Source organism: Choloepus didactylus, chromosome 8 (genome assembly GCF_015220235.1).
Source record: "Choloepus didactylus isolate mChoDid1 chromosome 8, mChoDid1.pri, whole genome shotgun sequence".
Classification (NCBI taxonomy): Eukaryota; Metazoa; Chordata; class Mammalia; order Pilosa; family Megalonychidae; genus Choloepus; species Choloepus didactylus.
In genome coordinates this window covers 100208717-100352895 of record NC_051314.1, presented here as the reverse complement: position 1 = coordinate 100352895, position 144179 = coordinate 100208717, and the positions used below count along the sequence as shown (strand labels likewise).

At 36.9% G+C, this 144179-nt stretch overlaps 2 protein-coding genes and 2 pseudogenes across 12 annotated transcripts; 2 read left to right on the top strand and 2 right to left on the bottom strand.

The window, feature by feature from the left end:
* Window positions 1–40006: 40006 nt before the first annotated feature.
* On the top strand, window positions 40007–102728 carry DNM1L (dynamin 1 like). 10 transcript variants are annotated; one of them, XM_037845060.1, is made up of 21 exons: window positions 40007–40236; window positions 64109–64256; window positions 67689–67727; window positions 69212–69258; window positions 69674–69745; window positions 72337–72423; window positions 74869–75031; window positions 76976–77096; window positions 78513–78644; window positions 79595–79801; window positions 82182–82302; window positions 82538–82693; window positions 82924–83013; window positions 84450–84542; window positions 86922–86978; window positions 87689–87766; window positions 88085–88117; window positions 98522–98698; window positions 98862–98971; window positions 100352–100511; window positions 100794–102728. In XM_037845060.1, exons 1-21 carry the CDS (start codon window positions 40135–40137, stop codon window positions 100848–100850), a joined length of 2250 nt encoding a protein of 749 aa, XP_037700988.1. In that variant the 5' UTR covers window positions 40007–40134; the 3' UTR covers window positions 100851–102728. The 10 variants fall into 10 exon arrangements, with proteins under 10 accessions (XP_037700988.1, XP_037700990.1, XP_037700992.1 ...); XM_037845062.1 differs by lacking the exon at window positions 67689–67727; XM_037845064.1 differs by lacking the exon at window positions 87689–87766.
* Window positions 102729–103860: 1132 nt separating this feature from the next.
* On the bottom strand, window positions 103861–115846 carry YARS2 (tyrosyl-tRNA synthetase 2). 2 transcript variants are annotated; one of them, XM_037845071.1, is made up of 5 exons: window positions 114999–115828; window positions 111107–111274; window positions 106888–107043; window positions 106488–106658; window positions 103927–104207 (listed from the first exon to the last, which is right to left on the bottom strand). In XM_037845071.1, exons 1-5 carry the CDS (start codon window positions 115781–115783, stop codon window positions 104048–104050), a joined length of 1440 nt encoding a protein of 479 aa, XP_037700999.1. In that variant the 5' UTR covers window positions 115784–115828; the 3' UTR covers window positions 103927–104047. The 2 variants fall into 2 exon arrangements, with proteins under 2 accessions (XP_037701000.1, XP_037700999.1); XM_037845072.1 differs by lacking the exon at window positions 106488–106658 and having other exon boundaries at window positions 103861–104207; window positions 114999–115846.
* On the bottom strand, window positions 108638–109258 carry LOC119541285 (annotated as a pseudogene).
* Window positions 115847–132224: 16378 nt separating the features above from the next.
* LOC119542857 lies at window positions 132225–132609 on the top strand (annotated as a pseudogene).
* Window positions 132610–144179: the final 11570 nt, after the last annotated feature.

Sequence of the window (144179 nt, the reverse complement as noted above, 5' to 3'; positions counted from 1 at the left end):
AGCCTATCCGAGAACACTAATTCATCTTTTGAGATTTTAATTTGTACAGCCAATCCCAGAGAGCCAACTAGCTCATTATTAAGATTTTGAACTGATTAGCCAATCCCCCCCCCAAATTTTTATTTTTTTGCTGTGAGTTCCCGCCTCTGATACTACCTCATGTCTCTTTACATCAGGCAGATTCTCTCTTCTCTTTGTCTGGGGCTTGTTTAAACTGGTTTTGCCTCCATTTCCCTTATTCCATGCTGTCTCTATGTGAAAACGAAACTTATTCCTTTCTTACAGATTCCCTCCTCTTTCTTTTTAAACACTTTTAGTTTTCACATTTTAGATTCTCAAATTTGCTAAGGGCTTTTTCACATTTTTTATCATAGGGATCTTTTTTTATTTTTGATTCTAGTGGTTTTGATGGGTTTTTGAACTAGCCTTTGAGCACACGGGATTATGTAGCACCCATCTGTTATAAACATTTTGGCTGGAATGATAAGGAAAATTAAAATAGATGTTGCAATTCCTTTCCATTTCTCGAACCAATTTTCCAACCATTCTATGAGTGGGTTGTTAATGCTAGAACTCTTTTCTAGTTTTTGAAATAAGGCTGTTAAGCCTTGTAGGGCTTTGGTGATAGTTCCATTAGGTGCAGTATTATTGGGGATGAATGTGCGACAATTTCCCCCAACTATAGCACAGATGCCTCCTTTTTCAGCTAGCATCATGTCTAGGGCCATTCTGTTTTCCCATGCCATTCAGCTAGTGGCATCTAACTGTTCTGCTATTTTTTAATGACATTCCTGGTATAGTTGATAAATTTTAGCTGATGATTGACATTTTTATTGATGGTGACCCACCAGAATAAGGATGATTTAAATTCTGCAGCTAATTGATTTTTAGCTTTAAACTCTTTAGGAACTTTCTGGGGAACCCCTATACTATTTACAAACATTTTTTATTGAAGGAACTAGGTACACTTTGTACATTTTTCTTTTCTCCTTTGCCTTGGGTTGGTACTTTTTTATTACTTTCAAATGCCAGGGTAAATGAGATAGCCAATTGAACCAGAGCACAGGTTCCTCCCCACCTTTCAGGTAGTGTTGGCCAGAGGATGCCCTTCCCACAGTACCACCAGAGGTCTGCTCGGGGTATAGTTAGGCTGGAGAAGTTGCCAGTACTATCCTTGCTCACATTCCACACCTGTGTACACAAAGCCATGGTACCAAGATTCTGGAGCCCTTCTTCCCATCTGGAGAGACAGGCAGAGTGGTTTCCGGGACCAAGGTGACATGCTGGTATGGCTTTGACACTTCCCTCCTGGACTGGAGGGAAAAGGGAGGACAACGTACTACAACTTTCACCAGGAGTAGCATTTTGAAAGAGGAGTGTTATACATTTAAACTCCCTTTCATGCTTTTTCATCCCCAAGGGGAAGGGCATAATCTGAACAGTGGGTTGTTTGGTTGTACAAGCAAACAGTTACTTCTGTTTAGACTCTGGATGGTATGTTTGCCCCATTCTACCCAGGCATTTGTATTTCCATAACCTGTCTCTATTTCTGTGGTTTGCTTTAAGTCTTTGGCCTTAAGTATTCTAATGACCTTGGGGTCAATTTGTACTGGAGAGTTAAATTCCAGCCAAGTTTTCCTTAATGGTTTTTCCTTCAACCTGGGTTAAGACCCATCCCTCATACTGTGTGGTCCACCAAGCAGTGTTCCAAGAATAACAGGGGTTAGGTGTCTCATAAGTTATACTCTCAAATGTTTGCTCCCCAACAATCTTGCTTTCTACTTGAACAGTCTGCTTACATAAATGCTTATATTCCTTCCTCAGTTGTTGCTGATGTTTTAGATTTTTACAGCTCATTACTTGACAGACATCAAATTGTACAGTTTGAGACTTTAAGCCTTTGACTACACTTATAACCAGCTTAGCAGAACCTGTTACTCCTTGAATATAGAACATTATGATCAGTATAAGCAATTTCATCATTAAGCTATACACAGAGCACAATGCAAACATAGGGTTTAATCCAGCCCTTCCTCCCTCCTAGTATGTTCTTTCAACTGTTGCCTATTTAAGGTGATCCTTAGGGGATCTGAGGTAGGAGTCACTTTCCAGGATTCAGGTTGAGTTGCTGGATACTTATCGTCTGGTTCAAGCACCGGTCCCTTCACTCGTGTGTAATGAGTCCAGCCTCTTTCTGCCGTTCGGACTGCCGTCTTAGTTGTCAGCAAGACTTGATAGGGTCCTTCCCAGATCGGTTGAAGTTTGGATTCTTTCCACGACTGGATCAGAACCCAGCTGCCAGGCTGATGTTGATGGGCAGCAAATTCAAGAGGCGGGGTCTGAGCCAACAGTCCACAGTGCCTGAGAGATGATAAAGTAGAAGACAAGGCCAGTATATAATTCTTAAGAAAAAGATCCTTTGTGTCTAGGGAGGGGAGCTCTCCAGTCCTCCTGGGGAAAGGCAAACCAAAAAACCAAAGGCCTACACCTTATAATTGCCTAAGTACTAAATTACACATGGCTTGCACCCCTCTAATGACTCCCCTAGTGTAAAACTGCTAATACCTGCTTTAGGTACAGACACTCCTGAAGTCATGTGCATGAAGAGCAGCAAGAACTTACCAACATTTCGGGCTGGAACAATTAGACTAAAGGACAACTATAATTTACAATAACCTAAGATTAATGAACATAAAAAGGCTTACCACTCTTAAATGCTAACTTAAAATTCAGTTTTTAGTACACCTAGTTTAGTGATGCTTGAATATACGTGATTCACATATATGCATACCCTGAACATACACACAAGTTTTGCTGTTAGATGAGTAAAAACCCACTCTCCAGGGAGAGGAGGACAAGCCTTGGTGTGTAGTATTTGACAATATATGTGGTGTCTTTATTCCTATTAGACTCAATGTTAAGATAGCAACCTGGCATTACCAAATGGAGACCTGGGAAGAGATATGAACCATTCACTGTTCTAAGTTTGTTTAATTCAGCTTTAGTGAACCTTAAACCCTTTTCTAGGAACATTTACTTGCACTTTGAGTATGGACCTTTTGCTTTTGCCCAAAATATATCAGAAAAATTATTCTGCTTTTTACAAGAATACACAGTCTCATATATCTGGAACACAGACACATATAACTCATATACACACTCATAACCATATGAAACAGACATACATTCCCATTTACAAGCATGTATAGCCAATACACTACTGTTACACATACATAGAAAACTTTTACACAGTTTTTCTCACTTTTTTTTTTTCATTTTTCACACTATTGTGAAACTGCACACAATTGCCCAGCTTTAGAGTACACACAAACTAGTATATGTTATAAAGACACAAAGAAATAGCTTCAGTTTACTATAGATGAGTACACAGGAAATTTTTGCCAAGTTTTAAATTACACACTGACAAACTTTCAGTTTGAAAGACTCCTACGTAATTATATTACATGCTTTTATTACATACAAATACAACTATCCCACATTCCTGTGTAAACATACAACTTAAACTCCCATTAGATTCATGAAGTTTTAACTCTCAGAATGCATCCAAATACAGTCCTAAAAAATGTGCATATAACTTCCTGTATACCCTGATACACACATTAAGGGACTTTAAATGTAGCTTCCACATGCCTTAGACTTAATTACACAGCACACTAAAATATGTAAATCTATTTATTAATACCTGTTTAGCCCCACATAAGTATATGAATAGAGAATCACACAAACCCCATGTTACAAATTCCCTTCCTCCTTTTTTTTTTTTTTAAACTGCTCCAATTACTTTTCTATCTCACTTTTGTCTGCTTCCTCCCTGGCTTGTTGACTCTCTGAATATTTCCTCTAATGGCTTATTCAGCCATTCATCGATTTTTGGATCTTCTCTGAATATTTGGCTAAAATTCCTTTATATAACTGACCTTTTAAAGTCTGAGTTATTAACAGAATGACATTGTATTCTTGGGGCTTGAGGGAGTGGGAGTCCAACCCTTTTTAGAGGCTTTTGTGGCAGCCCTTTTCTTTTCAAAGTCTGGGGTGATGTTGGGGAGATTACCTTTTTGGCCCCACCCTTCTTAAACATCGGGGTGCCACCCAGACTCTGCCTCTTCGGGGTAAAGGCTCTACCTTCTCTGAACAGTGGGGTGGCAGCCAGGCTTTTCGCATTCCCCTGGGAATGTGCTCCACCCTCTGGGTCCTGAGGCGGCAAAACTTTTCTAGAACATTGAGGCGGAAGGCCCACCCTCAACCCCCAGGGCAAACTCACCCTTTTCATGCATGTGGGCCACTCCACTCTCCCAGCCTGAGACCACTTGACTTCAGACCTCAACTTTCATCGTTCTTTGGGGATATGGGTACAGCCAATTTTATTTTAGGTGGATGCAGTCTCTCTCTCTCATAGCCGCCCTCTTTCCCATTTCCCTTTCTTCTCCCAAGAAAGGGATATTTACATAAACCAGAGTTTAAGAATTAAGTTAATTGTTATTCAGCTAGCCTTGCTAGGCTTTTTATTAATGATTCTTACCTTTCTTTCTTTAAGAGCCTTTAGAAACAGAAACTTTTGGAAATCTCTCCATTTTTTTTTTTTTTCTTAACTTTTGGTGGGTTGTAATTACTGGAGCAGTCAGCATTAACTGGCTCTCCAATTGCCTGGGGGCATAGACTGCTTCCACTAAAACCCCAGGCTTTAATGGTTCCCGCCCCAGTGGGGGAGGGGAAACCATAAGGTGGGGGAATGCTTATCCCAGGTTTTAGTTTCTTTTTTTTTTTTCCTGCAGCCACCACATGGCACAGTTCAATTCTGCCTTGGAAAAAGGTTTATTTTTATTAACATGACACACGAGGTCAGCACAAAGCCAACTCTTATCTGCCTTATATTTTGGCCAGAATATATTTGGCAGCAAAATGCCTTTTTTTTTTTTTTTTTTTTTTTTTTTTGTCTAAACGTAACAATAATATTTGATCGTTTTCTTTTACCCTTTCCCTTGGTCCAATTACTTTTAGCCCAATGTTTTAACATGTTTCCCAATGGATTATTTAGAGGAATGTTCCCCAGGGACCCTAAAGGTACCCCCTTCCCTTTATTCCCAGCCGGCTGACTGCCTCTATTCCCCATTCTGAGTCTTGCCTGAGCATCTTTCCCTTAGGATCAGCTCTAGGCTCATCAGAATGTCCCCATTCTGAGTCTTGTTTGGGCATCTTTCCCTCAGGATCAGCCCTAGACTCTCAGAATGCTTTAACCACCAAGGTAATATAATTTCTTTCCTTACCTTGGTCCGTGCACGGAGTTGCCTGGTTAACCAGAGGCAGGCCTTTTCATTTCCCCCTTTTCTCATCCACAACCGGCAGATTCAAGCATCTGGTCTCGGGCCCTTTAGCTGCCGGAGATGGGCCCCCAATGGCGGAGTCCGAGACCGCTCAATCAGCGGGGCGCGCCTTCCCTTTGTCCACCTCGGGGGTCCCCCTCCGAAGCTTTGGATCCCGGACGAGCCCCCAAGTTGTCGGAAATAAAGTGGTACCTGTAAGGGAATAAACGCTCTCTCGGTTCTGGAGGAGAAAAGAATTTATTTACTATCTTGCAAGATAGGGCGTCCAGCCAAAACACATGGAAGGAAGGCTGGCGCGCCCGAGGAAGAGAATGGCGATGTTTAAATCTCCTACTCCTAATTCGCAAGTCCCTCCCCTGTTTCCCCATTGACTGGGTACTACAGAGGTTACAGCCTATCCGAGAACACTAATTCATCTTTTGAGATTTTAATTTGTACAGCCAATCCCAGAGAGCCAACTAGCTCATTATTAAGATTTTGAACTGATTAGCCAATCCCCCCCCCAAATTTTTATTTTTTTGCTGTGAGTTCCCGCCTCTGATACTACCTCATGTCTCTTTACATCAGGCAGATTCTCTCTTCTCTTTGTCTGGGGCTTGTTTAAACTGGTTTTGCCTCCATTTCCCTTATTCCATGCTGTCTCTATGTGAAAACGAAACTTATTCCTTTCTTACAGGGGCAACCATCCAGAAACAACTTAAGCTTGGCTTCTGACACCTCTGGCCCCTGGCTAGGACAGGGTCCACTGTGAATTAAAGGAACAGCACGTCTTTACACTGGTGGGGAGCTGCAGTCTGACAGGTGCCAACTGCTGGGCAGGATAGGAAAAGCACAGAGTCTAGATGCCTCATGGGAAAATCACACAACCTGTTCCTCAGGGAAACTTGATATTGATTACACTTTCCTCCTGAGACCTGGGCCCCTCTAGTCTGGGAAAATCTGATTGTGGTAATCCAGGAAACTAGATGCAAAGACAATAAAAGATTTTGAGTCACCATAGGAAAAGCAAAGATACAGCCCAGTCAAAGGAACAAACTTATGCTTAAACTAAGATATGAGAATTGAAATAACTAATTAAAGATCTTCAAACAAATATGCTGAGTCAATTCAAAATTCAAATCAATGAGTTGAGGGAAGATATGACAAAAGAGACAAAGGATATAAAGAAGATATTGGGAAAATATAAGGAAGAAATCAAAAGTGTAAAAAACAATTTCCTTTCCACTGTCCCAGAAGTAGAAAGGAAAAGGGGCAGAAGCAATAATAAAGGAAATAATCAATGAAAATTTCCAGTCTCTTAAGAAAGACATGAAATTACAGATCCAAGAAGCACAATGTACCCAAACCAGAACAGATCTGAACAGACCTACAACAAGATCTTAGTAATCAGATTATCAAATGTCAAGGACAAAGAGAGAACTCTGAAAGCGGCAAAAGAAAAGCAATCCATCATGTACAAGGGAAGCTTGATAAGACTACGTGAGGATTTCTCAGTATAAACCATGAAGATGAGAAGGCAGTGGTATGATATATTTAAGATACTGAAAGAGGAAAACTGCCAACCAAGAATTCTATATCTGGCAAAACTGCCCTTCAAAAATGAGTGAGACAATTTAAAGATTTAGATTGGCAGAATGGATTTAAAAATATGAACCAGCAATATATTGCTTACAAGAGACTCAACTTAGACCCAGAGACACAAGGAAATTGAAAGTAAAAGGATGGAAAAAAATAATCCATGCAAACTACAACCAAAAGAAAGCAAGAGTAACAATATTAATCTCAGATAAAATAGACTTTAAATGCAAGGATGTTATAAGAGACAAAGAACGACACTATATACTCATAAAAGGGACAACTCAACAAGAAGAAATAACAATCATAAATGTCTATGCACCCAATCAGTGTGTCCCAAAGTGCATGAGACGAACATTGGCAAAACAAAGGAAGCAATAGATGTTTCCACAATAATTATGGAAGACTTCAATACATCACTCTCTCCTATAGATAGATCAACCAAAGGACCAATAGGGAAACTGAAAATCTAAACAATGTGATAAATGAATTTGATTTATCTGACATATATAGAGCATGACATCCAAATCATGAGGATACACATTCTTCTCTAGTGTCCATGAAACTTTCTCCATAATAGATCAAATGCTAGGCCATAAAACAAGCCTCAATAAATTTAAAAAGATTGAAATTATTCAAAGCACATACTATGATCACAGTGGAATACAACTAGAAGTCAATAACCATTGTGCCAGTTTGTATATTTATGTCCTCCAGAAAAAGCCATATTCTTTAATGCATTCTTGTGGGGGCAGACGTATTAGTGTGGATTGGGTTGGAACCTACTGGTTCAGTGTCCATGGAGATGTGACCCACCCAACTATAGGTGATAACTCTGATTGGATAAATTCCATGGAGGCATGGCCCTGCCCATTCAGTGTGGGCCTTGTTTAGTTTACTGGAGCAGTATATAAGATCAGACAGAAGGAGCTCAGAGCCAGCTGGAGCTGAGACAGACATTTTGAAGACAGCCATTGGAAGCCAATGCAGACATTTTGGAGAATGCCATTTTGAAACTCAACCTGGAAGCAAGCAGATACCAGCCACGTGCCTTCCCAGCTAACAGAGGTTTTCTGGATGCCAATGGCCTTTCTTCAGTGAAGGTACCCTTTGCTGATGGACACTTTATGGTCTTAAGACTGTAACTGTGTGTGTGTGTGTGTGTGTGTGTGTGTGTGTGTGTGTGTGTGTGTATAAAAGCCAATCCATTTCTGGTGTTTCGCATTCTGGCAGCATTAGAAAACTAGAACAACTGTCAAAGATATAGAACATTCACAAATATCTGGAGTTTAAACAACACACTTCTAAACAATCAGTGGGTTAAAGAAGAAATAGCAAGAGAAATAGCTAAATATCTAGAGACGAATGAAAACAAGAACACAACATATCAAAACTTATGAGATGCAGTGAAGGCGGTATTGAGGGGGAAATTTATAGCTCTAAATGCATACATTAAAAAGGAAGAAAGAGCTAAAACCAAAGAACTAATGGAACAACCGAGGAACCTAGAATATGAACAACAAACTAATCCAAAACCAAGTAGAAGAAAATAAATAAGGATTAAAGCAGAAATAAATGACATAGAGAAAAAAAGAACAATAGAGAATAAATAAAACCAAAAGTTGGTTCTTTGAGAAGATCAATAAGATTGTCAAGCCATTAGCTAGACTGACAAAATAAGAAAGAGAGAAGACCCAAATAAACAAAATAATAAATGAGAGAAGGGATATTACTACAGATCCCAAAGAACTTTAAAAAAACTCATGAGTATACTATGAACAACTGTATGCCAGCAAACTAGATAATGTAGACGAAATGGACAATTTCCTAGAAACACATGAACAATCTAGGCTGTCCAGAGAAGAAATGCAAGTCCTCAACAAACCAATCACAAGCAAAGAGATCTAACCAGTCATCAAAAAGCTTCCCACAAATAAATGCCCAGGGCCAGATGGCTTCACAGGGGAATTCTACCAAATTTCTAAAAAGAACTGATACCAATATTACTGAAATTCTTTCAAAACATTGAAGAAAATGGAAAACTATCTAACTCATTTTATGAAGCTAACATCACTCTTATACCAAAACCAGGTAAAGATGCTACAAAAAGGAAAACTACTGGCCAATCTCCCTCATGAATATAGATGCAGAAATTCTCAACACCATGACCAAGTGGGGTTCATTCCAGGCATGCAAGGATGGTTCAACATAAGAAAAGCAGTCAATGTAATACAACACATTAACAAATCAAAAGGGAACAAATGATCATCTCAATAGATGGCTGAAAAAGCATTCAATAAAATCCAGCATCCTTTTTTGATAAAAACACTCCAAAAGTTAGAAATTGAAGGAAACTTCCTCAATTTGATAAAGGGCATATATGGAAAAACCCACAGCCAGCATAGTACTCAATGGTGAGAGACTGAAAGCCTTTCCTCTAAGATCAGGAATGGGACAAGGATGCCCGCTGTCACCACTGTTATTCAACAGTGTGCTGGAAGTGCTAGCCAGGGCAATCCGGCAAGACAAAGAAATAAAAGGCATCCAGATTGGAAAGGAAGAAGTAAAACTGTCATTATTTGCAGATGATATGATCTTATATTTGGCAAATCCTGAGAAACTGATGACAGCTACTTGAGCTAATAAATTTAGCAAAGTAGCAGGATACAAGTTTAATGCACATAAGTCAGTAATGTTCCTATGCTCTAGAAATGACCTAACTGAAGAGACACTCAAGAAAAAGATACCATTCTCAATAGCAACTTAAAAAATGAAGTACCTAGGTATAAACTTAATCAAGGATGTAAAAGATCTATACATAGAAAATTACATAACTTTACTAAAAGAAATAGAAGGGGATCTAAAAGATGGAAAAATATTTCGTGTTCATGGATAGGAAGGATAAATGTCATTAAGATGTCAATTCTACCCAAACTCTTCTACAGATTCAATGTAATTCCAATCAAAATTCCAACAGCCTACTTTGCAGACATGGAAAAGCTAGCTATCAAATTTATTTAGAAAGGAAAGATGCCTCAAATTACTAAAAACATTCTAAAAAAGGAAAACAAAGCAGGAGGACTTACATGTCCTGACTTTGAAGCTTACTATAAAGCCACAGTAGTCAAAACAGCATGGTACTGGCACAAAGACAGACATATTGATCAACGAAATTGAATTGAGAATTCGGAGATAGACCCCCAGATCTATGATGTTTGATAAGGCCCCCAAACCCACTGAACTGGGATATAAAACTCTCTTCAACAAAAGGGACTGGGAGAACTGGATATCCATCTCCAAAAGAATGAAAGAGAACCCCTACCTCACACCCTACACAAAAATTAACTCAAAGTGGTTCAAAGACTCAATGCAAGAGACAGTACCATAAAACTCCTAGAAGATAATGTAGGGAAACATCTTCAAGACCTTGTTATTAGGAGGTTGCTTCTTAGACCTTACACCGAAAACACAAGCAATGAAAGAAAAAATATATAAATGGGAACTCCTCAAAATTAAAAGCTTCTGTACCTCAAAGGAATTTGTCAAAAAGGTGAAGAGGCAGCCAACTCAATGGGAAAAAAATATTTGGAAACCATGTATCTGACAAAAGACTGACATCTTGCATATATAAAGAAATCCTACAACTCAACAACAATAGTATAAACAGCCCAATTATAAAATGGGCAAAAGCTATGAAAAGACAGTTCTCTGAAGAGGAAATACAAATGGCTAAAAAAAAAAACACATAAAAAAATGTTTATCTTCACTAGCTATTCGGGAGATGCAAATTAAGACCACAATGAGATGTCGTCTCACACCAGTTAGAATGGCTGCCATTAAACAAACAGGAAGCTACAAATGCTGGGGATGATGCGGAAAAATTGGAATTCTTACTCATTGCTGGTGAAACTGTATAATGGTACAGCCACTCTGGAAGACAGTCTGGAGGTTCCTGAGAAAACTACACATTGAGTTACCCTTCAGCCCACCAATTTCACTTCTCGGTCTATACCCAAAAGATCTGAGGGCAATGACATGAACAGATATTTGCACACCAATGTTCAGAGTGGCATTATTCACAATTGTCAAGAAATTGAAACAATCCAAATTTCCTTCAACATATGAGCGGATAAACAAAGATAAATAAGGAACAAGGTCATGAAACATATGACAACATGGATGAAACTTGAAGACATAATTCTGAGTGAAATAAGCCAGAAACAAAAAGAGAGATACTGTATGTTACCAGTAATGTGAACTCTGTGAAAAATGTAAACTAAATGTTTTATATTGTAGAATGTAGGGAACCTAGTGACAGACAGCAACTAGTGAAAGGGGAATGATAACCTCATAAGAACAGATAAGCTATTGAGGGTAATCTTAATGTTACGGGAATGCTCAGGAATGATTAAAGTTTGTAAATTTTCTCAAGTATGGTAGGAACATGTTGGATGTAATAAGTAATGTAGTTATTTTACGTTATTTGTTTTTCTTATTCCTTTGTTTGGTTATGGTTTGTTAATTTTCTTGGGGTAGGGTAGGAACATGTTGGAAGCAATGCAGTTATTTTAGGTTGTTTTTCTTATTCCTTTGCTTTGATTTTTTTTAATTTTTTGATAAAAAATAAAAAGTAAAACAAAAACAAAAATGAGGGAGAGTTTAAAATATTCTCAAACAGACACTGAGTTTGTGAACAAGATACCTGGTCTACAGTTAATGCTAAAGGGAGCAGTACAGACAGATAGGAAGACAGGAGAGAGGTTTGGAGCACAGTAGTGGGTGATGGTAGCAATAATGTAAGTACACTGAACAAAGATGACTGAAGGTTAGGTGTATGTAGGACACCAGAAGGAAAGACAGAAGATAAAGATTGGGACTGTATAACTTAGTGAAACCTAGAGTGGTCAATGATTGCGATTAAATGTACAAATATATTTTTATATGAAGGAGAACCACTAAGTGTCAACTTTGCAAGGTGTTAAAAATGGGGTGGTACAATAAGGAAATAACTGCAACAGGTGCTATAACTCATAACATTTTTGGAAATTTCCTATGTAATTACTTGTTAAATCATACTTTGAAAGATATTACCTTTAATGTTATATTTCACAATAAGGATATAACTGAAACTGTGGAACTATAACCCATAACATTTTTGAAATTTGCTCTCTAAGTACTTGTTAAATTGCACTTGGAAAGTGATCACTTCTATGTGTACATGTTCTACAATAAAAAAAAATTTTTTTTAATGGGATGGTATTGGAGAAAAAATACAATTAATGTAAACTAGAGTCCACAGTTAACAGTAACATTGTAATATGGTTCCACTAATTGTAACAAAGGCAATATAACACAGCTAAATATCTATAAGTGGGGGATATAAGGAGGGGTATGGGATTCTTGGCGTTGGTGTAGTTGTCTGACTTTTTTATTGTATTTTACTTTAATTTCATTTCTTTCTTGCTTTTTAGTTGTCACTTTTTTCTTCTTTTCCTTTTTTCACCTCTTCCTCTTTCTTTGTGGAAGAAATGGAAATGTCCTTATATAGATAATGGTGGTGAATGCATAACTATGTGATTACACAGGGAACCATTGATGGTTTACTTAGGATGGAATGTATGGTATATGAATAAAACCATCTAAAAAATAAACAGATGAACACAAGTGCTGAAGAAAATGTGGAGAAAAGTATATACCTAATCACTGTTGGTGGGGAAGTAGAATGGTGCAGCCCATCTGAAGGGCGGTGTGGTGGTTCCACAGGAAGCTAAGCATGGGGTTGTCATATGGTCCTAAAACCCTGTTATTAGGTTTATACTTGAAAGAACTGAAAAGAGGGACACAAATGGACATTTGTACAGTGGGGTTTATGGTGGCAGTATTCAAGATTTGCAGTGGATGGAGGTGGCCTAAGGGTACATCGACTGATGAACAGAATGGCAAACTGTGGTATATATATACAATGGAATATTGAGCTGCTACAAGAAGGAGTGAAGCTGTGAGAAGAATGGACATTGAGGACAGTATGTTGAATGAAATGAACCAGAAATGAAAAGAAAAATATTATAATGCCTCACTAATATGGACTAAATATAATGTGCAAACTCTGAGAGCACAGGTTATCAGGGGGAGGGTTATTGTAAAGTTTCGTAGATTGTAGGCTCTTGTAGCAGTTACATCTATTTCTAAGTTGTGATGATTATTTCTAAAATCCGAGATGCTGAGTTCTTTGTATATAACCTGGTTGGTCCCTAGAACTTTGGGTATCTGTGTGACACCTGAGAATCAGAGCCAGAGTCTGGCAGCTAAGAATGTCAACATTACCCCATACAGCAAATAATAAAGAGTCTGAAAAAAAGAGATCAGACTTCAATTAGACAAATGAACAAAATGGACTTGGTTAGGACTAAGGTAAATCAAACTGAAGGGTAAAAGATGATATTGATGGCATTTTAGAAGCTTCAGCTTCTGGTGGGACCAAAGGAAGAGATGTTTATTAGGTGCAAAATCTATATGTTTTGTAACACTTTATATAATTTGACTTGTATGGTCAGTTTATTCAAACAACCTAATTACATGGAACGTTGATTGTGGAGTGAGATCTGGTTGGTTTGTGCAGGTTAGTGTGAAGCCCCAGTACATCCCAGAATAATTCTGTCAGAGAATAAAAATGTATTTGCAAAGCCTCCTTGAGGGTCTGGAGGAAAATGTGGAAATATTAAACTCCCCACCTGGGGAATTAATGGTATTTTCACAAGCATGGGGGGCTACCAAATTAGAAGGTCGAGCCCTCGATCCTGGGGCTTGCCTTTATGAAGTTTTTTGCTGCAAGGGAAAGGCTAAGACTACTTAAAATTGTGCCTAAGGGTCACCCGCAGAGAACCTCTTTTTGTTGCTCAGATGTGGCTTCTCTCTCTAAGCCAACTCTGAAGGTGAACTCACTGCTCTCCCCCACTGTGTGGAAAATGATTCTCAGTGGTGTACATTTCCCTGGGAACATGGGACATTACTCACAGGGATGAGCTTGACCCTGGCATTGTGGGATTGAGAAGGCCTTCTTGGACCTAAAGGGGGAAGAGAAATGAAGCAAGGTAAAGTTTCAGTGGCTGAGATGTCGAATAGAGTCGAGAGGTCATTCTGGAAGTTATTGTTATGCATTGTATAGATACTCCTTTTTACTTTTTGATGTGTTAGAATGGCTGGAAGGAAATATCTGAAACTGTTGAACTGTAACCTAGTAGCCTTGATTCTTGAAGATGACTGTATAACTATATAGCTTACACTGTGTGACTGTGTGTGATTGTAAAAACTTTGTGGCTACCACTCCCTTTATACAGTGTATGGACACATGAATAGAAAACTGAGGACAAAATATAAATGAATACTAGAGGGGGATGGGGGGGATGTGGTGGTTTGGGTGCTCTTTTTCACTTTAACTTTTATTCTTATTTTTTGTGTATGGTAATAAAAATGTTCAAAAATTGAATGTGGTGACAAATGCACAACTATATAATGGTACCATGAACAACTGATTATACATCAGAGATGACTTTTTGGTATAGGAATATATTTCAATAAAATTGAATTTTTTAAAAAAAGGAAGAGAGAGCAAAAAATCAAGGAATTAACTGTTTACCTGTAGGAACTAGAGAACGAACAGCAATCTAACCCCAGGCAAACAGAAGGAAAGAAATAACAAAGATTAGAGCAGAAATAAATGAAACTGAGAACAGGAAAACAACAGAATCAGCAAAACCAGAAGCTGGTTCTTTGAGAAAAATCAATAAAATTGATGGACCCTTATTAGGTTAACAAAACAGAGAGAGAGAGAGAGAGAGAGAGAGAATGAATCAAATAAATACAATCAGAAATGGGAAAGGAACATATCTACTGACCCTGCAGAATTAAAGGAGATAATGAGAACCGGCTATGAGCAACTATATGCTAATAAACTAGACAACTTAGACAAAATGGACAACTTCCTAGAAAAGCATGTACAACCAACATTGACTGGAGAAGAAATAGATGACCTCAACAAATAAATCACAAGTAAAGAGATTGAATCAGTCATCAAAAAGCTCCCCAAAAAGAAAAGCCCAGGACCAGATGGCTTCACGTGTGAATTCTACCAAGCATTCAAGAAAGAATTACTACCAATCCTGCTCAAACTGTTCAAGAAAATTGAAGAGGAGGGAAAGCTACCTAACTCATTCTATGACACCAACATCACCCTAATACGCAAGTCAGACAAAGATACTACAAAAAAAGAAAAGTATAGACCCATCTCTTTAACGAATATAGATGCAAAAATCCTCAACAAAATACACCCAAATTGAATCCAGGAGCACATTAAAAGAATTACACACCACGACCAGGTGGGATTTATTCCAGGTATGCAAGGCTGGTTTAACACAAGACAATGAATTAATGTACTACACCACATCAATAAATCAAAGTGGAAGAACCACATGATCATCTCAATTGATGCAGAAAAAGCTTCTGACAAAATTCAACATCCTTGATGAAAACACTTCAAAGGATAGGAGTAGAAGGGAAGTTTCTCAAAATGATAAAGGCAATATATGAAAAACCCACAGCTAACATCATACTCAATGGAGAAAGACTGAAAGCTTTCCCTCTAAGATCAGGAACAAGACAAGGATGCGCATTGTCACCATTGTTATTCAACTTTGTGCAAGAGATTCTGGCTAGAGCAATTAGGCAAGAAAAAGAAATGAAAGGCATCCAAATTGGAGAGAAAGAAGTAAAACTTTCACTGTTTGCAGATGACATGTTTCTATAGAAAATCCAGAAAAATCTACAGCAAAGCTACTAAAACTAATCAATGAATATGGCAAAGTGGCAGGCTACAAGATCAACATGCAAAAATCAGCAGTGTTTCTATACACAAGTAATGAGCAACAGGAGGAGGAAATGAAGAAAAGAAATTGATTTACAATAGCAATCAAAAGAATCATGTATTTAGGAATAAACTTAACCAAGGCCACAAAAAAACTAAACAGAGAAAACTACAAGAAACTGATAAAAGAAATCTAACAGGATCTTTAAAACTGGAAGAACATATGCTATTCATGGATTAGAAGAGTAAATATAGTTAACATGTCAATTCTACCTAAACTGATTTATAGATTCAATGCAATATCAATTAAAATCCCAACAACTTACTTTGCAGAAATAGAAAAACAAATAACCATATTTATTTGGAAGGGCAAGGTGCCCCGAATAGCCAAAGATATCTTGAGAAAGAGGAACAAAGTGGGAGGTCTCACATGACCTGACTTTGAAATATGACAACAACATGGTACTGGCATAAAGATGGAGATACTGACCAATGGAATCGAATTGAGTGTTCAGAAATAGACTCTCACATCTACAGACAACTGAACTTTGATAAGGCAGTCAAGCCAAGCAACTGGGACAGAGCAGCCTCTTCAATAAACGGTGTTTGGAGAATTGGATATCCATACCCAAAAGAATGAAAGAGGACTCCTACCTCACACCTTATAAAAAAATTAACTCAAAATGAATCAAAGACATAAAAATTAGCGCTAAGACCATAAGACTGTTAGAAGAAAACGTAGGGCAATATCTTAAAGATCTTGTGATAGGAAGTGGTTTCCTAGACTTTCACCCAAAGCATGAGCAACAAAAGAAGAAATAAATAAATGGCATCTCCTCAAAATTAAACACTTTTGTACATCAAAGGACTTTGTGAAAAAGTAAAAAGGCAGCCTACGCAATGGGAGACAATATTTGGAAACCACATATCAGATAAGGGTTTAATATCCCAAATATATAAAGCAATCCTACAACTCAACAACAGAAAGACAACCCAATTAAAAAATGGGCAAAAGACATGGACAGACACTGTTCTGAAGAGGAAATACAAATGGCTCAAAAACATATGAAAAACTGCTCAACTTCACTGGCTAATTACGTAAATGCAAATTAAAACCACAATGAGATATTATTTCACACCTACCAGAATGGCCACTATCCAGAAAAACATAAAATTACAAGTGCTGGAGAGGATGTGGAGAAAGAGGCACACATTCATTATTGGTGGGAATGTAGAATGGTGCAACCACTCTGGATGACGGTTTGGAGTTTCCTCAGGAAGCTAAGTTTATATCTGCCATATGACCCAGCTATTCCACTGCTGGTATATACTCAGAGGAACAGAAAGTTAAGACTCAAACAGACATTTGTAAACCGATGTTTACTGTGGCGTTATTCACGACTGCCAAAAGATGGAAGCAGCCCAAATGTCCATTAACAGATGAGTGGATAAACAAACTGTGGTATATACATTATGGAATATTATGCAGCTGTGAGACAGAACAAAGACATGGAACATTTAGTAACATGGATGAAACTTGAGGACATTATGTTGCGTGAAGTTAGCCAGAAACAAAAGGACAAATATTGTATGGTCTCTCTAATATGAACTAACATTAGTGAGCAAACTTTGAGAGTTAAAAGCTGATAACATGGGAGTTGGGCAAGATGGCGGCATAGAGAGGAGTGGAAGCTAAGTAGTCCCCCTGGAACAACTACAAAAAACCAGAAACAACTAGTAAATAATCCAGAATAACTTCAGGGGGACCAACGAGACCGTCCACTCATCATACACCAACCTGAATTGGGAGGAATGCCCGAGAACACAGCATAAAATCTGTAAGTAAAACCTGTGGATCCAAGTCACAAGACCCCCTCCCCATAGTCCGACCTGCAAAGGCTCATGGTGCCAGAGAGAAGCTCTCTCCCAGCAAGCGAATATAGCTCAGCTGAGCTCCAACTGGGGTTTTAAGTAGCGAGTGTGAACTGCTCACTACAGGTACGAATTCCCAAAAAACAGACAGAGGCTTTGGGTGATGACTGACCTTGGAGAGCCGGAGGGTCACCTTGGACTAGGTCTGAAGGGGACTATCTGTTTCTTTTTCGGCTCAGTGGTGAAAGCCCCAGTCATTTTCAGTTTCCAGGACTGACTCAGAGAAGGGTGGAGACAGCACAAGCAGAGAGAGAGACCATTGAAATGCTAATGACCTCCCCCTAGGGGGTCTATCTTCTCTAAGAGGAAAGGGGTGCAGCCCTTTCCATTCAGAACCAGACCCCAGAGCCTGGAGGAACACGGCCATACCTCCTCAGATCAGTCAAGAATTATAGGCTAACAGGCATCATCTGCTGGGCAGAAAAGCACAGTGACCCGAGGCATCACAGGGTGGAGCAATTTTCTAAGACACACCCTCAGGGAAACCAGATACTGAATATTTCTTCTCTCTGGGACCTGAGCCTGTTCTGGTCTGGGAAAACCTGATTGGGGTAACCAAGGAAACCATGCCTAGACAACAGAAAATTACAACCTACACTAAGAGAAACAAAGTTATGGCCCAGCCAAAGGAACAAACGTACACTTCAACTGAGATACAGGAATTTAAACAATTAATGCTAAATCAATCCAAAAAGTTTAGAGAAGATATTGCAAAAGAGATAGAGGCTGTAAAGGAAACACTGGGCATTTCAATTTTTGAAATTGAAAGTTCAAAAAAACAACCAGTAGAATCTATGGAAATGAAAGGCACAATACAAGAGATGAAAGACACAATGGAAACATACAACAGCAGATCTCAAGAGGCAGAAGAAAACACTCAGGAACTGGAGAACAAAACACCTGAAAGCCTACACACAAAGGAGCAGATGGAGAAAAGAATGAAAAAATATGAGCAACGTCTCCGGGAACTCAAGGATGAAACAAAGTACAATAATGTACTTATCATTGGTGTCCCAGAAGGAGAAGAGAAGGGAAAAGGGGAAGAAGCAATAATAGAGGGAATAATTCATGAAAATTTCCCATCTCTTATGAAAGACATAAAATTACAGATCCAAGAAGCGCAGCGTACTCCAAACAGAAGAGATCTGAATAGGCCTACGCCAAGACACTTAATAATCAGATTATCAAATGTCAAAGACAAAGAGAGAATCCTGAAAGCAGCAAGAGAAGAGCGATCCATTACATACAAAGGAAGCTTACTAAGACTATGTGCGGATCTCTCAGCAGAAACCATGGAGGCAAGAAGGAAGTGGTGTGATATATTTAAGTTACTGAAAGAGAAAAACCGCCAACCAAGAATCCTATATCCAGCAAAGCTGTCCTTCAAATATGAGGGAGAGCTCAAAATATTTTCTGACAAACAGAAAATGAGAGAATTTGTGAACAAGACACCTGCCCTACAGGAAATACTAAAGGGAGCACTACAGAGTGATAGAAGACAGGAGTGCATGGTTTGGAACACAATTTTGGGAGATGGTAGCACAACAATGTAAGTACACTGAACAAAGGTAACTATGAATACGGTTGAGAGAGGAAGGTGGGGAGCATGTGAGACACCAGAAGAAAGGAGGAAAGATAAAGACTGGGACTGTGTAACTTGGTGAAATCTAGAGTATTCAACAATTGTGATAAAATGTACAAATATGTTCTTTTATGAGGGAGAACAAGCAAATGTTAAAAATGGGGAGGCATTGGGGGAGGGATGCAATCAAAGTAAACTAGAGACTGTAACAAATAGAATCATTGTATTATGCTTCCTTTAATGTAACAAAGGTGATATACCAAGGTAAATGCAGATAAGAGGGGGGGATAGGGGAGGCATGTTAGACACTTGACATTGGTGGTATTGTCTGATTCTTTACTCTACTTTGATTAAAGGTTATTTTTCCTTTTGCTGCTGCCTAGATGTCATTTTTTTTTCCTCTTTCTTTTGCCTCTCTACCTTCTTTGACTCTCCCTCCTGCCTTGTGGAAGAAATGTAGATGCCCTTATATAGATAGTGGTGAAGGTAGTGAACACATAAATATATGACCATACAGAGAACCATCGATTATTTACTTAGGATGGAATGTATGGGGTGTGAACAAAACCATATTAAAAAAAAAAATGGGTTGGATGACAAAACCTCATGGGCAATATACTGAGTGAAATAAACCAGACACATAAGGACAATTATTGCAGGGTCTCACTGATAGGAACTATAATATGTAGTATTTATAATTTGTAATTATAATATATATATGTTATATATTATATGTATTTTATAATACATTATTATGTATTATAATATGTAAACTCATAGACATGAAATATAAAGTACCAAGATATAGGACGAGGCTTAAGAACGGGGAGTGGTTGCTTAGTATGAGCAGAATGTTCAGTTAGGATGAACTTGAATGTTTGGAAATGAACAGGGGTGTTGGTAGCAAGATGTGAGAATAACTAACAGTGACAAATGGTGTGTGAATGAGGTGGAAAGGGGAAGCTCAGAGTCATATATGTCACCAGAAGGAAAGTTGGAGGTCAAAAGATGGGAATGTATAAAACTGAATCCTATGGTGGGCAATGTCCATGATCAACTGTACCAATACTAGAAATTGCTTCCATGAACCAGAACAAATGTATGACAATACAATTAGAAGTTAATAATAGAGGGGCATATAGGGAAGAAATATATACCTATTTCAAACTATATACTACAGTTAGTAGTATTTCAACATTTTTTCATAAACAGTAACAAATGTACTATACCAATACTACGAGTCAACAATTGAGGGGGGTTGGTTAGGAATAGGGGAGGATTCGAGTTTCCTTTTCTTTTTTTCTTTTTTCATCTTTTACTTTATTTCTTGTCTGGAGTAATGAAAAGTTTCTAAAAATTGAACAAAAATTAAGTGTGGTGATGGATGCACAGCTGTATGAGGGTACCCAGGGGCAAGTGATTGTACACTTTGGATCTTTGGATAATTCTATGCTATCTGAACAATCTCAATAAAAAAAAAAAAAAAAAAAGCTGATAACACAGGCTACCAGGAGATAGCAAGAGAGTAGAGATCAGGCATTTGATGCTGAAGGACTACAGAATGTTCAGCAGGACTGATTGTATAGATCCAGAAATAGATGGCATAATACTGTGTGATGGTAGCACAATATTGTAAGTACACTGAACAAAGATGTCTATGAGTAAAGCTGAAAGAGGAGGGCTAGGGGCATGTATGACACCAGAGGTAAAGAAAGGTGATAAAGACTGGGACTTATAACTTAGTGAAAAGTAGAGTGGTCAATGATTGTGACTAAATGTACATATATAAAAATGTTTTTACATGTGGGAGAACAAATTAATGTCTACCATGCAAAGTGGTGAAAAGGGGATGGTATTGGGGAAAAATATAATCAAAGCAAACTGGAGTCTATGGTCAACAGTAACATTGTAATATGCTTCCTTTCATTAAATGTAACAAAGGCAATATACCCAAGTTAAATGTGTATGAGAGGGAGATGTAAGGGAGGGATATGGGATTCTTGGTAGTGGTGGTGTTGTCTGACCTTGCTATTATATCGTATTGTATGGTATTTTATTTTTCTTTTTATTATTTTTTTATTATTAAAATTTTTTTCATAATAATGAATATGTTCAAGTGCTGATTGTGATGATAAATGCACAAATATATGATGATACTATGAACAATTGATTGTACACTGTGGAAGATTTTATGTTATATGAATATACCTCTATAAAATTGTAGGAAAAAACATAAATAGAAATAAAAGTGCTGGAGAAAACATGGAGAGAGGGATGTACCTATTTACTGTTGGTGGGGAGGTAGAATGGTGTATCCTATCTGAAGGACAGTGTGGTAGTTCCACAAGAAACTAAGATGCGAGGGCCATAAGGTCCCACAACCTCATTATGGGGTATGTACTTGGAAGATCTGAGAGCAGAGACATGAATGGACATTTGCACACTGGTGTTTATGGAGGCAGTATTCATGATGTGCAATGGGTGGAGGTGGCCTAAAGGTACATTGACTGATGAACAGAATGGTGAACTGTGGTGTATGCATACAATGGAATATCGAGAAACTGAGAGAAGGAGTGAAGCTATGAGACATTCAACGAGATGAATGGATCCTGTGGACAGCATTTTGAGTGAAGTATGCCAGAAACGAAAAGACAAACATTATAATGCCTCACCAGTATGGACCAACTACAATGTGTAAACACAGAATTGAATCTTAGAGCACAGCTTATCAGGGGAATGCTTATTGTAATGGTCCCTAGATTGTAAGCTCTTACAGCAGTCACATCTATTCCTAAATTGTAATGGCTATCTCCAAATTCTGAGGTGCTAATCCCTTTGTGTATAACCTGGTCGGTCTCTGGAACTGCAGGTATGTGTGTGACACCTGAAACTCGAGCTAGAGCTCTGCAGATTTGAATGTCTGTATTAGCGCATACAGCAACTGTTAAAAAAGCTGAAAAAGAGCCCAGACTTCAATTAGAGATATGAATGAAGCAGATCTGATTAGGACTAAGGCAAATCAGGCCACAGGGTAAAGGACGATACTGTGTTTTAAAACAACTTCTGTGTGAGACCAAAGGAAGAGATGTTTATTTGGTGCAGGATATATATCTTCTACAGCACACTAAATAATTTAACTTGTATGGTCAGTTTACTCAACACCATAATTACATGGAACTTTGAATAGGAAGTGAGATCTGGTAGGTTTGTACAGGTTAGTGTGAAATCCCAATACATCCCAAAGTAATTTGAACAGAGAATAAAAATATATATGCACGGACCCCCTGAGGAGTGGGGGGAAAATGCAGAAATGTTGGATGCCCCCACCTGGGTTATTACTGATATTCTCACAAACACTGAGGACAATTTGATGTGCCAAGCCCTCAATCCTGGGGCTTGTGCTTAGGAAGCTTATTGCTGCAAGGGAGAGGCTAAGCCTACTTGTGGTTGTGCCTAAGCATCTCCCCAAGTGCCTCTTTGTTGTTCAGATGTGGCCCTCTCTCTCTAATCAAGCCAACTCGGCAGGTGAAGTCATTGCCCTCCCCCTTAAGTGGGACCTGACTCCCAGGGGTGTAAGTCTCTCTGGCAACGCAGGATATGACTCCCAGGGATGAGCCTGGACCTGGCATGGGATTGAGAAAATCTTCCTGACCAAAAGGGGAAAGCAAAATGAAACAAAATAAAGTTTCAGTGGCTGAGAGATTTCAAATGGAGTTGAGAGGTCACTCTGGAGGGCATTCTTACATACTATATAGATATTCTTTTTTAGGTTTTCGTGTATTGGGATAGCTAGAAGTAAATACCTGAAACTAGCAAACCGTGATTCTTGAAGACAATTGTATAACTATGTAGCTTACATGGGATGACGGTGTGATTGTGAAAACCTTGTGGCTCATACTCCCTTTATTCAGTATATGGATGGATGAGCAGAAAAATGGGGACAAAAACTAAATGAAAAATAGGGTGGGATGGGGGGGATGATTTGGGTGCTCTTTTTTACTTTTACTTTTTATTCTTATTTTTATTCTTTCTAGTGTAAGGAAAATGTTCAAAAACTGATTGGGGTGATGAATTCAGAACTATATGATGGTACTGTGAACAGTTGATTTTACACCATGGATGATTGTATGGTATGTGACTATACCTCAATAAAATGGAATTTTTAAAAAAGTATATAAAAATACAAGCCCAACTTTTTATCAGGAAAAACAAAACAAAACAATACAAAGCCAACAAACAAAATAGTGCTCAACAAAGAAAAGCTCATGACCAAATGGCTTCACTGGTGAATTTTATCAAACAAAGAATTAATACCAATCCTGCTCAAACTCTTCCAAAATGTTGAGGAGGATGAAATACTTCCTAATTCAGTCTACGAGGCCAGCATTACCCTAATACCAAAGCCAAATAAAGATATCACCAGAAAAATAATTATAGACCAATATCCCCTATGAATATAGATGCAAAATCCCAACAAAATAGTAAAACAGAATCTAGCAGCACTTTAAAAGGATTATACACCATGACCAAGTGGGATTTATCCCAGGGATGCAAGGGTGGTTCAATGAAAATGCAGTATAAAATACCATACTAACAAAACTAAAGGGAAAAGAAACAACACATGATCATCTCAATGGATGCAGAAAAGGCATTTGAAAGACACTCAGCACCCTTTCTTGATAAACACACTCAGAAAACTAGGACTAGAAGGGAACTTCCTCAACATGATGACGGACATACATGAAAACCCCAGAGATAACATCCTACTCAATACAAGACTGAAAGCTTTCCCCCTGAGTTCAGGAACAAGACAAGGATGTCTGCTTTCACTACTGTTATTCAACCTTGGACTGGAAGTGCTAGTACAAGCAGGAAAAAGAAATAAAAAACTTTTAAATTGAAAAGGAAGTAAAACTATCCCAAGTCACAGATGATATAATCATATATATAGAAATCTCAAAGAATCTGTAAGAAAACTCCTAGAACTAATATATGAATTTAGCGAAATGGTAGAGTACAAGATCAACATGCAAAAATCATTGGTGTTTTTATACATCATTGTTGAACAATCCAAAAAGGAAATCAAAATAATTCCATTTATAAGAGCAACTAAAAAAATAAAATATTTAAAATAAATTTAACCAAGGATATAAAGGACTTGTACATGGAAAGCTACAAATCATTGCTGAAAGAATTTAAAGAATACCTAAATGAATGGCAAGATATTCCATGATCATGGATTGAAATGTTTAATATTAAGATGTCAATACCACCCAAAGCAATGTACAGAGTAAATGCAGTCCCAATCATATTCCCAACAGCTTTGTTCACAGAAATGGAAAAGCTAGTTATATGGAAGGGCAAAAGAACTGAATACTCAAAAAGCCTTGAAAATGAGCACAGTTGAGAGACTTACACTTTCTGATTTCAAACTTATTACAAAGATATAGTAATCAAAACAGTGCGGTAATGATACAAAATGATACAAAGACAGACGTATGGACCAATAGAATAGAATCAACAGTCCAAAAGTAAAGCCACACAATTATGGCCATGTGATTTTTGATAAGGGCACCTAGTTGCCAAGTACACTCGATGGGGAAAGAATAGTCTCTTCGACAAATGGTGCTGGGAAACTGGATATCCAAAAGTGAATGCAAATGAACACCTATCTCACACCACATGCAAGCATCAATGCAAAATGGATCAGTGACCTAACTATAAGATCTAAAACTCTCAAGTTCTTAGAAGAGACATAGTGAAATATCTTCAGGATTTTGTATTAGGCAATGGATTCTTAGACTTTATACCAAAAGCATGATCAACAAAACAAAAAAAAATACATTGGACTTCATCAAAATTAAAAATTTGTGCAAAGGATTTTATCAAGAAAGTGAAAAAGAAAACCTACAGAATGGAAGAATATCACTGGAAACTATATATCTGATAAGGGCTTAATATCCAGAATATATAAAGAACTTCTACAACTCAACACCAAAAAAACAAACAACCCTATGAAATAAATGGGCAAAGGGTTTGAATAGACATTTTTCCAAAGAAGATATACAAATGGCCAATAAACACATAAAGATGTTCAACATCATTAGCCATTAAGGAAATGCAAATCAAAACCACAGTGAGATACCACCTCACACCTGCTAGAATAACTATTATTTTTAAAAAATTGGAAAATAAGGGCTGGTGATGTGGACAAAAAAGAACTCTTGGATATTGTTGGTGGGAAATGTAAAATGGTACAGCCACTGTGGAACACAATTTGGTGGTTCCCAAAAAATTAAACATAGAACTACCAAGTGACCCAGTGATCTCACTCCTAGGTAAACCGCAGAAAGAATTGAAACCAGGCAATCAAACAGATATTTGTTCACCAATGTTCACAGAAGCATTCTTCACAACAGACAAAACATGGAATCAACTCAAGTGTCTATCATAGATTAATGGACAAAGAAAATGTGGTATATACATACAATGAAATATTATTCAGCATTAAAAAGGAATGCAGTTCTGATATATGTGACAACATGGATGATCTTTGAAGACATCGTTGAATGAAATAAACCAGACACAAAAGGACAAATATTATATGATCCCACTGATATGAAATAACAAGAATAAGCAAACTCACAGAGTCAGAACCTAGAATATAGGTTACCAGGGGATGAGGTGAAGGGACATGGGTAGTTAATACTTGATAACGAGTTTTTGTTTGGAGTGACGGAAAGTTTAGATAATGGATAGTGGTGATGGTAGCACAACTTTGTGAATGTAACTGACACTGAATTGTATGCTGGAATGCAGTTAAAATGGAAAATTTTAGGTTGTATATCTGTTACCACAATTAAGAAACAGTAGACTAAAGAGATAATGACAATTAAATGCAATACAGGATCCAGGGCTGGCTCTAACAAGGGAGAAGCAAAGGCTCACAAGGACATTATTGGGACACATGAAAAATCTGGAATGTACACTATAAGCTTTATATTAATACTAAACTTTTTGAACTTGATAATTGTACTCTTTGTGGTTATATACGTGAATGCTACCCTCATTCTTAGGAAATATACATGGAAGTATTGAGTGATAAAGGGGTTTGATGTATGCAATCTACTCTTAAATGTTTAAAAAAATAGAATGATACAACAAATGTGACAAAAAGTTAAAAGTTGGTAACTGAATTTCTGGCTACAAAGTATAATAGAGTTCTCTGTATTCTTTTTGCATTATTTTAGAAAATTTCCTTTAAATTTGAATTTTTTTAATATTATATAAGCAGATCCCACAGAGGATCTAAGTCTGTTTTTTTCTAACAACAATAGACAAAGTGCAATAGGACAAGTTAAAATATGCATTTCAGGATCCAGAAACCAAAGCAAGAAACCATGAAACAGTATGAAATTAGAGCACAAAATCTAGGTAGGAGGCAGCTTCTGACTCTGAGCTTTAAGCAGCCAAAGTAAAGATCAGTGCCCATAGTTTTGAAAATAAAATGGTGGGATCCTAGATGAATTTTTTTCTAAATTTTTCTTGTGTTTTCCTTTTTTACCCAATCCCAAAAATGGTATTTAGATTTTAAGACGATAAACATCATTAATAAATTGCTGGCATCCATTTAAGAAAATGATGCCACCAGCCTACCATTAGCAGCAAGCACCTGCCAATAGTGGTGGCAGAGGGGTAGATCCAAACTTCCTCTAGGCTTGGGTGCATTATGTTAATTAAGCTGGGCTCCACACAAAAAGAAATCCCAGCTTCTACACTTTGCATCACACTTCATCATCTAAGTCCCAATTACACCATGTGCACTGCATAGATTTAGTATTCAACAGATCCCTCGGCCAACATAACCAAAATGCAACAAATAAAACCGCCTTCATTCAGCCAATAACCCCACTCTTTATGAGGCTTTGGTGTGGGTAGTGGGGATAGCCTGGGATCAGAGCTGGATGAGACATACAGGCTCCCAGGCAAAGTAATAATTTGGTGCCTTCAAAAATTTATACTATTTGAATATTTGCACAATATTTATTTAGAGGACAGGAGGAAGAACAAATAAGACTTCTGGGGGCAGCTGGCAATCTCTCCCATTGTACTCCAAGTTTTTCACTTTTGATGTAAGAGTTGTATATACTTACTATTCTCTCTCTCTCTCTCACACACACAAACACACACACTATGCAAATTAGCTGGACTCAGTTTCACCATAAGGCTGAAATATACATTTATTGTTGCTCAAGAGTGTCCCCTAAGAGTTGCAATCTATGACAAGTGATTCTGTATCTGAAAGTTGTGTTAAATATAATTTTCTCAATATTACCATGTTCTCCTCAATGACTAGTGCTCTTACCATATAGTTCTCCCAGCTACCTTAGGCTCTGACTTTATTCCCTTATTTTCCTGCCCTTAAAAACAACAACGCAGATTTGTCCAAGCATGGCAAGCAGTCATTACTGAATCCAAGGGGTAGATTATCACACCTTATTCTTGAGCCAGGATCCTCCAAATATAGCCATTTCCTTACAAATTATGGACCCACTATTTGTAGTCTGGGATTCTACTGGTTTCATTTAACATTATACCACAAGCACTTTCCCATCTTCAAAAACAGTTTTTCATAGTAATAGCTTGAGGGCTTACCATATGTTAGAAACTATTTTAGAAACTTCATACAAATTATTTTATATTCCATAATTTAACAGTCTCCTTATTTCCCATTTTTCACCATTTTAAACAATGCTTCAAGGAACATCTTAAAGCTTGTTATCGAGCATTCCATCTGTGGTTGAGGTTAGCTGTCACAGAAAACCCCTTAGGCCAGTGGTTCAATTGGGAGGAGTGGGTGGGAGGAAGCAACATCTGAGAATCATATGAGAAGTGTTTTGAAAATATACATACTTATCCCATGCCCAGCTGTGGTTGATGTGTCTAGGGCTACATGCTGCATGTAGACAGATGCATATTTGCCCCCAAGTGATTCTACTCTGCCTGCCACCCCCTTTTTAAGAACCACTCTGATAGTCAAAATTGAGGGAATTCAGAGTTGCACTCCTGCCACAAGCTCTGTCTAGCTGGGACTTCAATGCTTTGCCCACTCTGTGACTTTATGTGTTCCTGCTGTCCACCCAGCTGCCCAGAGAGGGTCTCTCTGTTAAGCCTCAGCCCGTTGTAGGCTGATGAGTATGAAAACAGTGATGGTTACCTGGCTGAAAAAGAAAAAAGAATTTAGGATCTATTAAGAAACCTTTCTAAAACTGCAAAGCGTTTAATAAAGGAGAAAGGACAAAGGAGAGTGTACATTCCTTTTCTTCCCTCTCCTCACACTTCCATTCCATGGCAGTTCTCCCTTCCACCTTCCACTCCCGGGGACATCTGACAAGGTGTGAAGAGGTCTTTGGTTGTCCCAACTGGGAGAAGTGATATTCCTGCTGGCATCTAATGCATAGAGGTCAGGGATGCTGCTAAGCTTCCTACAGTGCACAGAGCAGCCCCTCACAACAAAGAATTCTACCAGAAAAATATCAAGACTACCAGGCCTCTACTTCTCTGGCTACCCACCCCTCTCCTCTCTCCAAGTGTGGATAAAGCAGAGCCAAGATTGTCTGCTTTGATTTTCATACCACCCTACTCTCCTTCCTTCCTTCTGTCCGTCCGTCTGTCCATCCCCCTTAATTAATGCTCTACTCCCTTTGGGCCCAAATGGGAAAGAAGATGGTATTCTAACCAGGAAGCATTTTTTATGGGCATAAAGTAATTCCCTTAGTTTCTTGGCCTGTATTTGATGAATCTTTAGCAATAAGGTCTCTCAAGTAGACTGACTTCTTATCTTTTAAGAAATCTGGAACTCATGGAGAGACAAAAATAGCCTGAATACCAGGGGACTGGAAACATGATCTGTGACCAACAGAGTTTGAGAAACACTGTCCTTAAATGGCCTTCAACCAAGATTCTAAACTTCTCCCTTTAAGAGCCATTTCTATTTCTCTGTCTTAACATCTTTTTAGGGTATTTCCTTAGCTTTGCAATTCCTTTAGGCTTTGATTCAGAGTCTCCAATAACACAACACGTACACTCCCCGGTCCCCCCTCCATTCCCACAACATATCAGTATGATTAGTTCTCCTACTGAACTTGTAAATACAGGAGAGAAATTGGTGTTAGTTATCATTTGATAACGGAAGAAATTCATTTGCTGAGAAAATGTATGCCTTTAAGAAAGAAGTCCTCTGTGGGTTTTTTTGCTTAAATCATTAAATCATTAAAATGTGGATACAAATGCGTTTTCTCACTATTCATTGCATCTCATTAAATTCCTTGGGAGCTGTTAGGTAAGATAGAGCTGCTAGAAAGAACTTAAAAAGGTTTAACAAAAGGGCACAGGCTTCTGACTTTAAAACCTATCTTCAATATTCCTATACTAGTGTTTAAATACACATCAGCTGTGCAGTGAAGAGTTGGGAAGCTGATTTGTGCTCCCATTCACAGACCCAAATGCAGTGCCAAGTGCTTTCAGATGATAAAAATGACTATTAATTTGTAAGCATCCACCATGTTTTATCCAATGGGGTAGGATAAGGGAATTAAGGTTCAGAAACTTTAATTGAATTCCTCAGGAACATATAACTAAGGAGTGCCAGCAGCAGATTTTAAACAGACTTATCCAGCTTAAGGCCACACATAATAATAATAGCTGCTATTATTGAGCACATTTCTGAAATGGACCCTTTCACCTTTTCAAGTAAGCATTAGCAGTTTCATTTTATAGATGAGGAAACTGAGGCTCAGAGAGCCTAAATTATCATCCCAGGTTAGAACTAGCAAGTGGCAGAATTGAATTCAAGTATAGTTCTGTCTGCCTATAAAATCCACGCTTTGAGGAATATAGTATACTGCCTCCTGGAAACACCATTTCCACCACACCAGACTGCCTTACATATATTGCCTCATTCTATACTACCACCACCCTCACAAACAAGTAATGTTGGTTCCTTTTTGCAGATGGAGAACTGAGGCTCAGATCACATAGGTAACCTATCCAAGGCCACACACCTTCCACCATACATGGTTATGTTAGGTAAGGAGCAGATTTGTACTCTCTCCAACATTAACTTTTAAGCTCTATCAGTGTGGGTACGTTTTAAATTAAGAACACGTACTTTTAAGGCAACGGGGTAGTTTCAAAAGTCAAACCAAATCATCAACAAAATACGTTCTACCCTTTACAGGTGTGAAAAAGAATGAGGTAAGCTACATACTTTGAGTTGAAAAGATGCCTGTAACATATTAAGTGAAAAATGTTTACAGTAAGTTGTAGAACAAGACTCTATTCCCACTTATTTATGTGTGGTGATTTTCTGAAAGCACACACAACAAACACTTGGTGGTAGCTACCTCTGGAGCAAAGATTTTATGTGGTGTCGAGTTCAGGTGATATTTATCTTCCTCTTTACATCCTTCATTACTATTTTAATTTATTTCCACTTTTCCTTTGAGGTGAAAAAAAACATCTAAAACCAGCCTTCTGAGCAACAGCTAGCTTGAGGACATATTCTAGTTTGGAGGTAATATAAAGACAATCTAAAAGTAATTGGGTGGTCAACATGCTAATGTTTTATAATAGGACCTGAAGAGTGAGATGAGAACTCTGTAATCTACCTGCAGTTTGCAAGGAGATTGTGGGGGGAGGGCAGGAAAGTAACTTTTAGAGAAGCTGTAGATTAGGTAATCATGCCAGAGTAACAACCCTGGGGCAGCTCTGAGTTGCTGATTCTGGGAGCTGATTATCTAGGTGAGGGGAAGGCTAGTGAAGTCCAAGTCTGTGGGCTTTAACTTAGAATGTTATTTCTTGGGACTATATGTTGGCTTCAGGACTTGGGTTCACTTTCTATCAAAGACTACAGCTGTGCCTCACACAGGGACATGAAAGACTCATAAAAGCCTGATTAGTAATCTAACAAACTAAAAAAAAAAAAAAAAAAAAACGCTTTAAGTCACATTTCAAAATGCATGAATTATTATTATTATTTTATCTAGAGATTTAGGGATTTCCTAAATCAAAGATGTTTGTCAAATTGAGAGTTGAGAAAACTGAGTTCTAATCCTTCCTCTGCTAACTGGCCCTGTGAACCTGGGCATATCCTTTAACCTCTGTGAGCCTTGTTTTCCATATTGTAAAATTCTGAATTTTGACGCATGTTTAAAATGATGGAAGTGATTGCTAATGTGTCTTTAGGCTCTAATATTGTAAGATTCCTATTGTTCATATTTTGTTACTCATTGTTTTCCCCTGATTCTCCTGCCTTTTTAAAAGCCTGTATTTTGGCATAACACATGAGTAAAATTAATCATATGTATAAATATGCATAGTGGTTTATATATTCTGAATTTTTTCAAGGGTTTCCTTAAAATGGCACTGCACACCAAGCCTTCTCTCCCCTGCTGTTCATCCGGAAGGTTCTGATCTCTCAGCCAAAGCACAAATAAGGTACCTAGATCAGCATTAGTACTGATAAGCATATAAAAGGCTCCTCTTCAAGAGCCAAAGTTTTTATTTAGGCAAATAGGCTGGGCCAACTGTCAGATCAAGCATTCTGCATGCTTTATTTAGGCACCAAGGAAGGGCCATTCTGCCTTAGCCCAGTTACCATGCCTGGAGTTCAACTCCTAACCCTTCAAAACACACACAAACTCACACAAACTCTCTCTCTCTCTCTCTCTCTCTCACACACACACACACACACACACACTCTGTAACACCTACCAGTTAAAAAATCAGATTCAGTGCTGTAATTCACTTCCATAGAGTTTGGGAGATCATTAACAAAATTAAAAAAACAAAGGCATATTGAGAGAAAGTATTTCCAACATATATAATAAAGCTTATTTGCTGTAAGAAATATGAAGAACTCCTACAGATGTATATATTTTTAAAAATGCAATGGAAAAGGGGGGAAATATGAGCAGGTTGTTCACAGAAAAAGAAATATAATTGATCAGTATACATAAAAATTCACTAATAATGAAATACAAATAAAAACAATTGTTTTTATTAAATTCAGTTTTATTGAAATACATTCACACACCATACAATCATCCATGTATACAATCCACTGTCCACAGTATGATAACATAGTTATGCGTTCATCACCACAGTCTATCGCTGAACATTTTCCTTACATCAGAAAGAACCAGAACAAGAATAAAAAATAAAAGTGAAAAAAGAACACCCAAATCATCCCCCCATCCTACCCCATTTGTCCTTTAGTTTTTATCCCCATTCCTCCACTCATCCATACACTAAAGGGGGTGTGATCCACAAGGTCTTCACACTGTCACAATCACACTGTCACCCCTTGTAATCTAATTATATAATTGTCTTCAGGAGTCCAGACTGCTGGTTTGGAGTTTGGTAGTTTCAGGTATTTACTTCTAGCTATTCCAATACATTAAAGCCTAAGAGGTGTTATCTATATAGTGCATAAGAATGTCCACCAGAGTGACCTCTCGACTCCATTTGGAATCTCTCAGCCACTGAAACTATTTTGTCTCATTTTGCAACCCCCTTTTGATCAAGAAGATACTCTCTGTCCCACGATGCCGGGTCCACATTCATCCCCGGGAGTCATACTCTGCGTTGCCAGGGAGATTTACACCCCTGGGAGTCGGGTCCCACGTAGGGGGGAGGGTAGCGAGTTCACCTGTCGAGATGGCTCAGTTAGAGAGAGAGAGGGCCACATCTGAGCAACAAAGAGGTACTTTAGGGGGAGACTCTTAGGCACCATTACATACAACTTTAGACTCTCCTTTGTGGTAATGAGCTTCATAAGGGCAAGTCTCTTGCTCGAGGGCTCAGCACATCAAACCGCCAGTCCCAATAAAACAATTGCTTTTTAAACTTAAATTAGCAAAATTAAAAATATCGATACTACTTTAGGGTGGAGGTGGGGAAATGGGTACTCTCATATGCAATTAATAGAAGTATAAACTGGCACACTTCTTTTGGAGGGCAATTTGGCAATATTATTCAAATTTTAAAGTTGCATACCCTTGGCCTCAGCAATTCCACTTAAAGGAATCTATCCTACTGAAAAACTTACATAAATGTGAACTATACACGTACAAGGATATTTTCTGCAACATTGTCCATAAGAAATTCAAAGTGATCTATCATGTACTGAGAATAAAATTGTTAAGTAAATCATAATTCTTACAAGAAAATACTATGCAGCTGTTGGAAAGAATATTTTGGGATTTTATGTACTCATAAGAAAGACTTATGGTGATGAGTGAGAAAAAAAGCAGAACTACATGGGTAGTATGATCTAACTTATACTCTGTTCAAGTATGAACAGCAAAACATGGAAGAAAACAAAGAAGCTGTTAGTGGTTGCACATGGAGAGAATGATAAGAGGTAGGGAGACTTCCACATTTTACACAACTAATTTAACGATACTACTTTATGATATACCAATTGTGTCAAGGGTATGTATGTAAGTCTCATCATCCACCACTCACTGTACAGAAAATTGGTTTTTAAAACTCAAGTTGACTGATACTGACCACTACTAGTTAGGTGGACTGGTTGGAGAATTAGGAAGGAGAGATGTTCAAAGCCTTTATCAAACTTCCTGGTTGCTAAAGCAAGTGATCTAACTAGATGGTCTTTTTGTTTACCATAGTGTATTAGTGAGCCTTTGGATATGACGGTAGATAATATGAGGACAAAGAGTATATTAGCCAAAGTTTTCCAGAGAAAGAGAACCAACAGGATATGGTGTATATATATGCACCATATACCATGCATATCTGTCTATATACATATCTATCTCTTACTCTCTCTACATATATGTTAACAGATTATAAGGAATTGACTCACTTGACCATGGGGCTGGCAAATCTGGCACACAACTCCATAGGGCAGGCATAAGCTGGAGACTCCAATAAAGATGTTGAAGTCCTTGGTCTGAATTCCCCAGGGGAAGCTGGCTGGCTGGCTGGCTAGCAACTCCAGCAAGAACCAATGCTGAAAATGAGGCAGAGAGTCTTCTGGCTGACCTCTGAAATTTATCAGTTCTGGCCTTTAAGCCCTCCATCTGACTGCATGAGAAGACTCCCCACACTGTTGTTGATTGTAGGTGTAAACACCTGGAGATGCAAATCCCATCTATGAAATACCCTCATGTAACAAGCAGGGCAGCGCTTGACCAAACAATTGGAGCTCTTAACCTAGCCAAGTTGATACATGAAATTAATCACCACAAAGCTAAATTCTCTCCCCTGTAAAAAAATAAAAGAAGAAAGAGTTGGTGTAGGGGAAACAAAAAGGAAGCCTGAAAAACAGGAGGAAGGAGATTTGAAGAGCTTCTAGAAATGCATGTTGGCAGCCTGGAGCAGCTGTAAATAAGAGGCTAATGAGCAATTCCCAGAGATAAGGTAGGTGAAGCAGCCTAGGAACAGGGATGTCTTAAGATGCAGTTTTCAGACATTGGTTTTGTTGTGGTATAAAATCACTCTATTGTCTCAAACAGTAAAATATGCCACATTTGCCAATACATTTTGGGAGTGGAGGGATTGAAAAAAGGGCTAAATTCCATTGGTGTGTGGTATTGAGCAAAGGGAAGAAAATAAGGACAGAAGATAAGACTGGGTTTTAAGTACTGAATTACTTTGGCCCTCACTGCTTTTATTTGTGTTGTCACACTGCCCTCTAATGGGCTGACAGTTTCTTGCCAGAGTCAATAGCTGGCTCCAGAACCCTCTGGTCTGTTCTACCATCTGCAGATAATTTCTTTCACCTGCTGACAGAGTGTGTGTTATGCTTGAGGCTTGAGGAGCAGCACAAATTGATTAAAGCTGTTTTTTTTACCATCTTTGCAAAATATGGGCAGTTTCCAAAACTTGAAAAGAGGTTTTCCCATTAGAGTTGTGTATATTATATCAACATTAGAGCTTCACTCACCACTATGATTTGAGGGCATGGGTAATGGAGGTCTGGCTGTGACTGATGACCAAAACACTGCCATAAAATGATATTGGACACATTTGTTCTAAAAAAATAGTGTGAATGAACTTTTACAAGAACTATTAAAATACTTTCCAATTATCAATTTAATTTAAAATAAATTTCTTCTCATTAGGGATTTAAAGTTAGAACAAACACCAGCAAAGTAACTTGGCAGCTATTCTGATGAGGAATCCTATGCCAACCCAGTCTTATGCGTTTTGTCTAGGCTTGATTACAAATCCTGGTTGCAAATTTTACCAACTCGGAGCTAATTATTCCCTGTTATTCCAGACTTCCCAAGTCTACCAGACTAGTACTATAAACCAGGTGCTGAAGATAACGGTTAAATGAAACACCACTTCTGCCTTCAGTGAGCTCACAGTCAGCCTGTGGGGAAAGGCATGTTTCTGTCACGTCCACAGTTCTCCCCGACCTCCCAGCATAATTTAGTGCTTGGCTAAGATGAATTTATTAAATATGTGTTTAATAAATGAGGGAATAAATTAAGAAATAAGGAGATATGTGTAGTGGTTAAGAGTTTGCTGAATAGCCAGTTTTAATCCCAGCTTTGCCATATGCTAGTTATATAAATTTACCCAACTAAATCCTGGAACCTCAGTTTCTACACCTGTAAACCTATCCCACAAGGCTGGTGGCAAATGATTTTCACAGTGCCTCACATGTACTAAGCACTCAACAAACAATAGTTTCATGGCTAGTGTGAAAAGGGCAACGAAGAAAAAAGGGAGTAATTAATAAAGGGACTTAAACTTTCTATAATGTGCTGTATATGTGTATTTAGAAATATGGGACAATTAATGAATTTGGGGAAGTTTTTAAAGGACCCGACTTTACTCTCTCAAAACAATTTATTCCATGTGGTAGGAAACAATCTCTGGGGACAGTGACTTACATCCTTATAGTTCCATAACCAGAGCGAGAAAATATTTTCATTTAAACACAAATTCAAAAATTCTCAGGGAAGTTCTCTAAATGTCCCTGTTTAGATCAGGTCTATACCCAGACATTACTCAGGTGTAGTAAGCAGCATAATGCCCCCAAAAATATCCTTGCCTGAATTCCTGGAACTTGTGAATATGTTACCTAACTTGGAAAAATGTTTGCAGATGTCATTAAGGGCCTACAGATGGGGAAATTTTCCTGTATTACACAGGTGAGCCCAATCTTATCCTGGTTATTCAAAAGCAGAGAACTTTTCCTGGTTATAACCAGGGAGAAATCAAGTTGAAAGGAAAGCAACATTGTTGACTTTGCAAATGTTGGAAGGGGACCACAAACCAAGGAATATGAGTGGCCTCAAGAAGATAGAAAAGGCAAGGAAATAGACTCTCCCTTAGGGCTTTCAGAAGGGAATGCAGCCTTGCTGATATTTTGATTTTAGCTCACTGAGACTCTTTCTGGATTTCTAACCTACAGAACTGTGAGATAACAAATTTGTGTTGTTTTAAGCCACAAAAAGTTTGTGGTGACTTAACTCAGCAATAGGAAGGCAATATGCCAGGGAAATGGGGTAGAAACTTAGTTTCTGTTCCTTCCCGGATTCGCTTAGCCCCACCTGCCCTGAGGCATCCCCTGCTGCCTCCACCACTGCCCACTCACCTCATCCCAGTAAATAAGTTGGTTTAAAAGAATGAAATAAATGATGCAGAGATAGAGGTGGGGAGAGTTTTGATGCTGCCTGAGACCCGAGTTCCAGTTGATCTTGAGGACAAGGTCAGTTGATCGCCTTGACCCTTTAGTTATGTGAATTAATTCCTCTTTTTGTGTCATTTATTTTGAGTTAAATTTCTGTCATTTGCAACCAAACTGTCCTGTTTAAATCATAAACCTATAGTGAGAGAGGGATGGCTGAAAAAGAATAATTTTTAAAGAAGCCTTTGTAGATGGTATTTGATAATGGCTTAATTTGATTTCATAGCAACCCACATATAGGAACACATTATCCTATATTAGATAAGGAAAGAGATACTTCTTGGTAAATGGCTTTCCTACAAGCAGAGTTTTCTGCACTTACAGAGTGGAGAAACCCAAATTGGTTTGCTTTGTTTCCCTCCAGTGAAACAGATTGCACATACAGTATACTGCCTTAGGGTTAAAAAAAAAGAGAGAGAGAGAGGTATCGAATTGGAGCTGCTCTTTTTTTCAAGTCCTCATTACTTCCTATTACTGCGGCCTTAAACACTTTTCCTCTATGCCTGATTAACTCAACACTCTAGGGCCTGGGCAACTGCAGAACAGTCCTGCTTAAGTCTGATTAGTGGTGGGGATAGAAGACTTTTGAGCACTATGTGACTTTTCTTCTCTTGGAAAAAGATAAAATTTAAAAAGCTGTCACTGTTATTTCTGAAGCAAGCTCATAAAAGGCAGGCTTTGGCTATTCCATTCCAGGAGATAAATTATGCTTTAAATTGAAATTAAAAATCAGTGCAGGACAAAAATATCCTTAACATTCCTTTTCAGAATACATGAATACTCACACTGTATATGAAATGTAGACAGCAACTGTGATTTCACAGAACATTAATGGCTTATACAAATGTAAACTCTTATTAGCCTCCCCTGCCCACAAATCTACCCACCCTGTCTACCCATTATTGACATTATTAAAGTTTGTATCTTTGGTGCTACTTGTACAAAAAGTAGAAAATCATTTTTAGTTTCAAATGGTTGAGATTAAAAAAACCAAAGTATTACTATTACAGCAAAGTTTAGTAAAACCAGAGAATACCACTAATAACATTTTTAATTATTCAAAAAGATTTCTTTAATGAGATAGACTACATAGATTTCGCAGTACAATGGCATACTTATATTTAGCCAATGTCACAAATACATTTTAACATTCACAATGATGAGTGTCGTCATCACCATTCTAATCTACAAAGCTTATGAAGAAAAACATAAAACCCTCAAGTTTCACAAAAGAAAACTTTTAAAGTCTATGTACATTAACAATAAAACTATTTCTTCCAAATTTCTTGCAAAATTCATGACATTCCTTTCTGGAATATATGAATGCTGGCTCTTTTAATTTTCCCATTAGCAAATTGGAAAAAAGTATCTACTGGTGCCTCATACAAGGGATAAAACATTGTAAAATGTAGTTGTGTTATTTCTGCCCCCATGCATATTAACCCTTTGAAGCTGTAAACTGATTATGCCCACGTTGCTTTGCCATGTGACTACCTCCTCTTTTTCTTTGCTTTTCCTTTTTGGAAGGAGACAGACTGGTCAGAGAAAAAGAAGAGAAGGAAAGTTGCATCAGCAGAGGTCTGAGAGTAACTGATTCTTACTAATATTTTTGGTAGAAAATAAAGAGACTTGATAACTCTTTTGTCTGCTCTCTAGGAATTCAGAAGTTTGATGCATTCTTAAAAAGAATCAAAGAGAAGAGGATGCTTTCTAAACTTGGCAAGATGCTTAGATGACATTTCATTATTTTCCTCAAACTATTTACACTATTACCATGTGTCCTGCTGAACAAATCGGGCATGCTCCCCAGGGTCTTTGTATAGGACTGTGCAAGTAAATGGCACCCACTGAAGTTGTGTAGTGAAAAACATCCACTACTCTTAAGTAGTGCCTGATAGCTCCTCTTGGAAATTAAATCTAGTGATTTCTTACAGGAAATCTTGTGTGACTTCCATTCTTCCCCCTGTTAAGTGCTCTATAGTTCACCCAGCCATAGCCCTTTACTAATTTAATTATAATGGTGTCATCACCTGTCTCCTCTGGCTTGTAAACTCATTGAAAACTGTGATTGTGGATATCCTGTTTGTCATTGTCTAGGGGCTAGGTATGCTAGACAAACATCCCTGTCCTTAAGAAGCTGAGGATCTAGTGGGAGAGAGTTTAGCAAATAACTTAAATAAGGAGAAAAATTAAGGATGGGGTTCTGTACCTGCTTTAGGTCTTTGAGAAAATGGCACCATTTTTACTATCATTTAGATGGGAAAGTTTGGAAGTGTGGAGTGAATATGTCTAAATAAAAAAACAACACATAGGAATAGAACTGTAGGTACACTCAGCAAAAAGCAAGCAAGGCAGTTATCAGTTCTCCATTTTGCCAGGAATCAGGCCACAAAAAGTAATGACTTATACAGATATAGGAAAGAAGGACCACTCTAAAATTTTTCCTGTACTCGCTTTCACAAAAACCCCGAAAAACCTGCGTGTTCTAACCGGGGCTGGTTTTATGTTTTTGCAAAACAGCACCCACGCCTGGTACTGGAGTACAAGCATACCTTTGCCCTCAACTACACTTGAGTGTTATGAGCCATTCTTTAAGCTCTTCCGACCTGCTCTTCTAGAGGAATAGCCCTAATAATGAAACGACATTTTGGATAATCAAGAGAGACTCCGCTCTACTTAAAATGAGTTCATAACCGGCGTTTTCACACCCGATATGCTTCAGAGACAGTCAGAGACAGGCATAAATGTATGCCTTCTCTGCTACTCTCCCGACCTCGCTCCCCGGCCTTTTGACCCAAGCCAGTGAACGGAAGTTACCAGCTACACTTCCCGCTCTGCCTGGGGCCCGCCCACATCGCGCAGCCCTCCGGAAGTCGTAGGCTACGGGGCTCTTGCCCTGCAGAACTACCAGTCCCGGCAGGCTTTATTCCTCCTTCCCATCTCCCTCTTGGCGCATAGCTTGCCGGGAAGGGGCAGGTAGCGGGCGGGCCGGGTCCAATGGGTGCCCGCTCCCGAGTAGAAGGCGGAGGAGAGGAGGAAGGCGGCGGACTCCAGGCCCTGGCCCCATTCATTGCCGCGGCCAGCCGGGCTGGGGTCCCGTGTTCTCGGAGTCATGGAGGCGCTAATTCCTGTCATCAACAAGCTCCAGGACGTTTTCAACACTGTGGGCGCAGACATTATCCAGCTGCCTCAGATCGTCGTGGTAGGAACGCAGGTGAGAGACCAGGGCGGCGTTGCGGGCCTGGTTGGGGCTGTGGCAGTGCCTGCTCCGGGGCCGGCCTTTGCGGCCCGCGGGAGGAGGGTGCTGCCGGGAGCCCCCGAGCTCGCCAGGCCCCGCCACGCCCGTCCTGGACTGGGTTGCATCGGTGCGGAGAACCAGGGGCTGGGACGGGAGGCCAGGGGCGGAGCTGGTGCGGCGGACTCGCCGGGTCCTGGGGGCGGGATAGAGGGGGGACCGGTCGGCGGGCGGAACTGGAGTCCACCGGGACCGGGCGCGGCTGGATGTGCGGGCCGCTGCTTCCAAGGGCACCTGGGGGACGCGCGGGCACGCGGGACCGCACAGAGCTGTCGGTGGGCTGTCTGACCCCGAATCGTTCGGTTTCCGGGCCGCGGGGTATTTTAATTACATCCATCCTTGCCTTGCCGATGGGCCGTGGAATGAGTTTTGTAGCGGCGCGGTAGGAGCTATGAGACCGCCACTTGGTGTAGCGTCTGAGTGTTTTCCTACAGTGTTAACACGTTCTCTGAGAACCGAAGCAGTTTAAACAGAACAAAACACGTACGTACCTGGAGTTCTGTGGGTGTTAGGAAGGAATATCTAATTTTCTTTCAGAGGATGTGTCTTGTTTAACTTCTACAGATTTGTGATTGTGACCTAAATCGGGCATCAACGGTCTCTGGTCTCTTCAAGTTGGGTTTCTTTATAGATAGCACATATATTTTTCTATTGAGAAGTGTTGAAAAAACAAATGCTATTTCTAGCGTGACAGAGAAGTACACTGCTTTTCTAGATAGAATAGGAATCGTAGGACTTTTATTAGAGTTCAGGGAAAGGCATTTGAGAGATTACTTAGTATGTCGATTTTAAGTGCTTTCATTTCTCAATAGTATCTTTCCTATTGAGATGACGATTTCCTGCATCATTTTCCTTGAGTTGCATGGCTACATCTTGCTACAAAATTAAAATATATGGTGTAAATTTTATGAGAGAGAACTACAGAGTATATCCAAACACTGAAAACCTTGGAAACCACTGACATCCTGCACTTTTTAAAACACTTTTTATTCAAAATACTTTCAAATTTACAGAACAGTTATAAAAATAATACAAACCCCATACAGAGAACTCTAAACATACCCCTGTTCCCCCAGATACCCAGATCCACCAATTTTAACATTTTGCCATCTTTGCCATATTGTTCTATCACTTCATCAATATATCAGTCCATCTGTCCATCTATGTCTATTGGTCCATTTTTCTGAAAACTTGAGTGTATATTGCTGCTCAGACTCTTAATACTGCAGGGTACATTTCCTAAGAACCAAGGATATTCACTTACGTAACCACCTTAAGTGCAGTTATCATGTTCAAGAAATTTAACATTGATATAAAGCTTATAGTCTATATTCCAAGTCTATTACAGTGTATTTTTCATGTGTCCCAATAGCCTTTTTCATATGTCCTTTTGAGCCTTCTCCATTGATAGATCCTGTCCAGGATGATGCATTGCATTTAATTTTTATTGTCACTTTAGTTGCTCACCCTTTTTTTTTTCTTTTTTTTTTAAATTGTGGGATCATGTATATTTACCATGTCAACCACTTCCAAGCATACCGTTCAGTGGGATTACTCATATTTACAAAGTTGAGGTACACTCACCACCTGCCCTTACTAAAATTTTCCCATCTCCCAGAAAGTTTTACCCATTATGCATTAACTCCCATTCCTTAAAGTCCCCTGTCCCTTGCAATCTGTACTCTAATTTTTGTCTGTATGAGCTTGCATATTCTCCAATATTTTCTTTGTAGTTAACATTGGGCTCGAATTTAACATCCTAAATCTATAGCACTCTTGTTTGCTTAGATACCAGCTTAACTTCAATGTTCTGTACTCCTCCGGCCCTCCACCTTATGTAGTTCACAAATGACATGTTTATACATTATAAGTCCCAAACCACTGATGTATCATTACATTTTATGTGTTTGCCTTTTAGATCCTGTAGGAAATAAAAGGCAGAGTTGCAAACCAAAAAACAGTAGTACTGACATTTATATTTACCCATTTTGTTACCCTTACCAGAGAGCCTGGTTTCTTTATGTGGCTTTGATCTATTGTCTATTGTCCTTTCCTTTCAACCTGCAGAACTCTCTTTAGCATCTTTTAGGTCCAGTCTAGCTGTGACAGATTCCCTTAGCTTTTGTTTGTCTCGGAATGTCTTAATCTTTCCCTCATTTTTGAAAGACAGTTTTGCCAGTTATAGAATTCTTGGTTAGCAACTTTTTGCTTTCAGCACTTTAACTGTATCAGGCTATTGCCACCTTTCTCCTTGGTTTATGATGAGAAATCTTATGGAGTCTCCCTTGTATGTGACACATTGCTTCTCTGGAGGTGTTCAGAGTTCTCTCCTTATCTTTGGCATCCAATAGATTGATTATAACATGGTGTGGTTTATCCTGTCTGGACTTCATAGAGCATCTTGTATGTTTATATTCATGTCTTTCATTAAATTTGGGAAGTTTTCAGCCATTATTTCTTTGAATATTCTCTCTGTGCCTTTCTCTTTTCTCCTTCTGGGACTCCCACAATGTGTTTATTGGTATGCTTGCTAGTGCCCCACAGGTTCCTTAGTCACTATTCACTTTTCTTTCAACAGCAGATTGGAGCTGGTCAAATAGGTGGCTACTTGAAATCACTGTGGAGGGGAAGGGGCCCGGGCTTTGGGCCCCCACAATCCACCCTCACGTAGCAGACTACGTTGACCTTGACAAACTGTTAAAAGTCATCAGACCTCCCCAGGGGAGGAAAACATGTATGGTTAACGAAGCATTGAAACTCTCCTCCCCTGATTGCTGTGGATAACAGAGCTCCACACCCTTGTGTCACAAGACCCTACCTAAACTCTGTTCTCATACCTCCCTTCCTTGTCTTAACCCTTATAAACCAATCCCTGGCACCCCCTACTTTTGCAAAGTGCTGCCTTCTGTCTTTCCCGGCCAGCTGCCACCGTAGAACCATAACTCCTGTAAGTAGGTCCTATTAAACTCATGTCTGACTCCATGCCTGGTGTGTTCTTGGTCCTAGGGCTAAGTTGGGTTGTGGTCCTCCACAATGCCACCTTCATGGCTGATCCCTATGTATTCTTTGCTGATCTCTAAATGTTTTAAATTTTATTTCTTAGATTACCCACATTTATTTGGGAGCTAGGCTGTTGGAGGAGTTGAGAAGGGGGAGCCATGTTTAAAGCTATCAGTCATTCAGGATTTTTATAATTTAGCTAAATAAATTGCTTTCTTCTTTCTCAAGATGAAATCATCTGTGTGAAAAGAACAGAGAATGGAGGGATAGAGAGAAGGTTAATACTTTTAGATCTGTACTTTGCAGGTGGAGAAAGATAAAACTTAAATGTATATGACTAAAATTGGGAAATTTAATCACTGTTTCTTAAGTTAAGAATTGGAAGGGGAAGCCCTCCAGGTATATAATCCAAACCAGTATAGAAATCCCAATGCAGATAAATTAACCTGAGACTCTGGCTTAATGTTACTAGTAATGTCCTTTTTATGACTGAATAATATTCTATTATATGAATACAACACATTTTGTTTATTCATTCATTGATGGACACTTGGGTTCTTTCCACTTTTGGGCTATTATGAATAACACTGTTAAGAACATTCGTTTACAAGTTTTTGCGGGGACATATGTTTTCAAGTTCCTTGGGAATATACCTAGAAATGGAATGATTAACTTTTTGAGGAAATGCCAAACTGTTTTCCACAATGGTTGCACCATTTTACATTCCCACCAGCAAGTATGAGTATTCCAATTTCTCCACATCCCTTGACAACACTTATTTTTATATATATTTTATAATTATATCTGTTCTTGTGGGTGTGAAGTGGTGTCATCATGGTTTTGACTTGTATTTTTTTATTATTGAGATTGTTCACATACCATACAATTATCCAAAGATCCAAAGGGTACAATCAATTGCCCATGGTACCATCATACAGCTGTGCATCCATCACCACAGTTATTTCTTTTTTCAATTTTTATAACATTTTCATTACTCCAGAAAAGAAATAAAGACAAAAAAAAAAGGAAACTCAAATCCTCCCACACCCCTAACCACTGTCCCCTCCCATTATTGATTCATAGTTTTGTTATAGTACATTTGTTACTGTTGATGAAAGAATGTTAAAATACTACTAACTGTAGTATATAGTTTGCAATAGGTATATATTTTCTTTCCTATATGCCCCTCTATTATTAACTTCTAGTTACAGTGTCATACATTTGTTCTAGTTCATGAGAGATTTCTAGTATTTGTCCAGTTAATCATGGACATTGTCCACCACAAGCTTCATTGTTTTATACATTCCCATATTTTAACTTTCAGCTTTCCTTCTGGTGACATATGTGACTCTGAGCTTAGCCTTTGCACCACCTTCACACACCATTCAGCACTGTTAGTCACACAATGTGCTACCATCACCTCTGTCCACTTCCAAATGTTTAAGTTCACCCTAGTTGAACATTCTGCTCATAATAAGGAACTGCTCCCCATTCTTTAGCCTCATTCTATATCCTGGTAACTTATATTTCATATTTGTTAATTTACATATTATAATTAGTTCATATCAGTGAGACCCTGCAATATTTGCCCTTATGTGTCTGTCTTATTTCACTCAATATAGTGCCCTCAAGGTTTCTTCATCAACCCATTTTTTTAAAGACAGTTTTGTTCACACACCATACATTCCATCCTAAGTAAACAATTGTTGGTTCCCTGTATAGTCATGTATTTATGTATTCAGCACCATTGCCACTATATATAAAGATGTCTCCATTTCTTCCACAAAGAAAGAGGAAGAGTCAAAGAAGGTAGAGAGAAGAAAAAGAAAAGAGAGAGAGAACATGACAGCTAGAAAGCAACAAAAGGAAAGAGGAAAGATAGCATTAAACTAAAGTAGAATAAAGAGTCAGACGACATCACAATCCTAGGAGTCCCATACCCTTCCCCTATGTCCCCCCCCACCATATGCATTTAGCTTTGGTATATTGTCTTTATTATATTAAAGGAAGCATCATACAATGTTTCTGTTACTTATAGTCTCTCTTTATCTTTGACGTTTGATAATCTCATTATTAAGTGTCTTGGTGTAGGCCTATTCAGATCAATTCTGTTTGGGACATGCTGCACTTCTTGGATCCGTAATTTTATGTCTTTCATAAGAGATGGGAAATTTTCATTGATTATTTCCTCTATTATTGCTTCTGCCCCTTTTCCTTTCTCTTTTTCCTTCTGGGACACCCATGACACATACATTCCCGGAGACGCTGCTCATATTTTTCCATTCTTTTCTCTATCTGTTCTTTTGTGTGAAGGCTTTCAGGTGTCTTGTTCTCCAGTTCCTGAGTGTTTTCTTCTGCCTCTTGAATCTGCTGTTGTCTGTTTCCATTGTGTCTTTCATCTCTTGTGTTGTGCCTTTCATTTCCATAGATTCTGCCAGTTGTTTTTTTGAACTTTCTACCTCATGTACGCCCAGTGTTACCATTATACACTTCATCTCTTTTGCCATATCCTCTCTAAACTTTTTGAATTGATTTAGCATTAGTTGTTTAAATTCCTGTATCTCAGTTGAAGTATGAGTTTGTTCCTTTTACTGGGCCATAACCTCATTTTCTTAGTGTAGATTGTAGTTTTCTGTTGTCTAGGCATCTGGTTTCCTTGGTTACTCCAATCAGGTTTCCCCAGACCAGAACGGGCTCAGGTCTTGGAAGGAGGCAATAGTATCCGGTTTCCCTGAGGGTGTCTTAGAAGCTTGAGGCACCCTGTGAAGCCTCAAGTCACTGTGATTTTCTGCCCAGCAGGTGGCGCCTGTCAGCCTGTAGTTCCCAACTGGTGTAAGGAGGTGTGGCCTGTGGCTGTTTTCCCCCAAGCTCTGGGGTCTGGTTCTGAATAGAAGGCGGGTAGTAGAGCTTAGCACCACCTTCTTCCCCTTAGGGAAGATACATCCACCCTAGGGAGAGGTCATTTACATTTGAATAGTCTCTCTCCCTGTGCTGTCTCCACCCTTGTCTGGGTCAGAGCACTGGGAACTAAAAATGGCTGATGCTTTCTCCACTGATCAAAAAAGAGACAGAAAGCCCCATTCAGGGCCAGTCCACGGCCACCTTCTGGCTCTCCAAGGCCAGTCATCACCAAAAGCCTCTGTCTGCTTGTTGGGGATTCATGGCTGGTATTGAGCAGCCCACATTTGTTAATTAAAACCCCAGTTAGAGCTCAGCTGAGCTATATTTGCTTGCTGGGAGAGTGCTGCTCTCTGGTACTGTGAGGCTTTGCCATTCAGGCCATGGGTGGGGGGTGGGGGGTGGGGAGGGGGGCGCTCCTGGCTGGATCTGCAGTTTTTACTTACAGATTTTATGCTGCAATCTCGGGCATTCCTCCCAATTCAGGTTGGTGTACAATGAGTGGACAGTCACATTTGTCCCCCCACAGTTCCAGATTATTTGTTGTTGTTCCTGGTTGTTTATTAGTTGTTCCAGGGGGACAAACTAGCTTCCACTCCTCTCTATTCCGCCATCTTCTTCCTGGGCTCTCCTCATATGCTTTTAAAATGGCCGTTGGTATGTCTTCTTTGGATAAATGTCTAATTAAATCATTTGCCCATTTTTTAATGAGTTATCAATTTTTTTGTTCTAAGGGTTCTTTATATATTCTGCATACTAGGCATTTATTAGAGAGATGATTTGCAACTACTTTTTCCCATTCTGTGTGTTGTCTTTTCAGTTTTTTGATAGTGTCCTTTGACACTCAAAAGCTTTTAATTTTGATGGAGTCCAGTTCATTTTTTTTGTTGCTTTTGGTGTTATTTCTAAGAAACTATTGCCTAATACAAGGTCACAAAGATTTACAAGGCCACAAAAAGTTTACATGTATATTTTCTTACTAGAATTTTATAGTTTTAGCTCATACATTTAGGTCTTGGATCTATTTGCAGTTAGTTTTTGTATATGTTGTGAGGTAAGGGTTCAACTTCATTCTTTTGCTTGTGGATATTCAGTTGTCCGCCATCATTTGTTGAAGAGACTGTTCTTTTCCACATGGAAAGGCTTTTGCACCTGACTTAGTTTCTTTTGGCTGCCATTACAAATTTCCACGAACTTGGTGGCTTAAAACAACAAAAATTTGTTGTTTCACAATTCTGAAGGCTAGAAGCCTGTAATCAAATTGTTGGCAGAGCCTTACCCCCTCTGAAACCTGTAGGGGAGAGTCCTTCCTTGCCTCTCCCTAACTTCTGTTGGTTTGCTAGCCATCCTTGGCATTCCATGTCTTGTGGCTGCAGCACTTCAGTCTCTGCATCTGTCATCGTATGGCCTTCTTCTCTTTCTGTATCTGTGTGTCCATATTTCCCTCTTTTAAGGACAACAGGCAGATTAGATTAGTGCCCCCCTAATCCGGTTCGGTCTCATTTTAACTAATTCCATCTGTGATGAACCTATTCCTCATAGGGGTACATTCTGAGATACTTGGGGTTAAGATTTCAACATATCTTTTGGGGGACATAATTCAACCCATGACCTTTGTCTAAATCACTTGACCATAGATGTATGGGTTTGTTTTTGGACTCTCAATTCCCATTGTTTTGATTACTGTTGTTTTGTAGTATGCTTTGAAATCGTGAAATGTTAAGCCTTCCAACTTTATTCCTCTTTTTTAAGATTATTTTTTTCTATTCAGGGCCTCTTGCAATTCCGTAGGAATTATAAGACGGGTTTTTCTGTTTCTGCAAAAAACACCATTGGGATTTTGATAGAAATTGCATTGGATCAGTAGATTGCTTTGGGGAGTATTGCCATCTTAACAATATTAAGTCTTATAGTCCATGAACACAGGTTAGCTTTCTATTTATGTAGGGCTTTTAAATTTTGTTCAGCAATGTTTTGTAGTTTTTCAATGTACAAGTTTTGCGCCTCCTTGATTAATTTTATTTCTAGGTATTTTATTCTTTTTGATTCTGTTGTAAGTGGAAGTGCTTTCTTAATTTCTTTTCAGAATGTTTATTGCTTGGGTATAGAATTATGCATTAATCTTGTATCTGCAACTTTTCTGAATTGTTTATCAGCTCTAATAGGTTTTTTTGTATTCTTTATGATTTCCTTCATCTATAAAGAATTTTATTTGTTCCTTCCAATTTGAATGCCTTTTATTTCTTTTTCTTGTATAATTGTTTTGACTAGAACTTTAGTATACTATTGAATAGAAGTGGTGAAGGTGGCATCCTTGTCATGTTCCTGATCTTAGGGGCAAGCTTTCAGTCGGATAGCTGTGGAGTTGTCATAAATGCCTTTTGTCGTGTTGAAGAAAGTAATTTCTATTCCTAATTTATTGAGTATTTTTATTATGAAAGAATGTTGGATTCTATGAAGTAACTCTACTGGTCAATTGAGATGATTATGTGTTTTCTTATTCCTTCGTTCTATTAATGTGATGTATCACGTTGATTTTTCTTATGTTGAATCACTGTTGCATTCCTGGGATAAATCCTGCTTGGTCATGGTATGTGTGTAATTCTTTTAATATGCTGCTGGTTTGTTAGTATTTTTGTGAGGATATTTGTATTTGTATTCATAAAGGATATTGATTCATAGTTTTCTTATGATGTCTTTAGCTTTGGTATCAGGATAATGCTGGCCTCATGCAATGAATTTGGAAGTGTTCCATCTTTTTTTTTTTTTTTGCCAAATCAGAAGAAATATACTATCTTCCTTTTAAAAGAACCATTACAAAAATGCTTTCAGTGTCATTCCCCAGTTATGCATAAACTTCAATTAATACTAACAAATGTCCAAATTATTCATTATTTCTTTTAATTTGCTGGGTACTTTTTTTTAAGCAGTTTTATTGAGAATTATTCACATACCATAAATCCATTCAAGGTGTACAATCAATGACTTTTAGTATAATCACATAATTGTGCATTCATCATCACAATCAATTTTGGAGTATTTTCATTATTCCAAAAAGAAAAACCTTATACCCATTAGCAGTCACCTCTCAATCCCTCCGTCCTTCCCCAGCTCTACATGACCACTAATCTAATTCTGTCACTATGTTTGTTTATGTTTAAAGAATACTAACTTATTACTGTTAACTATAGTTCATAGTTTGCATTAGGTGTATTTTTTCCCATATACCACCCTATTATTAACACTTTGTAATAGTGACAAATGTTTGTTATAGTTCATGAAAGAACATTCTTATATTTGTATCATTCACAGTATATGGTCCCATGTTTTATCTTCTAGATTTCCTTCTCATAACATACATGACCTAAAACTTCCCCTTTCATCCACATTCACTTGAATAATTCAGGGCTGTTAATTCTCTATCCAATTCCAAACCTTTACAATCAGCCTAAATAGAAATTCTGCACAAATTAAGCATCAGTTTCCCATTCTTTACTCCTATTCTATCTCCTGGTAGCCTGTATTCTAGATTCTAACTTTATGAGTTTGCTCATTATTCTTAGTTCATATTAGAGAGATCAAAAAATATTTGTCCTTTTGTATCTGGCTTATTTCACTCAGCAAAATGTCTTCTAAATTGGTCCATATTATCTCATGCATCAGGACTTCATATCTTCTTAATGCTGAATAATATTCTATCATATGTCTATACCACATTTTGCTTATCCATTCATCATTTGAGGGACACTTGGTTGCTTCCATCTTTGGGGAACTGTGAATAATTCTGCGATGAAAATAGGTGTGCAAGTATCTGTTCTCATCTCTGCTTTCGGTTCTGGGTATATACGTAGTAGTGGGGTTGCCAGGTCGTATGGTAGTTCTATACTTCGCTTTCTGAGGAACCGTCAAACTGTCTACCACAGTTGCTGCACTATTTTACATTCCCACCAGCAGTGAATAACTGTTTCTATTTCTCCATATCCTCTCCAGCACTTGTAATTTTTTGCTTTTTTAATAGTAGCCATTTCTAGTGGGTGTGAAGTTATATCTCATTGTGGTTTTGATTTGCATTTCCTCTTTGTAGAAATGTCTATTTAAGTCTTTTGCCCATTTTTAAATTGGGTTGTTTGTCTTTTTATTGTCAAGTTGTAGGATTTCCTTATACATTCTGGATATTAAACCTTTATCAGATATGTAGTTTCCAAATATTTTCTCCCATTGGGTAGCTGCCTTTTCACTTTCTTGACCAAGTCCTTTGAAGCATCGAAGTTTTTAATTTTGAGGAGATCCCATTAATCTGTTTTTTCTTTTGTTGTTTGTGCATTGGTTGTAAACTCTTAAGAAATCCCTGCCTACCACAAAATCTTGAAGATGTTCCCTACATTTTCGTCTAGGATTTTTATGGTCCTGGTTCTTACATTTAGGTTTTTGATCCATTTTGAGTTAATTTTTGTGTAAGATGTGAAGTAGCAATCCTCTTTTAATCTTTTAGGAATGGAGAGCCAATTCTCCCAGCACCATTTGTTGAAGAGACTATTCTGTCCCAGTTGGGTGGAATTGGCAGCCTTCTCAAACTTTCTGAACTTTCAGTTCGATTCCATAGATCAGTATATGTGTCTTTATGCCAGTACCATGCCGTTTGACCACTGTAGCTCTGCAGTATGTTTCAAGTCAGGAGGTGTGAGTCCTCCAATCACGTTCTTCTTTTTTCAAGATGTTTTTGGCTATTCGGGGCCCCCTACCCTTCCAAATAAATTCAATAATTGGCTTTTCCATTTCTGCTAAGTAGGTTGTGTAAATCAATTTGGGTAGAATTGATATCTTAATGATATTTAGTCTTCCAATCCATGAACACAGAATGTCCTTCCATTTATTTAGGTCTTCTTTGATTTCTTTAAGCAATGTTTTGTAGTTTTCTGTGTACAGGTCTTTTACATCCTTTGCTATATTTATTCCCAGATATTTGATTCTTTAGTAGCTATTGTAAGTGGAATCTTTTTTCTTGAATTCTTCCTCAGATGCTCATTACTAGTGCATAGAGACACTACTGATTTTTACATGTTGATCTTGTATCCTGCCACTTTGCTGAACTTGTTCATTAGCCTTAGTAGCTTAGTTGTAGATTTTTAGGATTTTTTACACGTAGGATCATGTCTTCTGCAAATGGTGAAAGTTTTACTTCTTCCTTTCCAATTTTGGTGACTTTTATTTCTTTTTCTTATTACAACTTCCACTACAATGTTGACTAACAGTGGTGACATTGGGCATCCCTGTCTTGTTCCCAATCTTAGAGGGAAAGATTTCAGTCTTTCACCATTGAGTACTATGGTTTTTTTCCCCTTTGATTTGTTAATGTGATGTATTACATTAATTGATATTCTTAATGTTGAACCCCCGTTGCATGTGGGCTTTGGATAAAACCCACTTGATCATGGTGTATAATTCTTTAATGTGATGTTGGATTTGTTTTGCAAGTGTTTTGTTGAGTGTTTTTACCTCTATATTCATAAGAGAATTTGGCATGTAGTTTTCTTTTCTTGTAGTATCTTTATCTGGCTTTGTTATTAGGGTGATGTTGGCCTCTCTAGAATGCCTTAGGTAGTGTTGTGCCCTTTTTCTTCAGTTTTTTTTTTTTGGAAGAGTTTGAGCAGTATTGGTATTAATTCTTCTTGGAATCATTGGTAGGATTTACCTGTGAAGCCATCTGGTCTTGCGCTCTCTTTGTTGGGAGGTTTCTGATGACTCATTGAATCTTTATTTGTAATTGGTCTGTTGAGACCTTTTATTTCTTCTAGAGTCATTGTAGGTTTTTTATGTCTTTCTAGGGATTTGTCCATTTCATCTAAAATTTCTAATTTGTTGGCCTACAGTTGTTCAAAACATCCTCTTATGATCCTTTTTTATTGATGTGGGATCAGTAGTTATGTCCCACCTCTCATGTCTGATTTTACTTAATTGCATCTTTCTCTTTTTTCTTTGTCAGCCTAGCTAAGTGTTGTCAATTTTATTGATCTTTTTAAAGAACCAGCTTTTGATTTGCTAAATTCTGTTATTTTAAATTCTCAATTTCAATTATTTCTGCTCTAATTGTTATTTATTTCCTTTTACATGCTTTGGGATTAGTTTGCTTTTCCTTTCCTAGTTCCTTCAGATGTGCAGTTAGATCTTTAATTTTTGCTCTTTCTTCCTTTTTTCATGTAACAGTTTAGGGTTATAAGTTTCCCTCAGCACTGTGTTTGCTGCATTCTATAAGTTTTTTTTTTTAATTCAGTTTTATTGAGATATATTCACATACCGTACAGTCATCCACAGTGTACAGTCATTCACAGTATCATCATATAGTTGTGCATTCGTCACCACGGTCAATTTTTGAACATTTTCATTACTCCAAAAATAAATAAATAAATAAAATAAAAACAAGAATAAAAATACAAGTTAAAAAGAACACCCATAACATCCCATCCTCTCAATCCCCCCTTATTACTCATTTAATTTTGTCCCCATTTTTTTACTCACTGTCCATAAGCTGGATAAAAGGAGTATGAGCCTCAAGGTTTTCACAATTACACAGTCACACCAGCTAAGCTATAGTTATACAATCATTTTCAAGAATTAAGGCTACTGAGTTGCAGTACAACAGTTTCAGGTATTTCCTTCTAGCTATTCTAATACACTAAAAACTAGAAAGGGATATCTATATAACACATAAGAATAACCTCCAGAATGACCTCTCACCTCCATTTGAAATCTCTCAGCTCTGAAACTTAATTTTGTTTAATTTCTCTTCACCCTTTTGGTCCAGAAGGCTTTCTCAATCCCACGATGTTAGGTCCAGGCTCATCTCCAGGAGTCACATCCCACATTGCCAGGGAGATTTACACTCCTGGGAGTCATGTCCCTCATAGAGGGGAGGGCAGTGAGTTTACCTCAGAGTTGGCTCAGAGAGAGAAGCCACACATGAGCAACAAAAGAGGTTCTCTGGGGGTGACTGTTAAGCACAATTATAAGTAGGCTTATCCTCTACCTTTGCAATAACAGGCTTCATTAGGGCAAGTGCCAAGATCACAGTTTCGGCCTTCTGAATTTGTGGTTCCCAATGCTTGTGATAATATCAGTAATTCCCCAGGTGGGGAAGTTTAATATTTCCACATTATCTCCCAGTCCCTCAAGAGGGCTTTGCAAATACATTTTTATTTTCTGCCCAAATTACTCTGGGATGTATCGGGGCTTCACACTAACCTTTACAAACCATCCAGGTTTCACTCCCTATTCAAAGTTCTATGTAATTATGGTGTTTGAATAAACCAGTCATACAAGTTAAGTTATATAGTGTGCTACAGAAAATACAGATTTTCACCAAATAACCATCTCTTTCCTTGGTCTACACAGAAGTTGAAGTTTTAAATCACTAGCAATATCATCCTTTACCCTTTATTCTGATTTGCCTTAGTCCTAACCACTTTTTAGATCTACTTCATTCATATCTGTAATTGAAGTTTGGGCTCTTTTTTAGTTTTTCTAACAGTTGCTGTATGGGTAATACTGGCATTCATAGCTGCTGAACTCTAGCTCTGAGTCTCAGGTGATACACAGATACCTGAAGTTCCAGAGACCGACCAAGTTATATACAAAGTGCTCAGCATCTCAGACTTTAGAGTTAACAGTTACAACTCCGGAATACATATGACTGCTGTAAAAGCTTACAGTCTAGGGACCTTTACAATAAGCTTTCCCCTGCTAACCTGTGCTCTAAGATTATATTCTCAGAGTTTGCACATTATAGTTAATCCGTTGTTCTGGTTTGCTAATGCTGCCAGAATGCAAAACACCAGAGATGGATTGGTTTTTATAAATGAGGGTTTATTTGGTTACAAAGTTACAGTCTTAAGGCTGTAAAGTGTCCAAGGTGACACATCAGCAATCAGGTACCATCACTGGAGGATGGCCAATTGTGTCCGGAAAACCTCTGCTAGCTGGGAAGGCATGTGGCTGGTGTCTGCTCCAAAGTTCTGGGTTCAAAATGGCTTTCTCCCAGGATGTTCCTCTGTAGGCTGCAGTTCCTCCAAAATGTCACTCTCAGTTGCTCTTGGGGCATTTGTCCTCTCTTAGCTTCTCTGGAGCAAAAGTCTGCTTTCAACTGCCATCTTCAAACTGTCTCTCATCTGCAGCTACTGTCTCAGCTTCGAAGTGTCCCTCTTGGCTGTAGCAAGCTTGCTTCTTCTGTCTGAGCTTATATAGTGCTCCAGTAATTTAATTCAGACCAACTCTGAATGGGTGGAGCAACACCTCCATGGAAACTATCCAATCAGAGTCATCACCCACAGTTGGGTGGGTCACATCTCCATGGAAACACTCAAAGAATTACAATCTAATCAACAACAATATATCTGCCTACACAAGATTACATCAAAGATAATGGTGTTTTGGGGGACATAATAAATTCAAACTGGCACATCCATATTAGTGAGGCATTATAATGTTTTTCTTTTTGTTACTGGCTTATTTCACTCAATATTCTGTCCTCAAGGTCCATTACCTAGTTGCATACCTCACAACTTCATTACTTCTTGCCGCCTAAGGAGACGCTAAGCCTATTTATAATTGTGCCTAAGAGTCACCCCCAGTCAACCTCTTTTGTTGCTCAGATGTGGCCTCTTTGATTCAGCATTTGTAGGGTCCTTCGGTCTCTACTGTGCTTCAGAGTTCTAAACAAGCGGGATTTTTCCTTTTATTCTCTAAATTTCTGGGTAGATATTTTCAGAGGATGTCTTATGTTGCCATGTTAATGACATCACCCCAAAATATATTTCTTAAATAATAAGACTTGAAAGTCGAGGTGACTCCTCAATCCACACAGAATGGATGCTGTGTTAGCAGGCATGAAAACAAACATTCATCTTGTCGTATATTTCCATCACAGCTCTTGGGTGGCCAGGTGCATTGTCAATGAGTAATCATGTTTTGAAAGAAATCTCTTTTTCTGAGTAGTGGTTCTCAACAATGGGCTTAAAATATTCAGTCCACCATGTTATAAACAGATGTGCTGTCACCCAGGCTTTGTTTTTCCATTTATAGAGCCTGGGCAGAGTAGATTTTGCATAATTCTCAGGGGTTCTAGGATTTTCAAAATGGTATGTTGAAGCTTTGGCTTTGACTTAAAGTTACCAGATGCATTAGCCCCTAACAAGAGAGTCAACCCGTCCTCTCAAACTTTGAAGCAAGGCATTGACGTCTCTCTAGTTATGAAAATCCTAGATGGCATTTTCTCCCAAGAGAAGGGTGTTTCATCTACATTGTGTTATAGAGATTGCTTTCCTTAAACCTCCCAAACCAGCCTTTGTTATCTTCACACTTTTCTTGTGCAGCTTCCTCAACTCTCAGCTTTCATAGAATGGAAGAGAGCTAGGGCAAAGTCTTTGGCTTAAGGCAATGTTGTGGCTGGTTTGATCTTCCATCCAGATTACTAAGATTTTCTCCATATCAGCAATAAGACTATTTTGCTTCCTTATCATTCTTGTATTCAGTGAGGTAGCACTTTTAATTTCCTTCAAGAACTTCTTTGCATTCACAACTTAGCTTGCTATTTGGCAAAGAGGCCTAGCTTTCATCCTATCTCAGGTTTTGATACGCCTTTCTCACTAAGCTTAATCATTTCTAGCTTTTGATTTAAAGTGAGAGACATGTGACTCTTTCTTTAACTTGAACACTTAAAGGCCATTGTAGGGTTATTAGTTGGCCTAATTTCAATATTGTTGTGTGTTAGGGAATATGGAGGCCCAAGGAGTGAGAGAGACAGTGGAATGGCTGGTTAGTGATTAAGTCAGAACACACAAAACATTTATCAATTAAGTTAGCTGTCTTATATTGGCACAGTTTGTGGCACCCCAATTACAATAGTAACATTAAAGATCACAGATCACTGTAACAGATATAATAATAATGAAAAAGTTTGAAATATTGTGAGAATTATCAAAATGTGACACAGAGACATGAAGTGAGCACATGCTGTTGGAAATATGGCTTGATGTGGGGTCACTACAAACCTTCAATTTGTAAAAAATGCAGTATCTGTTTATCACAATAGAATGAGGTATTCCTGTACTCATGTTTTCTTCTAAGAGCTTTATAATTTCAGCTCTTACTTTTTGGTCTGTGATCCGCTTTGGGTTAATTTTTGTATATGGTGTGAGGTAGGTGTCTAAATTCATTCTTTGGTAGATAGAGATACTATTGTCTCAGTAACAATTACTGAAAAGACTATCTGGAATTGCTTCTTGTGTATGGTTTAAGATATGGATAAAATAGTTTTTCTATATAGATCTGTTGTGCAAGCCTTATTAATGCTTCTTTTCCTCACTGGTATGCAGTCTACTTCTTTCATATTTCTAGTTTTATGTGTTTGTGGGTATGTTTCTAGGCTCTTTATTGTATATGAGTTTCATAAATTATCTATATGGGACATACTATACATATTCTCCCTGCCTCCTCTACCACTATCACCATAGTCCAAGCCACCTTCGCTGCTTTGGTTAATGCAGAAACTTCTTTAGTGGTCTCCTTATTACTCTTGTTCTACAGTCTGCTTTTCTCACATCAGCCAGAGTGATGCTTTTAAAACATAAATCAGTTTCACCTTTTGGCCTGATACCCTCCAATGGCTTTTATCTCGCTTAGAATAAAATTCAGTGTCCTTATAATGGCTTATATCATCTAGCTCCTGGCAACTTCTCTGACCTCATTTCCTAGTCTCTTCTCCTTTGACCATTCCACCCCAGCTATACTAATTTACTCTTCCTCAAACCACCAAGCACTCTTACATCTCAAGGCTTTGTACTTACTGTTTTCTCTTCCTGGAATGCTTTTCTTCCAAATAACCACATAGCTCAAATCATCACTTCATTTACTCCCTTAATGTATGTTTGTGTATGCGTTTATCTGTCAGTGTCTCATAGATCTTACAGTTTAGTACCTATTCAATAATTATTTCATTATGAGAAACCTTTCCAGACTACCGTCACAGTAAATACCTGTTTGTTTTATACTTATGTCCTTATTTGTTTGTTTCTGTTTCCTCTAGAATATAAACTCCGTGAGAGCAGGACCTCTGTTTTGTTTTTTGTTGTATCTTAAGTGCATAGAACCAGCCCTGTCAAATAATTTTTTGAAGTATGAATAAATAAACAGAAAGAAAGGATGCTTTCTGGTTAAAGAGCAACTTCTGTCAGAAGTTTTAAATAGCATGTTCTCTTCCCTTGTTGCAATATATGCACTTTATTTGTGGTTGAGGACTCACAGTGGTAGAATTTGATAATCTTAGTTTATTTCTCTTTTCTTACTGAGAGAAAGGGAGAAAATTACCACTTCATTAATTAAAAACCTCAATAGTTCTATGGTGGGTACCAGTGAGCCTTTTGGCTCATAAATAATAATTTGAACAATGGTTTCCTATGACAGTATTGTTTTAGGTATCTCATTGCTAAAACAAATACCATGAAGTGAGTTGGCTTAAAAAATGAGAGTTTATTGGCTCAGAGTTTTGAGGCTAGAAGCAGTCCAAGTCGAGGCATCATCATTCTGGGGCTGCCTGCTGGTGATCTAGGACTGGTTGTCAGTGATCCTGGGCCCTTGGCTCCTCTATCATATAGCAATGCCGATGGCAGCCTCTCCTTGCCTCTCCCTTCTCTTTTGGGTTCTGTTAACTTCCAGCTTCTTGCTTCCTGTGACTTTCTCTCTGTGTTTGAATTTCATCCTGCTTATAAAGGACTCCAGTAATAGGTTAAGACCCATTCTGACTGAGGTGGTCTATACCTTAAAGGCCCTACTTACAGTGGGTTCACACCCACAGGAATGGATTGAGTTTAAGAACATGTTTTTTTGGGGGTTCATAGCTCCAAATCATCAACAACAACAACAAAAACTAATAAAACTTGAAGTTTTATGCAGTTGTTAGGAAAGTTTATTAAGTTATATAACACAAGGAGAAATGACAGTTCGGATCTAATATTCTAATGTGGGTGGGGTAACAGTATGCTGAAGTCTTGATAAAGAAATGAGAAGAAGTTATTGATTGTTTTAAATTATAGATGGTGAAAGAGAAATTTAGGTTCAAATATGATTAGAAATCTAAGCATTTTGTACTTTAGTACCAACAGAATACAGTTATGTTGTAGAACTTTGAAATCACTGGAAGATAAATATGGGCAAAGGTTCATTCAATTCAGGAAAATTGAGGAAATAAAAAGGAAATAAAATAACTTGTATAAGACTAAACATTAATCTCAGTATTTCTAAGTGGGCTAAATTTCCATTTTAGGGGTTCTGGGAAGTGATAATTTTTTTAAAACTCTGTATGAGCAAAAAACAAAGCAAATAGGATAGGGAAGCTAAAAATCTATGCAAACATTGACAACAAAATCAGTTGATCTTGTTTCACAACAGACTCCCAAATACCAGCAGGTTGGGGACAAACCACCAGTAGCTCTAAGGTTTATATTTATTATTATGTGTGTAGGAAGAAGCAGAAGGAAGCAATGGAATAGCTGATGGATCCGAGAATCCAAAAGTAGTCAGAGGTACTCAGTGGAAAGCTTGGAGAACCAGTTTAAGAAAACCAGCTGAAACTGGAATTGGTTTTTCACACAGTGATAATGAGTGAGTGAAAAAAAAGTCTGTTGTAAAGTCTGAAGGGTCTCTATCCTATTCATGAAGTTCGTAAAACTAACCAACTAAAGCTCTTTTCTAGGACCAAGCCTCACAATGAGAAAGGAACTGCTGAGAATATAATTGACTAGATAAGAAACAAAGTAATAAAAAGAAGGTCCAGATAAAAGTGGTGAAGAGGAGCAGTACCACATTATCTCAGAATGCAAGGAACTATATTTTAGAATATTATGTGAAAACAAGTGGGAGCTTGAGAGTGTGAAGTTAGAATAGCTATTCTGTGCCAGGCCTCCTTCTAAAAGTTGAGGAAAACTAACTGTATTTAAAAATCAGCAATTGAAATGACTGTGGTCAAATCCCATACAAAGTTTTTTAAGGGGGAAAAAAAAGAGACTTAAGCATAGCATCCCTACAGACAATGAAAGCACACCAGAAAGACATACTCACAAAACAGATAAATGGATGAGACATTGAGACAAAAGACAGGATAAAAGACATTAAGGAAATGATACAAGATACTTTAAAAAAAAGTTTGTATAAGAAAAACTAAAAATAGTTTGTAACATCCCAAAGTAATTTGGGAGGAGAATAAAAATATATATTTGGGGCCCCCCTGAGGAGCTGGGGGAGAATGTGGCAGTATTGGACTTCCTCACCTGGATTGTTGCTGATGTTCTCACAAACATTGGGGACTGACTGCTTGACATGCTGAGCCTGCTGTCTTGAGGCTTGCCCCTATGAAGCTTATTACTGCAAAGGAGAAGCTAAAACTGCTTATAATTGGTGCCTAAGAGTCTCCCCCGAGTGCCTCTTTGTTGCTCAGATGTGCCCCCCCACCCCAACTAAGCCACCTTGGCAGGTGATCTCACTGCCCACCCCACCCCCCCACCCCAAGTGGGACCTGACTCCCAGGGGTGTAAATCTCCCTGGCAATGCAGGATATGACTCCCGGGGATGAATCTGGACCCGGCATCATGGGATTGAGAACATCTTCTTGACCAAAAGGGGGGTGCGAAATGAAACGAAATAAAGCTTCAGTGGCTGAGAGATTTCAGATGGAGTCGAGAAATCACTCTGGTGGACATTCTTATACACCATATAGATAACAGTTTTTAGGTTTTAATGTATTGGGATAGCTAGAAGTAAATACCTGCAACTATCAGACTCCAACCCGGTAGCCCTGACTCTTGAAGAGAATTGTATAACAATGTAGATTACAAGGGGTGACAGTGTGATTGTGAAAACCTTGTGGATTGCATTCCGTTTATCCAGTGTATGGATGGATGAGTAGAAAAATGGAGACAAAAACTAAATGAAAAATAGGGTGGGATGGGGGGATGATTTGGGTGTTCTTTTTTATTTTTATTTTATACTCTTACTCTGATTCTTTCTGGTATAAGGAAAATGTTCAAAAATAGATTGGTGTGATGAATGCACAACTATATGATGGTACTGTGAACAGTTGATTGTACACCATGGATGACTGTATGGTATCTGAATATATCTCAATAAAACTGAATAAAGAAATAGGTTGTAGAACTCAGTAAAGTATTAGAAATAAAAGATATTTTAGGAATGAAGATAAATTAGAAGGAAAATGAAAGCAAATAAACAGATAATACCTTAAGAGACAAAGATATTAAAAAGGAGAAAAACTTTAAAAATCAAAAAGAAATTACGAAACAAGTTAACAGAATTTGATAGAAACTAACATATTGAAAATAGACAAAGAAGGTCCAAAACATATGTATAATAGGGGTCCCCAAAGAAGACAACGATAGCAAGGAGACAGAATAAATACTAAAAACTACAATTTACAAGTCTACTTAATTAAAAACAGATTTGAAACTGTATTTTGAAAGTGTTCTAGTTTGCTAATGCTGCCAGAATGCAAAACACCAGAAATGGATTGGCTTTTATAAAGGGGCTTTATTTGGTTACACAGTTACAGTCTTAAGGCCATAAAGTGTCCAAGGTAACACATCAGCAATTGGGTACCTTCACTGGAGGATGGCCAGTTGTGTCTGGAAAACTTCTGTTAGCTGGGAAGGCACGTGGCTGGTGTCTGCTCCAAAGTTCTGGTTTCAAAATGGCTTTCTCCCAGAACGTCCCTCTCTAGGCTGCAGTTCCTCAAAAATGTCACTCTTAGTTGCACTTGATATTTGTCCTCTCTTAGCTTCTCTGGAGCAAGAGTCTGCTTTCAACGGCCGTCTTCAAACTGTCTCTCATCTGCAGCTCCTGTGCATTCTTCAAAGTGTCCCTCTTGGCTGTAGCTCCTCTTTAAAATGTCACTCTTAGCTGCATTGAGTTCCTTCTGTTTGTCAGCTCATTTATATGGCTCTACTGATCAAGGCCCACCCTGAATGGGTGGGGCCATGCGTCTATGGAAATTATCCAATTAGAGTCATCATCCATAGTTGGGTGGGGCATATCTCCATGGAAACACTCAAAGAATCACAATCTAATCAAAACTGATACATCTGCCCATACAAGATTACATTAAAGATAATGGCGTTTGGGGGGACATAATACATTCAAACCAGCACAGAGAGTATACCATATACTTGAGAACACTGACAGAAAAACATACTAAGATGCAGTCTATTAAGATTATTAATCTTTAAAGGCAAAAATCCCTTCAGGCATGCAGGGAAAACTCAAAGTCCTATGTAAGGAAAGGAAAATCAGATGATAATCATGCTTTTCAGTTGCAACACTAAGAGAATACAGTGGAATTCCATACTGAAGGAAAGAAAGTATGAGCCAAAGATTTTTATATATAGCCAAATTAATTTTCAAGCATTAAAGTCACAAACTATTATCAGTATCCTAGAATTCAAGGAATATTGTTCCTATTGATCCTTCTTGAGGAAGCTACTAAAGAGCAAAGTTCAAAGAACCAAAATGACTAGAGAGACATTAAGGTAAGGATTGGTAGTGAACATTACACATAAACTTAAAGAACTAAGACTAAATGAGAGCGAAAAGGGAGAAAATATGGTCTATAGGGTAGGGAGGAGAACAGGGAGATCATGCAAAACATTTTTTAAACTATTCTCAACAATCATATTTGTGGTCGTAGTATTGGTATTCTTTGAAGACTTGCTTGTAATGTGAAATAAAAAGCAAATAAGTATGTATTATTCTGATTTTGTCACCAACTGTGTCTTTGAGAACCAGGATTCTGGAAGGAAGAAAATACAGATGACTCCACTGAGGGATGTATGTGTATGTATGGGGGGTAAGGGAGAGTAGTGGTGGTCGAGATAGAGAAATAAGCTAGCCAGTCAACTTAAGGAATCTTTAAAAAGAAGAATAAATATTAAACCCCCAAAGTAAAGTCTAGGAAGAAGAAATTAATATTAAAAGAAATGAAAAAGCAAAATCAATAAAAGACAGATTTGACCAATAAAAAGAACATTAGGACAAAATACTAAGAATAAGAAAAATTTCTAAGAATATTATAAGCAGTTACTCTATAAATTTGAAAACCTTCAACAGTTAAATGATTTTTTTAGACAGACAGCTTTTATCAAATATATAAGGACCAGGAAATTTCCATGTTGTTTAAATTATTTCAGCACAGGGAAAAAAATAAGATGGAAAACATTCTACTTGATTTGATAACAGTAAACTTGGATACTCAAACATAGCAGCACCAAAAGGTAGTAGTCCAGTTTCATAGATGTGCCACATAATCTTCAATTTTGACCTTCCAGATCCACTCAGTACTCCTGCTCACCACCCTAGAGGGAAGTCTTTCTGGGCAATGTGATTCGGCTCCTATGCCCTTTAGCTCCTAACTGGATTTGGCAGTGGGAAGCTCTGGCAGGGAATTGGAGGGAGAAGACTGACCTCTGGGTGTTTATTCCCTTGGCTCCCTCGCAGCAAGCAGGTGCCTTGGGCTGCCTCTGTCTCTCTTCTGAGAATCCTGGTCCCTCCTTTAGGGCCTATGGGTGACAGTTTCTGTGCTGTTACCAGCCTGGTTTACTACATTATTCCTTGTGGTGCCCCTAAATTTCACCTACAGCTTTGTAAATAGTTTCCATGTAGTTAAACCCTTCTTGAATTAACCGAATTTAAGTGTGTTGTCTGCCTCTCATAGATACTGTCTGATACAACAGATGAATTTAGAGTTTTTGAATCTGTAGAAAAAATATTACGAGTTAGACTACTTTCGACTACCAAGAAAAAAATCTGTATAGATAAATATAGTATACTGCAAAGTTAAGAAAAACAAAATTCAGAAACATTTTAAATGTATAATCTAGACTAGAGTTTTAAATATCATTTGATTATCTACTGTATATTAGTAGTAGTATATCAATGTTAAATTTCCTAATCACCTTCAAATTGTGATCAGGAAATTTATGGTTATATAGAAGTATGCTCTTATTCTTTGGAGATAGATGCCACAATATTTTGGGTAAAATGTCATGATATCTATAAATAACTCAAGTGGGACAGTAAAGGAAAAAGTACTGTGTAAGCAAATGTGGCAAAGTGGTAACAATTAGAGAATCTATGTAAAGGTATGCAGGTGTTCACTGTTACTTATTCTTGCAGATTTTTTTGTAGCTTTGAAATTTTCAAAATAAATTTTCAGAAAACTTGGGGAGAAATATTTGAAACAAGAACAAAGAAAGAAATACTTTTATTCTGGGAAGGAGTTTCATAAAATAATAAGAAACACATAAAACACCAATACTCGAACAAGCAAATCACTGAAGGAGAAATAAATAAAGCCTTTAAACAAGGATGCTTTACTTCAATAATAAAGGAATGCATATTTAAATGAGCTGTCAGTGTTCATCTATCAAAGTGGCAAAGATAAAGAAAAGCAATACTGCCCAATACTGGGGTGGTTGGGTGGGGAGGAGTTTGGAACAAATTGAACAAAGTCTTTGTAACAAACTGTTGGAGGTATAGTACTGCCCCATTAAATTAAAATATCTATATATTTAAGGCATGATGTTATTATATAGGTTTTGAAAACCTAGTTGGAGGTATCCAGAAGTAGGAAAATTATGGGGTTAGGTTTTATTTTCTCTAGTTTTGGATTTTTTTTTTTAAGAAGTAAAAATCATGAAGTAGAAAATATAATCATTTTTAAGTCTCTCTGCATGAATTTTTCCTTTAACATTGCTTCTTATGCTACTGTTTTCATAGTCTTACTGAATTACAGAAGAATCTTTTAAGAAACTCATATTCTTCATGTATATTCCGTTTTCAGAGCAGTGGAAAGAGCTCAGTGCTGGAAAGTCTAGTGGGGAGGGACCTGCTTCCCAGAGGTACTGGTATTGTCACCCGGAGACCTCTCATTCTGCAGCTGGTTCATGTTTCACCAGAAGATAAACGAAAAACAACAGGAGAAGAAAATGGTAAATTTCAGTATTGGGGTATGAACTGCTTGAAAGCTCTCTTCATTTCTGGGCTCTTCCTAAAGAGAGAATTGATTAGATAATTAGAAATTAGTGTCTGTAGCAAACTCAGAAGTCCTGTGAAAAGAAGTAGTGTGCATCTTTTCTCATGTGTGAAGAGTAATTTTGTTGATTTGAAGGGCCATGAGTTATCATATTGAGAATAATCTCTTTGGTAATTCATCTCCTTACTAAATTGTCATTAATGCTGTTTATATGAATTTTAATGGAGGATCCAGTGAGACACTCGGTAAACAGGATTTAGTTATTTTAAAGAAAAAGTGTCTTTTGTAGTGCTTTTAAGATTCATTTCTAGTGTTTAAAACACCAATTTTTTTTTCAGATTTGTAATTTAAATCATTTAGATTCTAATTGAAAAGATTTTATTTTAAATAAAATTAAATTGACTTTTTTAAATTTAGCGGGGTACCTTTTCCTTTTCTGGTCTTATTTGTCTGCTGTGGAAGGCTAACTGATTCTTTTCCCTTCTAATCTGTTCTTTAGATAGTAAAAAACAAAACAAAACAAAATATTCTTCTATTGCTGAGACTTACCTATATATCACACACTATTGTGATTTTTAAGATATTTTCCTCCATGCTTAGGCATCTGTCTCTAGCTAAACTCTATTAAGGTATCTTTTTAAATTAACCATATGAATAGTAAATATGGAGTATTAAAATAAGGAGATATTCACTGCCTTTTTCTATAGATGGTTCCTTTTTTGGTTAAATTAAAAATATTTTAAGAAATGCTACTTATGTCTATTGCCAGATTTTTATGTTGCTGTTTTAAATATGTATTCTATATTACACATACTTGTATATATTAGTGAGATTTGAAATATCTGAGAGTAATAATATGTGTAATCTTCCTGTTTTGTTCTGTTTGGCTCAGACTTTCTATCTTATTTACAAAAGTCTATAAAACATCTTTAATTATTAAATAACATTTACAATGGAGTACCATGTTTGTTTCTCATCTACAAACAACTGTTTTCAATGCAGTTTCATTCTAGTTATATTCTGATCTTATTCATTTATTATAGAAATTATTGGTGATGGCTTGATTTTTTTTCTTTTAATCATGTTTATGTTGAGGAAAAAGGGAAAAACCCATCATGAGCATATACTATGATTCTAGAAGTTAATCACTGAAGCATGTTAATAAAGTTATAGTTGTTAACAATTAATATTTTTGGATAGATTGCCAGAGGATATGTAGGAGCCTTAATTATACTAGGTAGCTTCTTGGTATATTATTCATCACTTTGCATTTCTGTAATATTTCTTTATTATTGAAATTCTGAACCTCAAATTTGTCATTTTGGACTAACCTGTGGTTCAGCCTCAAATATATAGAATAACACTTTTTAAACTTCATACTCTAACTGATTTTATCAAGCAAATTTAACAAATATCTTAAACTAAGGTTTTAAGAAACTATGGTTTTAGGTCTCTATTAACTTTTTTTCAATTTCATCAGTCACCTTAAAAAGGGCATATGATTTCCTATCTCAGAAAACTTTGCAGATGTGGGTAGTGTTTCCTTAGATAAAACATGGCTTGTAAGAAAAGGGTGTGCATTTCAGATAAAGAATTATATCAACTCTTTGGTATCTCTCTGCTTATACATCAGTCTGTTTTGTTGATGTCTCTTATTGGTGGTTGGTCAGTAAATCTGCATATCTTTACCTATATAGATATATTTTTTTCCAAGCTTAGTGCTTATTTTTTTTATTAAAGAAAAAAAAAAACAAACTTCACTTAAAATGACGACTCAGCTAACCAGAACAGCAAAATAGATTTCACAGATTGTGAGTACTAAATCTGATGTGTCTTATTTTTAGGATAGTTCCTTAGTTTCTCATGAAATCCTTTTTATTCTTGCAATAAGCAGTTCTTGCTTGTCATAAATCATTCTAACACAGAGTAAATTAGAAAGGGAAATAAAGTTATAGTTAGCGAGAAGGATACAAAATACCTGACAGGTGGAAAGGATAAGCAGACAAAAGAAGTTCAAAATACGGAAGAAATCACTGTCTAACCATTTCGTGTAGGGATATACATAGCTTCTGCGGGCTTTGTTATGTAACAGAGGCCTAAGTTACCAATAATTGCTTAATTTTAAGATCCGTGAATTCTAACATGATATGAGTAAGTGTAATACATCTTAGGTATGGGTCCATCAGACTTGGCTAAAATAAAATATTTTAATATTTAAATACTTACACTTATCAGGAAAATTTACTTAACATGAAATCTTTCATTCCTCCAACCATGTAGAATGATTGAGATATCAATATATAGATTTATGGGATTTTGTATACAATTTCTCAGCATGCTCCCCACTTCTGCCAAAGTTAAATTCCTCCTAAAAAAGAAATCAGATTATGTTTTCAAGTGGGATGGTGGTTTAGTTTGAACTTTGAACTCCATGATTATCTTTCATATGTTCCTAAGAAACAAATCAAGCTCTCCTTAGATTTCCTCTAAGAAAAATCCAAAAGTGGCATGCTGACTAAAGAACAAAATTATACTTACTATATATTATATTTCTGAACAGAGGAAATTTTAAAAATTATAATAACAGCATTGTATTGCAGAGAGAAAAGTTTTTGAAGGCAAAAGGACCAAAGCGAAAGGTTTTTGTTTTTGTTTTATACAAATATATATGCTTAATAGAATAATGTCTAAAACTTGGTTGTAATTTGAATTATTAGCCAATTGAGTTTAATTATCTAGTTGTAAAAGGAATTGGGTTGCTCCAAAAAGGCAGTAAAATTACATGTAAGAATTAAAGGGAAAAGGTTGGATTAATCTTTCTGGATAGAGGGCTGTGATATAAGCAGTAGTCTCCCTTTGGATTGACTCCATGAAGGAGAAGAATTACTTTCTGTGTTGTTCTGTTAAATTCAATGTATATTTCAAAGAAATAATCCCTTACTAATAGGGTAAATACTTGCATATACTTATATCTTCTAAGGTTCTGAAATGTGTGTTTAGTATATTTTGTAAATTCTTTTTTTATAAGGCAGTTTATCTTTTCCCATAGGAGGTTATCATTACATATAAAGCAAGTTTTTGAATAGTGGATTAATTTTAATCCATTTGTGTCAGAATTAGGGACCAACAATGACATAATTAATTGCAATGGAAAATTCACTTTCTAAAAATGTCAAAAACAAATAAATTATGGCACACAATATGCTTGGCTTAAATCATTTTTGAGAAAAGTATGATATGCATCCCTTCTAGTTGTAAATTTTGAATAATTGAATGCTTTGAGCATTTGAAACGTCTTCAGGTTTCTGCACATTTGCTTTTTTAACAAGGTTTAAAATTTTAGTGATAAGCACTAAACTTATTTTGTGCTGTTTCTCTTTAACTACAGACCCTGCTACATGGAAAAACTCAAGACACCTTTCTAAAGGTTTTCTTTATCCATTTATTTTTGGCCCTTCTTTTTTATTATGCCTGCATGTGTGCTTATGTACTCTTACAGGCTGTGTGCGTTTTTTTTTCCTTCATTTTTATTTGCCTGTCCACATTGATTTCAGGTTTTAGTGGTTTTTGTTACCTTTTGGCATTGCATTAAAATGCAAGCTTTTTTTTGGTGGTGAATGTAATTTGTTTTATTTTTATTTTTAAAAATATGCTTGTGAATTCAGGCCTCTTTTATATGATAAGGTAAATTAAAGACACCCCTTTTGGTATGTAGTGCTGCCTCTGTGAGTTCTGTTCACATAGATTACTACAGTCCTCCATGAGACTTCTTGGAAGAAGTTACTAAGCCTCAAGAGGTGAGCATTTTACTTGCCAAAAGGATCCAGTTTTATTTACCTTTATTCCACCAAAGAAATGATCCACTCTTTTTTTCAATAAATATTTATCTGAATTTCTTATAGTCATGTTTATTTTGATTTCAGGTGGCTGATACTCATTAGTCAATAAACTTAATAAGAAATTAAAACCTTCTCTGAATTTGTAAAAGCAAAATAGCTTGGGGGGGCGCACATTACCTTTCTCCATCTAAACATTCCTGTCTTCCTTGGGACAGAACAAAATTTGCTGTCCACGTTTTAGACTACTTCATACAGTGCTTATGGTGAATATGTTTTCCTGTCTTTTCAGCAAGTACAGGAGGAACAGACCTATGATTGCAAACTGATGTGTAGAGTGACAACTCCATACAGTGTATATGCCAGGGTTTTGTTTGTTTGTTTTCTCCATTTTATTTCTTGCCCCACCTCCAATTCAAAGGGAAAAAGACAGCCTTAACCTTGGAAAACAATCATCTTGAAAGTGCATATAAAATACAGAGTGCTGCAGATTACCATGACAGCTCTTTCTGTAAAAGAACAACAAATTGGGACCTTATAGGTAACCAGCAGGAAACTAAATTAAAAAAAAAAAAAAAAAAGAAACTGAAAAATTAGCTGATTCTTTCACATGTGGCACATTTTTTACCTTATAAGTGTATATCTATTTATTATATATGTGGTTTGTGTTACTCAGTAGGATTCTTAGTTTTTCTTCATTTAACTATTACTTTGAGTACTTCCATTAGGTAAAATGCTTTGATGTATAAGGTATTTTTTAAAAAGAATATACCTTTCAATATAATATGATTACATGCAAAATATGAAAAGAAGTAAACAATTTAATTAATAAAATCCAGATTCCGAATGACGAGAGAAGGCCTCTAAGCTCCTCTATCTGAAGTTATTCATGATTTTGAAATACTTGGTAAAATTTTTAAAATGTCACAAATATAATTTATAACAGGTCTTAAACCATGTAACTTGTAGTTAATGCCAAGAAAGGAATAAATAACAATTTATTGTGTTTCCTTTTTGAATCCCTAAATAAAGATAATTTCCATAGTTTCCAATAAATGAGTTTTTCTTTTTCCAGGGGTTGAAGCAGAAGAATGGGGTAAATTTCTTCACACCAAAAATAAGGTAATCCCACAATAATAAAATGAAAAAGTAACATGTTGAAAGTAATTTTTTGTATAAGAGGTTGATTTTTAATTTCTTATCATTGGCCATGTGGAATGTTATTTTGAAGCAACTATTACTTGTGAAATAAGTCTTTCTCAGTAAACAACACTTCTAGCCACAATAGTTTATTTGGAAAATACTTCAAATTGAGCCTGATTCTCTCTAATCTGGAGATTCTTAACTGTTGGAGGATAAGGCTGTTTTGAAAAGTTCACAAAAACTATGAATCTTAGTCTCCAAAAAATGTATGCATTAGATTTTGCTTACTAATTCTCTGAAGCAAACACATTGACATCCTTTAAGTTTATAGACCCCCACTTATTAACTTTTGGTCTTATTTTGAATATGGTGTTTGTGTTTCAATGATTTTTAGCTTTACACAGATTTTGATGAAATTCGCCTAGAAATTGAAAATGAAACAGAAAGAATTTCAGGAAACAATAAGGTAGGCATCTTGTTAGAGCTGGAAAGCATAATCATCAGTAAACTTATTATTGAGGGTGGTCTGCATGTAATGTTGTGTGATGGGCATTGTAAATTCATGATCCTGGTCTTTAAATAAAAGGACCTGATGGGAAAAAATGAAGTATTTTCACGAGTATATAAAATTTTGCTTAAAATTCCTTTAATTTGTTTCTTAGAGCTTTTATATACTATCAAATATTTCATTCAGATGCTTATTTTTTGATCCTGACAATCTCACTTCATTATGTAAGTATTCTACTTAACACTGCTATATTAAGCTGTATTTTCCTGTACGATAACTAGTCATTCTGTAACTATACTATGATATATAAGTATTTTGAAGAACTCTTTTTCTTACCTGAATAAGACTAGATTTACTTATGAAAACAGAGAGAAATTAGGTAAGTTTTCTTACTAAAAAATAGGAAGTAATAAGTTAACTGAATTACTTTGTTTTCTAAGACTGTGAGAATTTAAAATAAATTAGATATTAAATACCTTTTATCTTGATAGCAGACACTCACTGCCTCCCCTAAATGCTTCCTTTTCTTTCTTTCCTTTCTTAATTCTGATTATTTTTCTCTCTGTTCATTATTTGTTTTTTACCTCTGTTCTTAAATATTTTGTTTAATCCAGGCTCACTGTGGCAGCTGCAGAGAATCCCACAAGTGAGCCCTAGCCTTGTACTAAAATTTAACACATATTTGTTGAGCCCTTATATCTGTCCTGGGGAGGTTGTTTCCTGACAAAAAAAGCAGTTTTGGAGCCATGTTGTCTTTATGCCTGTTCAGGATATTTGTCCCTGTTTTAGTCATTGATTAAGACTAAGCTTTGTTCATTACTGAATTTTAGGCTGTAACCTTTGAGTTATTGTCACTGCTGCTATTCTTTTCTGAATTTCTAATCACATTGCATAGAAGTATAAAGGTGCAGGAAACTAGATTAACTTGTAATTATATCATGGTTGGGTTTTGGTTTCTGGGATTGTTCTTCTTCTTCCTCTTCTTTTTTTTCCTTTTTTTTTTTTTTTTTTTTGTTTTTGTTTTTTTGTTTGTTTGTTTGGTGTCAAAACCTGAGAACAATCCTGGGATATACTTAATTGTACAACCAATCTGGATGGTCTCTTCTGTGATTGTGATCTCCATGGATTTATTGAACTCAAGAATTGCTGGTAATTTTACACAGTACCAGAATTTACAGTGGATGTGAGCGTATGGTGATTCAGAAAGGAAACTTTTTAGTTACACTAAACCAAATGTCATGAAAGATTGAGTCTATGTACCTACCAAGTGTTTAATTTATGCTGAGGATATGGTTTACTTACTAAGCAGGTTTTGATCCTCATTGTCACAGACAAGTCCCCTACCCTGAAATCCATTAAAATCTCTTCTCTCCTAAATCATGTTTGTAATCAAGTATATGTTACTTTGATCTTTTGCAAGTAATTTTATATGTCTGAATATGTAAGTGATTTCATACGTCTAACATAAAGCTGTGAAGGACTTAAAATATATATGGGATTGGAGTTGTAAACACATTTACAGGGAAGTGACAGACTGCTCAGTTAGGAAAAGATAGCACAAAAAAATTTCCTTGCTAAATGTGGGCAAAGCATTGTATTGGACATTATAGGGGAATGCCAGGCAATAAAGATTCTGAGAAATATTCAACCTAAGTAGGTGTGCCGAATATTGACATATAATGACTTTGAAACTCTGGAGTTTTTAAAATAGGGAAGTAATTCAGAGTAATGTATATAGCAAATGTAAGTTAGTAAGGGATGCTTCAAAAAAGCTTCCTAGGAAATGAGAACTTTCAGTGGGTCAATGAAGGAAGATATAAGATGGGTTAAATCGATTAGAGGACGTTTTAAAGGATAAAGAAGGGCATATACAAAGGCAATTGTGAACATCTTATAAGTATCTTTCTTCATGCACTAACCCAATTCTAAAACTTGTATAGGGTCAGTGGTAAAGAGGGAAAGATGTCTATGTAATAATCTTAGTCTATTGGAAAGAAAATACAGGTATCTCTCACTCTCCAGATTTTTATTATTTGAACTCACGGATCTAAAGATTCACATAAATTTTCTGATGAACCCCTTACTGATAAATTATCTGATGAATACATACTCTTGCTGCTTAATATTTGATACTTGGGAACCAAACTGATTTGAATAACTTATCTATCCCTCAGTATCTGAACTCAGGAATTTGATAAATTTGGATAATGAGGGAGATGTTATTTTTGTATTAAGTCTATTAAACATTTAAGAAATGGTATCTGCTTAAAATCAAGACGAAAAGAATGTGAAATAATGCAGGGCAAATAAATTGTTTAAATTAGTGGTATAGAGCTAGATAGCCAGCTGCTTTATGCCTGGCTGCCTTATTTCCTATGTGTTTCATCAGGTTTTTTTTTTGATGTTTGAAATGTTTTACAGATCATAGTTTAGCCCATATTTAAAAGCATCTAATGTCTATCTGTTTGAAATGAGGCTTATTTTAACATTTCATATTTCATTGAATTTTCATACGATTTTAACAGAATTATTTTAAAACTTATTTTTAGGGAGTAAGCCCTGAACCAATTCATCTTAAGATTTTTTCACCCAATGTTGTCAATCTAACACTTGTGGATTTACCAGGGATGACCAAGGTAAGAAAGAGTTGTTGCTCATTATGAATTTGGTAATGTTTATTTTCAGGTGAACAAATATGTTTTTTCCTTAACCCAATATGTGAATAATCAGCTTCTTTTGCAACAACACTTGATCTGTTAACAGCATTTGACATAGTTTGAGCCCTCCCTTCTCCTCCAAACACTTTCTGTGCTTGGCTTCCAGGATATCAATTTTACAGGTTTTCCTCCAATCTAATTGGCTATTCCTTCTCAGTGTCTTTTTTTTTTTTTTTTTTTTTTTTTCCCAGCTTGATTTTTTTTTTCCTTTTTTTTTTTAATCATCATTTTATTGAGATATATTCACATACCACGCAGTCATACAAAACAAATCGTACTTTCGATTGTTTACAGTACCATTACATAGTTGTACATTCATCACCTAAATCAATCCCTGACACCTTCATTAGCACACACACAAAAATAACAAGAATAATAATTAGAGTGAAAAAGAGCAATTGAAGTAAAAAAGAACACTGGGTACCTTTGCCTGTTTGTTTGTTTGTTTCCTTCCCCTATTTTTCTACACATCCATCCATAAACTAGACAAAGTGGAGTGTGGTCCTTATGGCTTTCCCAATCCCATTGTCACCCCTCATAAGCTACATTTTTATACAACTGTCTTCGAGATTCATGGGTTCTGGGTTGTAGTTTGATAGTTTCAGGTATCCACCACCAGCTACCCCAATTCTTTAGAACCTAAAAAGGGTTGTCTAAAGTGTGCGTAAGAGTGCCCACCAGAGTGACCTCTCGGCTCGTTTTGGAATCTCTCTGCCACTGAAGCTTATTTCATTTCCTTTCACATCCCCCTTTTGGTCAAGAAGATGTTCTCCGTCCTACGATGCCGGGTCTACATTCCTCCCCAGGAGTCATATTCCACGTTGCCAGGAAGATTCACTCTCCTGGGTGTCTGATCCCACGTAGGGGGGAGGGCAGTGATTTCACCTTTCTTGTTGGCTTAGCCAGAGAGAGACAGGGCCACATCCCTTCTCAGTGTCTTTTGCTGGTTTGTGCTCATCTCCAAAGTTTAAACAGTGAGTACCCCAGAGCTCAGCTCTTGGACCTCTCGTGTTTTCTAGGTACACTTATCCCCTTGATGCCTTCGTCAAATCTTACAGCTTTAAGTACACTGAGTGTCTGTGTGCTGATGACACTCAAATATCTTCACACTTGTATATTCAACTGCTTACTTGACATATACACTTAAATGTATACTAGATCTGTCAAACTTGACATGTCTAATACTGAATTCTTGACTTTTTCCTCAACTACACTTGGTCCTTCTATATTCTTCCCAATCTCAATAAATAGCAACTCCATTCTACCTGAAGCCTCAGCCAAAAAGTTTAGAGACATCCTTGACAACTTCTGTATCTCTACTCCATTTCCTTTGCCAGCAAATCCTTTGACTCTCCTTACCTTTAAAATATATCCAGAATCCTAGCATGTGTGACAAATTCATAGGTATCATCCTGATCTAGCCACTATCATCTCACCTGGATTACTGTGATAGCTTAGTAGCAAGCCTTACTTCTAATCTATGCTCAACTAAACAGCTAGAGTGATGCTATAAGGTGAAAATTGTGCCATTTCTTGGCCAAAATCTCTCCAGCGACTTGCCATTTCTCTCAGAGTAAAAGCCAGATTTCTTACAGAAATCAGCAAATCTCTACTTGATCTCTCTCCATATTATTCTCTTTCTTTCTCCTTCTGTTCCAGTCTCCTGCCCATTTTGTTTGCTCTGCCTGAAATGTTCTTCCCCCAGATATCTGCATGGACCTTTCCCTTACTTTCTTCAGTTTCTGCTCATTCTTTCAAATATCATTGTGTTAGTGAGGTCTTCCCTGACTATTTAAATGTATAATCTAATTTAAAATAATTTAAAAGCATCGTCTTCTCTAATCATTCCCTGGTCTCCTTTTCTGCCTTATTTTTTCCATAGCCCTTACAACCATCTGGATACTATATATATGTATTTATTTATTGTCTGTCTCTCATCACTAAAGTAGAAACTCTATGAGGGCAGGAAATTTGTTTTTTGTTGTTGTTGTTGTTGTTCACTATTATCAATAACCTGACATGTAGAACAGTGCCTGAAATATAGTAGGCTGTCAAGACTTGCTAATTGAATTGTTAATTGAATGAATGAATGAATCTGTCTTTAGGCAATTAACATTGACCAGTCCTTAACATGGAATTGTGCTAAGTAAATTTTTGCATAAAAGTAATATTTTGGTATTTGCTTGCAAGGGTTATATTTTGAGACTTTCACACATTGCCCAGCTCATAAATATCACTATAGAGTATAAGTTCTTCATTTTAACTATCTGTACATGGAGTAATACCTATATTCTGTGAATTAAATGGGGGAAAAGCTGCACTGATTTTTTTATTATTAGTTCCTTGCTCATCTCTTTGGTTTAGGTACCTGTAGGTGATCAACCTAAGGATATTGAGCTTCAAATCAGAGAGCTCATTCTTCGATTCATCAGTAATCCAAATTCCATCATCCTCGCTGTCACTGCTGCTAATACAGATATGGCAACATCAGAGGCTCTTAAAATTTCAAGAGAGGTAGATCCAGATGGTAAGGACAGATGTTAATATTTAATGAGGTGCTTGATATGCGCTGGTAAATCTACCTTTAAGAAAGGAAGTTTTGTTTTTAAAAGGAATGTATCCAATTTTTAATACAGATTTTAAAAATGCTTAGAATTTCAAATAGAAATTATGGTGGAAACTGAAGTATAATGGATAAATTATTGTACAGGCTATGCAAAAATATTTGATGGTGTCCATACTTGTATTGATTACCCTAATGATTTAGCTTTGCAAAAATCTTTTGTGTAAATAAAATGATGTAAGGTTTAAATGGCTAACTTCTATGAATGACTAACTCATAATCCTTGTAGATTATTATGGTATAGCAGATGGTGTCTACATTCTGCAGAAGTAGAAAATGTTAGACATGCTCAAGCAAGAGGGGATTTTAAAAATAAAGGTAAAATCCTTTTTATTTCATAACCCAAAGGACTATGAATCCTTAGTTCATACCGTGGGCCACTGTCTGATACTTGGCTAAGGATGTAGTATGCCTCTCTTAGCATTTATAAAAAGCCAGTTTGTAATTATTGCTGCTGATAAATATACGCTTTGCACCATAAAGAAACCCATGTATTTTTTTTACCTGCGTACTGATCTGTGAGCTCTGGCATGTTTCTCTTTTCCTGCTTTGAAGAATTTCAAATAAAAATTTGATAGGAAATGTTAGTGCTAAGACTGCTAATTAAAATTCTCACAAGCAGTGTCATTTTTTAAAATAATTTATTATTTTAAGCTTTTAAGAATTACTATGTGAGTAATTCATGTTCATTTCAGTTAGATTAAAAGAATCTGTATCAAAGGATTTATTATGTCTTGATTTAAAGTAAACATTAAACATTTTATATGCATTAATTCTATTTTAAATTGGCCCTTGAACCACAGAACTTTTGATCTAGTGATTTTAATTCTAGGATATATATTATAAGAAAATAATCTAATCCAGTATTATTTATAGTATCAAAAAATTAGAATCAACTTTAAATGGCCAACAACAGGAATGATTAAATAAATTAAGGTGTTTGACAATAATATGAAATCAATAAAGAGGATGATTTTGTAGATTTGGGGCAATATGAAAAAATGGTTATAATTGAAAATACCATATGTAAAATCGTATGCTATACAGAATGGCTGAATCTCTCATACACTGCTGTTGGGAATGCAAAATGGTGTGGCTACTTTGGAAAACAGTTTGCCAGTTTTTAAAACTGGTAATCCTACTCTTAGGTAATTATTCAAATTAAAAGAAAACCTGTGTTCATATAAAAACTTATGTGAATGTTTATAGCAGCTTTATCTCTAATCTCCAAAAGCTGGAAACAACTCACATCTTTCAAATGAGGAATAAATAACCAAACTGTAATATATCCATAAAATGGAACATTACTCAGTAATAAAAAGGAATAAACTATTTTATATGCAACTATATGGATGACTCTCAAATGCATTAAGCCAGTCCCAAAAGGCTATTGTACTATATGATTCCATTATATATCATTCTGGGTAAGGCAAAACTAGGGATGGAATGGGTTTGACTGGGTAGTACAAAAATTTTTTTTGGAGTAATGGAACTGTTCTAACTCCTGAGGTGACAATGACACAGCTCTTTGTCAACTTACTTGTAAAAACTCATAGAACTATATACCATGAAAGAGGAAATTTTAATGTAAATTTAAAAAATTTTTTAAATACTTATAAAAAAGACCTAAGAGCTAAGAAAAATTACATGTAAATTTTTTAAAAAAAATTGTACACTGTGATTAAAATTATTTTTTAAAAAGTATTTGTAAACAAAGGTTGGAAAAGCATTACCAAAGTGCTGATAGAGGTAATGTTAGGTGGGATTATAAATGAGAATTTTCCTTTAATAATATTTAATGGATTTTCTTAATGGGTTATTCCCCCCCGCCCCCCTCTCATTTACCAGGTCGCAGAACCCTAGCTGTAATCACTAAACTTGATCTCATGGATGCAGGAACAGATGCCATGGATGTTTTGATGGGAAGGGTTATACCAGTCAAACTTGGAATAATTGGAGTAGTTAACAGGTTAGCAATCAAATATATGATAAGATCTACAGCTTGCTCATTTCAAAGCAGTTTGAATTTTTAAAATCAGTCTGAAATGTGAAAGTGTCCTATTTTTCCCTTTTAGTAGAATCTTTGTATTGCTAAAGAATTCATTGCTCTAGGAAGCAAAGAGATTCCCTAAAAACTCCTGTAGATATTTTTTGTCAAAAATGTTTTTAAAGTAAGCCGTGCCACAAAATGAAAGATTATTTAATGGCCAGGCTTTAAGAATTCTTGCCTATGATATTAAGCCCTGTATGAATAGGGGCTCTGGGATAAGAAAAAGTAGATTGGCCTAACCTCTAGCATTAGAGATGCTACAATTGCTAGGATGTAGCTTGGAGAAATTTTATTAAAAGTATCCTAATTGTAAATAGCTGTTATTAAAAATTGTGGAAAGGAAACTGTTATTGAGTGTCTTATCTTTTTAGACATCCTACTGAGTGTCAGCAGTTTGCAAATGCTCTCTCTTTGAACCCTTACAACAACCCTGTGAGGTGGATATTAATGTTTAGTTTATGGTTAGGAAACTCAGGTTATACATTTATCAAAGTCACATGGCTAGCAAAAGGTAGAGCAAGATTCAGATGGAGATCTCTCTTACTCCAAAGCCTTTATATAGTAGGAAGCACTGAATTTGTCATGAAATCTGAGTTCTAGTCCCAGATCTTCCACAGGCTAGATATAATGTGGGTTTAAATGACATCCAACATCCTTGGGTCTCGGATGTTTTAAAAATTAAAATGTTGTACTAAATATATTTAAGATCCAGTCCAGTTGTTTGCTTCTATTCATATATCTTTGCATTCCCACCCCTACTTCCACTTACTCAAAAAAAATCCCAATATCCCCCCTTTCAAGCAAGAGGCGGTGTAAAACTGTTTGTTGTATTTTGTAGATGACTACCCTTCCAATTAACTTAGTTATTTTTGGTAGAAATTAGTTGCCTGTCCATGGATAAATGATAAAGTACTCATTTTTATACTTGTCCATCCTTGTTACTTCAGAGTATTGCTTTTAACTATAGTTAATGGTAAGAATGAAGACTAAACTGTTCAGGCATTAATTACTTATATAGGTAATATAGTTTGAATCTTGGCTTTGTCACTTCATGTACAGCCTTGGGTAAGTTATTTTTTTACCTGAGTATTGATTATCTGAGCCTCCGTTTCTTTGCTATGAAATGAGATAATAGTACCTGTCACATAAAATTATTTTGAGAATTAAAGAAAATATCCATGTCAGGTGTTAGGAGCAATGCCTAGACCATGATAAGAAATTAATTTTAGGCTACCATCCTCATAACCATTACTAGCTTGACTGTCATTATCTACACTAACTACAGAAACACAATTGACTTAACTTTATTTGAAAATTGTTATTTTTCAACCTTAGGAGCCAGCTAGATATTAACAATAAGAAGAGTGTAACAGATTCAATCCGTGATGAATATGCTTTTCTTCAAAAGAAGTATCCATCTCTGGCCAATAGAAATGGAACAAAATATCTTGCTAGGACTCTAAATAGGTAACATTTTTTACACTTTTGGAAAATGAGAAGTTTTTGGTGTGCCAACGGTATCTGAAACTTTTCTACTGTCAGTTCCTTACATTTTTATGATATTCTCCTGTGTAGTTTTACTTTTGGCTTCTTGTGGATTAAGTGTCTATTTTTATTGGGGTGAATGGCTTGCATCATCTTGTAGTCTTGAATGTTAAAGTGAATTTTAAAATGTTTTAATTGTGAAATTTCTGACAGCCATTTTATTTTTGAAGATAAACTGGATAGTAGATGACTTTATTTCCACTTTGGATTTTAGGAACTGAATTAAAAATTTGGATGTCTTCCATTCCTGTTCATAGTAGAAAGAAATCAAGCTATATACCTGGAATTCTGAACACTCACTGATGGTGTAGGGACTGAAAGACTTTTTTGTTGTTTTCTAAATGACTACAGTGAAAGCCATTCTCTTTCTTTTCTCTTATTCCCATTTCTAAATAAGTTTAAGGCTGATTATCTTTTATAATGAAACTGAATCTTAAGATACAAGACAATCTTATGTTCTGTAAACCCACAACTTCTCTAATAATAATTTTAAAAGATAATCATAAACGATAGGTCATTGAAATAAAAATGTTATAGGTAAATTGGATCAAATGGCTTACTTTCTTTGAGGACATTGCAGTATTATGAAAATTATTTGTTTTTTCATTTTATATTTGGTTCCCTAGTAATTGTTGCAGTTTGATGGGACTAGGGCAGACTTAAAAAGCATTGAACAAAACAGCTTCCTTCTTGTCATTTTTTTAGACTAAATATTTGCCTGTAGTCTAAGGTTTCATTATTTCCATTATTTCTTGCCAAGAAAAAGCATTTGACAGGTGTTCTTCATTATTTACATTTTTAAAATTCAACCTGTTTAGGTCTTCAAAACACACAATTTTACTTTAAAATCCTTCCCTTCTAACCTTTGTTAGGTTACTGATGCATCACATCAGAGATTGCTTACCAGAGCTGAAAACAAGAATAAATGTTTTAGCTGCTCAATATCAGTCTCTTTTAAATAGCTACGGTGAACCTGTGGATGATAAAAGTGCTACTTTACTCCAGCTTATTACCAAATTTGCCACAGAATACTGTAACACTATTGAAGGGACTGCAAAATACATTGAAACTTCAGAGCTGTAAGTAAGAAATTTTTCTGTGGATTTGGTTACCAAGATTGCTGGGTCACTTTATCTTTTGTTTAAAGTGCCTTTGTAACAGATAAATCTGATTGTGATTTATTGCCTACAAAGAAGGGATATTATTTTGTTAGAAAAGATAGGGTGTTGTCTGCTTTGAGCATAAAAAGGCTTTTATAAACTACATAAATCACAGTAAAAATTTCAGGGTTTTTTTGTGGGATTTTATTTGATAAGCATTTTTTAATATTTCTTAATTTAAGTTTTTAAATGTTTCTTGCTTCTCTAATATACACAGTATAACTGTTTATGAAAAAAATTAGAAAATGCAGATAAGTATCAAGAATAAAACATAAAAACAAAATTACCCTTAATTCCACCATGAATAGATAACCCCTGCTATCAATTTGGCCTTGACCTTCTAGACACTTTTCTGTGCATCAGTACAAATATATAAATGCCTGTGTTACACCTCTTTAAAATTTAGTTGCTATATATGCAATTTTGAAATCATTTCTTTAAATCAACATATCTCAAAAAACTTTCCTAATATTAGTTATACATCTATATTTGTCATTCATAGATATGTGCAGTATTTTACTTTTTTAGATATACCCTCATTTGTTTAACCAATCTCCTACTGTTGGATAATTAAAGTTACACACAAATATTAGCAATATTGTGATGGATTACCTTGCTCTTAACTTTGGGGCATGTACAATGAAACCTCTAGGATAAATTCCTGGAAGTGGAATTACTAGATGAAGGATATAACATCCTTAGTTTATTACATTCTGCTATACTATTAGCAGATTGTACCATTTAACTGGCAGTAGATAAGAATGTCCATTTTTCCACATCCTTATTCTTTCTTTAACTTTTTGAGATATACTTCACAGGAAGTCAAAAAGAAATGTAGAGAGAGGTGCTGACACCCTTCACCCCACCTCTCCCAGTGCTGACACCTTGCATAACCATAGAACCCCATAAAGACAGACTGTTTAATAGACTAATTATTGAATGGTTATATTTATGGCATTTTGAGGGAAATAAAGATTGCTACTAGGCCTTCAAGGAGTGTAGCAGGTAAGTCAAGGTAATGTGAGGCTTGATTAGGTGTCAAAAAGAAGTATAATCAGAAAAAGAGAAAGTGTTTTTATTTCAATATTCCTTTTATTAAATACTTATAAATTTATATCCAGAAAAGGGCATTCAACTTATGTAGACAATTATATGAACAGTTAATAAAGCAAGTATCTGTGTAATCACCTCATCAAGCTTTTAGAACACTGAAGAGAGACCATTTAAATTTGTTTCAGGGATTGGGAGGGCTCCATAGTTAAGAAGGAATTTGAGTTGGACTTTGAAGATAGAATTTGAAAGCTTCCTACTATAAAAAATAAAACTTTTGGTCAAAGGAATAACCTGTTTTAGAAGGATAATTCTGATTATTATGGAAAATTGTTTGGAGAGGGGAAAACACACAGAGAAACCAATTATTGGTGGTAGAGTAATACCTTTTACCTGGACTACTGCAAGAAAGTACTGAATGGTGGTGGTGAAAATAGAAAGGAAGGGATGATTTGGAGAGACACTATAAAGCTATTTGTAGAATTCAGCTGAATTTGAATGAAAAATAAAATATAATACCAGGGTTTCTAGTCATTAAACATGATAGGAAACAGAAAGTGCCCAGGACCTAGACCCAGAGAGTCAGATTTAATTGGTCTAGAGTAGGAGTCAACAAACTACTGCTCACCAGTTAAGAATTATTTTTACATTTTTGAATGTTTGAAAAAAAGTGAGAATATTTTGTGACACATGTAAATTATATGAAATTCACATTTCAGTATGTGTAAATAAAGGTTTATTGGAATACACGCATGCTCGTTAGGTTACATATTGTCTTATGACTGCTTTTGAACTCAACAGCAGAGTTTAGTAATTGCAACAGAGTCTGTTATGGCTTGAAAAGCCTAAACTATTTATTGTCTGGCCCTTTATAGAAAAAGTTTGCAACCTATGCTCTAAATTGTGAATAAAACAGAAATAAATAAGATACTGTTTACTCTCCTTAAGAAGCTCAGTCTAGTTGAAGAAAACTAGGACAGAGAAAAGGGGTTTAGCAATTCTTAATTGATGTTTTCTGACAGAACAGTTACTGTTACATATACAAGAATATATGTATGCCTTTTATAGAATGACTCCTTTCCCCATAAAAAAAAAATGGAGAAACTGGCTGAAAAGAGAGTTAAGAAAACACAAAAATGGGAATGGTCTCAGAAAGTGAGACAAGTGTAAGTTTATAAGTTTATGGAAAGATTTCCAACTTGTGGCTTCTTTTCTTTGTAGTCAAACCACATACCTTATTTCCTTTCAGATGCGGTGGTGCTAGAATATGTTATATCTTCCATGAGACTTTTGGGCGAACCTTAGAATCTGTTGACCCACTAGGTGGCCTTAACACTATTGATATTTTGACTGCCATTAGGAATGCTACTGTGAGTATGCTTAACTTTTATAATTTTTTGAAACGAGGTTAAAGCTTTTTTTTTTTTACCCATATACTATGTACTCTCTATATATATATTTAACTCATTGTACAATTTATTTTGCTCTCATACTTAAGAAGCACTTTTCATTAAAAATACAAAAAAAATTGATTTATTTTTAAGCTTTGGGAAGAACTAAAATTAAATATTAGCTATAATTTTAGAGCTCTAATTTTTTTTTCAGGGTCCCCGTCCTGCTTTGTTTGTGCCTGAGGTTTCATTTGAATTACTGGTCAAGCGGCAAATCAAACGTCTGGAAGAGCCTAGCCTCCGTTGTGTGGAACTAGTTCATGAAGAAATGCAAAGGATCATTCAGCACTGTAGCAATTACAGTACACAGGTAACTGAAAGTAATGTAAAAGGTTTCAGACTAACTAGTAAAGGATATGAAGTGGGGGTTTTAAGGAGTGGTAAAAATGTATAAGACAGTCTAAAAACTAAAATCTGTGTGGTTGAAGTAGTATTCTTAAGTGTAACTTCCACATCCAATTCAATATTTAGGTGACTATTCAATTCTCCTTTAAACAAAATAAATTAACTGCTACTTTTTTCTTTCCTCATCATGTATAGGAATTGTTGCGGTTTCCTAAACTTCATGATGCTATAGTTGAAGTAGTGACTTGTCTTCTTCGTAAAAGGTTGCCTGTCACAAATGAAATGGTGAAGTATTATTTTACAAAGCATCATTGTAATCATTACTAGTAAAAGTTTAAATTTTAGTTTGGCTGCTTTTTTGTACTACATGATGATTACTTTAAAGTTTAGACAATAATATTTCCCAGTGTATTGGGAAGAAAAGAAAACTTTTCAATAATTCTGGTATAGAGTACATTTTTCCCTTTATATTTTACAATCATTCTTAGCCTGCAGTTCCATGAGAACTGAGTTACTTCTGAGGATTGTGAATAGACTGCTGTATTACATAGCACCACTGATCTAATGGAAAATTAGTTGTCCTTAGCCCCAGTAAACTGCACTGTTATGCAAGTTCTTATTTTAACTGTGAAGTGCACTAAGGTAATTTGGCTGCTTCTACAGTTTTCTTGCTTGATGACCCAGTACTAATACCATGGTTGCTTACTACTATTCCATGGTTGCTACTATCCTCAAGAATAAAATTGCTGAAATTGGCAGAAATATGGGGTAAGCTGTGGTATCTAGAGCATTTGACTCTAAATTGTTGGCTGGCGTTTTCTTCTTGGTCAGTAAAAGTGCATTTGGGTCTTTGGTCAGGATAGTGAGCCCCACTGGAAGAAGAGAATCCTTGGAAGTGTGGAATATAAGTGCTGCTGCTTGGTTGTTACCCTAGTAAGAATAGTCCACAGGTTCAGATGTTTAAGACTGTATTTAGCCTTGCTTCAAACTCTACCTATTGATATCATTGGAATTCCATTTGAATAGATCCTTTTTACCTGCTTCTTGATCTTTTAGTTCTCTTATGATACTTGAGCTTTTCAGAACAGTGTGGAGGACACAGTAAAGGAATTAATCTGTTGTGTAAAACTTGCATATTCTGTAGGGGGCTGGCAAAATTGATCTCAACATTCCTTTTTGATTATTTTCCCATTTGGATGTTGAATCAGATATATTTCAACTAGTTGTCGCATAATTAAGGCTCATCAGTCACTATCTCAGGTCTTTAAATGTGCTTTTAAATGTAACTAAATAACATTAACATCCTATCTTAGATCTGGTTATGAACCGTCTTCATATTGTTGAAACTAATCTAAACTTTGACACGGAGTTGTGGATAATATGAAGTTTTAATAGCAAAGTTGCACAAAGCTTTGGAACTCAGAAAAAAGATGTTACCTACCTGACACAAATCCAACTGTGAAATATCTCTAGCTGCCATACTGTCATTTTTTCTCCCTTAGAAATGCAGTCTGAGATGCTGAAATGCAAATGATTTAAAAGCTAGAGCAAATTATTAGCATCTGATTTACCAGTTGGGGTATTATTATTGGTTACTTATAGAGGCATAAGTTTACTGTTCGTTTTAGCATAACCTGTTTAATAAGCTTTATATATGTTTCTCAGAGCAAAATTAAGATGAAATATTTTTGCATGGATAGCCTAATTTTATTTTTTCCTAGGTCCACAACTTAGTGGCAATTGAATTGGCTTATATCAACACAAAACACCCAGACTTTGCTGATGCTTGTGGGCTAATGAACAATAATATAGAGGTAAATACAATCAAAGTTCTCTTTTTCAGTGATTGGAAATCTATTGTAACTCACCTATATCAAACCTAGTTAGCACGGGATAAATATAACTTTAAAACATGTATGTACTGTATTAATGCCTTGTTATATGCCATGAAGTATGCTGAAAGCTGTTACATTGTTTTCTTAAATTTAATTCTCAAAATTTTCTGCTTTTGAAACTGAAACTCAAGAGAGGATTTGGCATTCATTTTCCATATACTCCACAATCCAGTAAGACAGCAGAGTCCCCTTTTATATCAAAAATTTCCTCTTTTGCATATGAGTGGAGAGAAAATTGTAAACATGAAATTTGGGAAATGGAAGGGACCTGGGTTATCATCTTCAATCCCTTAATCATACAGGGGAGGTAACTGAGGCCCACAGATAATAACAGCTTTACTTTAGTGCTTATTTTGCTGGGCACTGTTACAGAAAACAAGTGCCTTTTCTTTAACAGGTACCAAAAACTCAGCTCCGTAACTGGTAACTCCTATTAGAAAAAAAGTCCAAAATGTACACACTAGTAAGGCACTTTCTAAAACACTCAGAGAATAGATGAGGTAAGTTATTCTAAAAATTGGTACACAGACACTACTTTTAGGATAAGTTTAGTTATTGTAACATTGAAACCAACCTCATGGAAAACTGTCTGGAACAGTTTTTATTACATTGACAAGGTCTTTATGATATGGTTTCACATTAGTATTTTTCTACAAATAAATGCCTCTTTTAAAAAAAAAAAAAAACAACACTGTGCCAAAACCTTTATGTGGAATTCTCATTTAATCTTTACAACAACCCTATGAGGGTAGATCATGTTGTTAAGCCATTAGGAAACAAAGGTTTAAAAAAAAAGCTGGTAACCTGTCAAGTTAACAAAGCAAGTAAGCCAGGTGTCTGGCTTCAGAGTCAGGTAAGGTCACACCTGGTTGATAACAGAGTAGGGTAAGAATTCCTAGTCTCCAGATTCCTTGCCTTTTGTACTGTATCCCTCTTCAATTTACATTTTAACTTGTTAACTTATTATTCTGGAGACTGTTAAAACCCATGTATTTTAATCATCTGCTACGTTTCTTATTACTGGAGTGCCTACCAATGAAAAAAAATCAAAATGGGTCAAATTTCTGTCAAAAAAATTCTTATACGTAAAACATCATTATGAAGCTTTGTCATACCTTTTTTACAAGTTTTTTTCCCTGCAACTGTTATTTATTTTTAATTAGAGAAGTGTAGGTTTATAGAAAAATCCTGAGTTTTTACAGAAAAAAGGCCAAGTTCCCATATACCAACCTATTATTATCATTTTGCATTAGTGTGGTATGTCTGTTAAAATTCATGAAAGAACATTTTTATAATTGTATTATTAACTATATAGCCCATCATTTACATTAGGGTTCACTATTGTAGTGCTATGTTTTTAAAAAATTTTTTTTCTAGTAACATACATACAACCTAAAATTTCCCCCTTTAACCACATTTAAATACATAATTCAGTGCTGCTAATTACATTCACAATATTGTGCTTCTAGGACCACCATCCATTAATTTTGGCAAGTTTGAGAGTATTCATGAAATGCTTTCATTTTAGGAGCAATTTTGACTTTATTTAACCTAAATGCTTTTCTACTCTATTTGTTGCTGCCTGTGAGAGACCCATTATTAACATGTATGTCTTTCTATCTCTTCATAATCTTGCACCCATCATGGTTCTTGGCATAAAGCAGGTATTTGGTATACACATTGATATGAATTTAAGTTTCTTTAGCTCTGTACTGTAGTTACTTTGATAGTACTAGCAAATTAGAACAGTGGATAGTTGATCAGTCTATTAAATTAGATGAGTTACAAAAAGGACTATCTGTTTTCAACACTACATTTATTCCCTTAAGACAGTTTAGGATAAAGAAAAGCATTCTTAAAGGATACTTTAGTAATGGTTTTGGATAATGGGTACTGTGTGAACTTACTACAAAAGTGTGCAAGTAGAGTGACTTTTAAAGGCTTTGCCTAAGTTTTCTGTGATCTGTGTACTTCATTCTACATGGCAAACTGAAGGCTTAGACCCCATATTTTGTGGCAACCCATGTATAGCAATGTTTCTTAACTTCGTGGGAATGTCCATTGCCACTGTCACTAACATTCTATCCCCCAGGTGTGTTGGGGCAGAAAAAAACTGAGAAGCACTGGTTTAAGTTATTTGCTCTAAAGTACTGTAACTATGGCAAGAGTCCCAGTAGTGAGAGAGGATACATCTTTAAGTTACTGCACACTTTTCTATTAAGCTGAACATTTTTTTAGTTGGCATGTATTTCAATGCTCTGGTAAATCATTTTTGTCTTTATTGGTTTTGTTTTATAGGAACAAAGGAGAAACAGGCTAGCAAGAGAATTACCTTCAGCTGTATCACGAGACAAGGTAAAAACAATGTTTGTTAAGCATATTCCCAATTTCCCAATACCCAAAAATGGATGGTAAGCTTCAGAATATTACTCAGTTTTTTGGTTTGTTTTTTTCAATATCCCTTTATACTCCACTGGAAGTATTTCATTGGTTGAGTTAAGGTATACAAGTTTAAAATAAGCTTTGAGTAATTTAAAGATAATAGTATGTTGAATACATTGGGGTAAATGCTTAAAGATGACTTTTAAACTTCAGGCTTTTTAAAAAAATTGACAGTGACTTCAGTTTTGTAAATGAAATTAGTTGAAATTACTAATACTTGATAATAAGAGGGTTTTTTTTGGAGAGGTAAAATAAATGCACATAACAGAAGTTTTAGTTACCTGTAATACTTACCATAGTTGTTTCTATTAAAATGTTTATGTATATAAAAATCTGTTACCTTGAATTCTTTGCCAGAAAAGAGCTATCAAATTCCAAAAATAAACATGAAGTTTTTGGATTTGGATTTTTCTTAGGTATTCACCTGAAGAAAGCCTTCAACAAATGCAACTACAGTATAGGAAATTAGAATAAATAATAATTTTACCTCCCATCATTACTTTTGTTTTTCATGTTATTTTACTGTTTTGTTACAGAGGGGAAAAAATTCACATTTATAGAATGTATCTGAATGCAGTTTTTTGGCATCCTTGATTTTTTTTCCCTGCATTTTTTGCCTTTAGTCTTCTAAAGTTCCAAGTGCTTTGGCACCTGCCTCCCAGGAGCCCTCCCCTGCCGCTTCTGCTGAGGCTGATGGCAAGGTCTGTTCTGATTCTTAATCTAAGCCTGCATGCAACTTAATCATCTGGAAACAATAAATAGAATGGCACAATATTAATATGGAATATTGTATTAAGGTCAGATCATTTTAGTTTAATAGACATTCTTGAAATGTTCAGTCTAGTGGAAATTTTCAAATGATATAGCAATGTAAACTTCATAAAATAAACTCTGTAGACATGCTTTTGCTTATAATATGGAAGTTTAAAGAGGAAGTTATCCTACACTTTTTGAATTTCAAGCCATTGATATTTAAGTTTTGCTTGTTAAATTGCATGTTTTAACATATCTCTTAACAGTTAATTCAGGACAGCAGAAGAGAAACTAAAAATGTGAGTCTTGCTTCAGAACGGAAATGTTCGTATCTTTGGTTCTCACTGAAACACTGTCTTCAAAACCATTTAACAACCTGTTTGTACAGTGGGATCTATCTCATTGTCTGTGTTACATTCTTAATGTTCATTTAATCTAACTTTCCTAAGATGGCATTAATTCTAGTTTTAACATTGTTTTTTTTTTTTAGACTCATAATAAATTTATTTATTTATTTTATTTATTTATTTATTTTTTAATTCAGTTTTATTGAAATATATTCACAAACCATACAGTCATCCATGGTATACAATCAGCTGTTCACAGTATGATCATATAGTTATGCGTTCATCACCACAATCTATTTCTGAACATTTTCCTTACATCAGAAAGAATCAGAATAAGAATAAAAAATAAAAGTGAAAAGAGAATACCCAAACCATCCCCCCATCCCACCCTATTTGTCATTTAGTTTTTACTCCCATTTTTCTACTGATTTTTTTTTCAATTTTTTAACTTTGTTTATCAAAAAATTAAAAACAAACAGGCAAACAACAACCAAAAAAAACCCCACAACATTTCAAACAAAGCAATGGATTAAGGAAAACAAATAACCTAAAATAACTACTTTGCTTCCAATATGTTCCTACCATACCCCAAGAAAATTAATAAACCATGTCCAAACAGAGTAGTAAGAAAAACAAATAATCTAAAATAACTACATTGCTTCCAACATGTTCCTACCATACCCCAAGAAAATTAACAACCCCTAAGAAAACAAAGGAATAAGAGAAAAAAAAACCTAAAATAACTCTATTGCTTCCAACATGATCTTACTATATCCAAGAAAGTTTACAAGCCATAATCATTCCTGAGCATTCCCATAACATTGAGATTACCCTCCATAGTTTATCTGTTCTTATTAGATTATCATTCCCCCTCCACTAATTGGTATCTCTAGGTCCCCTACATTCTACAGTATAAAACATTGTACATTTTTCACAGAATTCACATTAGTGGTAACATACAATATCTCTCTTTTTGTGCCTGGCTTATTTTGCTCAGCATTATGTCTTTTTTTTTTTTTTTTTTTTTTAAATCTTCATTTTATTGAGATATATTCATATACCACGCAGTCATACAAAACAAATCATACTTTCGATTGTTCACAGTACAATTACATAGTTGTACATTCATCACCCAAATCAATCCCTGACACCTTCATTAGCACACACACAAGAATAACAAGAATAATAATTAGAGTGAAAAGGAGCAATTGAAGTAAAAAAGAACACTGGGTACCTTTGTCTGTTTGTTTCCTTCCCCTATTTTTCTACTCATCCATCCATAAACTAAACAAAGTGGAGTGTGGTCCTTATGGCTTTCCCAATCCCCTTGTCACCCCTCATAAGCTACATTTTTATACAACTGTCTTCGAGATTAATGGGTTCTGGGTTGTAGTTTGATACTTTCAGGTATCCACCACCAGCTACCCCAATTCTTTAGAACCTAAAAAGGGTTGTCTAAAGTGTGCGTAAGAGTGCCCACCAGAGTGACCTCTCAGCTCCTTTTGGATTCTCTCTGCCACTGAAGCTTATTTCATTTCCTTTCACATCCCCCTTTTGGTCAAGAAGATGTTCTCCGTCCCACGGTGCCAGGTCTACATTCCTCCCTGGGAGTCATATTCCACGTTGCCAGGGAGATTCACTCCCCTGGGTGTCTGATCCCACGTAGGGGGGAGGGCACTGATTTCACCTTTCAAGTTGGCTTAGCTAGAGAGACAGGGCCACATCTGAGCAACAAAGAGGCATTCGGGAGGAGGCTTTTAGGCACAACCATAGGGACGCCTAGCCTCTCCTTTGCAGCAACCGTCTTCCCAAGGGTAAAACCTGTGGTAGAGGGCTCAACCCATCAAACCACCAGTCCCCTATGTCTGTGGTCATGTTAGCAACCATGGAGGTGGGGTAGGCGAATACCCCTGCATTCTCCACAGGTTCCTCAAGGGGGCACTGCATCTTTTTTTTTCCCTTGTTTTTTTTTTTTTTTTTTTAACTTTCCCTTCTTTTTTAAATCAACTGTATGAAAAAAAAGTTAAAAAGAAAACATACATACAATAAAAGAACATTTCAAAGAGACCATAACAAGGGAGTAAGAAAAAGACAACTAACCTAAGATAACTGCTTAACTTCCAACATGTTCCTACTTTACCCCAAGAAAGTTACCTAATATAGCAACATTTCTGTGAACTTGCTCCTACTATATCCATCAGAAATTAACAGACCATAGTCATTCCTGGGCATCCCCAGAACGTTAAATAGCTTATCTGTTCTTCTTGGATTATTGTTCCCCCTTCCTTAATTGCTCTCTATTGCTAGTTCGCCTACATTCTACATTATAAGCCATTTGTTTTACATTTTTCAAAGTTCACATTAGTGGTAGCATATAATATTTCTCTTTTTGTGCCTGGCTTATTTCGCTTAGCATTATGTCTTCAAGGTTCATCCATGTTGTCATATGTTTCATGAGATCGTTCCTTCTTACTGCCGCGTAGTATTCCATCGTGTGTATATACCACATTTTATTTATCCACTCATCTGTTGAAGGACATTTGGGTTGTTTCCATCTTTTGGCAATTGTGAATAATGCTGCTATGAACATTGGCGTGCAGATATCTGTTCGTGTCACTGCTTTCCGATCTTCCGGGTATATACCGAGAAGTGCAATCGCTGGATCGAATGGTAACTCTATATCTAGTTTTCTAAGGAACTGCCAGACTGACTTCCAGAGTGGCTGAACCATTATACAGTCCCACCAACAGTGAATAAGAGTTCCAATTTCTCCACATCCCCTCCAGCATTTGTAGTTTCCTGTTTGTTTAATGGAAGCCATTCTAATCGGTGTTAGATGGTCTCTCATTGTGGTCTTAATTTGCATCTCTCTAATAGCTAGTGAAGCTGAACATTTTTTCATGTGTTTCTTGGCCATTTGTATTTCCTCTTCAGAGAACTGTCTTTTCATATCTTTTGCCCATTTTATAATTGGGCCGACTGTACTATTGTCCTTGAGTTGTAGGATTTCTTTATATATGCAAGATATCAGTCTTTTGTCAGATACATGGTTTCCAAAAATTTTTTCCCATTGAGTTGGCTGCCTCTTTACCTTTTTGAGAAATTCCTTTGAGGTGCAGAAACTTCTAAGCTTGAGGAGTTCCCATTTATCTATTTTCTCTTTTGTTGCTTGTGCTTTGGGTGTAAAGTCTAGGAAGTGGCCGCCTAATACAAGGTCTTGAAGATGTTTTCCTACATTATCTTCTAGGAGTTTTATGGTACTTTCTTTTATATTGAGATCTTTGGTCCATTTTGAGTTAATTTTTGTGTAGGGGGTGAGGTAGGGGTCCTCTTTCATTCTTTTGGATATGGATATCCAACTCTCCCAGCCCCATTTGTTGAAAAGACCATTATGACTCAGTTCAGTGACTTTCGGGGCCTTATCAAAGATCAGTCGGCCATAGATCTGAGGGTCTGTCTCCGAATTCTCAATTCGATTCCATTGATCTATATGTCTATCTTTGTGCCAGTACCATGCTGTTTTGGCAACTGTGGCTTTATAATAAGCTTCAAAGTCAGGGAGTGTAAGTCCTCCCACTTCGTTTTTCTTTTTTAGAGTGTCTTTAGCAATTCGAGGCATCTTCCCTTTCCCCTTTCCAAATAAATTTGATAACTAGCTTTTCCAAGTCTGCAAAGTAGGTTGTTGGAATTTTGATTGGGATTGCATTGAATCTGTAGATGAGTTTGGGTAGAATTGACATCTTAATGACATTTAGTCTTCCTATCCATGAACATGGAATATTTTTCCATCTTTTAAGGTCCCCTTCTATTTCTTTTAGTAGAGTTATGTAGTTTTCTTTATATAGGTCTTTTACATCTTTGGTTAAGTTTATTCTTAGGTACTTGATTTTTTTAGTTGCTATTGAAAATGGTATCTTTTTCTTGAGTGTCTCTTCAGTTTGTTCATTTCTAGCATATAGAAACATTACTGACTTATGTGCATTAACCTTGTATCCCGCTACTTTGCTAAATTTGTTTATTAGCTCTAGTAGCTGTATCGTCGATTTCTCAGGGTTTTCTAGATATAAGATCATATCATCTGCAAACAATGACAGTTTTACTTCTTCTTTTCCAATTTGGATGCCTTTTATTTCTTTGTCTTGCCGGATTGCCCTGGCTAGCACTTCCAGCACAATGTTGAATAACAGTGGTGATAGCGGGCATCCTTGTCTTGTTCCTGATCTTAGAGGGAAGGCTTTCAGTCTCTCACCATTGAGTACTATGCTGGCTGTGAGTTTTTCATATATGCTCTTTATCATGTTGAGGAAGTTTCCTTCAATTCCTACATTTTGAAGTGTTTTTATCAAAAAGGGATGTTGGATTTTGTCAAATGGTTTTTCAGCATCTATTGAGATGATCAATTGATTTTTCCCTTTTGACTTGTTAATGTGTTGTAATACACTGATTGATTTTCTTATGTTGAACCATCCTTGCATGCCCGGAATGAACCCCACTTGGTCATGGTGTATGATTTTTTTAATGTGTCTTTGGATTCGATTTGCAAGTATTTTGTTGAGGATTTTTGCATCTATATTCATTAGGGAGATTGGCCGGTAGTTTTCCTTTTTTGTAACATCTTTGCCTGGTTTTGGTATTAGATTGATGTTAGCTTCATAAAATGAGTTAGGTAGTGTTCCATTTTCTTCAATGTTTTGAAAGAGTTTGAGTAAGATTGGTGTCAGTTCTTTCTGGAAAGTTTGGTAGAATTCCCCTGTGAAGCCATCTGGTCCTGGGCATTTATTTGTGGGAAGATTTTTGATGACTGATTGGATCTCTTTGCTTGTGATGGGTTGGTTGAGGTCTTCTATTTCTTCTCTGGTCAGTCTAGGTTGTTCATATGTTTCCAGGAAATTGTCCATTTCCTCTACATGATCCAGTTTGTTGCCATACAGTTGTTCATAGTATCCTCTTATAATTTTTTTAATTTCTTCAGGATCTGCAGTTATGTCACCTTTTTCATTCATTATTTTGTTTATATGGGTCTTCTCTCTTTTTGATTTTGTCAGTCTAGCTAGGGGCTTGTCAATCTTGTTGATCTTCTCAAAGAACCAACTTTTGGTGATATTTATCCTCTCTATTGTTTTTTTGTTCTCTATGTCATTTATTTCTGCGTTAATCCTTGTTATTTCTTTTCTTGTATTTGGTTTAGGATTGGTTTGCTGTTCATTTTCTAGCTTCTTCAGTTGATCCATTAGTTCTTTGATTTTGGCTCTTTCTTCCTTTTTAATATATGCATTTAGTGCTATAAATTTCCCCCTTAGCACTGCTTTTGCTGCATCCCATAGGTTTTGGTATGTTGTGTTCTCATTTTCATTCGTCTCTACATATTTAGCAATTTCTCTTGCTATTTCTTCTTTAACCCACTGATTGTTTAGGAGTGTGTTGTTTAACCTCCAGGTATTTGTGAATTTTCTAAGTCTCTGATGGTTATTGACTTCTAATTGTATTCCACTGTAGTCAGAGAATGTGCTTTGAATAATTTCAATCTTTTTAAATTTATTGAGGCTTGTTTTATGTCCCAGCATATGATCTATTCTGGAGAAAGTTCCATGAGCACCAGAAAAGCATGTGTATCCTGGTGACCTGGGATGCAATGTCCTGTATATGTCTGTTAAATCTAATTCATTTATCAGATTGTTTAGGTTTTCAATTTCCTTATTGGTCTTCTGTCTGGTTGATCTATCTATAGGAGAGAGTGATGTGTTGAAGTCTCCCACTATTATTGTGGAAACATCAATTGCTTCCTTTAGTTTTGCCAGTGTTTCTGTCATGTATTTTGTGGCACCTTGGTTGGGTGCATAGATATTTACGATTATTTCTTCTTGCTGAATTGCCCCTTTTATTAGTATGTAGTGGCCTTCTTTGTCTCTCAAAACATCCCTGCATTTGAAGTCTATTTTATCTGAGATTAATATTGCTACACCTGCTTTCTTTTGGCTGTAGGTTGCATGAAATATTTTTTTCCATCCTTTCACTTTCAGTTTCTTTGTGTCCCTGTGTCTAAGATGAGTCTCTTGTATGCAACATATTGATGGTTCATTTTTTTTTGATCCATTCTGCGAATCTATATCTTTTAATTGGGGAGTTTAATCCATTTACATTCAACGTTATAACCGTGAAGGCATTTCTTGAATCAGCCATCTTATCCTTTGGTTTATGTTTGTCATATTTTTCCCCTCTGTCTATTAATATCCTTTATTGTACCCATACCGAATCTCTTTAGTACTGAACCTTTCTCCAAGTCTCTTTGTCCTTTCTTTGTTTCTCTGTCTGTAGGGCTCCCTTTACTATCTCCAGTAGGGCAGGTCTCTTGTTAGCAAATTCTCTCAGCATTTGTTTGTCTGTGAAAAATTTAAGCTCTCCCTCAAATTTGAAGGAGAGCTTTGCTGGATAAAGTATTCTTGGCTGGAAATTTTTCTCACTCAGAATTTTAAATATATCGTGCCACTGCCTTCTTGCCTCCATGGTGGCTGCTGAGTAGTCACTACTTAGTCTTATGCTGTTTCCTTTGTATGTGGTGAATTGCTTTTCTCTTGCTGCTTTCAGAACTTGCTCCTTCTCTTCTGTGTTTGATAGTGTGATCAGTATATGTCTCGGAGTGGGTGTATTTGGATTTATTCTATTTGGAGTTCGCTGAGCATTTATGATTTGTGTATTTATGTTGTTTAGAAGATTTGGGAAGTTTTCCCCAACAATTTCTTTGAATACTCTTCCTAGACCTTTACCTTTTTCTTCCCCTTCTGGGACACCAATGAGTCTTATATTTGGACGTTTCATATTATCTATCATATCCCTGAGGTCCATTTCGATTTTTTCAATTTTTTTCCCCATTCTTTCTTTTATGCTTTCATTTTCCATTCTGTCATTTTCGAGGTCACTGATTCGTTGTTCAGCTTCCTCTAGTGTTGTACTATGAGTGTCCAGAATCTTTTTAATTTTGTCAACAGTTTCTTTAATTTCCATAAGATCATCCATTTTTTTATTTAGTCTTGCAATGTCTTCTTTATGCTCTTCTAGGGTCTTCTTGATTTCCTTTATCTCCCGTACTATGGTCTCATTGTTCATCTTTAGCTCTTTGAGTAGCTGCTCTAGGTGCTGTGTCTCTTCTGGTCTTTTGATTTGGGTGCTTGGGCTTGGGTTATCCATATCGTCTGGTTTTTTCATATGCTTTATAATTTTCTGTTGTTTTTGGCCTCGTGGCATTTGCTGAACTTGTTAGGGTTCTTTTAGGATTTGTAGACCAATTGAAGTCCTTCTTTCTAATTTATCAGATCTACAGCTTCGTGGAGTACACTTTCTCTAACTAACCAGCAGGTGGCGTCCACGAGCCACCTGTTCTCCACAAGCCAGTTCTCCCCTGCTTAGCCTTTTTGGTGAGTGGGGTCCAATTGGTGTACCCAGCTTGCGTGTGTAGTTGGTGTTGTGGGGTCCAACTGGTGTACCAAGCTTGCGTGTGTAGTTGGTGTTGCCTGCCCTGTATATGGGGCGTGTTTCTGGGCAGTCAGGGAGGGGGGGTGGCCCTAACAATCAAATCTCCCTGGTGATCCTAGAGTTTTAAAGCTGCTGCAATAGTCTAATCCTTCAGTTCAGTCCTGCCACAGTTTGTCTCTGTCACTGACCCACAAGTCCTTGGTATTGGCGTATGGCTCCTGAGACTTGCAAGTGGGCCCCTCTTCCAGGCCGTGCACCCCGGGTCCTCTGTTGAGGGATGACTGTGCTATGTCACAGGTGAGTGCCGTCCCCCCAGGGCAGTTCTGGGCTGCTGGGCTGTGTAGGGAGGCTCCCAGTCTGCTGAAATGATGGCTGAATGGGGCTTTGTTAATTCACACTGCTCTACCTTCCCAACTCTGGGACAATCAGCTGAGGTTGCAGGGAAGGCTAATGTCCACGCCCAGTTTTGTGGTGTGTGCCTGTTATTTGAAGCACTTCCGTCACACTGGGTTGTCTGGGGCAGTTCTGGGCTATGGGGCTGGCGATGGGCAGGAGTGTTTCCTGTCCACCAGGATGATGGCTGTGAGCGGACACCCCCCTTTTCTTGGGAAGTTGTGGTGTTTAGTGAATTTTCTCAGCCACTGGATTATTGCGTTTTGTCTCAGAGCTCTCCTAGTTCTGCTCTTGACTTGACCTGCCCAAATTGCAGGTCTTTGAAGCTTTCTGTATTGGGCTTCTTAGAGTAATTGTTTTAGAGAAAGAAAAAAGGATTAAAAAAAAAAAAAACAAAAAAAACGGGCCCTCCTCAGAGATCTAATGGGTTATTGAAATGCTAAGAGACAAAGCAACCAGGGCCATTAAGGAAAGGTCCACAGGGCAGAGAGATCAGCTTTTCTTCGGGATTTGCATATGCGCCTCAGGGCCCTTCCCCTTTCTATGTTCACCAGAACTCCAAAAATCCTCCGCTTTTATTTTGGAGTTTTTCATGTTGTTTTTTTTCTATGCCTGTCTCCTCTCTGCTGGGCTGGCTGCTCTCAGATTCTCTGGTGTCTGGTCTCAGTCTATCTATGGTTGGAGTTTGTATCAGTAGAATGAGTTTCCGATAAGGGCTGCCACTGCAGTTCTCCCTTCTCCTTCCCGGAGCTGACAGCCCCTCCTCCCCTGGGACTGAGCCTAGCAGGGAGGGGCGCGGGTCCCCTGGCCGCAAAAACTTACAGATTTCGCTGATCTCAGCAGTTCCACGTTTTCATGAGTGTTGTATGAAGTATGCCCAAAGTTAGATTGCTCTGTGGTGTCCAGTCCACGCAGTTCCTGGTTTTCTACCTACTTTCCTGGAGGAGTAACTAAAACATACAGCTCACCAGTCTGCCATCTTGCCCCGCCTCCAACATTGTTTTAATTAATAACACATATTCTGTTACCTTCAACAATAGTCTTGAATTTAGTACTTTGGTAGGTAATTAAGATGTCAGAGGTGGATATTTTACTTTTGGACATTTCCTATTCAAAGATTTTGTGATCTGTCCATACTAATAGATAATCCTGTAATGCTTTTTTCTTATGCTTCCATTCAGTTTGCACTTACCATGCGAAATATATAGCTTAATAGGCGCTTCACCACTTAAGCAAATTCAGAACAAAGAGGGGAAGTGTGCAAGTTTAGGGCTGGATAGTCAATTTTTGATAGCCTCTTAGAAAATTAAATATCTGTAAATTATTATTTCTAGTGCTTCTGTCATGTAGCTCTTTTCTTATTGTCTAGATTTATGGTTATGAACCTCAAATAAAGGCTTATAAATGTCTTATCTTCTCAGCCCACTGTCCTCAAATCTCATTATATAAATTGTTGCACAGGTTTTATTTTATTCATGGCATCACACTGAATGTGCTCTTCCCTTAAAATTTCATTTGATATGTCATTAGTTCAAAAGCATTAAAAAATATAATTACTTATTTTTAAATTAATATGTAATATAGATATACAACCTGTATTTAGATGTAGCTCACCTTAACTAACATACTAGAGACATATTTTAGCTAATAGTTTGATTCAGAATACCAAACCCTGACTTTTTCTAAGAACTGCTAGGTTATACTCTTTCTGTTAAATTTATATAAATTATTTTTATTTCTGTCTATAAATTTCAGGTGTCATTATAGCTCCCATTTTTGATGCAATATCAAAAATAGATGAATTATCTATTTTTCCCATTACCTATTTTTACTCAATTATCTATTTTTGTCATTACCCTAAACATTACCTTTTTCTTTTAAAAGTCAAGATTCTAACACATACCAGAATAGAAGGTGCAAAGCACTAAGTTTCTTTCCTCAGAGTGTACATATTGAGGGAACTTATGTTGTATTTATGGCACAGTTCACATTTTTATTAAAGAGTTTGTATTTTTACTTATGGCATTTTTGTTGGCTACTAGGCATGTAAACTGACTTGAAAAGTATATAAACTGTTATGTTTGGAGATATAAATTCATAAGAACATTTAGACAGATCAAGTGTTTGAGATTACCTTGAAGAAATTAAATTAAATGGCAATTCTATTTTTCCTTGTGCTTTGAGTAATCTTGTTTTTATAGATAACTTATACTTTCTCCACAATCTAGTGTTTGAGGGGCGGGAGAAGAGGAAAAGTTTTTGAAAAGCTAGCAAATGATAATAATAATAATAAAAAAAAATTAAATAGAACCTAAATTGGCTGGGTTCCAATTATACATGCCACCTACCATCATTTGTCTAAACAGATTAAACTCCAGATAGGTATAGGCTATGTGTTCTCCTTGATTACCCAGAGAAGATGAACTTTTGTATACAGCATTCATGTCAGATGTGATATAGTTGGTATAGGTTTTGGTACATTTTTTTTTTCAGGTTGCACCTGGAAGTGGTGGGGTAGGAGATGCCATTCAAGAACCAACAACAGGCAACTGGAGAGGAATGTTGAAAACTTCAAAAGCTGAAGAGTTATTAGCTGAAGAAAAATCAAAACCAATTCCAGTTATGCCAGCCAGTCCACAAAAAGGCCATGCTGTGAATCTCCTGGATGTGGTAAGCCATGAGAACGTGGTTCAGGACTAATTTAGTGGAAGAACACTTCATCCGACAAAAGAAACAAAAAAGTTTCATAAACTGATTTAACTTTTGAATTTCTAAATGTTGCCATTTCAAGATGGCACAAAATTACTATTTTCTCTCCCCCAAACCCATTTAGCCAGTTCCTGTTGCACGAAAACTATCTGCCCGTGAACAGCGAGATTGTGAAGTTATTGAGCGACTCATTAAATCATATTTTCTTATTGTCAGGAAGAATATTCAAGACAGGTTAGTATTATTTAATATAACGTACAGACTAAAGTACTGCTGAATGAGTCCACGTTTTTTTTTTTATTGACGATAGATGTATTTTTTTAAATTTTAGGTTAATTTATAGTCTAATTCAAATGGATTATCCAATAGTCTTTGAATAACTACTGCAGCATGACTCAGTTATTCAGATAACAAGGAATGACTAGGACTTGATATATCAACTAGAAAAAGCTATTAATAAATAAGATGTTTTTTCCTAAATTTTTAGCAGTTTTATTATTTTTGTTGATTACATTGCCTTGTCTCTTTAATTATTTGATTTGGTGCTACACAATATCAAATTAAGTGTCTTTTACAAGGAAATGTATTTCATTTTTTTCAGTTCAGGATGTTTTTCAAGAGTCCAGTTCTTAATGTTTCCTTTTCATGTTGTCTATGATGCTATTTCATACAGTAAGTTAGGGAGAATAGAAAATTAGTTTTGTAAAGCAATCTAATTCTATTAGAAAATATTCTGTATCAAACTTCTGGTAACATTTTAGCAGGTAAGAGAAATTTTATTGCACAGAGAAGTAAAAGCTAAATAGTCTAATACTTCATGTTAAATTTGTGATTTTGCCTGTAGAATTATTTTAACTTGTAGTTTGTGGTAGAAATAATTCTGTTTTTTACACTGTGGCCTAAAGAAAATTTTTCAAGCCCTTTCGTCTTCCTTACTGCACTCATCTTCTGCAGTTTTAGATATAATTCATATACCATAAAATTATAAAATTCCCCCTTTTTAAAGTATACTATTTGTAGTTCATAGTATATCACAGAGTTATACAACTATCACCAGGTGGTTCCAATACATTTTCTTTCTATGGATTTGTCAATTCTGGAGATTTCATGTAAAGGAATCATACAATATGGCCTTTTGTGCCTGGCTTCACTCACTCAGCAAGATGTTTTCAAGGTTCATCCATGTTTGTAGCATGTATCAGTACTTCATTCCTTTTTATGACTAAATTATATTTCATTGAATTACTGTACCATTTTGTTTTATCCATTAACCTGTTGATGGACATTTGGTTTTTCCCACTTTTTGGCCATTATGAGTAGTGCTCTTTGCAGGATTTTGATACATAGAATAATGATAGATGAAATAAAAGAAGGGAAATTATGAAAAAAGACTCAAGGGAAATGCTTCAGTTTAAGAATTGGTAAATTATTAAAAATTGTGGCTTTTCTTAATGTTTGATATAACTAACTAAAAATTTGAAGGGCAGTTATGTCAGTAAATAAGGAAATGTCCAAGTGGTACAATGTTCTTATCTTTAATATTTTGAAGTCAGAATTTAAGCCCAAATTTTTAAGAGTACAAATGTTCGCCAAAATTTTGGTTTTGTTTTGCAGTGTGCCAAAGGCAGTAATGCATTTTTTGGTTAATCATGTGAAAGATACTCTTCAGAGTGAGTTAGTAGGACAACTGTATAAATCATCCTTACTGGATGATCTTCTGACTGAATCTGAGGATATGGCACAGCGTAGGAAAGAAGCAGCTGACATGCTAAAGGTATTGTCAATTTTAAAAAATTTTAACGCTTAGGTTGCAGATATAAATATATTTACATAAATATTTATTGTCTAAAATGCATTCTGATCCTTGCATATATGGTCTTTATATTATAGCTAAATATCTTTTTGTTGATGCTTGATTAGATTCAAATTTCAGAGAAGAGACTGGTTAATATAAACCTAACACATATAATCTCAGAGAGACTACCCCACATAATTCATAGATTCTTTGATAGCATAACTTAATAAGCCATTCTAATTTTTATCTTTTTTAATGCAGGCATTACAAGGAGCCAGTCAAATTATTGCTGAAATCCGAGAGACTCATCTTTGGTAAAGAGAACTACATGATACGAGAGACTGTGTTGACTTGCCACTTGCTAGTTACTACCTACTTAAGTAGAATTTTATTTATGAACTCCTGTGTATTGCAATGGTATGAATCTGCTCATGTAAAGACTGGCTATAAACTGAAAAGTGTATACTGTATTGGAAAACAAATCACACATTTAATCCAAATAATAAATGGCTGTTTCTTAAGTTTTCCAGTATATATCAAATACATCAAGTCTGCCTTGTGACAGTTTCACTTGAATTTTGAAAAGACCAGTTAGTGTTCTAGTAGTACAAGCAGTTTGCCTGTGGATAAGATGACCTGTGTAACCTTTGTTAGTAGTGTTAAAGCCGCTGCCATAGTCCTTCAAGAAGAAAGCAACAAACCAACATTTCATACAACTGTAATGCATGTACCATATAAACTGATCTGGCTTTGAAAGATGTGGGTTGACAAGTTACTCACACAGTCACTGTGTTTACAGCTTTTTTGAGCTTCTTTGCAACTTCTGATGTATAAGAAATCTGAATGCAGAAGATCTGTAGCATTGACAATGATGGGGTGTGCAAAATGTGTAACTACATCACCCTTCCACTTTTGGTTCTTTACTCCCTAGTGCATTAAACATTAATATACTCTGATTCTTACTTAAACCTGGAAGCATGAATTACAGTTTCCTGCATTAAAAACAACCATCTGGACTTGATTATCTAATGAGACTTGATAACAATGGCCAATTCCTTTTAATTTAAGGAGGTTCCAATGAAGACTTAAATTCCCTTTGGTTTGCAAATACAGTAGTAGATACTATATTAGGATGTACCTTTAATATGGGGCACTCACACCATGTTCTCAAGATTTACTTTGAGGTGTGACTTAAAACCAAATACTATGCTGATCATTTAGGTGTAATATTCTATCTTCTCTGCTCTATAAGGTCGGTATAGCTACTTTTGCTTCATACCCCAAAATACATTGGAATGGAGGTATGTAAACATACTGGTGGAACTTTATATTTTAAACAAAAACAGACTCACATACAAACTAAAGACTTATCAACTACTGAATTGCATTCAGGGAGTGGGGGTGCAGGTTTAGATCATAAAATTTCCCAGGTGATTCTTGATATGAACTATAGATTTTAAGATATTGGTAGAAAGCCTTAAAACATCTAGGTCCATCTTTCTTGAACAGATAACACCTTAATACAGTATATATTGCAGACATTAAAATTTGTTTTCAAGTTATGACTAAGTCTTATGAAGGACTACTGGTAAGTAAAACAGGAATATGTTCTTTTACTTAAGTTTATGGTACCCTTTTAAGAAACAACAGACTCAGCACTGATCTCAAACAAAAAAAACAAGAACTGGTCTGATATGATAATGGTACTACTTTGAATCTGTAAGCGTCTTGACAGAGAATACATGCTACCAGAATATTTGTTAGCACACTTATAAATCACTCTGCCATCATTAAACATCAGTTTTGAAATTATAGCCATAATTTACTTATTGCAGATAGTAGATCAAACTACCACCATTCTGGAATGCCATGGCCTTCTGAATTTATAAGGGAAAAACATCTTACAGTGCACCTTTCTCCATCATATCAAACAGATCCTAACAAACAAAAAGTTAGCTTTAAAGCCATGCTATGGTAATGCACTTGCTAGTACACACTTTGTACAAAGAAAAACAGAGGCAAGAAACTTACAGAAAGAAAGAGAACTTCCTTTGTTGGCCCTTAAAATGAGTGAAGTTCTGAATGTAGAGATGATCTCTGACATTTATAATGGATACTTGTATGTTGTCGCTATGTAAATAAAATTGCTGGTATGAAATGACATTGAAGTTTGTCAATAAATGAATACTTCCTAAATTGGTCTTACGTTTACTCTCAGAGAAAGGTCTGGATGAACTAGGGTTTTTTAGCGCCAAAATCCACTTTGTAACGTAATAAAATTTATACTGCACCAAAAGTTTTTAAACTTTTTTCCTATTAAATTACTACAACTCAATGAGGTTTTTTTGTTTTTGTTTTTTTCCATATGAAGACACAGTGACTTGCTCCAACTAATCCAGGTAGTGAATGGCTAGAATTTGAACACTAAAGCTATGCTTGCTGCCTCTAAGGTTTTCTAGAAGAAATCTGATTGTGAACCTTTTTTGTGTGTATGTTATCCTCAGGGAAAGAGGGATGCTAATATCTTGGTTTTACAGATGTGGAAACAGTTCTGGACAATTGGCTTGCCTAATGTTTGTAGAGCTGAACTCAGTCTTGATGCCAAATCCTTCAAGTGTGATCTGAAGCCAAATGTCTGGATATTTGGTATAACATTTGCATCTATCGCTTTGGTCACTTCACTGTTCAGTTTACCTCACATGGCAATCTGCTTGGGACAGAAGTTGAAACTTAAAGCTAATTTAAAAGTATCCAAATTTATAAAACATTGCATCCTCAGTAATCTATTGACAAAAAAAAGTCTGAATAAATGTAATTATACAGAAATTCAGGCAACGGATGAAAAATTGAATTAGAAACTTTCTGAAAAGGTACTGACTTTTGCCCTTTTCTTTGAAAAGAAACTTTCTACTGTAATTTCTAATGCCAACTGTGGCTACAGCAAACTTTTTTCCTTGTTAAGCAAAACTAATTTCTTCCTAAACAACGATCAATGGTAATTCAAGTTTCCAATACTAGACTTCTTGTTTTTAACTAGATTTCTTGTTTTTAACATGGACACTAGCAGTGCTACTGATGTAAGAATAATTATGTAATACTAGTGAGATCAGTGCTCTGTATCTGATATAAAAGTATCCACAATTCTTTATACTACCTCTTTTTCATTGTTTCTTCTCACCATTTCAGAAAGGAAAACAAAGGTTGGGTGGGAAAGGCAGTTTTTAATTCTTTCATGAAGTATAATTTTTAAAAAAAGATTAACCCTGGAAATGATGGTTTTCTACTCAATCCTTAATGTTTGTGGATCAGGAAATAAAATATTCCATCATTACACAAACACCTTATTTATTAACCAACCTACATAAATAATGAAAATTACTCACTCAGTGAGGCCTAGAGTATACTCCATTCTTTTTACTGATTTGCTTAGTGAAGGTCTTAAGTTCTGGAGCCAACCTTTTATGTCTTGAGAATGAATGATGGATAAAATTTGGGTGAACAACCAGGATTTTTCATCATAGCTGAAGCCATTTTATAATGTAGAAATTCCTTTTTCCTATTTTAAGTAATGATAGTCCATTCTTGAGAATATGTTGTCCAACAATCAAAACACTCTCAGGATTTGTTACTTGTCTGTGATTTATACTGACTCCGCCTTCGGTTATCATCCGGTACCTAAAAATAGAAATGCTTAGTAACTAGATAAATTCAATCATGGCTGACCTATTCCAAGAAACATACATACCATTATTTCATTTATATTTCAGAGGCTCTCCAATTAAAACCTTTAGCACAGATTATTACCTTCATGTTCATTCTTCTAGATTCTCTTTCCCTTTTATGTTCTTCTAAAGGAGCAGATGCAAGGCATAATATTTACGTTTCTGTGTTTAGTGGAGAAAAATAACTGGAATATCTCACAGCTCTTGATAGAACTATTCCATTGGTAGTGGTTTAAAAAGGAAATGAATAGGAATAATGGAGGATCATGTTTTAGAGTGAAACTTATAAAAATAAAGAGCACAATGCTTCTTTTATAATCAGCCACTCATGAGAGAGAGAGACAACTATAGTGTTACATACAGTAATTTTTGGAAACATGAAACATGCTTATGAAACTAGGATGTCCTTGAAAATTACATCCTGAGACTATGCAAATAACAAGTTGTTTGTTAAAAAGTAAATTTTTCTTAAAAATGAACTAGTCAATTCCACAAATAGAAAATTGGTAAGTGCTCTATTAAATTGTAGATTACTATCAAAATAGGTTTCACTGAAGTTACTTATATTATCATCCAATTTATTCAATATATATTTATAGAGCTTTTATTAGCTTTTATATTTAGCTCTTACATTGCTAAATATAAATAGTATTATAAACTACTAGAGATATTCAGACAAACGAACAATTACAACACACTGATAAGTGAAGTGCTATAAAGAGCTAGGAGAGGCTGTTCTAGTAGCACATTAGGTGGTGTCAGAAATTTTCCTCAAAGTGACACCTAAATTGACAGGGAGAGAAAGTAGAGTTACCTTCACAAACAGGACAAGAAAAGAGGTGAGACTGGAAAAGAAGACAGCTAGAGCATGAAAGGCCTTGGAAGTCTTTATGAAAGGGAAATGCTGGTTTTCTCTTACTTGAATATGTTACCAAATGAAATTAAGAACCTTTACATGGTTTTATAAAACTGTACACAAAAGCTTTTCTATTTAAGAATAGATTTCTTTAAGGAAGGGTTATTGTAGGCAATTTGCTACAGTTTCAGATAACCTACTTTTTGTTTAAATGTGCAAAATAATCCTATGTCGCTTATACAATTTAAATCTTAATGTCATTACTTAGAACACTGGCTCAATCAAATATAGTATCATCTTAATAGCAGTAAAACTTTCAGTATAGCAAACAAACCACTAGGAAAGTTCAGAAGAAAATGAAAAATATTTCCAGAGGGGAAAATTCTTAGAACCAAGGACTTACTATAGGGTAGATGTATGAAACCATCCTCAAATTCAGCATATATTAAATAAAGCACCATATTAGGAAATCAGTAAGGTGGAATAGGAGATGATGCAAAGGGATACCCTACAAATACAGATGAATCTAGGAATCTTTAGGATAGAGGTGAACAATCCAAAGCAGTGGAAAGAAAACAGCCACCATAAGGCAACAAATGTCATTCGTAATGATGTCCATGGGCTAGTAACTCATCGACTTATGCTTAAACTCCTATAGATGAGAAACCCATCTCTTCTGGCTAATACTTTCTCTTTCTACATCACACCGTTCACTTACAAATGAAAAAGCATCAATTACATGGCAAATTACTTTTTGTTGAACACATTATTCCTTAAAAATACTACATAATTGAGGGATTAAAATATTTTTTCCCACTGCCTGAATAAGAAAAAACATAATTCTTAAGGGAAATAAGATGTAGTATACAAAAGTCTTACAAAGGTAAGATCATATGCTTATTTCATTTTGAGAAATTCAACTAGTATTTTAAATAGTTTGAGGAATCCTCTCCACTGTCTCACATAAAGAGGATACAGACTGAGTAGAGAGAAGTGGTATGAATCTGTTCCTTCAGGGCCTCTGTTCTTACAGTCTTCTCAAACTGTGATCACCACTGAATGATCCCAGTGTATAGACTGACCAATGCAGTCCCTCAAATGCAAGCCTCTTCCAGTGCCAGGGGAAAAACAGACTGGGCTGGACTTAATGAGAGACAGTATAATAATAATGTACTTTATAGAAAATAAATTATTTATTTTCAACAATAATTCCTTTTAATTTTCACATTATTCTCTGACTAACCTAACTTCTCTGAGGAATAAGATGTCATTAAAATTCATTCATTCATTCAAAGACACCCTCTTTGAAAATACATGCTGTGAACTGTAACATTTAATGCTGAGTTAATTGGGAATCTAAAACTTAAATAATCTTACCCCCGTGGACCATCTGGAATGGCATTTGCTTTGCGGCATGTATCTAGGACACTTGTTCCAGGGTCAAGAACTAATTCAGAAAATGAAGCTTCTTTGAACAACTCTTTTAACTCTTGATCAGACATGACCTCCAATGCATCTATGCTACTATGATAAAGGGCTTGTGTACACCTGAAAAGACACGTTTTGAGAGTCAAATCATGTGATTATTAAAATATGTTATCATACCCAATGATACAGCTATTCTTATTATACCCACTACATCTATCTTTTATAATTTATATACTTACTTCTAGACAATCTTCCCCCAAAATAGGGATTATTTTAAGTATTAAGTAAAACACCAACAATCCTTGTCAGCTAATGACTTTATCAAGTGTTAATTATTCTAGAAGTTTACCTTTTAGCAGATTCCAGCCCTTCTCGTCCATGAACAAGTTTTGTTACTTCTGTTGCAAGTCGTTTCTGAGGAACCCGCTTTTCTGGCTCTTTGATGTGCAGCTGCATTATGTGGTCAACCTCTGGAAGGGGTAGAAAAGTGAAGAGCTTCAGGTACCTTAAGGACAAAAAATGAAATATTTATATCACATACCTAATTTTATATCTCCAACTCCTTTACACTTTAAAGAAATGCTGCTTACTTTAAAAAATCTTATTCTTAAATCTACAAACACACAGAAATGTACAGAAAATAATATAAGACACCCATGCATACACAACCAGATCTTTCCTTTTTTTGAATAAATAAAACAGTATAGGTTCCCCTTCTCGCCCTCTGAGATAACCACTATCATAAATTTGTGTGCATCCTTTCCAAGCATGTTTTTATACTTTTGTTTTATGTGTATGTAGTATCCACAGACAAAAAGAATAATGTGATTTAAAAATTCACATAAATAATATCATTCCCTATGTATCCTCTTTTAAAATCTATTCTTTGGTGAAATAACACAGAAAAATGCATAAATCACAAACATGTAGCTAAATAAATTATAAAGTAAACATTTATGTAACCATCACCTCAACAAATACAGCCTTGCCACCCAAGGAAGCCCACAAGTATGACAAACCCTCATTCCCCCTCCAAGTTAACCACTATTGTGCCTTGTATAGAAATCACTTCTTTGCTTTTCGTTATACTTTTACCATCTCATTATGCCTCCCTAAACAATATCACTTAATTTTGCCTGTCTTTAGACCTTATATAAACAGAATCATACATTTTTTGTTTGATTTCTTTGTCACATCATTTATGCTTAGGAGGTCATCATGTAGTTGAAAGTATAGCCTTATGTGTATGACATTCCATATGAATATTTCATATTGTATTTATTCTACTATGGACATTTGGGTTATTTCTGCTTTGGGACAATTCCTAATAATGCTGCTCTGAATATTTCTGCATTTAATGTTCTTGGTGCACATGTGTACTAATTTCTATTGGATATGCACCCAAGACAGGAACTTCTCGTCATAGGTAGTGTGTGTATTCAGCTTCAGTAGGTACTGCTAAACATTTTTCCATAGTGGTTCTATCAGTTAACTCTCCCATTACCTTGGAACATTCTCACCGAGGCATCTGTCATCTTCTTATTGACTTACAGAAATTCTTATTAATTTGAACACAAGCTCTTTCTTTTACATGTGTTGAAAATATCTTGTCCTACTCTCAATGGTGACATTTTTTAATAACAATTTTTGTGGCAAATTTAATAGAAGAATATAACAATCACTCAATTCAGAAAAACAAAAGGTTGCAGGCACGAAAAACCCTTACAGGCTATGCTATTCAGAATGAACAACTCACTCCTGGTATGTCCAAGTTGGCAGTTTATTTTAAAAAACATCACCCCAGTTGTAACATTTTCTTCTTTGTCCATCATTTACTTAACAGAAAAAGTTACAAAATTGGGGGAGGGGGATATATTATCTTTGCAGATTGACTCACTTGCAGAGGAGCCATGAATGATGATGATGATTCAAAAGCTCCTAGTTTTACTCCTGAATCAGGCAAAGAGTAAATGTCAATATAAGAACAAATTTTGTTTACAGCAATATCATAGTACAACAATGAATTATTACAGTGCAGTGGTTATAATTCACTATAGAATATTCTTAGCCCAAACATCAGATAATCTAAAATTACCCCAACTGCTCACAGACCTGAAGAATTATGGCAAGCAATTTGTCTTAATAATAAAACCAAAATTGGTTAAGGCTTTTCTGGCAGTGGATCTTTGACACTAACAGCCTCCTCTCCTGAAAGTGGAACGTTACACTCAGCGAGGACCTTTGCCACCCTCATTTGAATATTGGTCTTTCTTTTCATCTAAAAGGACAGAGCAGATCCCCAGTTTTTTCAGTTCTTCTACCAGGTGCCCGTTCTGGTGCATCTGCAGAAGAATGTCACAGCCACCCACAAATTTGCCGCTGAGGTACACCTGCAGGGTGGTGGGCTAGTTGGAATAGTCTTAATGCCCTGCCAGAGCTTGGGGTCTTCCAGCACGTCCTAGGTCACGTGGTTGGATGCTCTTGCAACTGCAGGATCTGCACCACAGCGATGCTGAAGCTGTACTGGGACTGCTCCAGTGTCCTCTTGAGGAAGACTACCACCTTGTCCTTCACCAGCATGCCAGTTGCTCCGTCAAACCACTACCACCGCCTGTGCCCAAGTCCACCATCCGCATGCCCAGGCCCCACAGGCCGCTGCTGCCTGTGCCGGGCCCTCAGCAGAGCAGGGCCACCGCCATTTGGCCCAGGGAGCCACTCATCCCCCGCCTGCCCGCCGAAGCCCTCAGCAGCCTGGGACCTGGGCTCGCACTGCTGGCTGCTCTCCCCAGCCAGCAGAGGCCCAGCTCTCAATGGTGACTTTTGATGAACAGTAAACCTTAATTTTAATTTAGTCTAATTTATCAGTCTTTCCCTTTTGTGTCCTGTTTAGCAATATTTCCCTATTCCAAAGTCATGAAGATATTCTCCTGTATTAACTTTTAAAAACTTAATTGTTTTGTCTTTCACATTTAGGCGTACAATCTACCTGGAATTGATTTTTGGATACAGTATGAGCTAGGGGTTAAGTCTCATTTTTTTCCCACATAAAGATCCAAGTATCCAAGCAAAATTTTTGAAAAGACTGTCTTATCATACTGATCTACTATGCCTCCTTTGACAGAGATCAAGTGACCATATTATGTCAGAGATCATGGACTCTGATCTGTACCATTGCTCTCTTTAACTTTATACTTTGCTTTGCACTTAAAAAATAACCTTAATTACTGTGGTTTTCTAATAAGGCATTTCTTCCACTCTGTTCTTCAAGAATGTCTTAGCTAATCTTAGCCCCTTAAGTGTAAATTTCAGAATGAGCTTGTCAAGTTCCACAAAAAAAAAAAAAAACCCTGTTTAGATATGCTTGAGATTGCAATGAATATGTGGATCAAATTGAGTAGAACTGGTATATTTCTATATCATGGATATGGTAAAACTCCATTAATGTAGGTTTATTTTCAATCAATAGTGTTTTTTAATGTTCTGCAGAAAGGTCCCATACATTAAAAAACATTTTTTTAGAATTATTCTTAAAGATTTTTGAAGATACAGTAAATCAAAAATGATATCTTTTTGAAAATTCCTCACTTTCTCTTTGTTGCAAATGTATTTTTTCTCATTAATTTATATCCTTCTGAGAGTTTAATGCAATGTGAATTAATGAGAAAATAAATGTTTTTGAATAGGAACTTTAAAAGGTCTTTTATGCTCCGTTACAGAAAAGGAAATTTGAAGTCATATTTGTGAGAGAACAGAGACAAAGGGAAAACAAGCACAGTCAAGTTTAAGATAAAAGGAGCAAAATAACTAGGAGATTATGCAAGTGATAAAGCCCTAAGTACTGGCTAGATATAGATCACAAAATTGGTTCTAAGTTTCCAGCACACACGGTTTCTGCTTTTTGTGATTTCTTACCTATCCTTTAGAATACAATGTTCTGTGATGTTTTATGATAAATGCCTTAATTAGTTTCCAAGTAAAAAAAGAAAAGAAGAAAAAACCTAAAAACCTATAAAAGGTACTGGAGTGATTAAGTTCAGGTGTCAACTTGAACTAGGTTTTGGTGTCCAGTTGTTTGGTCAAGAAAGCATTGACCTGTTTATTACTGTGAGGGTGTTTCGTGGATTTAAATCATCACCAAGTTGTTTGCATCTATGGCTGATTACACCTACAATCAACTAAGGACACTGCCTTCAACAATGAGAGAAGTCTCATCCCAGCAGTTGAAGGCCTTAAAAGGAGAACTGATGATTTCAGCAGTCAAGGAATTTGCATTTCTACCTCAGCAGCCAGCTTCTCCTGGGGACCAGTGAAAACCTTCACTGGAGTTCCCAACATGTGGCCTGGCCTATGGAGTTTGGACTTGCCAATCTTCACAGCTGTGTGAGCAATTCTTATAAAAAAATCTAAAAATTTACATACATATATTACATATATACCATACATATATACATATATATCCTGTTGGTTTCATTTCTCTGGAGAACCCTGACTAATAAAGGTACATAGAGAATCAAAAGCTAAAATTATACCATAAGTTCATTTTACTCAACACACTATTAAGAACTTACCTTTCTACTGAATCATCTTGCTGCCTGACAAAGAACTGATAAAATTCAAATGGTGATGTCTTATCTCTGTTTAGCCAAACAGCATTGCCAGCAGACTTTCCCAGCTTTGCTCCAGTTGTATTTGTAATTAGAGGGACAGTGATTCCAAATACATCTTCTCCAGTCATCCTATGCATAAAGAAGAACTTTTTCACTACGTGTTTCTCACAACTGGTGGTAGATTCCACTACTCACCTTTCATGTTTCCGTCTGGTATCTTTTTGAAAAATTCACTTACTCTTTACTGCAGGTGGATTTGCTTTTTCATTAATTTATATTCTCCCAAGAGTTTAAAGCAATATGAATTAACAAGAAAACCTTTTTAGAAAAGGAATTTTAAACGGTGATTTATGCTCCATTATAGAAACTAGCCTCATGGAGGGTGCAAAGGCCTCTTGAGGCAGTTACCTTGAGTTTACACAAAAGCAGTTCCCCAAATCAGAAAACTTACATGACCTCTTAAATCTGGATTATTTGCCCCTTTTATGTGCTGTCATACCACTCCCTATTCAGCCCTATTCTAGCATGTGCCATGTGACCTGCAACTGCAATAGCTCTGGGCAAGTCAAAAGGAAGTGCTGCATAACTAGGGTCCAGAGACTTATTTAGGTTGGGTGGGAAGAGGAGAGAAAAATGGACCAAAGGAGAGTCAGAAAGAGACACTAAAGGGGATGTTGTAAAGGGATTAAAAAACAGTTTTACATTACAGTGCATGGCCTAGCCCTGTATTCTATCTCCCTCGAGAAAATGCCATTAAAATCTATATTACTGCAAGAGTGGTTCAACATAAGAAAATCAATTAATGCAATATGCCACTTTAATACAATGAAGGAAAAAAGAAAAAAAAAGCACATGAACTTCCCAGTTGACACAGAAAAGGCATCTGACAAAAGCCAATATCTTTCCATAATGAAAACACTCAGAAAACTAGGAATAGAAGACGACTTTCTCAACATGATAACAGGTATAAATGAAAAACTCACATCTAACATGATAGTAAATGGTGAAAGACTGAAAACTTTCTCTTTAAGATCGGAAACAAGACAAGGAAGCCCCCCATTTACCACTGGTATTTAACATTGTACTGTAAGTCCTTGCCAGAGCAACTAAGCAAGAAGAAACAGAAGGCATCCAACTGGAAAGGAAGAAGTAAAATAATTAAATTTGCAGGTGACATAATCCTTTATACAGAAAATCCCAAAGAATCCACAAGAAAACTAGTAGAGCTAATAAATTCAGGAAAGTTGCAGGCTGCAATATTAACACAAAATATCAGCTTTGTTTCTATAAACAATGAACAATTTGAAATGGAAATGTAAAAAAACAAAACAAACAAAAAACAATTCCACTTACAATAGCCTATAAAAGAATAAATTATCTAGAAGTAAAATTAACCAAAGAAGTGAAGGACTTACTTGCACACTGAAAACTGCAAGACATCATGAAAGAAACTGAAGACATAAGAAAGACATCCTGTGTTCATGGATAGGACGAGATTTAATATTAAGATGTCAACAGTATCTAAAGTGATCTGTAGGATTCAATACAATTGCTATCAAAATTCCAACAGCCTTTTTTTGCAGAAATAGAAGAGCAAATCCTCAAATCCATATGGCAAGGGGCCCCTAAATAGTCAAATCAATCTTAAAAAAGAACAGAATTGGAGGTCTCACACTTCCCAATTTAAAAACTTACGACAAAGCCACAGTAATTAAAACAGTATGGTGCTGGCATAAAGACAGATGTATACACCAATGGAATAAAACTGAGAGTCCAGAAATGAGCCCACACATCTATTATGGTTAACTGATTTCCAACAAGGGTGCCAAGTACATTATATGGGGAAAGAATGGTCTCTTCAACAAATAAGTGCTGGGAAAACTGGATGTCCACATGCAAAAGAATGAAACTGGACTTCTAGCTCACATCATGTATTAACTCAAAATGGATCAAGGACCTAAATATAAGAGCTAAAGCCGTAAAAACGCTTAGGAAAAAAAAAAATGGGGAAAATCTTCATGACCTTGGATTTGACAATGATTTCTTAGATATGACATCAAAAGCACAAGAAACAAAAGAAAAAATAAGTAAAATGGACTTTCTCAAAAATTAAAACTTTACATCAGAGGACAAGATCAAGAAAGTGAAAAGACAACCTACAGAATGCAAGAAAACAACTGCAAATCATGTATCTGATAAGGGTTCAATATCCACAGTACCAAAAGATCATTAACAACTCAACAACAAAAAGACAACTCAATTTAAAAATGTGCAAAGGACTTGAAATGACACTTATCCAAAGAAGATACACAAATGGCCAACGAGCACATCACAATTATAAAAAAGTGTTGTTATCAATTGTAACAAATGTTCCACACCAATGCAAGGTGTTGGTGGTGAGGTGGTGTATAAAACACAGAATTGTTTTGTAAACTCACAACTTCTCTTTAAAAAAAAAAAAAAAAAGCCAGAGAAGAGAGAACAATCACCATCTGATGGAGGACTACCAACCCCAGGAGAAAGAATGCCCAGGAGAAAGAATGCCCTGCCAACCTCTCAATTTTGGACTTAAACTGTGAGACAATAAATGCTTATTGTTTAAGCTAACACACACACACACTGTGAAATACCACTTCACACCTACCAAAAAGATTATTATTTTAAAAATGTAAAATAAGTGTGGGTAGGATATGGAAAAATTGGTACATTGTTGGTGGCAAATGTAAAATGGTACAGCTGCTGGGGAAAACAGTTTGGTGGTTCCTCAAAAAGCTGAAAGTATGAACCATATGACCTGGCAATTCCACTTGAAGAAATATAACAATTTAAAAGCAGGGACTCTGACAGATATTTTTACTTCAGTGTTCATAGTGGCATTATTCTCAATAGCCAAAAGGTGGAAGCAACCCATGTGTCTATTAACTGATGAATGGACAATCAAAAGGTAGTATATGCATACAATGGAATATTATTCAACTGTAAAAAGGAAAGTCTGTTAACAAACTACATTGATGAACCCTGAAAACATGATCATGTTGGGTGAAGTAAGCCAGACATAAAAAGGACAAATATAAAATGATTTCACTTATATGAAAATAAACTAGAATATGCAATTTTATAGACTCAGAAAGCAGATTACAGATTACCAGGGGCAAGAGGCTGGGAAGTGTTGGAAGTTATTTCTTAACAGGTACAAAGTTTCTGTTTAGGATAATAGAAAAGTTTGGGTCATCGATGGTGATGATGATAGCACAACATTGTGAATGTAATTAATACCACTGAATTACACACCAGAAAGTAGTTAAAACGGTTAATTTTTAGTTGACTATGTCACGAAATAAATTTTTTAAAAGTAGATTATGAAACAAACAAAAAGCTGCATTTCTTGCCAAATATTTGGAGTTGAAAAAAGAATTTTTTTTAAAGATGCCAACCAAAGACTAACACTAGATTCATGGAAGGGTTTAGAGCCACAGCAGAGGCTACTCAAGTTAGCCCAGTCAAGTTCAAGTATAAACAAGTAAAAGCAGTTCTCCAAATCAGAAACACTAGGAGAACTACTTAGAGGAAGCAAAACACATACAATCCACAACTCTCCTAACATCCGAATCTTGACTAGCGAGTGGTCTTTTTCCTAAAGAGCTCTAGAATACGTCCCTAAATCTTACTACTATTAATTCAGCCCTTAACTCTCACTAGCCAGCGAAACCAAAGCCATTACAAACACTGGAGATAAAGCCAACGAAGGGAAGGGGTGCAGGAAATAATTCTACAGCCCTAATATTGCATCACAGACTATTCGTGAGTAAATTATTTGATCTCAGGATTTCTCCAGGGTTTAAATGGCGCTTACCTGTGGACGAACTCATATCCGGACATGATGTTGCCCAGCTGATCAGACCCACCCAGCTGGACCCGGCATCCATAACGCTGGAACAGGTAGTAGAAGTCATAGGCTTGGAGCACCTGGTATAAGAACTCCGCCAAGCTCATGCCTTCAGGGCTCTTGAGCCGGGTCTGAACGCTCTGCCGGCTCAGCAGCGTGCCCATGCGGAAGTGGGCGCCCACTGCCGCCAAGAAGTCCACCAGCTGCTGCTTCTGGTACCAAGCCGAGTTGTCCAGCACCGTGAAGCTGCCCCAGGTGCGCCCATTAGCGAACAGCTGCTGGTGATTAGCTGCCAGATTCTCCAGAGCTCCGCGCAAAGCGCGCGCGTTGGCTTCCACGCGCTCCGCGTCCAGCGCCTCGCGTTCCTTGGTACGGCCGCTTGGGTCTCCCAGACGGGCTGTGGCACCTCCAACGAGCGCGATCACGTTATGGCCAGCTCGCTGGAAATGAAACAGGCCCAGCAGTGCCAGCAGATGTCCCACATGAAGCGAGTCGGCCGTGGGGTCGAAGCCGCAATAGATGGTCTGGGGGAAGTTGCCTGCCCTGCTACGGTCGAAGAGCTCTGGGAGCTCTATGTCCGTACCCCTCTCCGGGAAGAACTCCTTGAACAGGCCTCGTTTCTTCTGCGCTGCTAGCAATCCCTGAGTGCCCGAGTGGACTTTACGCAGCAGCCCCAAGGGTAAGACTGATGACCGGCCAGCGGGAGCGAACCACAGGCCCCTGGAAAGGCGTCGCAGCATGGGCGCCGCCATCTTGATAGCAGCACGAAAGGAACGCTGGGATTTTAGAGGCCCGGCCCCAACAACCCTGACTCCCGGCCTCCTTGTCTGAAAGCTGCGCATGTGTCCTTCTGCGCATAAGCGTGAGGCGGTTGCTTAGTGAGGCGCAAATTTTCTGAAGTCTTACCTCTATGGAAAAACGTCTTGTGAAGGATTAGCAATTGTTTTAACTACTAGGAGAGTTACGAAGTTGGCGTTGAGACGCAAACAATTTCGTAGTACGGGTTCCCCAAGTGGATGGACGCATTCTCAGTCTCCGGTATTCATTAGCTTCTCCAGGAGGTGGTAGTCTTGTTCAAACTATGAGAGAATTCAATACATCTATTAACGCATAAAGCCCTGTTTTATTTATTTATTTATTTTTAAATACAGGTAACTAGATTAGGACACAGTTTCAGCATGAGGGAATTCAAATTAGTAAATATTTATTGAGCTCTTACTCTGTATAGAATTCTTAAAAGTCTTGCTCCACCCAAGTTTGCAATCTGATGGAAATTAGTTTGGCGTTTCTTAGCTGAATTATAAAAGTGAATTTAGGCGTGTATTCTAAGAAAAGTACAAATGTATTATTAACTTGGGGAACGAGAGACCTATATGTTAACTCTCTTGCCTCCCCGTTTTGTCTAACCTGGTGAATAATTTGGGTAGCATAGAGCAGCACTGTCCAATAGAAATATTCTAGTAGACTCATTAAAAAAAGGTAAGAAGAAACAGGTAAAATTAATAATAATTGTATTTAACCTAATATAAAATATCATTTCAACATACAATCAACATTAATGAGTATTTTACATTCATCTTTTTATACCAAGTCTTTGAAATCCAGTGTGTATTTCACACTTACAGCACATCCTAATACAGACTAGCCACAAAATATCCACATGTGGCTACTGTTACCGGAGCCTGGTTGGCACTTGAGGTGAGCTCTGGGGCAGGTTCGTTTTTCTTGTCTCAAGAAAGAATTCAGGGACAAGAGGCAGAGTAGCAAGCAGTAAAGTTTATTTGAAAAGGCAGCGCACACGGGGAATAGCAAAAGTTGGTAAGAAAGAATACACCCTGGAGAGATCAGCATGGGCGGGCCCCAACAGGTGGGCTGTACCGGGTTGAGCTATGTCCGGGTTTTATATGTTAGCCTGTTGCTAGGCTTCAGGCTAGGGTTGGGGGTGGAAATTCCCATTCTCCCCCTACCCTGGCTTAACCCCTCCTTTTCCTCCAACTGGCTATCTCAGCCGATTCTAGGAATTAGGGGTTCTCCTTTCACCCAGTCTCTCCTTTCTCCCTCATCCTGTCTGTCCACCTGTCAGCTGGATCTGAGTTTTGTCCCCCTTTGGCTCAGCCCGTCCTTCTTGCTCTCTATCTGGCTATCTGTGTCTTGATGCTGACTCTCCATCTATACTGACCAATGTGCCAGCCAGCCCGTAGTGCCCTATTCCAGCCTGCCTCAGCTACCATGTTGGACAGTGCAGATAAAAAACTTTAAAATGTGCACCAAATTACTTTTCCTGTAGTGTCTAATCTTTTTTATTATTGAAAGCCCCTCTGAAGGAAGGTAGATGGTTAAATTGGCACATTATTTTATAACTGCAACTGGGCGGGGGTGGAGTTCATGGATTCATTCAGTTTTCTCTTGTTCTTTCACCACTCCGTTCTTTAGAAGATTCTGGTCTCTCTTCTTGGAAAGTCATTCTTCCTCATTTTTCCACCTGACAGATGCAAACTCATACTTCAAGACCCAACTCAAGTGTGATCTTGGCCAGGCTTTTACAATCCACAACACTTGCTTCATATTTTTAGAAGTGTCTCCTGCATTTTATTGTAATTATTTGCTTGCATAACTGATTTATCCACTAGTCATTGGTCTCCTGGGGGTGTACACGCCAATCTACTGGGAGGTAGAAAGAAAATATTCAAACTAATATTTATGTATCTAAAACAATAAAGAAATTATTTCACACAGATAATTATGGATTGATATTGACTTCCTCACTTGGTCCATCTGTTAGACAGTCATGTGTCACACATAGTACATCATAACCTGAGGGAGGAGTTTGAAACTGCAGTGGGTCAGAAATGACTTCCTCACTCTTTTGTTGACTTTCATGTTGAAGAGTTTGTGAGTGCACACTTAAGTAGATTACATCTTATTTAGTTTCATCTAAGTTAACCTTCACAAAATGGAAAAGTGGTTTAAAAAGATTTCTGCGAGAAACCATAGATATGAAGTAATCTAATAATGCAAGCATAAATGAAAAAGGAAACAGTGGACCCGACATATCTAGTATATATTGTGAAATCAAAACAATGACAATATACTCTGATCAGTCAAAAAAAGGAGCCAAAAAATTGAAATTATCTAGAAATCTATAAAATACAGATTTACATCTACAATTATTAACAATGAACCTCATTCTGAGTGTATATCTTGGCTGGAGAAATTGTTGCCTACTTATTGTATAATGCTGCCATGATTAACAAGTTATTAGAATATTGTTTACTTAATCTTTATCTCATCATTTTAAAATGTCTTTGCATTTCATAAATGCATTACATATTGTTTTAGAGATACATGTATGCAATTTATAAATAAACATAGAGGCATGCTCAAAAATTTTTTAATAGGAATATGAGATTTAAAAAAACCTGAAGTCTACTATACTAGATTATGACTTTCTTGAGACTAGAAATAGATTTTATCTTCTCTGACATGTTGAGGATTCTTATTAATGGTGAATGAATGAATGCCTGCATGAGTTCATGAATGAGGTATAACTTAATTCCTTGCCTACAAGCTCAAAGCTTACAACAATTCGAAAGAGAAAGCCCACAGATGTCACTGAACCATTTTCACTAATGTATGCTGGAATATAACACAGAGTTAAAACCATTCAGATTTCATCTCAGTTTTACTAACTACATGTGCTTGAGAAATGCTCTGAGCCTCAGTTTCCTCAGTGGTATAATAGGGATAATAAAGCTTTTTTTAAAAAACTTACGGATTGTTAGCAGGACTAAATATGAAATGCATGTGATGCATTGAATCTGACCCATAGTAGGTGCTCAACAAATGTTATCTATGATGAAGAAGAAGAAGAAGATGATGATAATGATGATGATGATGACTCATTATTGTGATGGTGATGCTGTTATGGGATTAACAAATATGACACTCCCCTCACTCATAATATTTGAAGGTGATATTTCAAGTACTGTGGTCTTTTGGTCTCTCCAAATCTTTATGGCTATGCTTTCTTTGCAGCGAGCTTCCATCAAGTGTGCCTCTTAAAATAGCACCTATATTCAGGCTTATAGAACAGGGGGGTAAGGTATTTTCAATTCTAATTTGTGGCTTAGAAAATAACTTTCAAGTTCATTTTAAAGAAATTTCAAAGTATTCTTGGTGGAACATGTGTTCATGGGGGAAACAAAAATATAAGTACCTTCATTTAGCAAATACTTATTGAGTCATAGTGGGGATATCAAGATCAATTAGAGAAGGACCTGTTCTAAATAAACTTATACCCAGGCCCTAGGTGCTTCTTGCCACACCCTCGTCCCAGCCCTGTCCCCTGCTGTTTTAGTTTCCTTGTTGCTAAATCAAATACCATGCAATGAGTTGGCTTAAACAACAGGAATTTATTGACTCACAGTTCTGAGGCTGGAGAAGTCTAAAATCAAGTTGTCCTCAAGGCTTTTCTTTCTCCCAGAAGACTGGGATTCTGGGGCTGCTTGCAGTAGATCTTTGGTCTTTGGCTTTTCTGTCACAAGGCAATGCACATGGCAGCTCTCCTGGCTTCTCTGTTCCGTAGACATTCAGCTTTTGGCTGTTTTCTCTGGCTTTTTCTCTCTGTGACCTTCCCTATAAGGCTTCCAATAATAGGATTAAGACCCATCCTGATTCAGCTGTGCCACACCTTAAACTGAAGTAACCTCATCAAAAGGTTCTATTTCCAAAGGTTCACATCCACACGAATGGATTATGTTTAAGAATATATTTTTCTGGGGTAAATAGGTTACCCTACGTAGGGGTAAAGCCGCTACACTGGGGTGCATACTGATTTTTTTTAACATCTTGTAAAATATAGTATATTTTACCATATATAGTATATATTTTACTATATATAGTAAAAAAATTTACTATATTTTTTACTATATTGGTGGAGGAAGATAAGGAGGGGGGAGCAGTTTCATAAGCTTCTGCTTGACCTTCCCCACTGTGATAGTTCTTACCCACAGGCCAAGGAATCAATGTAAGAGCTCTGTTAACTACCAAATATGGCCATTCTAGTTAAATTTTTGGGAACCAATAAAGAAAAAACCACCACTAGATAGGTCTGTGGACTTAAAGGACCCACTTTGTGCTGGACCTGGACCAGAGCTTCATTAATTACCTAGTCCCATATACACCTTCTCTAAAAGGGGGTCATGATAATGCTTTGCATCCCCAGGTGTTAATGTCAACTGGGACCCTATTTCCAAAAGCCCCAGAAATGTCTGGGTTTTCCTCTTTCCCCGGTGTAAACAGCCATAGTCCCTTTAAGAAAGGACTGCATAATCAATATTGTATATCCTTGCTATGTTATTGCAGGATCCTTCCTCACAGGACCTAAACTCTCCTTAAGTCAATAGATTCCCAAAACTGAGAAATGGCACTGGTCCATAATTGGGACAATTTTATTGGAGAGGTTTCCTTCAAATTACTGAGCAACCATCCTTTTTTTTTTTTTTTTTTTTTAATTTAGATAGCTCCCATCTATCTTTTTTCCAAGAACTCCATGTTCTAATAATCATCTCCCTAGTATTCTGAGGGTCAGGCCCCTTGTTTGTCATTCTGCCCTTGCTACTCTTTGTGATAATTGTATTCACCTTGCTTCTGATAGTTAAGGCCCAAGGGAGAAACTGAACTGTGGCCAATTTGCAATGAGGCCCCAGACAATCCCCCAGGGAGCTCAGGAGCTGGGATTTCCTTTCAGAGTCATCCTGAATTGAGCCAAAGCGGCCTCCTTACTGACAAATGATTAGATGTGGAAGGCCCTGTTGGCAAGAGGTAAACTTTGGGTGAGGCTTTTGGCAGAGGGCAATACCCAAAGAGGGACTCAGCTGTGTGCCACCAACAACCAACACTCTCTGCAGCTGGGGGATTGAGTGCCTTGGTCCTAAAAGCAGGGATCGGGACCAGGCCCCAATCATTCCCTATAGGAGGTTTCCACTTCTTAACATTACAAACCCATTTAACAAAATGAAATATTATTTTTAAAGTTAGTTTCTTTTCATGTATAATTATCAGTGAGTTGAGTTGGCAAATAATAATTTCATTAGTACTTTTAGATACTTTTATATCAACAGATTATATAACATAACCCCAAATGCTGAAGAAAACAATCAGGTTGTGTTTCTAATTTTGTTTTTATTCAACATACCTTAAAATTTGCAGACATAACATGTTGATATAGTCTTATTTCACTCCACTTTTATCAGGGACAGCTCAGTATGCATAGCAGAAAATTCTCCTTAGCAACAGAGCTGATGGTGCTTTCTTTTTTTTATCTAACACAGGAAGATTTGAACATTTTTGAAGGGGAATCTTTCATTCCTGAAGTTTCCAGTCAATATGACACATAACTATCTGTGGCTTTTAAAGATGTGTCAGTAATTTTATGCCAGAAAAGCAGGACTTCATATTGCAGGTTAATTATTTAGTCACTTCAGGAAATCATATTTATCCTTACAAAAATATGTCCTTTGTGTCAGCATTAGTTGATGGTCTTCACTTAGGAGAGGACTTTGGTTGATGAAAAATAGAAAATTTCTTTTTGACATTAGACCTTATTATAGGGTCTTTAAAAAATAGATTTGAGTTGTGCTTTGTCTCAAGCTTTGCTGCATTTCGTGACCAGGGAGCAAAGTCAGGTACAGAAGGCAGTATTCAAGCAGATGCTAATTGAGACTTGACACTGGCTTAATGGCAGCAACAATTTGGAAAACAAGTTAACATCAATTATTTTACTTTTATAATTTGTCTTGGCATAACAGGAAAAATGAGGCTTTGCTAAAAGTTATTCAGAAGCAATAAAAGAAGGTGTGACTTTTAAACCTTTGGAATTACAGACATGGCTGAAATTTTATGGGATTTGACCTATGATCTGAGCTTGGGTTAAAAAAAGATATCCCTTCCTGGAAAGAAAAGAAAAGGTGTCTACATTGATTCTTGATTATCTTTATTGGCTTAAAAAGTGGATTGATAAGTGTTAAAAAAAATATTTCAGAAAATATGGTTTATCTAAACCCTGGTAACTTGAGATTGCAGGCTGACTTGAATTAGGGGCACATCTTGTTTTTCAATTACCCTTTCCTGCTACAAAATGTCACATACATGTTCACTTTGAAAGAATGCCTGTTTTATATGGTTTAGTCTTCAAAATAGGAACAATTATAAATATAGCATTAAATAGCCAAAGAAAAAGTAAAGATTAATAGTATTTTAACTGATCTCTCAATGTTGGGACCAACAGTTTAAAGTTGGGCAGTCCTATTTAATTCTGAAGTGTTTCTCTAGCTGTAGGATGGTGTGTATTCAAATCACAGCTGTAAAATGTTGGATTTGAGTTCCTAGGTTCTTGGTCAGAATGCAAGAAAGAAATCAAAGGCACAGCACAGATCGAATAAGCAGGCCAAAAATTTATTAAGTACACATGCAGAGAGAAAAAGTACGCAGGCACTGTCGCAAGAAAAGCGATGAAAGACGAGAGACCAGAGACCCCGGCACTGTAGGGCAATCTGCTTTTATACATTTGTATTCCTTTTGTAATTTTTAACTTACTTGAGTATCTTACTCAGGTGGGGTTGGTTGGCCTCAGGTGCTGTTTATTGCTTAGCTTTGCTTACTCCTCCCTTCCCCCTCTTTGTCCAGGGCTCTTTCTCCCACCCTCCCTTCTCTCCAGGGTGGCGCCTGGTGCTTTGGGCGGTTTGGCTGCTGCTAGGTGTTCTCCGTAGGTGGGCAGCCCCGGCAGTTTGTCTGTGCAGGACAGACCCTCCTGGCCTTGATTAACCATCCGGGCTCAAGGGCTTCTTCATGGGATTTTCTCTCCCCTCTCAGATCCCTGTTCTATCCTACCTCACAAAGGTCACAGCAAAATGATAGCAGAAAGGGGCCTGAGAAACTCTGATCATTATACTCACTATAAAAAATTATCCCTACGTGTGTTTTCTTTTTCCTCTTGGAGACTGGAGTTATCGATTTCTTCTAAGACATAAGTGTTAACAAAGGATGCAAAGGGAGTGAATAAGAAGAAGGAATGAAACTGTAAGTCACCTCCGGGATTTAGTGATAACCTTCCTTCCAGTTGAAGTACTTCTGTGACATTCCTATTTCCTACTACTTGCGGGGGGCGGGGGGAAGAATGCTTTTAAAGGCTGGTTCCAAGCTTTTATTGATTTGTATAAAAATAATAAATTGATCAGCTTCATAATTGCATCATCTCTCATAGCTTCACTGTTCCTATTATTCTTGAAACCCACACATTAAGTCCTAAGGAATCCTCCAAACCTGCCCATCCTTAACTGCAAGGCAACTGCTCCCCTTTCATTGGAAACAAATTTCTTCCAGAAAGTTCCTCTGTATTATGTGGGACAAGGGAAAGATTCTTTTACTATTGAGGTTCATCATGCCCCTAAAATGTATTAAAATGTGAAATCAACAATGCTTATCCTTCTCACAAATAAGGAAAGAACATTAAGTTCTATTTAAAATGTAAACATTTTTAAATATTAAACACTTAAAAATTTATGTTAGTCAAGTGCTGTGAAAGCTGGTCTAAATACTTTGAGACTGAAGTGGCTTGAAAGTATTTTTGAGTTGGTGGTCATCTTAACATGCAAAACATTTTATAGAAAAGATTGGTTTCTTTTAAGCCATTGGTCATAGAAGGATATTATTCAAAGAAAACAAAGCTGTTATTAAACATGCATTTCCTCTCTGTGTTAGGATTTAGAGTAGGATACACATGTATTCTACATCTTCTTTCTTTTCATTTAAGCTGCTTTTGTAGCCGGTGGAATAACCTGGATGTCTCAGAATGCCCTAACTATATGTACTTGATCCTTTACTAATAATGGCTCAATAATATTTTGAGATATTTATATGTTTTTTTTTCAATTTTCTATTTCAACCTTCCCCTTTCCATTGTGTCCATTCAATCAGGTAGCAATTTCCGTATGTTAGTGTTTGGGGAAGGTATGAGACAGAATGTAATGCAAAGTAAGCCTGCAATTTTTTGTGGCTTTTATTTCCAAAAGTCAAAAACTAGATATAGGATAAAACTTGAGGAAATAAGCAGAGACGCTTGAAGAAGCAGAAGAGAAAGAGCTAGTAGTCTCTTTTTTTTAATCATATTTTTTTATTATGGAATATAATATATATACATAGAAGTGATAACTTTCCAAGTGCAATTTAACAAGTAGTTTGACAACAAATATCAAAGAATGTTATGAGCTACAGTTCCACAGTTTCAGTTATTTCCTTATTGTGAAATATAACATATATGCAAAAAAGTAATATCTTTTAAATTACAATTTAACACGTAGCAATAGAACAAATTTCAAATGATGCTATGGGTTACAGTTCCACCAATTCAATTCTTTCCTTCTAGCTATTCTAATACCCTAGAAACTAGGAAGAAGAAATTTATATAGAGATTCAGCATACATAATACTTTGTTAAATTCCATCTTGTCTGTTGCTATCCCTTCCTCTAGTTTAATCACTTTCCTGATCTTCAGGGATGTCTAAGCAATCAGGGATGTCTAGACAACCCTAACTTTTTCATGTTGAAAAGGGGTCGACTTTATGCAAAAAGGGGACACATCTGGTTGATGTTCTTGAGGAGTCTATTGCCTCAGGGTTTTGGGACTTAGCTTTCATAGGAGTTCCCTGAAGGATTTAAGCTTCTGAAGAATAAACTTAGTGAGTGAAATTTTTATAGAGTCTCAGGTAGAGTTCCAGGTATTCTTTAGAGTTTTCAGGCCTACTGTTGACTTGGGCCTATCATACTGTGGCCATTTGGCATATTGAGTTGAAGCTTGCATAGGAGTATCATCCAGGGCAGCCTCTTGACTCTATTTGAATACTCCTAGCCACTGAAACCTTATTTGTTGCCTTTTTCTCCCTTTTGGTCAAAACAGCATTCTCACCCCTCAGTGCCAGCGTCAGGCTCATTCCTGGAATTCAGATCCTACATTGCCAGGAAGACTCATTCATCTGGGGGGTCTTGTCCCACGTCAGGCGGGGGGGAGGATGAACTTATTTGCAGAGTTAGGCTTAAAGAGAGAAAGTCCACATTTGAGCAACAAAAGAGTTTCTCTGGAGGTGATTAGGAGTCTCTTTTGTAAAGGAGGCCCCAACCTGGGCAAAAGACTGGCTGTTGGCTTGTTTAAGAAAGGAGCTGTGCATTGCTCCCTGGCTTCAAAGAAATGACCTCCCAATACACTTTAGGCTTGACGCTCCTGGGTTCACCAAAGGTCCCTCTACTCCACTTGAGGCAGGGAAGCCCCTGAGTGTCAAAGAGGTCTCAGAGAACCACTGTGGGCTTGACCAGCAAGGAGGGCTAGAGTGATCATAATAGATTGGAGATTAAAAGTCTTATGGGCGTCACAGAAAATGATCAAATTCTAGTGCAACCCTGGAAGGAGGAAGGAACCCAATAATAGAGAAGCAACCTGCCACCATTCTGGTTGGGTTAAGGACTCAGAAGTTTGCTTATTCATTTACTCATTTAAAAATATTTATTAGAAATATTTGATGAGTCAGGCACTGTTCTACATGTTTACAACACATCTATGAACTCAAGATCCTTGCCCTTGTGGAGGCGAAATTGTTTCATTTAAAGAAAACAAAATATTTCTCTTAGTGGTCCTGTTATTCACCGACTTCTTTCAGATCTGGGGTTCTTTTCCACCCCCAATCAGAGAAAGTGACTGACTTCACGGTAATTGTTGAGAAACATGTAGATTAGGATGACTGGGGAAGGGACATATTACTGAGACTATGCAAGGGAAGTACACCCCTTGAGGAAGGGTGGTGATAAAGAGTTAAAGGAAACCTGGGTCACAGAACTTAAACAATTCTTCCCCTTTCAATCTGGGATTGTATCTTCCATTCCAATTGCTACCCTGAAACTTTCTCCTTGTGTAACCCTTCACCCAACACCCTCCCCTTGTGTTCTGAGCTTGATGAAAGCCAATGGAGTCCCCACCAGCATTTCATTTCATTTGTTTCTTCCCAGAACAATAATTCAGGGGTGACTGGCAAGCCACAGAAGCTGCTTGTCTGTTTACCAATTTGATGAGAAAAGACAGTCTGTCTCTTAGAACAGAATAATGGGAGACATCAGGTGTGACTGATTGCCTTTTGAAAAGTTTAGTTCAAAAGGATAATGTCTTCAAACAAGATAATCTTGGAATTTCCCTATTACTCAAGTTATCTTAGCAATTTTCAGTTCTCATTGACAGCATATGAGCAAATCAATCAACCCATCAATGTCCTTCTATCAAGGCCAACTGAAATTATATCTCCCTTAGAGAATAAAACAAAAAGTAATCAGCCTACTTTTTGTGGAGGATTTCCAATTCAATTAAATCTCTTTTTGGATTTTATTTTTCAAAGTGTCTTCAATAGGCTTTATATGCTTTATATGCTTCTGTTGTAAGCACAGAATGGTCAGTTATCTAGCAAGAAGTAAGTATGGAAAGATATTCTCTCTTAATTATTTTTTATAACATCATAATGGGAACAAATACCTTGAACTTACTTGTCCCAAGCAGAAAAGTCAAGCATTACTTTCCTCATCCTCACAACAAAATGTGGTACAAAGAGCACTGCACAGACTTATGTAGTGGTCTCAGCTCAGCCATCAACTAGCTGGATGTCCTGAGACAAATCACTTAACACTCTAGGTCTTAGTGTCTTCATTTTAAACATAAAGAGGCTGACATCTATGGCCAACTGATTATCAACAAGGGTGCCAAGTACATTAAAAGGGGAAAGAATGATCTCTTCAAACAAACAGTGCTGAGAAAACTGGATGCCCACATGCGCAAGAATGGAATTGGACCCCCTACCTCATGCCATACACAAACATTAGCTCAAAATTGATCAAGGACTTAAACATAAGCACTAAAACCATAAAACTCTTAGAAGAAAATGTAGGAGAAAACCTTGGAATCAGCCATGATTTCTTAGATTTGGTACTAACAGCCCAAGCAACAAAAGAAATATATATAAATTGGACTTCATCAAAATTAAAAATTTTTGCACACCAAAGGACATTATCAAAAAAGTGAAAAGACAACCTTTGGAATGGGAGAAAGTAGTTGCAAATCATATACCTGATAAGGATTTAATACCCAGAATATTAAAAATATTAAATATTTAATACTAAAATATTTGAATATTTAAAAATATATAAAAATATAAAGAACTCCAACTCAACAAGAAAACAATCAAATTTAAAATTGGCAAAGGGCCTCCAAATCCACTAAACTGGGACAGAATAGTCTCTTCAACAAATGGGGCTGGGAAAAATGGATATCCATATCCAAAGGAATGAAAGAGGACCCCTAACTCATACACTCTAAAAAATTAAAGTGGATAAAAGACCTAAATATAAGAACCAGTACCATAAAACTCCTAGAAGAAAATATGGGGAAACCTCTTCCAGACTTAGTGATAGGAGGTAGCTTCTTACACCTTATACCCAAAGTACAAGCAATGAAAGAAAAAACAAATGGAATACTTCTGTGCTTCAAAGGACTTTGTCAAAAAGGTGAAGAGGCAGACAACTCAATGGGAGAGGATATTTGGTAACCATATATCTGATAAAGGTTTGATATCCAGTATATATAAAGAAATTCTACAACTCAAGAATAAAAGGACAAACAACCCAATTATAAAATGGGCAAAAGATATCATGCTGGTTTGGATGTATTATGTCCCCAAAACACGATGTTTTTTAATACAGTCTTGTGGGGGCAGATGTATTAGTGTAGATTAGGTTAGAATCTTTGGATTAGGCTGTTTCAATGGAGATGTGATCCACCCAACTGTGGGTAATACCTTTGATTAGATTATTTCCATGGAGTTGTGGCCCCACCCATTCAGTGTGGGTCTTAATTAAATCACTGGAGCCCTATAAAAGCTCACAAACAGAAGAATCTCAGAGCAGCTGCAGTCAACAGAGACATTTTGAAGACGGCCATTGAAAGTAGACTTTTGCTAGTCCAGAGTTTGCCTGGAAGAAACTAAGAGAACACTCCCAGATGCCTAGAGAAAAACATCCTGGGAGAAAGCCATTTTGAAACTAGAGCCTCGGAGCAGACGCCAGCCATGTGCCTGTGCATTTTCAGATGACAGAGGTTTTCTAGATGCCATTGGGCATCCTTCAGTAATGGTATACTCATGTAAATGCCTTAATTTGGACATTTTCATGGCCTTCAGACTGTAAATTTGTAAACAAATTAACCGCCTTTATATAAGCCAATCTATTTCTGGTATTTTGCCTAATGGCAACATTAGCAAACTGTAACAGATATGAATAGACAATTCTCCAAAGAGGAAATACAAATGGTTAAAAAGCACATGAAAAGATGTTCACCTTCACCAGCTATTATGGAAATGCAAATCAAAACCACAATACAAATCATCTCACACCTATAAGAATGGCTGCTATTAAACAAATAGAAAACTACAGATGTTGGAGAGGATGTGGAGAAACAGCAAGACTTATTCACTGCTGATGAGAACATAAAATGGTTCAGCCATGGTGGAAGACAGTTTGGTGGTTCCTCAGAAAACTAAATATTGAGTTGCCCTATGATTCAGCAATTCTACTATGCATTATATACCTAGAAGATCTGAAAGGAGGGACATGAAAAGACATTTGCAAGCCAATGCTCATAGTAGCATTATTCAAAATTGCCAAAATATGGAAACAATCCAAGAGTCCATCAACAGATAAGTAGAAAATGTGGTATATACATATGATGGAATATTATGCAGCAGTAAAAAGGAATGAAGTCCTGAAGGATGTGACAACATGGATGAACCATGAAGTCATAATGCTGAGTGAAATAAGCCAGATCCAAAAGGACAGATATTGTGGGATTTCACTAATATGAACTAACTAGAACATGTAAACTTAGAGTCTTAAAATGTAGAATACAGGGTACTTAAAGATAGACAGAAGCTAGAGAAGGGGGAGCGGTTACCTAATTTGTACAGAATTAAATGTTTGGGAATGGATAGAGGTGAGGGTAGCTCATTATTGGGAAAATAAGTAATAGTGCCATTTTGTAGGTGAATTTGATTGAAAGTGGTTGTTTAAAGTCATTAATACCACAAATATAAATAAGTTCTTGCATGAATTACTACAGATGTAAAAATAATAATAGAAGGGTATATGGGAAAAACATAGCTATTGCCAACTATGGACTATAATTAACAGTAATATTTTAATATTCTTTTGTCAAGTAAAAAATTTAGTACACCAATAATATGGGTCAACAATGGGGGTTAAAGGGAATGGGAGGGACTTTAGCCAGGTCACTGGCATTGAAGATCTGAGTACCATCTCTGTGACTCAACCAGAGGGGCCAGGAGGGAGTTAAAGGGAGGCACTTTCACTCTCAAGCAGAGAACCCAGAGCTTCCTGCTCTCTGCAGTGCACTGTGGGCCTCAAGGAAGCACTCAAACCCAACTTGTCCAACCCAGGATGACTGTGCCAGTTTGAACGTATTATGTCCCCCAAAACGCTGTTATCTTTTATGTAATCTTGTGTGGGCAGACGTATTAGTGTTGATTAGATTGTAATTCTTTGAGTGTTTCCATGGAGATGCACCCCACCCAACTGTGGTGATGACTCTGATTGGATAGTTTCCGTGGAGGTGTGGCCCTGCCCACTCAGCATGGGCCTTGATTAGTTTACTAGAGCACTATATAAGCTCAGACAGAAGGAGTGAACTTGCTACAGCCAAGAGGGACACTTTGAAGAATGCACAGAAATTGAGAGAGTAGCTGAAGCTTACAGAGACATTTTGGAGACAGCCTTTGAAAGCAGACTTTTGCTCTGGAGAAGCTAAGAGAGGACAAACGCCCCAAGAGCAACTGAGAGCAACATTTTTGAGAGAAGCTGAAGCCTACAGAGGAACGTCCCGGGAGAAAACCATTTTGAAACCAGAACTCCAGAGCAGACGCCAGCCACGTGCCTTCCCAGCTAACAGAGGTTTTCCGGACGCCATTGGCCATCCTCCAGTGAAGGTACCCTATTGTAGATGCCTTACCTGGACACTTTATGGTCTTAAGACTGTAACTATGTAACCAAATAAACCCCCTTTTATAAAAGCTATTCCATTTCTGGTGTTTTGCATTTCGGCAGCATTAGCAAACCGGAACGATAACCCAGATGGCCCCAGAAACATCTCCTGGTTCAGTTCTCCTGGCCCTAGCACCATCTTCTTAGTAAGAACATGAGTTTAGCCCCCACAGGACCCATGGGGCAGGTGCCTGCAACTCTGGAACATCTTCAGCCATGTCCACACCATCCTTGTAGGTGTCAAGTGATATCTCATTCTGGTTTGAGTTGCATTTCCCTAAAACTAATGATGTTGGGGATGGTGGAAAAGGAGAGGCAGAGCAAACTTCTCCCCTGTGGAATAACTAGAGAAAATGCAGAAAATGACTGGGACAGTGGTTCCAGAGTATGAGTGGCTGAAGAAGGACCTCTGTAATAGTTAGTGGGGACTTGGTTGAAAGAGCATAGAAATTATGTCTGAAAGGATGGGGTGACTTTATTCAACTGGGACTGCTCCCAGGGCTAGCAGCTATAAGCCAACTGAACAGAGGAGGGAGGAGCTCTCCACTTCCGTACACCCATCTCAGCAATTAGCTGGGGAGATAACCATTCTCAGCCCTGCAGCCAGGAGTTCATGTAAGGGAACTCAGGAACCAGCGGACTGGTGTTGACTGTACACAGAAAGCTTGGTGCATTTACTCTTCCTCCACAGAAGCCCATGGTGTGCATGGGCAAGAGGTGGGGATAAGTGAGGGTACTACACGGACACACCAGGAGACCCAGCCCCACCCTAGAGGCTCATGGATGCACGGTGGGTGGGGACATTGAGGGTCGACTAGGAGAGGGGTACGTTTGAGCTGGCTTGGAGCTAGTTAGGGTGGGAATCACAGCCCCACAACCTAAGAGTGATCCATTTGGAGGCCTGGGAATCACCAGACCCACTGTGCCCTTAAGCAGACTCCCTACCAAACTGCACAGGGCCCATCCCCCACCCCCAGGGCTGGCAGTCTGTAGGGCACAGGGAGAACTGCTGCACTGATTGGATTTCCACCTGGATTGGACCCCATCCAGCATGCAGCTGCAGTCAGGGAAAAGCAGGATTGAGGGGAAGACAAGGCTCAAGAGTGCCATCTGCTGGGAAGACAGGAAAAGTGCACTCCAGCAAGCTGTGGTTCTGCCAAATTCTATATAAATCTCCAAATAATCCTGCATTTCCCAAAATAACCTTATCAAGATAAGCAAATCCCCCAAAGTCAACAGAAAATCACAAAGCATATGAAGATGCAAGAAGATATGGACAAGCCAAATGACCAAATTAAAAAGCTGGAGGAGACACAGAACTTGGAGCAATTATTCAAAGAAGTACAAATCTCCAAAACAACTTCAGTGGGTTGGCTAAAGACATAAAGGACATCAAGAAGACTGCAGAAGAGCATAAAGAAGAATTTGAAACACTAAACAGAAAAATAGAAGATCTTTTGGAAATGAAAGTTACTATAGATCAAATTAAAAATATACTAGAGACACAACAGATTTGAAGAGGCAGAAGAAAGAATAAGTGAACTTGAGATCAGAGCAATTGAACACAAATGCACAAAAGAACAAATAGAGAAAAAAATTGAAAAATTTTAAATGGATCTCAGAGAAATGATGGACAACATGAAATGCAAAAATATAAGAATATTTGGTGCCCCAGAAGGAGAAGAAAAGATTAAAGGACTAGGAAGAGTATTCAAGGAAATAGTTGGGGAAAACTTCCCAACTTAGAAAACATATAAATATGCAAATCAAAGAAGCCCAATGAACTCCAAAACAATAAATCCAAATAGACCCACTCTGAGACATATACTAATCAGATTGTCAAATGCTGAAGAGGAGAAAATCCTGAAAGCAGCAAGAGAGAAGCAATTCACCACATAAAGGGAAACCACATAAGACTAAGTACTGACTAATTCTCACCATGGAGGTGAGAAGGCAGTGGTATGACATATTTAAGATCCTAAACGAGAAAAATTGCCAACCAAGGATTCTTTACCCAGCAAATCTCTCTTTCAAAATTAAGGGAGAGGGGTCAAAATGCTGAGCCGTACTGCTGTTGCAGCATCAGGCCAGTGGCTGGATGGTATTCGAAAATGGTATTACAATACTGCTGGGATTAATACAAGATGATACAATAGCCAAGAATGAAGATATAAAAGAAGCCATAAGAAGGCTTTCTAAGAACCTTTATAATGACAGGGTGTTTTGCATTAAAAGAGCACTGGACTTGACCATGAGACAGCAGATCTTACCTAAAGAGCAGTGGACAAAATATGAAGAGGATAAATTCTATCTTGAACCGTATCTGAAAGAAGTTATTCAGGAAAGAAAAGAGAGAGAAGAATGGGCAAGAAATGATCATGTAATTGAAGTGTGGATACAGCTGTTCCCAAAGCATTTTGATGAAGTTGGTAAAATCTAAAATGTACAATTTAAGAACTATTTGAGCTACAAATGTATTAGTTTAAGCAAATATCAATTGTAATAATTCCTGGAGTTTTTGAATTCTAAACCTTATAAAAATCTTAAATATGATTTTACTTACCTGTTATAACTCTTTCCAAACTTCTAAGCTATGTTTAGTTAGTATTTAATTGCTTCCTGGAGCTGAGAGAGAACACTTGAATCAGTTCTCACTCATTGGATAACCTCAATGTACTAAAGGATGTGATGTTTTACCAAGTAGAATAGACAATTTTTTATTCCCTTTGTAGGTTAGCAGGATGCTTGGAAGCCAGCCCCATAAGGTATGAAATGGAACAAGAAGCAAATGCCAGGACTTGATTTCACCTGAAGTAAATAGAGCAGTGCAGCAGACTGGCGTTCATACTTCATGAGTCTTCAGGAGAATGAAAAGAAAGAGAAAGGATTCACTCCCCAGTTTTCTAAGATTGGGAACCAACCCCAGTTCAACTACAAGCCTTCAAAATATTTGATTTTGCATTTTACTGATAAAAAAAAGCATGCATATAGCCCCAATATGGAGATATATAAATCATATGTATGTACTCCTGTGCTAATATGTGTATTAGAAAGCAAAAAGTAGACATTAGAAAAATAGATATAAAGACATATTATACTTTCTCCCCATATCCAAGTGACTTGTCCACTCTCAATACTATTATTTTTTTTAAAAAAGCAACAGTTGTTATAAAGCATATTGTAAGGACTGAATATGAGTAAATACATGTTTTAAGGTTTTAGGTTTATGACCTTGAATATAAACTAGAACTATCAATAACGTCCTTCCCACCCCTAAATTCTGAAGTGCTTTCCTTGGTGGAAGTGAACGGGATGGAAGCACAGTGAGCAGAGAAGGAACTGTGTGGAACCCACAGTGGTGCACAGCAAGTCTTTGCTTCTGGAGCAGAAATATCTGATGGGGATCTTACCTTGAGGAACAAAGCAGACTAAGAAAAACAAGTTTTAGTTGATATTTTAAATTCTTAAAGAATCAATAGTGTGTATGTATATTTAGCGGTTGTGTATATATGTGTATGTGTGTGCATATGTATAAATCCCCCCAAAAAGATGAGATATGATATTCCACATTCATAATGTTTGAGTTGCAACCTAAACATAAAGGGAGACTTTTTAAATTTTTGTGAAAAATATTAGAAAACCTCATTAAATTCCTCAAGGAACTCTCTTCTAGTTGATACTCAGATTATTTTCTGAAACACCTATCCTGTAATCATTATCGAAGATTCTCTGTTACTTGTCAGATCCAAATCTCTCAGATCCTCATTTGAGAATGTAAAAGCAGTTATACTTTAGCACACAATATAAATAAGATTTGCCATTTCACTTTTCAATCAACTTGTATTATATTTTTGTAACAATATCTGAAATCAGAGAATCTGACAAAGATGTTCATAGATGCTAGTGTTAAGGGATGTTTTAGTGAGGGATTATTTGCTTAAGAGTCAGTTGATTTGTAAACATTTTTGGGTCATGATGTGTCCATACTGATTCTCATTGTAGGTCCTAAGATGATAAATTCTTGAATAACCAAGGACTTCCAATGTTTAAATGCTGGCTAGTCATGTTCCAATTCTATTTCTCTCTCACCCATTTCAAATGAATTTGAATCTCTTAGTTGTTGATGGGTGTAAAGGTCACATCATCTGTTAGGCAAACATTTTTTTTTTTTATCTTCATTTTATTGAGATATATTCACATACCACACAGTCATACAAAACAAATCGTACATTCGATTGTTCACAGTACCATTACATAGTTGTACATTCATCACCTAAATCAATCCCTGACACCTTCATTAGCAGACACACAAAAATAACAACAATAATAATTAAAGTGAAAAAGAGCAATTAAAGTAAAAAAGAACACTGGGTACCTTTGTCTTGTTTGTTTGTTTCCTTCCCCTATTTTTCTACTCATCCATCCATAAACTAGACAAAGGGGAGTGTGGTCCTTATGGCTTTCCCAATCCCATTGTCACCCCTCATAAGCTACATTTTTATACAACTGTCTTCGAGATTCATGGGTTCTGGGTTGTAGTTTGATAGTTTCAGGTATCCACCACCAGCTACCCCAATTCTTTAGAACCTAAAAAGGGTTGTCTAAAGTGTGCGTAAGAGTGCCCACCAGAGTGACCTCTCAGCTCCTTTTGGAATCTCTCTGCCACTGAAGCTTATTTCATTTCCTTTCACATCCCCCTTTTGGTCAAGAAGATGTTCTCCGTCCCACGATGCCAGGTCTACATTCCTCCCCGGGAGTCATATTCCACGTTGCCAGGGAGATTCAATCCCCTGGGTGTCTGATACCACGTAGTGGGGAGGGCAGTGATTTCACCTTTCAAGTTGGCTTAGCCAGAGAGAGAGGGCCACATCTGAGCAACAAAGAGGCATTCGGGAGGAGGCTCTTAGGCACAACCATAGGGAGGCCTAGCCTCTCCTTTGCAGCAACCGTCTTCCCAAGGGTAAAACCTATGGTAGAGGGCTCAACCCATCAAACCACCAGTCCCCTATGTCTGTGGTCATGTTAGCAACCATCGAGGTGGGGTAGGCCAATACCCCTGCATTCTCCACAGGCTCCTCAAGGGGGCACTACATATTTTTTTCCTTGTTTTTCTTTTTTTTTTTTTTAACTTTCCTTTCTTTTTTAAATCAACTGTATGAAAAAAAATTAAAAAAAAAAAACATACAATAAAAGAACATTTCAAAGAGACCATAACAAGGGAGTAAGAAAAAGACAACTAACCTAAGATAACTGCCTAACTTCCAACATGTTCCTACTTTACCCCAAGAAAGTTACCTAATATAGCAACATTTCTGTGAACTTGTTCCTACTATATCCATCAGAAATTAACAGACCATAGTCATTTCTGGGCATCCCCAGAACGTTAAATAGCTTATCTGTTCTTCTTGGATTATTGTTCCCCCTTCCTTAATTGCTCTCTATTGCTAGTTCCCTTACATTCTACATTATAAACCATTTGTTTTACATTTTTCAAAGTTCACATTAGTGGTAGCATATAATATTTCTCTTTTTGTGCCTGGCTTATTTCGCTCAGCATTATGTCTTCAAGGTTCATCCATGTTGTCATATGTTTCACAAGATCGTTCCTTCTTACTGCCGTGTATTCCATCGTGTGTGTATACCACATTTTATTTATCCACTCATCTGTTGAAGGACATTTGGGTTGTTTCCATCTCTTGGCAATTGTGAATAATGCTGCTATGAACATTGGCATGCAGATATCTGTTCGTGTCACTGCTTTCCGATCTTCCGGCTATATACCGAGAAGTGCAATCGCTGGATCGAACGGTAACTCTATATCTAGTTTTCTAAGGAACTGCCAGACTGACTTCCAGAGTGGCTGAACCATTATACAGTCCCACCAACAATGAATAAGAGTTCCAATTTCTCCACATCCCCTCCAGCATTTGTAGTTTCCTGTTTGTTTAATGGCAGCCACTCTAATCGGTGTTAGATGGTATCTCATTGTGGTCTTAATTTGCATCTCTCTAATAGCTAGTGAAGCTGAACATTTTTTCATGTGTTTCTTGGCCATTTGTATTTCCTCTTCAGAGAACTGTCTTTTCATATCTTTTGCCCAGTTTATAATTGGGCTGTCTGTACTATTGTCATTGAGTTGTAGGATTTCTTTATATATGCAAGATATCAGTCTTTTGTCAGATACATGGTTTCCAAAAATTTTTTCCCATTGAGTTGGCTGCCTCTTTACCTTTTTGAGAAATTCCCTTGAGGTGCAGAAACTTCTAAGCTTGAGGAGTTCCCATTTATCTATTTTTTCTTTTGTTGCTTGTGCTTTGGGTGTGAAGTCTAGGAAGTGGCCGCCTAATACAAGGTCTTGAAGATGTTTTCCTACATTATCTTCTAGGAGTTTTATGGTACTTTCTTTTATATTGAGATCTTTCATCCATTTTGAGTTAATTTTTGTGTAGGGGGTGAGGTAGGGGTCCTCTTTCATTCTTTTGGATATGGATATCCAACTCTCCCAGCCCCATTTGTTGAAAAGACCATTATGACTCAGTTCAGTGACTTTGGGGGCCTTATCAAAGATCAGTCGGCCATAGATCTGAGGGTCTATCTCTGAATTCTCAATTCAATTCCATTGATCTATATGTCTATATTTGTGCCAGTACCATGCTGTTTTGGCAACTGTGGATTTATAATAACCTTCAAAGTCAGGGAGTGTAAGTCCCCCCACTTCGTTTTTCTTTTTTAGAGTGTCTTTAGCAATTTGAGGCATCTTCCCTTTCCAAATAAATTTGATAACTAGCTTTTCCAAGTCTGCAAAGTAGGTTGTTGGAATTTTGATTGGGATTGCATTGAACCTGTACATGAGCTTGCGTAGAATTGACATCTTAATGACATTTAGCCTTCCTATCCATGAACATGGAATATTTTTCCATCTTTTAAGATGCCCTTCTATTACTTTTAGTAGAGTTGTGTAGTTTTCTTTGTACAGGTCTTTACATCTTTGGTTAAGTTTATTCCTAGGTACTTAATTTTTTTAGTTGCTATTGAAAATGGTATCTTTTTCTTGAGTGTCTCTTCAGTTTGTTCATTTCTAGCATATAGAAACATTACTGACTTATGTGCATTAATCTTGTATCCCGCTACTTTGCTAAATTTGTTTATTAGCTCTAGTAGCTGTATCATCGATTTCTCAGGGTTTTCCAGATATAAGATCATATCATCTGCAAACAATGACAGTTTTACTTCTTCTTTTCCAATTTGGATGCCTTTTATTTCTTTGTCTTGCCGGATTGCCCTGGCTAGCACTTCCAGCACAATGTTGAATAACAGTGGTGACAGCGGGCATCCTTGTCTTGTTCCTGATCTTAGAGGGAAGGCTTTCAGTCTCTCACCATTGAGTACTATGCTGGCTGTGGGTTTTTCATATATGCTCTTTATCATATTGAGGAAGTTTCCTTCAATTCCTACCTTTTGAAGTGTTTTTATCAAAAAGGGATGTTGGATTTTGTCAAATGCTTTTACAGCATCTATTGAGATGATCATTTGATTTTTCCCTTTCGAATTGTTAATGTGTTGTAATACATTGATTGATTTTCTTATGTTGAACCATCCTTGCATGCCTGGAATGAACCCCACTTGGTCATGGTGTATGATTTTTTTAACGTGCACGGCCTGGAGGAGGGACCCACTTGCAAGTCTCAGGAGCCATACTCCAATACCAAGGACTTGTGGGTCAGTGGCAGAGACAAACTGTGGCAGGACTGAACTGAAGGATTAGACTATTGCAGCAGCTTTACATCTCCAGGATCACCAGGGAGATTTGATTGTTAGAGCCACGCCCCTCCCTGACTGCCCAGAAACACACCCCATATACAGGGCGGGCAACACCAACTACACACGCAAGCTTGGTACACCAATTGGACCCCACAAGACTCCCTCCCCCACTCACCACGAAGGCAAAGCAAGGGAGAATTGGCTTGTGGAGAACAGGTGGCTCGTGGACGCCACCTGCTGGTTAGTTAGAGAAAGTGTACTCCACGAAGCTGTAGATCTGATAAATTAGAGATAAGGACTTCAATTGGTCTACAAATCCTAAAAGAACCCTATCAAGTTCAGCAAATGCCACGAGGCCAAAAACAACAGAAAATTATAAAGCATATGAAAAAACCAGACGATATGGATAACCCAAGCCCAAACACCCAAATTAAAAGATAGGAAGAGACACAGCACCTAGAGCAGCTACTCAAGGAACTAAAGATGAACAATGAGACCATAGTACAGGAGACAAAGGAAATCAAGAAGACCCTAGAAGAGCATAAAGAAGACATTGCAAGACTAAATAAAAAAATGGATGATCTTATGGAAATTAAAGAAACTGTTGACCAAATTAAAAAGATTCTGGACACTCATAGTACAAGACTAGAGGAAGTTGAACAAGGAATCAGTGACCTGGAAGATGACAGAATGGAAAATGAAAGCATAAAAGAAAGAATGGGGAAAAAAATTGAAAAAATCGAAACGGACCTCAGAGATATGATAGATAATATAAAACGTCCGAATGTAAGACTCATTGGTGTTCCAGAAGGGGAAGAAAAAGGTAAAGGTCTAGGAAGAGTATTCAAAGAAATTGTTGGGGAAAACTTCCCAAATCTTCTAAACAACATAAATACACAAATCATAAATGCTCAGCGAACTCCAAATAGAATAAATCCAAATAAACCCACCCCGAGACATATTCTGATCACACTGTCAAACACGGAAGAGAAGGAGCAAGTTCTGAAAGCAGCAAGAGAAAAGCAATTCACCACATACAAAGGAAACAGCATAAGAGTAAGTAGTGACTACTCAGCAGCCACCATGGAGGCGAGAAGGCAGTGGCACGATATATTTAAAATTCTGAGTGAGAAAAATTTCCAACCAAGAATACTTTATCCAGCAAAGCTCTCCTTCAAATTTGAGGGAGAGCTTAAATTTTTCACAGACAAACAAATGCTGAGAGAATTTGCTAACAAGAGACCTGCCCTACTGGAGATACTAAATTGAGGGAGAGCTTAAATTTTTCACAGACAAACAAATGCTGAGAGAATTTGCTAACAAGAGACCTGCCCTACTGGAGATACTAAAGGGAGCCCTACAGACAGAGAAACAAAGAAAGGACAGAGAGACTTGGAGAAAGGTTCAGTACTAAAGAGATTCGGTATGGGTACAATTAAGGATATTAATAGAGAGAGGGGAAAAATATGACAAACATAAACCAAAGGATAAGATGGCTGATTCAAGAAATGCCTTCATGGTTATAACATTGAATGTAAATGGATTAAACTCCCCAATTAAAAGATATAGATTTGCAGAATGGGAAAAAAAAAATGAACCATCAATATGTTGCATATAAGAGACTCATCTTAGACAGAGGGACACAAAGAATAGGCAAACATTTTGATAATATGTATTAAGAAACTCAAAATTGTTCTAAATAATTCCAACACAAGCCAACATTTATAGACTGAATGTTTTAATTCTGTATTTGGCATTTTGCAATCATTTAATCTCATAACAATGCAGTGATATAGGTGGTTTCTATTCCTTCTTTACAGATGAGGAAAATAAACTTCACAGAAGTTAAAAAAAAAAAAGTGAGAGAGAGTTAAAATTTTCACAAACAAATGCTGCAAGAATTCATTAACAAGAGACCTACCCTGCAAGAAATACTAAAGGGAGTTTTATCAGAAGAAAAAAAAAAAGGAGGGAGAGATCTGGAGAAGGGCACAGCACTAGAGTATTAGCAAGGGTTGGCTTAATGGAAAAAAGAAAGAGGGGAAAATTAGATCTGACAGCTAAAAACCAAGGACAAGTATAACTTTGAATGTGAATGGATTAAACTCCCCAATTAAAAGATACTGACTGGCAGAATGGATTAAAAAGTATGATTCATCAATATGCTGTTTACAAGAGACCCATCTTAGATCCAGCAACCCAAAGAGATTGAAAGTGAAAGGATGAAAAAAAATACTCCATGCAAGCTGAAGCCAAAAGAAAGCAGGGGTAGCTACACTAATATCAGGCAAAATAGACTTTAAATCCAAAGATGTCATAAGAAACAAAGAAGATCACTATATATTAATAAAAGAGACAATCCATAAAGAACAAATAACAATGATAAATGTTTATTCACCCAGTTAAGGAGCTCCAATGTACATGAGATAAACTTCGGCAAAATTGAAGGGAACAATAGGCATTTCTACAATAATAGTAGGAGACTTCAATACATCACTTTCTAGATAGAATAACCAGACAAAGAACCAATAAGGAAATTGAGAACCTAAACAATGTGATACATGAATTACACTTAACAGACATATATAGATTGTTTCATCCAAAATTACTAGGATGTATATGCTTCTCCAGTGCTCAAGGAACATTCTCCAAGATAGATCATATGCTGGGGCACAAAGCAAGTCTCAACAAATTTTAAAAAGATTGAACTTATTCAAAGCACATTCTTTGATCACAATGGAATGCAGCTGGAAATCAATAACCACCAAATAACCAAAATTTTCACAAATATATGGAACCTAAACAACACACTCCTAAACAGTGGGTCAAAGATGAAATTGCAAGAGTAATCAGTAAATATCTAGAGATGAATGAGAATGAGAAAAAAACATATCAAAACCTAAGAGATGCAGTGCAGGTGGTACAGAGAGGGGAATTTACAGCTGCAAATATATACATTAAAAAGGAAGATTGCCTCTTCAGTTAGGTCATTATAGGAACATTAATGACTGACTTCAGTTAGGTCCTTATAGGAACATTAATGCACTGACTTATGCGCATTAATCTTTTATTTTTTAAAAAATCCATTCACAATAGCAACTAAAAACTAAATCAAGTACCGAGGAATAAACTTAAACAAGACCTGTACACAGAAAATTATATAACTTTACTAAAAGAAATAAAAAGGACATAAAGAGATGGAAAGATATTCCATGCTCCATGGATAGGAAGACTAAATATTGTTAAGATGTCAATTCTACCCAAACTAATCTACAAATTCAATGCAATCCCAATCCAATTTCCAACAACCTACTTTGCAGAGTTGGAAAATCTAGTTATCAAATTTATTTGGAAAGGAAAGGGGCCTCGAATTGCCAAAAATATCCTAAAAAAGAACAAAGTGGGAGGGGACTTACACTTCCAGACTCCGAAGCCTACTATAAAGCCACAGTGGTCAAAATAGCATGGTATTGGCATAAAGACAGATATATTTATCAATGGAATCAAATTGAGAGTTTAGAAATAGACACCCAGATATACGGTCATCTGATTTTTGATAAGGCCCCAAATCCAACAAACTGGGACAGAACAGTCTCTTCAATAAATGGGGCTGGGAGAACTGGATAGCCATAACAAAAAGAATGAAAGAGGACCCCTACCTCACACACTATACAAAAAAATAACTCAAAGTGGATCAAAGACCTCAATATAAGAGAGAGCACAATAAAACTCTTAGAAGATAATATATAGAAACATCTTCAGAACCTAGTAATAGGAGGTAGTTTCTTAGACCTTACACCCAAAGCACAAGCAATAAAAGAAAAAATAGATAAATGGGAACACCTCAAAACCCAAAGCTTCTGTGCCTCAAAACACACTGTCAAAAAACTAAATGAAAAATAGGGTGGGAGGGGGGATGATTTGGCTGTTCTTTTTCACTTTTATTTTTTATTCTTATTTTCACTTTTTCTGGTAGAAGGAAAATGTTCAAAAAATAGATTGGGGTGATGAATGCACAACTATATGATGGTACTGTGAACAACTGATTGTACACTTTGGATTACTGTATGGTATGTACATATATCTCAGTAAAATTGAATTTTAAAAAAATTTGTCAAAAAGGTGAAGAGGAAGCAAACTCAAGGGAGAAAATATTTGGAAAACATATATCTGATAAGATATTGATATCCAGCATATATAAAGAAATCCTACAACTCAACAACAATAGTTCAAACAGCCCAATTATAAAATGGACAAAAGATGAAACGGTATTTTTCTGAAGAGGAAATACAAACAGCTAAAGAACACATCAAAAAAAAAAAAAATGCTCATCTTCACTAGCTGTTAGGGAAATGCAAATCGAAACTACAATGTGATACCATCTCACACCAATAAGAATTACTGCCATTAAACAAACAGGAAACAACAAATGCTGGAGAGGATGTGGAGAAATTGGAACTCTTATTCATTGCTCTAGGGAATGTATAAAGGTACAGCTGCTGTGGAAGACAGTTTGGTGGTTTCTCAGAAAACTAGATATTGAATTACCCCATGATCTGGCAATTCTACTTCTTGGTATATACCCAGAAGATTTGAAAGCAGTGACACAAACAGACATTTGTACACCAATGTTCACAGCAGCATTGTTCCCAATTGCCAAGAGATGGAAACAATCCATGTGTCCTTCGATAGATGAGTAGATAAACAAAATGTAGTATATACACACGATGGAATACTATGCAGCAGTAAGAAGGAACAAGGTCCTGAAACATGGCAACATGGATGAACCTTGAAGATATAATGCTGAGTGAAATAAGTCAGACACAAAAGGAGAGATATTGTATGTTACCACTTCTATGAACTCCCTGAACAATGTAAGATCAAGGTTTTATAACGTAGAATACTGGGGACCTAATGATAGACAGAAACTAGTGAGGGGGAATGATAATCTAATATGTTCAGATATGTTAATGATGGTGAATTCAAAGGTATGGGAATGGTTAGGGGGTGACAATTGTTAATGGGTTTATAAGTATCAGAGCTGTACTGAAGATGGCTAGGATTGAAAGAGGTTGTTTAAAGGCATGTTTCCCACATGTCAGTACTACAAATATAGATAAGTGCTTGCATGATATACTTCTAAGGTATGATAGTAATGCAGAGAGTTGTAAAAGAAGGGTATGTGGGAAAAATCTACCACTTGCATATTAGGGACTATAACTAATAGGAATACCACACTAGTACCACACAAATACTAGGGACAAATAATTAAAGGTTGACAAGAGCTATGAGGTGTTTGGGGTCATGAGAATTGTTTAAAATGGAGAGTGATGAAGATTGTACAACTAGGTGAAGATAGTGTGAGACACTGATTGTTTATCTTGGACAGAATATATGCTATATGAAATTAGGAACCCCCTACTTAATAAGTCAGGTCCTTGATCTTGAGGTTTGCTCTTGTGAAGCTTATGGCTGTAAAGGGGAGGCTAAGCCTACCAAAATTATGCTGAAGAGTCACTTCCAGAGAATCTCTTTTGTTTCTCGGATGTGGTCTTTCTGTCCCTAAGCCCAACTATGCAAATAAATTCATTAACCTCCCCCCTACGTGGGACTTGACTCCCAGGGGAGTGAATCTCCCTGACAATGTGGGATATGACTCCCAGGAATGAGCCTGGCCTGGGCATTAAGGAATTGAGAATACCTTCTTGACCAAAAGGGAGAAAAGAAATGTAACAAAATAAGGTTTCAGTGGCCAAGAGATGTTAACTAAAGTTCAGAGGCTATCCTGGGGGTTACTTTTATGTAAGCTTTTCCAGCTAGATTCCAAATAGCCATAGTATGCCAAGCCCAAATCAAAAGTAGTCCCAAGAATTCTAAAGAATAACCAGGTCTCTATCAAAGACTCTATGAAAGCTTCACATACTAAGCTTATTTCTCAGAAACTTAAATCCCCCAGAGTGTGCCTATGCCAGATAAGTCCCAAAACCCAGAGGCAACAGCCTCTCCAAGACCATCAACCAGATGCATCCCCCTTCCCCATAATGCTGACACCCCTTTTTCAATATGAACAAGTTAGGGTGGTCACTGCCCAGTATCTCTGAAGATTGAGACAGTGATTAAATGAAAGGGAGGAGTAGCAACAGACAAGATAGGATTTAACAAAGAATCCTGAATCATTATATAGTATTTTTTTTAGTCTCTAGGGTATTAGAAGAATAATACCCTATAATAAAAGAAAATAAATGAAAC

Coding starts and splice junctions, on each gene's coding strand:
- DNM1L (XM_037845060.1), top strand. CDS start 40,135: ATGGAGGCGCTAATTCCTGTCATCAACAAGCTCCAGGACGTTTTCAAC. Junction 40,237..64,108: donor TCGTCGTGGTAGGAACGCAG/GTGAGAGACCAG, acceptor TTCCGTTTTCAG/AGCAGTGGAAAGAGCTCAGT. Junction 82,694..82,923: donor GTAGCAATTACAGTACACAG/GTAACTGAAAGT, acceptor CATCATGTATAG/GAATTGTTGCGGTTTCCTAA.
- YARS2 (XM_037845071.1), bottom strand. CDS start 115,783: ATGGCGGCGCCCATGCTGCGACGCCTTTCCAGGGGCCTGTGGTTCGCT. Junction 107,044..111,106: donor CAAGATGATTCAGTAGAAAG/GTAAGTTCTTAA, acceptor TTTGTCCTTAAG/GTACCTGAAGCTCTTCACTT. Junction 106,659..106,887: donor GGGCTGGAATCTGCTAAAAG/GTAAACTTCTAG, acceptor GTGTCTTTTCAG/GTGTACACAAGCCCTTTATC.